The sequence below is a fragment of the Amphiprion ocellaris genome, chromosome 11 (assembly GCF_022539595.1).
Source record: "Amphiprion ocellaris isolate individual 3 ecotype Okinawa chromosome 11, ASM2253959v1, whole genome shotgun sequence".
Taxonomy (NCBI): domain Eukaryota; kingdom Metazoa; phylum Chordata; class Actinopteri; family Pomacentridae; genus Amphiprion; species Amphiprion ocellaris.
This window is the reverse complement of record NC_072776.1, coordinates 1,388,677-1,532,855: the sequence shown is the minus strand read 5'-3', so window position 1 is coordinate 1,532,855 and position 144,179 is coordinate 1,388,677. Positions and strand designations below refer to the sequence as shown.

Sequence of the window (144,179 nt, the reverse complement as noted above, 5' to 3'; positions counted from 1 at the left end):
CATTACTCATGTGACATAAGGATTTGGGCAAATTCCCATGTGCTATAGGTAATAACTACTTTATTTGCCAAAACCATTATCTCAGAAATTTAATTCCAGCACTAAGCTCTTCTCACTAGACAACAATAGCTAAACCAGACACTTTCATCTCAATAGTGAAATCGGTCATTACTCTCCAGACCAGATCCAACCTCTCAGTCTGCATTTTGTCCTTGGCTTTTCAGGGATAAGGGTCTTGGCATGAACTGGCCGAGTGTAATGTAATCGAAAAAAAAAGGCAAGACCGTGAATCTGGTAGTGTGATGTCATCACTATGAGACACTTGTGTGATATCATAATTATGAGGTAATGGCGGGAGGGGTGTGGAAGTTTATGACTTTGGCACATGCTCAGTTTACCGTCAGCCGACTGCAACAGGGTACTAATGAGAATAGATGGCCTGCCTCAAGCCATCCATGTGTGCCTGTGTGTATTAGGGAAAGAGAAAGCGAGTGTGTGTTCATGCTACGATAAATTGATGGTTGTTGGCTAAATAATAAAGTCAAGAAAGGGCTGAAGTAAATGACCTACAGGTACACAGCAGAGGAGGACACGTTAGGAAACCATGAGGAGTCAACAAGTTGTTCGTGAATCTGATTCATTTTCCATTGACACACTCAGTTTCAGACAATACAAAACCACTCACCAGATGAGTATCGCTGTGAACTCAGTCAGATAGAATGACCGGAGACTGAGTCTATTTCCAGATTTACCCTATGTGGTCTGAGCAATCACCACAACATCTTACACGTTGCCATAATGCAGCTGTAAACTTAATGCCTGAGTGTGAGTGTATGTGCTGTCTTTAATTCTGGTAGTTATTCTGGTAATAATAAAATCAAAGTGTCTTCTACTTCTGAGCTCTTTTGGACTCATTTGGAATTGAACAATCAGTCAACTAAATTAAATCTAAATGTAAATGACTTCATTATACACTGGAAAAAATGCCCCTCTCAAAACAAGAAAAAAAAACTTATTTCAAGGAACTTTTACCTTGAAATAAGTGAAAAAATCTGCCAATAGAACAAGTGAAAAATGGCTTGGTAAGATTTCTTGAAATAAGATATGGTATTTAGAATATTGAGATCTTAAAATTAGCTGGGAAAACTTATTTTAAGCTATATTTTACCAGGATTGTCAAGCTTAGGTGTCTTAAAATAAGCCAGATATGCTTAAAAAAAAAAAAAAAAAATAGTAGTAGTAGTTTTTTTTTTTTTTTGAGACATTTTGACTAAAAATAAGACAAATAGACTTGGTAAGATTTTGAGTTTTTGCAGTGTAAGCAGTTGCTTCCATTTACGTTCTGTTTCCCCATTCTGACAGTTGTTGTTTTTGTCTACTCTGTAAATTTAACATCTAATGCAGGTCTGTCCATCACTGAAAAAGATTCTTCCTTTGCTTCATCATATTTTTCCTCTGTTAAAGGATCTTTCAGTAGTTTTTCCTCATCTGAACCCAGGGTGTTAGGACAGGGGGGTGTTATATGGTATGCCAATAAGTTTGATTCGTTGGTTGATGGAGGATCATATGAGTTAAACTGACTTAAATCTCTGATTTCTTTGGAACAACTTTACCCTGTGAAAAAGCATTGTCAAGGCAGATGGCCACCCACCCTCAGTCTGGTTCTGTGGGATGTTCCTTCCTGTTAAAAGGGGAGTTTTTCCTTCCCACTGTCCTCAAGCGTTTGCTCAAGAGGGAAATGGCGGGTTTCTCCCCATGATACTGTAAGGTCTTGACCCTATTATGTAAAATGCCCCGAAGTCTTATGCTGTGATTATATACATATGTGTATAATTTTAAACTGAATTGAACTGAACTGTGTCAAGTAAGTTCTATCTCTAAAAAAAGATATATACACTACCGTTCAAAAGTTTAGGTCGCTCAGATAATTTCACGTTTTCCATGAAAACACACTTTTCTCCATGTGCTAACATAACTGCACAAGGGTTTTCTAATCATCAATTATCCTTTCAACAACATTAGCTAACACAATGTAGCATTAGAACACAGGAGTGATGGTTGCTGGAAATGTTCCTCTGTACCCCTATGGAGATATTCCATTAAAAATCAGCCGTTTCCAGCTACAATAGTCATTTACCACATTAACAATGTCTACTCTGGATTTATCATTCATTTAATGTTATCTTCATTGGGAAAAACTGCTTTTCTTTCAAAAACAAGGACATTTCTAAGTGACCCCAAACTTTTGAACGGTAGTGTATATATGTGTATATATATATATATATATATAAATATATGCGGTACATATGCAGTTACAGTTATAAACAACAGCTTACATACATTTGTAAAGACTGTGTATTTCATGCCAGTCTTGAGTTTCCAGTGACTCTAAAAACTATTATTTTTCAATGATGTAATCACAGGAGCACATGTGTCTTTGTCACAAAAACATTCGTGCATTTTTAAAATTTTTTATATATATTTGATGGTCTTCTGGAAAAATGACAAAATCTGCTGGGTCAAAACTATGCATATAGTAATGTCATGTCCCGTGGCCATTTTTACCTCAACTAGGTGCTTTTGGTACTACTCCACAAGCTTGTGGTTCTATTTTTGACCACTTGTCTTAAAAGAATTGATACAGTTCAGTTAAATTTGTTGTCTTTCTGACACAGACTTGTTTCTTCAGCACAAACCACAGCTGCTTGATGGTGTTTAAGTCAGGGCCCTCAGGATGGCCAGTCTAAAACCTTAATTCTAACCAGATTTAACCATTTCTTTACCACTTTTGATGTGTGTTTGGGGTCATTGCCTTGTTGGAACATCCACCTGCATCCAAAATCGAACCTTCTCACTGACTATTATAAGTTTTCCTGAAGAATGTGGAGGTAATCCCCACCACCTTGCCACCACCATGCAAAAACTGCTCAGGAACAGGTCGAGGAACACAACGTAGAGCACAAAGTGTTGTCTCAGCCTCCAAACTCTTTAGAACATAGTCTATTTGATCATTTGTGCCAGAACTATCCACAGGATACGCCCACACATCAACCCACAGCACCCAAAGGATCCACTGCCAACACCCTTTACCAAACACCACAGGACACGCCCACAGTTCCCGTGTCCATGGCCTGATGGTTCAGAACTCATGAGCGAGACCCACTCAGTGTTAGTCAGGTCATTTTAATGTGGTGCTTATCGGTATATACATATTTGTGGTGAAATTCATAGGTAGAAGAAAAGGAGTCAACCATTAAACTGTAAATGATTGCATGCTGAAGAAGGAATAGCCAAAACATCTGTACATTTTTCCCTGTGCTTAATTTTGATGCTGAAAAGTGAAATGTGTGGAATAACCATAAGTAGGTGAAAATATATTTTAATTCTCTGCCATTTGATGTGAAAATTATTGCTGTGCTAGAGACCTCTTTGAAAAAAGAGGCCAAATAGTGTGAGAACTGTCTTAAGTATTATTTAAGAAAACCTCACTTACAATAACCAGGCACAAGCAGTAGGCTGCTGGGAGCACGAAAGCACACACAGAGCACATCATAAATTCTCACATTAATACACCCTTTATGATGTAATCAATAAAGAGCAAAAATCAAATCCAAGCCTCAATCCAGAATTTGTCGAAGAATTTGCTGATTAAAGGAAATGAGTTTAGAAAATTAACCCCACTTCTTGTGACGGCAAATCAAATAAACAAATTGCTAACACATTTTCAAAGTGTTACTTCTGACTATCTAATTGGCTAATAAATTTGATGGGGCTCAATCTGCAGCAGTGACCCACTGTTTCATTGTCAATTACAGAGTTAGAAGTGAAAGTGTGACCTCACCCAAGCGATCACATGTGCCAAAGTCACCCTGCAGAAATGACATCATGGATAATGATGTCATCCCAGGATTCCAGACCCTCTCCCATTCCCGCTTAAATGCTTTTAGGCTTGGCTGCACACACACACAATGAAAGCGTGTGCGCGTTCACATGCTTGTGCTCACACACACACACTGGCATGTGGACACGTGCACACACATAAAAAACCCATTCGAAGAGCCTCACCCAAGACTGAGTCGTGATATAAACAAGACAAACACACAACAGATGCGATAAGGATGTCATTTGGCCTCAGAACAAATAAAACAAGTCTGCAGAACTAAAAATGCCTAATAATAAGCTTGTAAACCTTCAGGATTCTGACAGAAGCCAGGCCACAGATTCTCACATTCTGCTGTGTCAGGAAAAAAAAGCTACTTCTGCTTCTTAATGTAATCACATTGAGTCCACTTTAAAATGCCTCAAAATAGTATTGTAAGCCACTGTGTTAATTTTTGCCACCATATATATAGAGCTGCTCATTAAGTAAAAACAACTTCATTTGCCTCAAAGCAAGACCTTTCCTGTGAGTGTGAAAAGAGCCGTGTGTGTTTAGGAAGAAGCTTTCATTAGAACCCAGTGTGTGACTCTGCTATCTGAATATTGAAATGACTGTATTATCTGGATTCTTATTGAACTTCTACACTAAGCAGGCAACAATCTGTTGAAACAGTTATGCTTCTGTGCATTTGTTTGCAATGGGCTGAACTAAATAATTAAATAATAACGGTCGCAGCAGTGCACTGCAATTAAACTGACTTGCCTCGCTCTCACTCGCTCTCTCAAACCCCTGCACAGGCTCCCCCACGGGCTCCGTGCCCAGTGCCTGACCTTAGTAAATACGTGGCTAATTTGAAGCATGTGGCGGCAAATTGGAAACACTGTGCTTTTAAAACTGTGGACTTTTCTTTTGCACATGCTAATTCCTCCCAGGAGATCCCATCAGATGAAATGACCCAAAACATGTCAATGTTAGGGCGACATTTGGGCCCACAGGGTGAAGGGCGGCGGGCGGTGGGGGGAGAGCAGGGGGTTCGAAGGGTGGACAAAGAGCAGCTGAAGGGCGGAGGATTGAGTTAAAGAATGTGTTTTTAAAAGGGGACAATCAATTCAAGTCATCCACTGCTAGCATTCTCTTCCTTTTTTACTGTCTCCCTCTTTATCCGTCACCATACACACACACACACACACACACACACACACACACACACACACACACACACTCACCTCCCACGCACAGGTGGAAATTCTTAGTGCTCTACCTCCTGTTCGAGGGAGAGCTGCATGATCCATATAGGACAACAGGTGCATGCAAGGCAGGAGTGCACATGCGCTCGTGCACGTGCATTTGAACGGATGTGTGCATCCGTGCACGTGTTCACACTACAACTCTTTACTTTGAGAAGTGCAGGGGAGAGAGTGTGAGCTTTTGGCAGTGGTCCACATCTCACTCTGGGTGGACTTCTTGCCCAGCCCCCTCACCACTGCAAAAAATGTCCTCCCCACTTCCACTGAGGCTCGTAGTCCTGTTTTCTCGCCTTTCTTTTCACCATCTAAGCAACAAATTATTCCTTGATTTTTGCTTTATTAATGTGTTAAAGAGTTGCACTTCAGGATGCTGTAAATGTCAGTATTTACCATAACATAATGGAGATCCTACACTGTGCTGCATCAGTTTAATCATCAAACAATGCTTGTTCTGTACACTGCGTGTACATTGTGGGCTATCAGCACTTAAGCAGTCCATTGTTTCTGGCATGGCAGATGGTAGAACTGTAGAAAACACCACTAAGATGAGCTCAAGACTAATCACCACAGTCGCACAGACGATGTTATAGTGAGACTACAAGACTGCAGCCATGCTAGCATCTCTGTAAGACTGTAGAGGGTTAGGAGGTCACAAGATGATTTTTAGAAACCAAACAAAATTTAAGAACAGTTTAGCTGTACTTTCTAAGAAAAGTACTACTCATTTTGTTGTACTACTACAACAAAATGATAAAAATGGAAAATACTGTAGATTTTGTGTCTTCTTGTAACAGTTTTGTGTCTCCTACTGTAGACTTTGTGTATTTTTATGGTAGTTTTGTGTCTCATATTGGAGATTTTTTTGTTTGTTTTTTTTACAGTAATTTTTTGCCTCTGTGACAGTTTCATGTTTCATACTATATTGTTTTTTTTTATTTTTATGGTAATTTTATGTCTAATATTGAAGGTTTCTTATTTTTGTAATAATAGTTTTGTGTCTCATTGAAGATTTTTGGTCTTTTTATGTTGTTTTACGTCTCATATTGTAGTTTTCCTACAATTACTTTAGCCGTAATTGTTACAAAAGTTTTTTAACTTTGAGTAAGCTGCAACTACATACTGTATGTTTACCCAGTACTACAGTACATAGAGATTACTTTGAGTGATCTATGCTGCTGCTAGCCAGCATTCAATTACTGCAAATTAACTGTGATTGTGAGGCTTTTGTGTTGTCATTTGTGTTGTCATTTTGTCTGAGTGTGCATGGCTAAATTTGAGTGTTTAAACCATCATTGAGGACCGTTGAGATTAATATTTTGGGGGAGGATGGAAGCTGAAAAATTTAGGAACCTCTGTGTAAACATACTAACACAAGCTCTTTCTGGTATGACATAAAAAGACAGTTGTTGAGGCGTTTCATTAAAAAACATATACGACGGCACAGGAGGAAAAGTCAGGAGATCTCCAGCTATCAAGATGCACACTCTGGAAGGGGAAACTGCCTGTATATTACCATCCCTTGCAATCATTACAAAGTAAATGCATACTATTGCATAAATATTATTTTTAAAATGATAATGTTTTTTGCAGTAAATACCCTCCCTCTATGCTTGGCACAAAAATGAGGGCCCCAGTTTTCCAACAATCTGGAGGATCTCTATCCCACCTTGCGTCCACAAACGAGCTTCCTCGTTGGGCTAAATTTAGCCCCAGTCCCCTCTGGAGGCTGGAGCAGGTGGAGGTGACGGGGGCCTTGGCCTGTACTCGTGGGACAGACGGGTGAACGCCATGACCAAAGCCCTGAACCTCACCATCTAGTTATAGGACTAATAATGAAATCCCCCTGCCTCAACACATACACACATCCGCCTCTAGAAATCAGTCTGTTAATGCCTCAAACTGATGCTTGTAATCTGCGTCATGCTATGTTACATGTCCCCAGCTGAAAACAACTGATTTCACTGGCAGACTGTAAAACCACTTACCAAAACTCTTCAGCACCACCACAAGAAACCTCCAACCATGTCTCAATGTTTTGAGACTTGCAACGTGTAATTTGAGACCAGCTTTTGCAGTCACACATTCTAGAAAGCTCACTATTGTCCGGGACGAAACACAACCAAAAAATAAATTTAAAAAATGCTGCGACTTTGACCTCTCTAGCATAATGACTTCAGCATCTACTACTACACATGCTGTCTATCCCCACCGTTTCTCATTTCAGAAACTTGCTGATCCCCGTATTGCTGGCCCATTCACCAGGATGACATCATTGGTTCAGACGGTGCCAACTGTGCTCAATAAAGCCCAGGCGTGTTTCAGTGTGGGAGTGCCTCTGCTGCACTGAGACTCCTATGAAAGATGTGAGTGAGAAGATCTTTGTACCAAATTAGTCATGGCAAAAAATTTGAGAGCATTGCTTGTCAGCGGTACTCGCCGAGTAATTGTAAAGAAATTGAATCATTACAACAACATCCTTTCCTACCTCCAGCGGAGTGTGTAAAGCTGAGCTGAGTAAGGTGAAGGGCTGCATGGTGATGCCTTTTATTGTAACAGCTTTCAGCGGGCTGTTTTTATAGAAATATAAAGTGTTAATTTGTGAGTGTTAGAGATAAATGTAGGTAGCTCAAAGACCGTCTGACCAATAAATTCCCCGAAGCGACATATGTTTATATTTTGAACAAAATCCTCTAGCAGCCATTGGGTGTATAATGGGAGGAAAGAAGGTTGTGTGGAGGTTGGGGTGTATAGATGGGCCTACAGTATCAGGAAGTAATCCATGAAATATTCCCCTGTGAAAAAGGTTAGCATTATTTTCTTAATGTTTTCAGGATTTTTGCATGAATTAAACAAACAAGACATAATTTGCTACATTAGTATGATTAAAATGGGCTGTAGGTAGTTTGAGACTGTCTTTCCTCCCAAAAAAAGCACCAAAACAGCATATGTTTTCATTTTTGTGACAAAATCCTTTAGACTGGAGGACAGAAGTAAGGTGACATTTTTATTGAACTGCACAGTCTGCTTAGTGAGGAGGTTGAGGTGTATGGATGGGTCAACGGCACCAGAAAATAGTTGACATTGAGATATCATTATTTTGATTATTTTCTTCTTCTTTTCTTGCATAAATTAAACAAGATGCAATTTGTTACACTGGTGTGTTTAAAATCGGCTTGTGGTGGATTTTGTTACCTTTTGGCAAAGCTACGCTAGCTGTCTCCCTCTGTCCCTCTGTTTCCATTCATTACACAAAGCTAAACTAACAGCCTTAAATTCAATGTTCCAACAGTTACCAATGAACTCTTGGCAGGAAATAAATAAATCTATTTCCCAAAATGTTTGTATTATTCCTTTAGGCTCATTTGTTTACCCAAAATTTAGAAGCAGAATGTTAAGTCCTATATATAACCGTGTTAACAACAGACAATAGAGCCAAAAGGAATCCAGACAGTCTGTGGCACTCCTCCGTGCACTTCTTTTTTTTCCCTCTTAATGACAGTTTATGCTGGGCTTTGTGGTGTTATAGTTGCAGCAATGTTGTGTAATTAAACTAACCCCTCTGAGCCCTCTCCCCCCTCCCTGAGCCATTTCCCCACACCTCCACACTTCTTTCTCTGCCCTCGCATCACACCACTACCACTCTAAAGACCACCTCGCCTCCTTCTTTTGTGTGTGTGTTTGTGCCTTCCTGGCAGTCCGTGTCTGTCTCTGATTCTCTTTGCCCTGCTCTCTGCGAGCACTTGTGCTAGCGAGGCAGTTTGGCCGATGGTCTGAGTATAGCGGGAGTGTGTCAAACAGCACCTTCCCTCTGAGGAAAGAGGCAGGGGGAGGGCTGCAGGAGGAGGAGGAGGAGGATTGGGGGGGCACACACACTCATACACATAGCACAAACACACATACACTGCATGGTGATGTCATCTAAAATGACATCATCCCATGGAAGGGAGCCAAGGGACCTGATGGGTTAGCATCCTCCAGTGAGTTAAAGGGAGAGAGCAAGAAGCAGACAGAAAAAGAGGGAGAGAGAGAGAGAGAGAGAGAGACTTGTAAATAAAGAGAAAGGAAAAATATGCATGGAGACAATATGAGACACAATGACAGGGATGTGAATTTCCATGCTTTGTTTTCTACAAGGCGGCTTCTCACTCCCGTCAATCTTCCCACAGCCACGCGTGTCTCTTTCAGGAATACTGGCTTCATTTCCAGTTGCAGGTGTTGCCGTCCTGAGGGAAGTATGCATGAGTGCCGCTAAAGTGCAGCTAGAGTGCAAGTGAATCAATACCAGAGAGCTAATACAAACACACATAAATGCATAACACACACAAATGTACTGATGGCAGGCCTACGTCTGCGGTACGTGAACACCTGCTATGTGCATGACAGCATATTTACACGTATGCACATGGACCCGAGCTTCACGGATAAACACACTGTATCACATATTGGGTTCTTTGTAAGGACACCTGTGTCTCTGCGTGTTTCCATTGTTGTCCACTTGGCTGTGCTGTGCTCCACACTGTGCTCCCAGCATGCCTACCATCTGAAACCAGACACCTATATACCAGCATCCTGCTTGGAGTGTTACACCTCTCTTTCTCTGGAGCCACTGCCGATGCTGAGGACATTCCACCGGGCACCCGCTGATGTGTTCATTGTTTAAAGCCCACTTTAACCTATTTATTTGAGAGCAAGGTTATGATTGTGCCCGCTTTTCTTTGTAGCTGGCCGTATACTTTAATGAACTGCCGGTACCACTAAGTGTTTCCTTTTAAAAGAATATTGATAGATGAAAGCCGGTGTTTCTAATACGTGATGATTCAATCTTTCTTATCGCTCAGTTGCTGTCAGTGGCAAACTGACTCAACAGTATAAATAGAGAGGCATGTAGTGTGGGACAGAGAGAAGCAGGGATGAGAGATAGGAAGGGAATGAGGGAGGGCTCATCGTGATGTGAGGGTGTGAGTCCACACAATGGAGAAAAAATTTGGTCAGGGATAATCAAACAAAATAACCGGCAAAGATGAAGCTGTGAAATTCTCCTTTTGCCATGAAGAGCATCTATTCTTGGCAGGGTTATTACTCACAGCCATGTATCAATAAAGAATCCATCCATAAATGGGATACGAGGGCACGGACTACATGGATTGGGTGGCCTTGTACTTTTTTAGAACCTTCCCCATGTCACGACTTGTAAATTGAAAGGGAAGCCTTCATGGCGGCAACTTGTTCAGCTAACTTCACAAGCAGGATACGTGTGGAACAGAGAAGAGGAAGCAGACGAATTTAGTGATTACTTCCCCTTTAAGTCCCTTCACTTTGTGTTGTGTTCTGCTGGAGTGACTGTTTGCATGCTATCCTGTGCCTGAGTGTAAAAAAAAAAAGGCAGCACATGTCATGCAGACTGTCTGATGAGCACAATAAGTTAATAATTCACAACCACAGACATGCATTTACACACATTCTGTTCATAATTTATAAACAACACTCTAATCTCACACACAACATGCCTAAAATATAAGTCTTTTGGGGTCAACAAAATGTACATGTTTACTTAAATAGGGATGTGTTGCTGTGGCTTCCCACTCCACACACTCTTCCTATTTTTGGTCTTATTTGGTGTGTCCGTGCACGGTCCAATCACCATCCACTCTTTCCTACCTTCTTTCTTCTCTCTGCAGTATTGGTATGGCAACATTGGCACAGGCACACTCCTACTCTTTTCCGATGTTAGTCATAGGCCTCACTCATGAGGCACCAGCTGAAGCCCTCCAACAGTTGATATGTTTGGTCACTTCCGTGTGTTTTCTCTCCGCGCCTTTTATCACCCTCGCACACATACTGTACAAATGCAAATGGTGTCTGACTCCGGCTCTCGTGTGAGAATAAAGAGGAAACAGGATTCAGATGAAGGTGTATTCTGCTTGTCAGGTACGTTGGGTTGTTGCATGCATCGGGGCAATGGCGGGACCTTTGTAGGTCAATAGAAAAGAAGCACATACTGTTAGTGGTTGGCCATTGTGTTCACATTTTCTCTGGGAAATGCGTTTGGCTCAGGTCGCTAAGTTACCTGTTGCTTCACATTGTCTCGACAGACTAAGCAGAGTAGGACAGGGCACTTATCACAGGAACACTTGCTGTCCCTATGGACACCAGCCCAGCACTGTGAATATGGGACACCTTTTGTCAGTGCAGACATGATGCATGAGGGTCCAGGTGTATGTGACTTCCTGTCAGCTAGTGTCAGGTCATGCTATCTACATTACATAACCATAGACTGGATATAAGATTGGAAGCAAACGCTGACAGTTTTGCAGTGTTTCTAACCGATAGCTTAGAAGCACTTCATCTGTGGTTGCATTAAATCTTCTTTCCTCTTACAATTAGAATAAAATTGTTTATATTAGACACTTATCTAGGAATAATCTCGGCTATATTGCCTCTGTTTGGGGGCTCCATGCAAGTTTGCTGATAAGATTTTATGAATGGCTTTTAAAGGTGCTTCAGTAAACATGCAGAATACCTGTCTCAGTGTGCATATGTGGGTGTTGTTTAAAGTTACTGTAAGTTGTTACCAATTTCTGCAAAATCTTGATTTACCGTCCATGTCATTGTTTATTATGGTATATAGCACCTTTTATTTACTTCTGCATTTAAGTTCTGTTTGATTTTCTTTCTCCTTTTTGCATGTATTTGCTTCATATACTGTACTTTTTTGTTCTCCAGTAAAAAAGTATTAATTTAGTCCAGGTTTAAATTAACCCTGCTGCTTTATATGAAGGCAAAGACAGTAGCTGGCTGTTTCATGTACGCTGAACATCTTTCAGTGTAAGTTGTGATGGAGACAAAGGCGGGGAGAGAATGGGGAGACCTTTGAACTTACTCAGGCAATTTGCCATTAAAAAGCATAATTGGAGGGGTCCAGTGAAGGGCTCAACGTGCTCTCAACCCACTCCCTCAACTAAATGACCAACGGTTTATTTAAGGGGACAAATAGGTCAAACAGTCTCTAATTATCCCTCAATCGAAGGCAAAGATTTTCTTCTCCTGCCTTTTTTTTCTTTCTCTCCTCCTTTTCTTTCCTGTGTGTGTGAGAGAGCAGCATCGTTCCAACTCACCAACCAGCGGTCTCTGTTGACCTAGTTCTGCTCTGGACACAGGGTGCTTTAGAAGGGACAGGCCTCACCCACTGTCTCCTCTCCGGGCCTGCAGACACACAGTCCTGGACGTAAACATATTCACTCCGAGAGAAAAGCTATACGCTCTCCCATCCATAAACTCTCTGACATTTTATCCATCCGGTTAATTGAGTGAACATCATTGATCTTGGATGTGTCCCCAGCTGACAAGGATACCACTGACAGAGTGACGGTTGTGTTTGCATGCTGGCAATGCATTTTCAGTCTATATGACATGAGTGGAAAGCATGGGAGTCACGTGAAATGTGCTCTGCAGCTGTCAAGATCTTTGGTGTCTGAATGTAAGATTTAATTTCAAGAAAAAAAAGTCACCCTGGAGTGAAAAGATGTAGTACAGCATGTTTACTTTGACTTGGCTTAAGACTAAATTTGATCTGAGGCTAATGAATGAAGTTCTGCTATTAAAACTTGCTCATGTATGTAAACAGATCGTTCAGGAGAAACTTTTTTTCATTTCTGAAACATCTACTGGCTGTGTAACGGATAATCTAAAAGCGTCTTCACGGTCTGAAAAGCTGCTGAGAAGCTGAGCTGTGTCATGTGCGCGATTACACACACACACACACACACACACACACACACACACACACACACACACACACACACACACACACACACACAAACACACACACACACACACACAAACAAACACGCAAACAGACACAGGCTCATGGGTTTTTCGTTTTGAGTCATATAGATTCCACCCACACAATATGACCTTTCTGTTGCTCCTCATATTCTAAATATCTAAATTGAGTAAAACAAAAGGTGTGATGTGTTTTTTTAACTGTCCTATTCGTGCGCAATAACGCGCTCCTTTGGTGCGCTTGGATACATTTTCCTCACGCAAAGACTTCAAATAAATAATCGATTGGAAAGTTAAAACGGGAACACTTTGTAAAATAGTTATAAAGAGTGCAAGGAAGGGAAAATTTGGACCAAGCAGCTTTATATTTGGTTGCTTTTCCTCTTCTTTAACCACACTCCAGACTACACGTAGACGCACAGTACAAAACACGACGTTTAGATGCCCATCTTGTTTATCCAACTCACGAATTCCCATTTGAATGCATATATATTGCATTAAAGAACTGCTAATTGCTGATTTGACAGGCTTTGAGAAAGTAGAGATGCATTTTGATCAGCTTAGAGTCGATTAAAAAAGTTCCAAATGTTTTTTTTAATACGCATCTGTCTATTTTCCAATTCAATCAAGTGTTAAGACCGAAAAGAAGAAAGAAAAAACACACAAGCGTACACAAACTTCCTTGACATGTGAGTTTGCATGTATAAATGTAGAAATTATAAAGTCTCTCCACAACTATTTTGGCGCTCCCTTTGCAGTCTGGTTTCTTCATAGATGACCTTTAAGGGGAACCGCAGCCCGACAGATAATTGTGCCTGATTACTGTTTCTTCTTTGCATTCTGACTCTGCATCAGCCCACACATCGGGCAAATATTCAAATAGTGCTGCATAACTGAGCGTGATACTCCCAAACACACACACACACGCGCAGAGAGCGTCTTTACTTACTTTTCTTCAGCTCTGTCAGCTCGTCTCTTCATTTTACGCACAGAACGCTCGAACATGAAGTTGTAAACAATCATTGTGCGTAAAGTAAGGCAAATATAGGTGGCAAAAATATTATTACGGGTGTATTTAGGACTTGTCATTCTGTTTTTTTAAACTCCTGAGAGTTGAGGATTGAACTTAAAGTGGATTTCTGAAGCGCAAATGAGTTCTGTCAAGCTCAGTATTTTAAAAATCTGCTTACGACCATTAAATGTTCGCATTTTCCCATAGATTTGAAATGTAGATGGGTAATAAAATCCTATTTTTAATTTAAAATCTCCTGTTTCTTCCGCGCGTTTTCCTTTAATGAAGCTTCTCCAATTCGAAAACAAGTTGGACATTTTATCCAATCAAGTATTTAATATTTCAATACTCATGTAAGAGGAGAAAAGGCTGCACATACTGCGGCACATTATACTTTAAAAACTGTAAACGAGCTCTGTTAATGCTCATTAAGTCAGTAAGTTTGAAACAGCTAAAGTGAGCTTACCATGCACACTTCCCCCCCTGTTTGTTAGATGTTTTATTCTTTGCCTTTATTATCGCTTTGCAGCACCGCGTATCTGCAGCCCACTCTTTGGAACAGGTGACCTGTGGCGCATAGAAGCCCTACAGCTGCTGGTGCGCAACAGACAACGCAGGATCAACGTGCATTGCATCGCTTTAACATCAATTTAACCTCGATTTTCTCTTTAAGATGTGTGTTGTCTGAACAGTAAGAGCGTCGTTAGTGATGGGCTGCATGGTGAGCGAGTAACCTTTTGGATTTATGCTCCTGATAACAAGCAGCACCTTTAACTCTCTTGCAATTGAGGTTCAGGCAACGTGGGTGGCTGCTTCGCCTTCTTCCACTTGTACATTTTGAACAAAAAAGTGATGGCACGACTGGTGGACACTGCGCAAAAGTAACATATTACGTCAGAAGCAGGATTTTAATCAAAATTTCCATCAAAACTCATCAGACTTGTACACTTTCCCCGCTCGCACTGCGTCTTTTACGCATGCAGATTAGTGTTTCTGCTCCAAGCCAACTTAATCATACAATCTCCACAGCCGGCGAGGTGTATAGAAGGGGCTTATTGTGGAGTTGCTTTTGCAGATTGTCCTTCGCAGGCCTTAATTTTTATGTTACTGTTAGGAAAAAGCATTTTCTATAGCTTCAAGAGAGTTTTGTAATACATGCAGTAGGCCCGAAACTGCAGGCCTATTGTGCGCAAAAGGAATATCTCTCAGGCGTCATGGATGTTCTTGGTTTGTTGTGATAAAGGTGTCACTCTCATCAGATATGCATTTATTTCTCACTTTTCCCTCAAAAAATTCTCCCGCAACCTTTACAATTTCACTTCCTCCTCACTGTAATCTGCAACCTTTTTATTTATACGGTACCAGCCGCAGCCTCTCTCGCTGTGAGGTCAAAATATTTTCAAGGACATTTAGGAACTGAAGGCAGCTGCTGATTCTGATTTGATGTAGGAACGATCTGAACGGTCTCTCCCGTCAAACACACGCCTCCGTAGTCGTCAGGCTGGAGGGAGAGAGAAGGGCGTCTTGATGGTGACTTCACTGACACCAACAACTTCCTGACGCAACGCTACTGTAACAGCGGCGGAGAAACAGGGAGCTCACCTTTTTATCCGATGAACCAACATGATCCTATTTCTGCATAGTAAGCCGTCTCAGCTCTCTCCCTCCTCTGTTCCAAGAGCGGTGACGGACGCGTTGCATCAAAGAGGAGTCTGCTTTTGCTTCATATGTTTGGTTTTTTTGTTGTTCTGGTGGAAGTGTCATTTGTTGCACCATACTTGTTGCATTGCTTTAAGGTCCTCTTTGTGTGAGAAAACAAGAAATGAAATTTACCTGGCCTGTAAGAGGTGCCCAAATTGTCCTTCCATGCAGGGAAAAGTGAACTTTTTCTGCCTTCTGTTTATCATCAGTGGTAGAAAGTAACCTGTCAAGAGGAGAACTGGATGAATGAAGGGGAGAAAAGTCTGATTCAGTCCGACTGTTTATGCTGAAGGAACCGCGTTTAACGGCAACGACTTGTTTTTCTGTTTGAGTGGAAGGAAACTGTACGTCTCTCTACTCCTACTCGCTGCTGCTGGTAACGCGTTACTCTGCGTCTCGTTACCGCCCTGCACTGTCCGGGAACTAGCAGAGTTTGAAAAAAGGGCGTGTAGGCTGCGTGCGTTTTGAAGACTCTGGCTCGGTGAAGTAACAAAGAGGAAGCCTGTGAGTGTCACCGAGAGCGAAAAGAAGGACGCTTGTACGCGATTCTGACCCGGTAGGTGTCTGAAGAGATCCAAGTTACCGAGCAGGGCTATGCAAATGTCACCCCCCGTTCCTCTACGCGCGCACGGGCGCACCGACCTGTAGTAGCCTGATCTTGGAGAGCCTATCGGACCTGGGCACCGTGTGCTGAGCAGCCTGCCTTGTTTCACTTTGAGAGGGATGCTGGTCGTCCCGGACACGTGAGCTGAGCTGATGAGACGACTTTATCGCGGATTTGGATGAGGGGGTTTTCTGTGCGTTAACGGCCAGGCGTGCGAACCAGGGTATGGTGCGCTCAGATGTTTTTTTTCCCTTCTTTCCTTTCTCTCTCTCTCTCTCTCTCTCTCGGTCGCTCTCCGTATCCACCGCTCCGCCTCCCTCCCCCCTCTCTCTCTTTTCGCAACATTGACGCAACCAAAAATACTGGAACAAAAGAAAGAACTTCCTTGAAGCTTTGCTGAAACTGCACTTAGTCGGAGAATGGAAGCTTGTTGTCAACTTGCCGTGGATGGAAAGCGTCGAGGTGGAGGGTGTCACCAGTAGACCGGCTGGCAGCGACGGGAGATGCGGTCGATCACTCCGAAACGCACCCAGGGTGTCGAGTAAGTGCCATTAAACATTCAGTGGAGTAATTTCAACTTTTTGCCGTGCGACCTCTCGACTGAGTTGAGTGTCAGTCACCACAAAAATAAAGTCGTTTTGGTCGATTCCCCGCGACGCTGGGCACAAAGTAAAGTCAATTTACGGTAATGCTGTCGAATATAATATAACTTCCAGGCCTATTTATTCATTGTGGGAGATGTCAATGTGCGCGTCTGTTTGTAAATGACAAGTTTGGAGCGTTTTCTCCCGGAACAATTTGCCATTTAGGAGCCACTGGGGGGGTTTAACTACACTGCTGTCAAACCAAAAAACAACTATCTTGTGGGTGAATCAGTTTATATGAGGTGAATGTAGGAGTAAAAAAACACCATTTGACTTGTTATAAACGTGTTTTGCTGCGGAAAGTCTTCCACACAGGCTCCCAGTTTATTATTGTTATTCATGCAGCAGCCTTGAGCAGTCGCCGGTTGCAAGAAGATCCCGGTGATCAACACAAACAACCGAGCAGCAGCAACCGCGACCCGTTTTATTTGGCCGAACGGACGCGGTGTCATCATTTCGGGACGTTTGTGTGGAACTTTTTCCCGCGAGCTTCGGTCCGCAGTTTGGGCGGACGACCACTGGTGCTTTGTCGCGTCGGTGTGTTTTTTTTTTTTTTTTTGCTGCATGAACAAAGGACTGGATGGAGTAGTCGGCTCGGCACAGAGCGTCGGTGGAGAGCAGGCGGGCTGTTTACAATAATAACACGATCGCGGCGACGTCACCTGACCGACTGCGCCCTCGGCCAATCGAGGCGCCGCTCAGCCATCAGCAACACGCTATATTTGGAAAGTGGTTACATCATCGAGCTACAACAGCGGCCCGCGGAGGGCGGGACTTCCGCAGGAATTCTCAATTTGTAGTCCAGAAACAGGACAATGAATACAACAATTTTGCTTTTTTAGAAGCTGAAATCTTACTTTTTTTTAAGAACTTTTCTCCTTTTCAAGTGTCTGCTGCTTGCAAAGTGTGCCTTAAACACTCATTCTGACCGTGTCAGTACAATACCAGCAGGGTCAAGTAATTTAATATAACCTCTAGAGTGTCAATGGAAAATGTAAGTATCTGTCATCAGCATGCTTCTAGCTTCATTGCTAAATATATTTAGTTGTGGAGCAATTTACATTCGTGCAAAACATTTCTCTGAAACTGTTTACTCCCCCAGTGCAGTAATGGGTAGATCTGTACCAGAAGTGCTGCTACTGTGGCACCTGCATCTTTTTATCAGATGTCAACTTTTGTAGGAGAATTGGACGTAACTTTAAATCCATTTTGATCCATTTTTCCGCTTTCTATACCCACTTTGTCTGGTGTGTGAGTCGTAGGAAGGTGTATGTAAATACTGATGTAATGCTTAATGAATATTAGGCTTTATTTAGCTCATCACACTCACACAGTAATCTCACTGTAAAGGAATTTTTTCAGTATGAAATAATATTACACTACCTGAAAACTGCAGTGACTTCAAAACAAGATGATATTTTATGTAAAACTATGACCTGGTGTTTTTCATATCACCTTAAAGTCAGCAAAAAATACAGTCAACGGTAATCGGAGGAAAATCTAACAACACAATCTTGTTAGATTTTAGAAGGAACCGGTTTTCTCAGCTGTTAAAAAATAGAATATCTGTGACAGAGCCGATGTATGGCGAAAAGGCAGGTACACCGTGGACAGGTCACCAGTCCAAGTCACAGAGAGACAGCTGCAGAGGTGTGATTTAGAATCATCAATTAACTTATCATACATGTCTCTGGACTGCATAAGGACACCAGAGCACCTGCAGAACACTTGCTAAGGCACAGGAAGAACCTGCAAACGAAACACAAAAAGGGCCAAGCTGACCCACAGATTCACTGCACCACCGGGCCACTCAGATTTTATTCCATTTATTCCTCAATACAATCATACAATAGCAATGCAGTCACCAAATGTCAAAGAAGTGATTAGCCGTCACCTGTCCCCGAGCATCGTGCCGTCAGCCCCTGCAATCACTGAGAGAAAGAAGAAGAAAAAAACTTGCAAAATTGGTCATTATCTTGACTGTTTTTAGAAATGTTGTGAACTTTGAAAATTAGAGGAAGGCATTCTGCTTCAACGCTATGCATTTGTTTAACTAAATCACGAGAAAGAGCCTGAAGAGATGCAAAAAAAGAGAATGCATCCAAAATGAATTTCAGTTGATGTTCATAAAGTGTCTTCAGAAGGGCTGCATGTACAATCTTTGCCACCACAACAAACACACTGACTTGTGGTGAGCTGCATTACTTTCCACTTGTCATTCTTGTTATTATTAGAGGTGGTTATAATGTAAGACTGTAATGGCTTTGTTTTTTTACACTCCACTTTAGATCCAAACCTTCTCATAGAACTAAATTCACAGTTTTTATCTATCACTCAGTCAAATTGAATCCAAAAGTTAAGGTGTCTCTCCTCACTGCTGAACTATAAAAAGATGGAGTCACTTTCCACTCTGGACACAATTTTTCATGAGAGCACAAAATCATTAATTACAAGCAGCGTGTACTTAAGATAATCAGTCAGGAGCTGTGGTTGTTGTCTATTCCCTTAATGTAAATACTGACATAGTGCTTAATGAATATTGGGCTTTAATTAGCTCACTGCACTTGAGAAAAATACAGACAGTCATCTTGCTGGATAGGATTTTTTATTTATTTTTTTTTAGTTTTAGATCATTTTACAGTATGAAAACAGTGCAGAGGCTTGAAAACGGGATGATATTTTTCATCAAACTATGTACTTAAAGTCAGCTAATAATATTGATAATGGTAAAAATCTTGTTGCATTCTAATAGAAACTGTTTTTGAGCTATTAAAAAGAGAGTCATGAGAATATTGGTATGCTTTAGAAGGAAAAATGCACTATACATTAAACACTGGATAGTCCATGCATGTTTTTAACTTATTCTGGTCACACTCTTAGTATCCAATCTGACAACTTAAATTTTATCAGTCACACCATCTGTAGTAACTCATTAACCTCTTCACAGTTTCAAATGTGTGTTTGAGTGTATTAAGTGTTGCTTAAATTTGAATTGTGTGCACAGTATTATTTGAACTGAGTGCAGATTTTGAGCAAAATTGACACAATCTTAACCTAAACATTATCTAACCGCTGACATTTGTACAATATGACCATAGGAATGAGGTTAAATGCAATTCATGAAATCTGTTGGAGGCTTTAGTGGCTTTTAGATCCACTGTGAACTTGAAAATAACATCGCGTGCCATGACCTAAACGCAGCTTCAGGACAGTTAAATGTAGTAAATGGCAACTGCAAACACCATAGAACTTGCGTAGTGCTTCAAGGAGAAAAAAAGTCAATTAGAAGTGTCTTCTAGTGGGACGCTTTTGTTACATGAGGATGCGTTAGCCTTGAATGCCACTAGAGCTCATGACAAATCTTAGAATGATGCTGTACATTCATTCCCAAAGTCTATTTGGCCTTGTGGAGATTGAGCAACTGTCTCAGGCTTTTTGGTGAATTTCTTGTCGGAAAATAGATTGAGCCCCTTTGACTGCAACCTGATTTAAAAAATGTACTATTTTGATTAAACTGCACTCAAATATGAGTTTAAATATTGCTACTATCATTTATTAATCTTGTTTCTCTCTCAGGTCTCAGTGGAGAGCTACAGCATTTGTGTTGAAACTGCTGTTCATGTCATACTTTTTTGTCATCTTTTTTTGGCACAATTATCTTCAAATTTAATGATAAAGAATGTAGACACAAAATATCCTCACTCATCAGCTTCAGGAGAAAAAAATATAGCAGCGCTGCTAACATCGGCCTTCAAAAAACTCATTCTTCAAGGTAACTCCACTGGCCCAGGATTAGATCTTGTTTGTGTTTAGCCTTCTCTGTAATCCCTCTCAGCAGTCTGCCTGAATAAAGAGAAAAAAAATACTGAGGGGTGTGGACAATTCAGGCAAGATTAAAAAAAAAAATGCTACTAGACCAGGAAGCAACATGCATAATGTTTTGTTGGGGGATTTAAACCTATCCCAAAAATAACATTTCTTTTGAATGGAAAACTGCTCCCCACTGAGGTTATTAAGTCAATTTTTTTCAAGCATCGTGCATGGGAATCCTTTGGCTTTTTGGCACATGACTCAGTGTTTAGTCTGAAAAACACAGTATACTCATAGACAACTGGTGTTAGATGTATGACAGAGTTCAGCGACAGTTCTGTGTTTGCGGACCACACAGCTCGCGCAGTGAAGCTTTTACAGTCTCAAACTAAAGATTTTCTGAATGGAACGCCGTTTTTTTGTCACTGCTGGAGATAGTTTCTCCTTAATTGTCCCATGTTTGTAATGTAGTTTCAGCCTACTGTATGAATTACGCCCACTTAAATTGATTGCCGTGTGTGAGAATGTGCGTAAGATTACGGAGAGACTGGGTAAAAAGGAGCTTCTTGTGCTGTAACATCTGAACTTGCTGGCCAAGCATGTGATAGTGTTTAGCAGAACTCTGGCTATAAAAGTCTGTGTCTCTGCTTTAACTTTTAAGCTAAATGATTTATTTGTCATGGGATTGTGTTGAGGGGAAATTTTGTTTGAAAGCAAATAAGAATATTTTCACACGATTTCAAATGGAGATGCAGAGAAGTTGCATGTGCACGTGTGTGTGTGTGTGTGTGTGTGTGTGTGTGTGTGTGTGTGTGTGTGTGTGTGTGTGTGTGTGTGTGTGTGTGTGTGTGTGTGTGTGTGTACTTTTTATAGCGCCCGAGGGCTAATGTGACCACCTCGCAGCCTTTGTGCTAAAAAGAGGTCAGAGGTCTCTGTTGTGTTTTCAGGATGACCTGCTAGTGACTATTAGCCATTGATAAATGTGATGTCCCACAAGTGTGCGGGCTGGACACTTCCAAAGGGGGAGGTGTCACAACACGCCCCACGCTAACCTCTCCACCAACCCCACCTCAACCAGTGCATACACACATGCAAACACACACTCTGCCCTGCTGACAGGAGCACAAGGGGGCAGCTGCTACAGATGTCTGAGAGGGGGAGGGGAGCTAAGGAGACATCAATGGAGAGTCTCTCTCTAGTATGGAGTTCTCAGTGGGGCTCATTGTGTTCTCTAAAGACCAAGACGAGGGAATAGGCCATGTTAATATAGTAAGCCTATAGTCTCTGGCACTTTGTTTCGGGGTGCTGCTCCGTTTCACTGTCGGGCTCCGTCTTGCCAAACGTTCCTTAAATATCATATAGGTTGATATTTTATTAGAAGAAGAGAAAAGTGACTTGTTTTGTCCACTCATTCTGTTCTGTGGCGTTAAAGATAAAAAAATAAATCAAGTTGTAAGAGTTGCTGAACATTTTTGATTCAAAAAAGTGAATCAAACTAACTTAAAATGCTCATTTGTGATGCACAATTTAATTCAAAGGTGTGCATGCTCTCACATCAGCAAACACCCACGACAGGAAAAGTAAAATCCTCTAATTGACATGAAAGCTAAAAACTGTTTTTCTTCTCAGATGCAAGGGTGTTTACCCCCAGTTTAATTTCATCCTTGACCTTACTCAAACCCTTGTGGGTGCTTTCAGGGTGTCTTTTGTTGGTATGTTCTTCACTTCGGTAATAAAGGAGGATTTGTCTGTGCTGCTACTACTGCCTGTTTCCCCTAACGTTTGATGCCATGCCGTCCCGTGTCTGGCCAGTGGTGTGAAAGGCCATCTTTTGATTCGCATAATACAAGAAAGGACCAAAAAAAATTAGTGAAACTCCTCATGGAATGGGAAGCAGCTGAGTGTGACAGCCAACCATGCACACAAGTTGTCTAACATGAAATCAAATTACATCGAACTAAAACTACCCCAGCATGGCAACTTTGCAGCCGGGTTCGCCTGCTGTGGCCAAACACCGTGATACATGACACTGTGGCTCTTGTTCAGCTCGTCTACGAGAAGACAAGGGAGAGCCCACTCTGTCTCAACCCTCCTAATGAAGAGATGCATTATGATGTGATTTCATTTAGGCACTGCAAAAAAAAAAAAAAAAAGCTGCTGTGGATAACAGAGCAGTCTGAGTAGCATGGTTCATTTGTGTAGTGACATGTGACTTGTGTTTTCGTGAGTCATAAGGATCTCCTGCCTAATGGAAGGCAGTGTGTGCTCATGTGACGGTGACACAATGCAGGATGAACTGTATAGTATTCACAAGAGCTCAGCTTGGCTACTGTTTTGGCTTCTGCTAATAGAGACCCATGAGTGTCTTGTTAATTTTTGTCATAGAGAAACTAAACAAACCACAATTTCTGCTCGTGGCACTGAAGGGTTTTGGCTTCAGTGGTTGCTGTGTGTTGTTTTCTAAAAGTCAAAACCAGAGTTTTTTGTTAGTTTTCTAATCTGCAAAGCTGGAAGGACTGCAGAAGTGTGTTGCAGATATGAATGCACGTGTGTGTGTGTGTGTAATGTCTTTGAGTACCTCATCATAATCTTCCCATGGTCACGGTGGTGTTTTTGCTGGCTCATCCCTGCCTCTCCACATGCCTGTTTAACAACACAGAGCTCCTCCTTACTGGCTTCCTGTCCAAACCAGTTTATCTGTAAACAAGTGTGTTTTTTTCCTCTCCGCCCTATTGTCCACACTACAACCTGAATGCATAGACAATGGGCACCCTCTCTCTCCTGGTCTGCTTTTGTGCTCTAAAGTAGAAAGCATTATGTTTTTACTATACGGCACACAGCAATGCAAAGAAATGCTACGCCTCTTGCTCAGTTCCAAAGAAAGTTTCAAGATGTCGTTTGCATGATTGAAAAACATAAATTTTAATAAAAGCAGAAATATAAATTGAGTTGTGCTCAAAATATTGGGCTCTGATCACCTAAACGCACCCTAAAACTAATAGCAGGTTGCTGCTAGTTCTTCCTCCAGTGTACCCTGGAGAGCTAACTACTGACATAGCAGGTGAATGTTATGTATTGTTATTATGTGTGCATTGGGATGAAATGGCTGTCTCTGTTTGTCTTGCCCGAGGTACACTATGCTACAGGAGATATGATAACAGCAGGGTTATTGTAGCAGAGCCCAGTCCATCTGTGCTTTGGCCACTGCATGTATACTACGGTGGCGAGCGTACGTATATGGCGTTGCCAAGCTAGTCCTACATTAAGAGAAAGCGATTATACCATAATTTTCTTTCTTATAAGCTAGATTCACAAGTCCCTTTAAAAGGTACGGAAAGCAAATCAAAAAAAAGAAAAAAAATGGGGCAACTAAAAAGCTAACCAAAAAAACTTAATTAAAATTAGAGAGGGCAATGTGATGTCACAGCAATTTAAGATAAGAAAACAATGTCCTCATTTGAACTGTGGAAAATAAGATAAAACCAACTCCAGAATATGATTGAGAAGGAGAATATAACTGCTGCATGAGCCTGTTTACCTCACTGACTCAATACTTGCCCCCCTTTTTGCTCCCTAACATCATTTGATTTGCCTTAGGACTTTACTTGTTGACCTACACACACATACCAGATGTTATACTTCTGTCATGTGCAGCTGCAATAATGTGTTTTATTTGGCTATCCTTTGATTATCTTTGATAGGCCCTGTCACTCCAAAACAAGCACTATTGTGCTGACTGAAGACCAATAACCACCCATTCTATAAATAAGGAACACAGTTTGAGTAGACATTTACAGTGCTGGTATCAAACATTAGCAAAGATTTAGCATTCTAATGCATGCTACGTTCCTTTATATGTACTTTAACATGAAAACTATTGCTTTCATACACAATATTCTGCAAGAAATGGTCAGTTTGTGTGTGTCTGGCAGGCAAAAAGCACAAAAAAGGAGATAATCATTTGTGAGTGCAAAAACAGACATTTTAATCGGCGTCATCTCAGTGAAGAACAGTGAATGGCATCTCAGTGGTGTTCACAATCAGTCAGAATCAGAAATACTTTATTGATCCAAGAGAGGACATTGCTTACCTTACAGCTGCTGACAAGAAATATAAACAGTACAAAAGTATATAGACAAACATAAGTCCAGGGTGGGCCAGAAAGTTTCTATACATAGGAAAAATAAACATTTTATGTTGGACAACCGTTTTTATTTATATAATGTGCTCTATATGATTACCATTGTTTCCAAAACACATATTTATACATGTTTTCCACTGGTGATGAACTTGCATTAGCACAGTTGAAGTTCTGCTTGTAATGGCGTTGGTGATACGTTCCTGGAGATGATTTATGTCTCGTATCTTCACCTGATACACCATGGCCTTCAAGTGCCCCCAAAGATAGCATCAAACACATCTTCTAGGGTATCTGAAACATAAAAAATATACATTATACATTTTCCTATGTATGAAAACTTATGGCCCACCCTGCAGAAATAAGTGTATAACATAAGTGTTTTGTTGTGGGTCACTATGGAGCGAATGCACTCAGGTATAATGGCACAGACATCCTGTTTACTGTTTTGGGTGGTGAGAAACTTTAATATTCTTAAAAGTGTTGATTTTTGTCTTTTAGCACAGGCCTAATAATTAAAATTAGTGCCAAGTTTAACCCTCGTGTTGTCCTGCAGGTCAATATTGAAAAAAAAAATATTTTCATAGTGAACCTTCTGCTGTCCACATTTTCAACATTTTTGGGAAATCTTTGAACATTTTTTGGTGGAAAAAAAGAAATGTTAAAATGTTTCTTAAGAACATTTTGACTTGTGAGTGTTCTTAAAGAAAAAATTAGAAGTTTTACTGATATACATGGAATCACTTTAGATATTTTTAGGATTTTTTGAAAGAGTTTTACTCATTTATTGAAATTATTTGCAAGATTTTTCTTGCCAAATTTGGGGGGTTTTTAAAAATAAAACTTTTAAGGGAAACTTTTAAGGAATTATTGGAATTTCCTTCCTGAAGGTTTTGCAAATTTTCAGAAATTTGGGGAATGTTTTTGCTGAATTTTTGGATTTTTTTCAGACAAGGAAACAATATTTTTTTGGTGCCTATAAATGAGGACAACAGGAGGGTTAAGCACACTTTGGATTTCTCTCATTCTCCCATTGGATTGCATGGAGCTTTGTTGTTATTAGAATACAGGGACGTCATTTTTGTTTTTAAATTATTATTTTTTTTAAGTCCAAAGTTTGAACGGGGAGCTTTTCTCCTCGCTGTGGGAGGCTCGGTGGGAGCTAAAGGGTTAACTTGTCTCTCTCCGTCGATCGCTGCTGCGGTGGACTGCGAGATCATTCGAGAGTGCATTTTCAGCGGCCAATCAGCGGCGCCGACTCGACTCCGCGGCCAGCCAATGGGGAGGATGGGAGGCTCTATCGAATTTGAATGAGGAGTGTATCTTTCGGCGCCATTTTCGAGTGAGCAGCGATTGCCTCAACAGCTGCGGAGAGAGGATGCTGAGCTCGCGCTGAGGACGGGGGAGAATCCGAAGCGCTCAAAAAAAAAAAAAAACTAAAACTGCGCTCTCGGAGACGGGAATTCGCGCTAATTTCAACGGAAACACAGGTAAAGGAAGCCTCGAAATATTTTAACGGATTTTTTGAAGCGGGGAATGAGCGGGCTGGAAGAAAGGAATACGTGAAAAAGAGGAGAGAGAGAGAGACGTTAGCCATTTGGCCAGCTTTGCCAGCTTGTTCTACTCCTAGCTGTTAGCCTGTTAGCTTAGCGTGCTAGCTCACAGAGAGGGATTTCTGACTTTGCTGCGCTGTAACGGTAAGAAAAAAAATGTTATATCCAGGAGCCGAGGGAAATTTATTCGAGAAAAAAAGCCCCCGACTAGTTTTGAAAATTAGCTCACATTAACGAGACACTTTCCTTTAGGTATTATTAATCAAAGTTGAAGTAATAACGGATAATTTATTTCGCACCGGAGCCCTGTTTTTTTCCCTTCAGTTTTTTTCCTTTTTTTGAGCGGGAGGTGCAAAAGCAGCCAGGCTCCAGCAGAGGAGAATTACAGTCGGCAGTGTCAACAAATGCACACGGCACCTACACAGGGCTTGGGAGGGAAAAAATCAAACCGAGAAACCGGGACAGACACGGTGCCTTTTTCTGGTAACTTAATTTTTTTTTTTACCAAGCTTGTTAGCTCAGGCAGACATTTTGTCCGAGCTGGTAAATTGTATATGTGTTGATGCGAGCGTTTTTTTTTTTTTTTTTTAATTTTTAAAATATTTTTTTTTTGGATTGTTGGACAGAAAACACCTGGTAAATTTATCTTTAAATCGCTGTATGACCTCAAAATCAGGCAGTAATGACGGAGTTTGTTTTATTTTCCCCATCTGTGAGGTAAAGTGATTAAGGTTGTTAGTGACAGCTCGTGTATAAATGCAACCCTCATGGCCAGTGGCAAATATTTAACTTACCCGGCGTTAAGTTCCTGCTTTATATTTGTTAATAAGTTCATATACCTGAAATTAACGTTGGATGATCGATGTGGCTCCCAGCCAAGTGACAACAATCATAGGTCGCAACTTCTGATGGTTCAACTTTTAATAGCTGTGCTAAACGACTGGCAGTCATAACCGCTAACGATGCAATAACGCTGAATTAACTTGATAAAAGTAAGAATTGTATAGCTGCTTGTGGTGCTGTCCGTGGCACACAGTAATGTTGGAGGGATTTTTTGTTTTGGCTCATCGTAGTTCGCTGCAGAAGATTTTCTCTCATTGCTTTCTGTCTCCTTTTGCCTTTTTGTCTTTCTCTGACTAGCATCGCTGCACTTTTTTCTGTTTTCTGAACCCTGATTAGATTCAAGCACAGTGGAGGGAAAAAAAGACACACTGCGTGGTCTAATCGTTTTACTAAAGAGTGACAAAACAGACCTAATCATTTATTGCTTTAGAGGTTGCATGTGTGACATTTTATGCGACGTTATGTCATTTTATCATGAACATGACTATTAAAGCATATGAGAGGAAAAGAGAGGCTCTATATAATTGTGTCCAAACCCGCCCCTTCTACTTCCTTCTAAGCAGAGATCTGTTTAATGTGTTACATAATGCTAGGCCTTCCTATCTTTTAGTGTTGCATTTATTCTAAGAAATACGCGTCCACGTTGTTCAATACCTTGTTTAAGGTTTATTAAAAAATCGTTTACAGCTGAACATGAGACAGAGTGCAGGCACCTCTCTTCATTTCCCCAGCAATGCCATTTTTTTCCCCTTTGCCTGTCACATTTCATAGTGTGCTTACTAATAGCATTTTTCCAGGATTTTTATTTTGTTATACATATTCTGCAGCAGTGAGGAAAAGAGTTGTGCTTCCACTCCAATTAGATATGCATGACCTGAATGAAAATGTAACTAAATACCAAAGGTTTAGGCACTGTTGTGTCCACTGGAACTGCAGATTGTACCCTTGGTGTAGTAATTGTTGCAAAAGTGGGCCATCATTTTCATAGTGAAACTCCTGTGGTAATATTTTGTTTATTTTCATAGACTTTAGTTGGGGAGGAATTAGCTAATGTGGTATGAGGGAGTCTGAGACACAAGCAGAGCAAAGAGGTGCAGGATGAGGAAATTACTGTACAGTAACGTGGTGTGTCTGACTTACCAAAAAAAACTTTAATTTGTGGAATTATGAAACGCAGTGAATTGTATGATAACTTAAAATGTGATGGGCATGTGATCATCAGTTTCAGGAATTACACACACCACACGGTGCATTTAAAATGGATGGATAACTCATATTTAAAACAAGTTCCCATTTTACTGTATACATGAGGCGGTGTAAACTGACAAATACAATTGCTAACAATCTCCAACAGTTTATTGCTAATTATATAAGTATACTGTGTCATGTTAAATTGATATACACTACAGTTGTTGTCACTACACTTAAGCTGCACATTAGTAAAATGGGTGTAAAGTAACACATAGACAATGGGGTCATTCAAACTTCTAATTGTTTTCATGTTATGATTCTAAACATTTTTACTAGTACTGCTCTGATTTATGTGTGTATGTATTTAGCCAAAAATGATGACAAACTGAGTACACCTGCCTGCTTATTTTGTGGTTAGAGTTGAAACTGTCAGTCTGAAGGTTTGTCATCGTGTCAGTTTACCCAGATAGGTGTTAACAGTTTTGAAGATTGGAATTTAAATGACTCTAATGTTGTAGATAGATAAAAATGTTACAGAGTGCTGGGGTGTATAAATGTAGATATAAAAAAAAAAAATCACACACACACATCGATGGTCCGATTCTCAGTGTCAGTCTATTTGTTAAAATGGAAAAGGGATAAAATACACTGGTTATAAATAGTACTTTATATTTTCATTGAGGCACAATAAGTGATTATTAAAAATTTAATTTTTGTCAGTTTATAAAGGGATCTCTTATAATTAATTTTACTATACCAGCTGCAGTGTGTGTGCTTATTGCTGATATTTATGTTTGATAAAAACTACACATTTGAATGTGTACATCTAATGTCTAGAGAAGAGCGGGTAGCAGTTTGTCAAAATGAAATTTTATGATCAAGAGTCTTAGTAATACTTGCTCTCTTTCTCACTGGTTCCTTAGTTTTAGAATATGCCCATGCAGGTGAAGTTGGTGTAAATATTTTGCTCGCACATTTTCCATGAAGCAATACAACATCGTTGATTCTGTCCCTATATGCAGTTGTCAAATTACTGCTGGTACATTTTAAGTTTTTTGTTTTATTCTTGTAGTGCCTAAAGTTAATCTCCTTCAAATGCTACAGGTTTGTTTCCTCTCGGTTCTGTGGTATTTGCCTTTTCACTCTCTTTGTAGAGCACCGTTGTGCTGTTTCAGACTGTTAGCATGACATTCTGTGACTCATCATTCTGTCTTCTCAGACCCCTCTGGCAAAATGGGCTCCCACCCCCATTTCCTGGTGAAACTGCCTCTCTTCTTGTACTTGCTCACATGTGTTGTAGCCAGACTGCAGAGCACCCCCACCCTTCTCTTCCTTCTTTCTGCACCACTCAGCACAAACTTTATAGTATTCAAATTTGCTGTGATAGGAACAGGTTTTCACGAGTCTTGTTGGTTATTTTCCAGGAGTTGGCCTTGGTTTTAGTTCTGCATCTCAGCAGCATTAAATAGAAGTTGTCAAATGGTCAGTCAGTTTTCTTGCACACATAATTTAAGTTCTGGAATAATTTAAATAGTGGCCATTATAGGTGAGCCTCAAGTTTAGATGTATGTTTAGGGGAAAATGTTTGGTTATTTAACCATGGCGTCAGTTAAGGCTGATAACAGTAGTAGCAGCAGTGTAGAATATGATGGTGCCAGGTCCTTGCATGCTTCTTACAAAGCATATGTTTTGCATTGGCTTAGATTTTTTTGCATACAGTAGGTGCTGCATTGTCACAGTGCACACAGCTTTACACTTGTTTGACTAAAATGTTTAAAAGTTTAAAAAGAATTTACAGTGGTCAGAGTAATATTTTTAAAATTACTGTCTGTTATGTACTTAGCTAAAGTTACTGTTTATGTATACATCATCACATTCTTAGTAAATCTGTTAAGCTGGGAAAAAAATGTGCCATTTTGTGACCTACCTAAAGTAAAGATAATCTGTCATAAACACTGATGAATTTATGCTGGGCAGTGTGTTAAAAATGTTAATAAATTCTGAAAAGGTCAAATGCGCTTCTCTACAAATCAAAGCTTTGTGTGCCTCTGTTGCACTCAAAAAAAGTTGCAGTTTAAAAAAAATGCTACTATATTATTTTTGGGTGTAGTGATAGACATACTTCTAGACTTGGACAGCATGGTTAGTAAGATGTCAGCTGTTTCAGTGATAGTGAATTATCTGCTTGATAATTACATTTTAGGTAGTAATATGATAACCTGCAACTGCACTACCAGTAAGATCTGACATAGCAGCAGTATGCCTCCTGAATAGACACACATGGTGTTTTCATTTCTGCACCACCAACCTTTTTTTCACCTGAGGGAGCTAGATTAACCCACAGTATTAACTTGTATGCAATTAGATTGGAAAGATTTCAGATGATTCAGAATATTAAAGTCGGGTTTTATATTCCTGTTTTATTAGCCTTGAGTTTGTAAGCAGGGAGACATCAGTCACTGCCTCTCCTCATGCAGTGTGCTTGGGTGCACAGAGACTTAATCTTTTCACATAGTGTGACAAACAATATTTCATTTGGTCAGTATTAAAAGTTACACTAATTTGGTGAATTTCCAACAGTAATATCTGCCCTCGCAGTTTTGCATTTACTGCTGTATTTCATGTTGATCTGCTGATGTGTAATCGTCACCGCACGGTTATGTAGTTGTAAGTAGGTTGGTCCAGCTTAATAAGGGACATGGTTAAATCAAACGTTCTTCATGCCTGTAATTACTTGTAATTAATTTGTTAGACTTACCACACACAGGAGGCATAATACACTTTGATTAGTTCATTTATTTTTACTTTAGTTGTGTTGATGTCTGAACTAAGTCAGCAGTGTCAACTTCAAACTTTTAAGTTGAGGGAAAGCATCCTCATTTTTACTATTTTTTTTTTTTTTTTTTGTAAGAAAAGATTTTGGTTGTGATGTGTACATGCATTAAATTTCTTTTTTCTTAAAAGACCAAACCAGAATAATGTTGTACAACAAACCAAGTATAATCTCTTTGTTTGTGTAATTTCTGCATGAGTGTATGGGTGTGTGATTCAACTCTTACACTTTTGCTCTGCTTCCCCTTTTGCCTGGCTTGAATATGTGAGCATATGCACATATAACATGCATGCTTGGTTGGATCCTAATTTCAGCCTTACCTGTTTTGTAAGTACTGAGTCACTGAAATTTAAAAAAAAAAAAGTTGTGACAGTTAGATTGTTGTAGAGATTTGAAATGTTAAGGATGTTCTAACTGCCCTTTGAAAATAGTTTCATGCTATTGGTCAAGTGTGAATCAAGTCCCCAGGTCGTACTTTTGAAATTGCATCACAGTGTACTGCTTTGTCTGCATCCTGTTTATTGCTGTTCTGTCTTTTGTGACAGTAGGGGGAAGCTTGATATAGTTTAAATGAAGTAGTAAATAACTGGAGAGATCAGAAATTAATTTGTTGAGGACTTTGTTGTACTGAGTTGGACTGCACTGTTTATACTGTAGAGGCAGGTACAGCAGTTGTGTGTTTGGATTAAATATTTCACCAGACACATTGTGGACACACTGGTGTATTTAGATGACAGACACTGCTGTTAGTCATGGGGGAGTCTTATAATTTGGCCCATACTTTTGCTGGAACTAGTAAAAAAAAATTTAACTATTAATAAACCTTTAAAGACATGTTCTGTCCTGTTGTAAGACATGCTGTCATTACCGGATTTGACACAGCACAATGAATCAGATTAATCATTACTTGTTAGATGGTTATTGTGCTTGGACCAAATCAGTTTCAGGCCTTATTTATATCATACTTTATATTTATTATTTATTAAAACTTAATTTCTAATCCAGTGTTTTTATATCAATTAGTACAGATAGCATGTACCTTAACTGTGTGGGGTTGTTGTGTTACAGTCACCAGACAGTAAATAAAGGGAGTAGCGTATACAAGTAGAGTTAAAAAATGACTCAGAGGTCACCCACTTATCTGCTAGTGTTGTCCCTTGAAATAGGTTTATTCAGCTGTTGATCCAAGGTGTATATTTTCACGTTTCTATTATGCATTTGTCATGATATAGTTTTCGCTTCCAAGGAATCCCAGTCACTCTGCATGTGCCTGTGCTTTACATGTTTTGCTGGGTGTGCAAATGTAACAGGCTTTTCTTGGATTAACACATACCATCACAGCACTGGTGTTTTGTATGGAACAAAGCAGTTCTTCACTGGTAGCATCCTTGGTCTTCTATGAACAGTAAAACTATTCATCACCTCCTGGGCTGCTTTTAGACTTTGGATACCCTCCCCAGTTATTATTGTAAAAGGTGATGATTTTCTCCTGTTATCACAATTGATTGCTTTGTTGTTATGGGTGAATTGATTTTGCACAATGATGTTGAAAAGATCTCATGCTGTGTAAATATTGCCCCAATAGTAAATGAAGCATTTTACCCTAACTTCTAAAGTTGTGGCGGTATCCAAATAGTGTATTTGTACTATGTGTACTTGTCTTGCCAAACACAGGACAACAATAATTTGGCTAGCATAATACCTGGTGTTTGTCTGGCTTAAATTTTACAAGTGGTGGATTTGTAATTGTGTAGGGATGTATTTTGCTTGCATGCCAAAGTGAAAGTGAGGAAACAGGGCATCTGTTCTTGCAATCATTGTATTCTGGGTTGGCTAATTAGTATTTATCAGCAATGTTTTTTTTTTTTTTGCATGGATCTTTTCATGTGGATAGATGTGATTTCCATTCAATCTTTCCTTCTGCTTAGGATGTCATTGTGGAACTCCCTTTAGTTTGTGTTTATACAAGCAGAAGATTGTGTAAAACAGACCAGAAGAGGCCGTTCCAGACCAAATGATCTGGGGAGGTGATGGGTTGTCATGTCCATGTCTCTGTACCCGACAGGGTGTAGGAGGTTACTTGACCTTTCAACCTTGGGGTCAGGTGACTCTTTGAGGTCATTGTATGGGGAGCAAGTGTCGTAGGAATGGGTTAAAAAGGCTGAGTGGTGAAGGTGACATGTCCGGGCATGCTTCCTTAAAGGAGAGGGAGAAAAATAGGGAGAGGTTAGAGTCAATGATGCGAACTGTTCCACCTGGGCTTGCAGAGAAAGAGTCAACTTTAATGGCAATTACACAGCTTACCTGGTTTGTTGCTCAGTGTGTTTTTGTTGAGTATTTTATAAGGATAGACAAAGTAAAATGGTTGTTTTATTTCAGCTTCAGTTAAAATTCATGCAGTACTGTAAAAACAATTTTAAAAAAGGGCACTTACAAGCTACACATGAGATAAGGAAATGATGAGACAAATTTTCTGTAAGAGGCTGTTTACTACAAGAAAACAAATCGGCTACATCAGCAGTAGCTTCCAATGCAGCAAATCTTTTTTCTTTTTTTCTTTTTTATAAATTAAGTGACTGAACTTTTTCTCATTTAAATTAGCTTATTAATTCAAAACCATGTCAGGCACTACTTTCCACCTTGCAGCTTTCCAGAGCCCATTCACATTTATAAATTTCTATTTTGTCTGAATTGATTGAGCTTACAGTGATAAAAACTGCAAATCCTCATGATTATAAAGCAAATTATGCATTTTTTAATTTTTAGGGTTTTTTTTAAGATATACATTTCAATCTTAGTTGCTCCAGTGCTGCTTCCAGTAGTTGTTGTTGTGCTCCCTGACGGGGGAGGTGGACTTTATTAGCACAGGACTAATACGAGATTTGGTCATGCCCCACAGATCTAGCAGTTACACACCCTTGATGCGAAGTTGTAAATTAACCACAGTGGCCGAGGTATCAAATGTCTTAACTGTTTGGTGCCTTGTGTGTTTTAAACTCTGTGTTCTCAGTGAAAATATGTTTTCCAATTAAACATTAAAGCAGCATTTAGAATGTACAGCCAATTCTGCATCGTCTATGCAAAATATGTGCATTTGAAATATTATCTGTGAAGGTTTGCTCGAGGAATTGCTCTGTTTTCCTGCTAAATGAGCTTGTGATGTTTGTCCACACAGTCACTATAAATGGAATTTTTTTTTTATATATATATATATATATATATATATATATATATATATATGTATGTGTGTGTATGTGTGTGTGTGTATATATATATATATATATATATATATATATATATATATATATATATATATATATATATATATATATATATATATATATATATAGTGGCATGGATGTTTTGTAAATACATGGCTTGGCTTCTACTTGTCAATTGGGGAGGGAAAAAAAGTAGAGCGCCAGTCCTCGCTGTCTTGCCTCCCTCCTGCCACTGTCAGGTGTGTCTGACGGTGAACAGCACTGTTGCATCTCCACTCTCTACCTTTTGCTTATTTAACAGATTTCAGATGTGGTTATTAATGTCCGTCATAGAGAAAGGTAATTATTCATGCCTTAAGATAGAAAGATGACACGCATTCTGTATTGTTGCATATAAGTAATACCTAATATACATTGGAAAAGTTGTGCAAAAACATGCTTTTTTTTTAATCACTGTTTTCATGCTTCCTTTAGTGTTTATAGGCATTGGAAGCAAATTGATATACCGTAATGTGTGAGTGTGTGTGTGTGTGTGTGTGTGTGTTTGTGTGTGTGTGTGTGTGTGTGTGTACGTGTACTTGTGAAGGCACTGGAGGTTAAATTAATGAACATTCTAGACAACATATTAGAATATATGTTCTCTCTGCTATCACATAGTTGCTTTCTGTTTTCCTCAGCCATGCCACAGATTTTTAGATTGACTTCTGACCTGTCAGCTCACTGTTTCTTGAGACATACAGTTTTGGGTTTTTTTTTTTGTTTTGTTTTTTGTTTAATGCATGATAATGTGACACAGAGCTGTGACCATTTTAAAAAACTGTGTTTAGTCTTTTTGGGACACTGACATCCACAGTTTTAAAATCAGATTGCAATGAGGCTTTTTTTTAAATGTAAGAATACAAACAAATTAGTTAGTCCCTCACCCAGGGTTTACATTCTGAGGTTAATTCTCAGACAGTACTACTGAAAAAAAGCAGTGTCTTTATACAGCAGTTAATTTTTTCATTTATTATCCCTGATTAAGTCCTCATTATCACATGAAAAAACGCTACTTAGAAGAATTAAAGTTAAATGTTTCCTTTCTCAAACAAATGAATGAAATGGCTTTTTAAAAACATCTGTCATCTATGCAGCACTCTAGTTTGTGTGTGTGAGTAAGTAAGGAAAAGAAAGGGAAGAACTGCTTGACTTATTAGCATCTGTTTGGAATGGAATTATGTTGGAGATGTTATTAGCTATCGAGCTATCAGGTCTGTTTCATACTAAGGTCATAATTACAGGTCCATTGAGACCTCTAGTGGCAACACAATCGTTGGACCCAATCTTCCTCGGGATTATTGTCAGGACAAAGTTTCTTCTTTTAACACATTTGCATGCACACTAGTTTGCATTTAAAGAGCTGTCGACACATTGCGTTTTTTTATGGCAGTTTTTTGATCCCTTCAGTTGGGTAATTTCTTTTTCAGTTGCTTTCTTTTATATTCCAGGTCTTTCCATTTGTGGTCTGTCTAATAACTTGATACTCTGGCTTTATTAAAATGGGATTTTTTTTTAAAGAACAGATGCCTTTTTTCCTACTTTTCCTACTTTATTTTAAGATTTTTTTTCTTTTTCAGGGTTATGCACGGTAGTCTTTGCCGAGTACACCGTTAGCTGAGTACAGTGGAGTAGTAATTATCTCTGAACCTCAAACTGCTCCATCACTGACTGAGATACTGCACTCTTGCTCTGACGGACCATCAGCGAGGAATGCTCACTTTATATTTAAATGTCTGTGGATTACCTGTCAAAAGCACTAATGCATTTAGTGGGGATAAAAATGCTGCAGCATTTGTACATTCTCATTAAGAAAAAGTGAATGATGAATTCTGAGCAATACAAAGTATGCCACAGTTATTATTAACATATTGAATGGTTAAAATATTTATTCTTAAGTATAAACACTTCTTATATTGTACTCTTTATTAAAGATGCGAGTTCTGTTGAGTACGCTGTATGGTCAGTGGACGACCTTGTACACTAGACTGTAAGTTCCAATAAAGGGGAATCCTAATGCTGTTAGACAATAGTATGCTTCTAGTGTTGTGGCAACAGTTTGGGAAAGGCCCCACCATGTTTCAACATGAAAATCTAACTGCATTAAGCAATATCTATGAAGAAATGTTTTTTTTTCCTGAGTTTGGTGTAGAAGACCATTATAGACCTGCAGAAAGCCCTGAGCTCAGCCTCATCCAGCAGCTTTGGGATGAAGTGTGAGCAGACCGTCAGCTCAGTCGTATCTTTCAGCATCAGTCCCCAACCTCACATCGAGGCTGTAACTGCACATCTCTAACAGACAGGCTGTGGAAGTTTGTGAAAGGTTTTCCTGGAGGAGTTTAGCTATTAGAGCAGCATATAATCCCCATATTTCTGAAATTAGGTTTTCAACAGTTCTGATGTCCGCATACTTTTGACCATATAGAAGACAATAATGCTTAGCAGTGAGATTCTGACATCTGACTGACTTGAAACTCTGTTTTCTCTCTTTGTGTGTTTCAGGTGGAGAGCTTCCTCGCCTGATTTTGGAGTTGACAGTGCAGTTAAATCTGATCCTGGTGATCATCTGAACGTCTTTAGGTAGATAAACGATAGCTGATCTATAAACGTGGTAAGGATATGAAGCTGCGGCCTGTGACAGTGCAGAAGATGAGAAGATTGTGAAGTGGATGGACCAAGACCACGGCTCTGGTGATGCTGTAGCAGCACGGAATGGTTTGTGGGTTACACTGAGATGCAGGCCATACTGTGCTGCCGCAGGAAAGCCTGAATACACAACGTGGAGTCAACCTGTTGCACTGCCTTTCACTGAAGATTGACGAAGACAAACTACAACACACTACATACGATTAAAAGTCCTGATGGTTAAAACTAAAAGTTGGTTCACTCTTTTTCTGGTCGCCTTACTGTAGCAGCACGTAAATATTGGAGTTAAGACTAGCTGAAGCCTCCAGTATTGATCGTGCTGCTGAAGCAAAGCTGACCACTCACAATCAGCACAACTAACCCGCTCCCAGTGTACTCAGACCAAACAGATGTTTACAGGTACAATGTTTACGCACACATTTACCTCCTATTGACAGTAAAAATGTGTACACAGCTTCTGTTCACACTGTTCTGTTTGCACACTTGGAGAAATAAAAAAATTAATTGGCTTTTTTTTTTGTCTTCCTAATGTGTTTTGAACATCCTAAACTTGCTGTTGACCAGAAGGCTGTCCGTACATATTATATTATGCGACGCCTCAAGTGTTACGGACAGCGAAAATCCCGCATGTCTTTAAGAGGTAGCGCCATCCGCACAGAAGAAAAGCGCAGTCCGGCCTGCGTGGCCTCGCTGCTGCCCTGCTGGGGTGTCTGGGCCTGTTCAGGGGGACACAGATTCACTACGGATTTAAATCAACACCGTAACTGATTGTATACGCCAGAGTTATTCATTAAATATTAAATTGCTTTCAGTTTATATCGTGTGTCAGAATGCATTTTGAAAATATTTTATAAGACCATTTCTTCTGGGTTTTATCCAGACGGGTTTTGCGCACTTATCCTTGAAGTCGGTTTACACTAATGCGTATTCTCGCTGCTTTATACCTACGAATATTTCGCTATGTTCCGCAGTTATCTAAAAATAATCGTGCAGTTCTGTAGCGAATAATATGGCCTCCCAGCTAAAATCCTCCATTTTAAGTGGTGGTGGATAGGACCGCGTTGCTGCAGTCTCTGGTGCACCAGGACATCCGACGACGATAATCCCAAATCAGACTTCCGTATAAAAAAACGCCTCCATTCACTTTGAATTGCAGGCCTTTTGGGATAATATTGCGACTATTTTTAAATCTCTGACTTTCATTTAATTATAGATCCTTTATACAATAACGTGCACAATTAAATAAAAAGCTTTAAAAGCAGACTAATCAAGTGACTTTGGGTGGTTACGCACGTTTGGAATATTTTACGCATCAGATCTTGCTTTATTATATTAAATAAATGCATTTGTGCCACAATTTCTTACTTTAGTGATTATATTTTTAAAAGTGACCGCTGATCTTTCGTGATAGCACTTAAAGGCCTCGTGATATTTTGTCACGCGTGTTGAAACACGCACTTTTTCTCCATTTGGCCTTGTGGGCCTTTTTTTTTTTAAATGGTATTTCAGAATTCTATTTTTTGTGCAGTTCTAATTATAAAACGTGAAATTATGAAGATTTGCAAAGGGGATGTTTTTTGCAAAAATTGTTTTAGACAAATTAATGTACGGATTTCCGTATTCTTTATTTTCTATGGTAAAACGTCTGCATTTTGCAAAGGAAAACAAAAGGTTAACCTGCTTTTTAATATTCAGACGGATTCGCTGGATATAATGTTAAAATGTGTGTGTATTAACATGTTCAACTCAATTGATTATAATCAATTTTATAAATATAATACTTCTATTTTTTCGTAAATGCAGTGATTTAAATGTAAAGGGTGCTGCGTATTTTGAAAATCACTCGCCTCCGCACACCAAAATGTCGGAGTGTTTATATTGACATGTGGCCTGAAATTGCACATTTTGTCTTACAAATGGGCACATTTATTACTGCATTTTTATCTTTTAGAAAGAAAACACATTACCTGCTTTTACATCGTTCGTGCATATTTTAATATTCTGTATAATTGAAAAATAACTACACCCAATGGCACGGGCTTTTTACGCACGGATATTGGTTGCAACCAGATTTTCCACAAAACATTTAAAAAAAAAACTTATGTGGAAAATTCTTAAAATACCAAATAACAGGAGGAGAAATGATGGTTTAATAACAGGAATAATAAAACAGGTACTTTATTATATGACCACTATATTCTCGGAGCCACGGCTTATCAGAATATGAGTGCGCAATCTTATCCAGGGATGTGACTAATTGCGTCTTTTCATTTATTATTTTTGCTATTTTTTCACCACTGAATGGGTAGATGGTGATTTTTAAGTTTAATTTTATAAACTCACCATATTCTCACCTCTGATGTAAAGTGACTGGCCGGGCGCTCCAAGTATTCAGGACGAAAAAGCCTGAAATAAACGCTTACTCCACAGATTTTCTAAATTTTGATTGACTTTCTCTGGCTATATTTAAATTTGCGTGACATGACAATTAAAATATTAATGTGGACTAGTACCTTTTATTCCCATCCTATATTTGCCTGGCAACAGAAAGCTATATATATGTACCAGCGTGCCATGACGTACATCCTGACTTATGGTCAATGCTGACATCACTGATACACTTTGTGGTCTGATCTTGGAGTTTTATTTTTGTTTTCACATTTTTAACCCCTTTCCAAAAAGTGCATCTCTGCTTAGGAGGGAAAAAATTAATGGTTCTTACTCACAATTCATTTTTGCTCTGACCTATTTTAATGATAAAATCCCATTGAGCAAATTTTAGTTGCACGCCAAATTGCAATTTTGATTTTTATACACTTGTCAGTTTTATTTCTATCCAGATGCATAGCGAGATTAAAAAAAAAAAAAAAACAACACTGTGCACTATTAATTAAACAGCCTGCAGTTATGTTTTTTGGGGCTTTTTTTGGACTTAGCAACGCATGACCTGAAATCCATTCTGTGCAGAAAGAATACTTCATTTATCTGATTGTGCAAATGCATCTGTCAGCTGTATATCACGCAGCGAGTGCTCGTTATTTCTCCTCTTGCTGTGTCTGCAGCCTGCTGAATATTTCACACGGGGCCCTGTTATGCAACGTGTGTAACCTTGAAGAGGTTGCAGCATCACTGTGGTGCCGATGCGCTCTGTGGGGAAGAGGCCGTGGATCACACTGTTTTCCTTTCATTACTCACTCGCTCGTGTCCCTAAATAGCTGCCTGATTTGGCCTGATGTCGCACCAAATGGACAAAAACAAACATGGAAGTGACTTCAATTTCTTAGTTTTATTCGTCAAGATAATCTTGGACACGTATAAAAATTGTCATAGTGTTTAGAAAAAGAAGGAATGGATTTCACATTCGTGGCAGATAGTGTGATCGAGCGTCTAACTGCAACCTCCTGAGGATTAAAGGTTGATTCTGTTTGATTCTATGGCTCCACTTGAGGTTACAGCTTGTGCAGAAAAAGCGAGAGAGAGAAAAAATACTTGGTAAACAATGAGGTGTCTTCATGTATTCTCTAGTTGTGCGCATCTCACTTGGAGAATGATTGTGTAGGTGAGATGCCACAGACTGAGTGTTAAAATAACTCACAGCTGCCAATAAAGTGGACGGTGGAGTCAATTAACCTCCCGATGCCTTCCTGACCTGCAACCATCAAACTTGTGCACATGTCAGTCATTTCCCGCAGGTACACACCGGTGTGGCTGAGGAACGGTTCGATCTTGGAGGTCATGTTAGCTGGGAGGCTGTGCGGCAGCAGCAGGGGGAGGAACAGGAGCAGCGACAAACTGAAGAACACTTTCATCCATCTGGGCACCGTCATCCGCGAATCCCCGGTTCTGTAGGCGCCGCTCTCATGGGGGACTGAGATCTTGTCCACTTCTCTGAGCCTCAGTGAATCCCACTTCTTCACATCGAAATTACGCACGAGCGGACCCACGTCCATGTCTTTCCGGGAGGGCAGCGGAGTCTCCTTCAGGAAGCCCAACTTCTCTCGGAACTCCTGCATCTGCTGCAGAAAGCACAGGGGGTCGGAGACGCTCCTGAAGGACTCCGCGATGCTGAGCGCCCGTCTCTGGTCCTCCAGCGCTGCGCTAAGCTTGGCGATCTCCGGGTCGTACGCCTGCATCACCACCAGCTTTAGTGTTTCAAAATCGGACAGGATCTCGCTCTTTTTACATTCGAGGGAGCCGATGAGTTTGTCGAAATAGTCTGCCACCTTCTCTGCGTCTTTGCTCACCGACTGAAGCGCCTTTTTCTTACTGGCTTGCAGTGTCTCCAGGCGGGACAGGATGTCTGCGCTCTGCCAGCTCTCCGCTCCGCTCCGCAGCTCTTCAAACGCCGCCTTCTCCCGCTCATACGCGTCCTCCAGGGAGCTGAATTTGTGCCCTCGGTGGTCATCCGTCGTTGCGCAAAATCCACAAATGAGCTTCAAGTCGGTGGCGCAGAATATATTGAGCGGCTGTCCGCAGTGTTGTTTACAAACAGACATCTTGGGCAGAACCTTGATTCTGCTGAACTTCTCCACTATTCCGCGCAGGGAATAGTTGATCTGCAGGCTGTTTGCGCCGTTGTGAGGGGTCTCTTTGCGGCATGTGGGGCATTTGAAGGGTGTCCTGAAGGCTGGACTTCGGTAGCCCTCTAATAGTCCCTCCAAGCATTTCTTGCAAAAGCTGTGAGAGCACAACAAGACCCGCGGGTCCTCGAAGAGACCGCAGCAGATCGGGCATGTAAGCTCCTCTTCTAGCTGTTCCATTGAGCCCTGCAAACACATCACCCAGCCGTCAAATCGGTGCTTCACTTAAAACACAGCACAAGCAATAAATCAGCACTACATGACACTACGCACCCACACTCAGAGGCAGCAGGGGAAATAAATTATGCAAAAGGATACAGATTATTTTTTGCAGTCATGTTCCAGCTGTGTCTGGAGTATTCCCATCCTGAAAGTGAAACTGACTTGCATCGCTGTGCCCGCGTAAAATGTTGGCACGAGCCCTGCCAGAGGCTCCGGTTGCGCATTTCAGGTTTAAGTAACATCCTGGTTTTTCTCATGTCTTTCTGCTGCCAGTCGACGTTGTAAGAAACTTTAAAGAAGAAAACCCTGCGCCGCAGACTGGATATAAGTCAAATAACTTTACAGATGTCAGCTGTTAAAAAAGCAAACGATTCCCCTCCTTCAGCTTTGTACCGCGGAGCAGCAGACGGTGGGAAGCTGAGCCCTCAAATCAGCCGTCGCCAAAACCAATCCAATGCGACAAATTATCGACAAACAGGGCTTCGCGTTAAGCGTCGCTCCTGTTGGCAAGGTACCGAAGGAGAGCTGTGACAGATTTTTGCAAGCGCATAGTAACATGCAACTACTGGACCAAAAGAATCACTCACCAGCTGCTGAGACGCACAGTGCAACGCAATCATGGCGTTTGTTGCTGTGCAGACTTCGCCCTTTTCCGGGTATGGAGTTAACCGTTTCAGCGGCGCGCAACAAGCTTAAAATGCGCCAAATCTGTCTGTCATTGCGCATGAATATTTCAGAATGCAAAACGCAGTGCGGCGCTTGTGAAATGACTTGATGTTGCGTGCTTTTTGACAGGTTTTTGGAGAGCTTGGGCATGTTTACGCTTCTGTCCTCGCTGGGTAATTTGCGGAGGGTCCCTGGCTGTCGGATGGGGGAGGGGCTGTTGCTATGCAAAACATTACAGCGTGAAAAACTGTCAACTAGGTTTTAGTCCCAGTTTGGCATCGCACGTTTTTTCTTTTCTGTTTTTTTTTTTTTTTTATTACACTGGTGCCACTTCAGTCGCTCGTGTTGCTACTTGTGAATATTTACATCTGTGGTCGGTTTAATGCGTTAAAGGTGAGCCGCGTTTAGCTGGTGTGTATAAATAAAAAAGCTCTAGGCACTGTGTGTAAACAGAAACCGAGGGAAACTTAACTATCAGCAACATTGTGCAGCCCAAATCTCTGCGAGTGCTCTGCGATTATGAATGGGCATCACCGATTCAGGATGTATCCAAACAGTTGTTATCTGCCCCCAAATCCACTTCGCGCTCACTCGGGGTTATGTAACATCGATATCCAATAGTTACTTAGTCACGTGTAGAAATTTTGACCTTGATTTTCTTCCCTTGTTTCCATGCCATCAGGAGCAACTGCCTATCTTAGCCGCTGTGATTGGATACAGTGGGGGAGCAGGGGCTTATGCGGTTCCGACCTTCGCCGCGGGGGGCCGCTGTTGCGTGGGGCGGCGCTGTGACGCTTTGACGCCGGACGCTCTTTGGTGTTTGTTTCCGGATGTTTAGCTTTAGCAGTGCAGAATGGCTGCGATGTTTACGTGTTGTCTAGGCTGCTGCGGGGAGGGAGGAACGGGCCACATCCCCCTCAAAGAGATGCCCACGGTTCAGTTAGACACTCACCACATGGGTAACTGAGTTTAACTTTATTTTTGACCGCTGGTATTTTGACAGTTGATGTCGACTTGACGGTTCGCTACGCCGCTAGCTTTAGCCAGCTAGCCGATAGCTGCTAGTAGTTTGTAGTCACCCACGACGCGAGGTTAAATGTGTTTCTCGTGGCGTGAAGCGGTTGCAGCTGGCTATCCTAACACTTTTAGTTAATATAATTACTATAGAAATATCACTTTACTAAACGTAGTGTGAATTAACGTCAACAACAACCGGTTAAACGCCTTGCTATTGCAACCGTTAGCTTCCAGGATTCATTTGATCTTCAACTTCAGCTTTATTGTCATTCAGCAATGTACATAGTAAACAGTTAAACGAAATGAAGTTTCTCACATCCATTCGCAGTGCAGAAATGAGGGTAATACTATAAAAAGTTAAGAATAAATACAAGGTAAAAATAGATATAAGATAATTAAAAAAGACTAAACTAGATTTAAAAAGCAAAAAACAAAAGCACAAGCATACATCAGACACGATCATACTCGCTACTGGGGTGATAATGGGTGAGCTTAATGTGATGCAGGTTTGGGTATGGAGGTGATGGGTGCAGGTCTACATGTGTTGTAGCCGCAGGGTGTTCAACAGTCTGACTGCCTGTGGGAAGAAGCTACTAAAGAACCTTGATGTGTGGGTTCTGATGCTGCACAGTCTCTTTCCTGATGGAAGGGCAACAAACAGTCCATGTGAGGGTTGGGAGGGGTCCTTCATGATGGAGGTGGTCCTGCCTATACGGCGTTCTTGGTAGATGTCCTGGAGAGCCGGGAGGGAGGCACCGATGATCCTCTCCACCATCCTGACCACACATTGCAGAGATCTGTGATCCACTTCTGTGCAGTTTCCAAACCACGCGGTGAAACAGCCAGTCAGGACGCTTTCCACAGTGGCCCTGTAGAAGGTGGTCAGGTTGGGAGCTGGAAGGCTGGCTCGCTTCAGTCTCCTCAGGATGTGAAGGCGTTGTTGTGCTTTCTTCACTGTGGAGTTGTTGTGGAGAGACCAGCTGAGGTCATCGGTGATGTGCACCCCCAGGGATTTGGTGCTCTCATTCTAAACTTCTCCTCCTGCCACATCAGCAGCATCTAAACGCACTCTAAGTTAAATGAGAACTCGTGTCTAGTGTGTATTTTCCATACAGGTGCTGATAAATGTTTTGAATCTACTCCACGTACCTCACGGACAAGAACTCCCACTGTAAACACTGGGTACAATATGGCTGAAAAGTCTCAGCAGGTTTCCTTCTGCTGGAGGGTTCAAATGTCCGCTGATGTAATGACATGCCGGACTTTGGGTTCCAAGCTAACGATGATGTCAGAATTTATGACACAAGTATTAGAGCTGCATGATATTGGAATAAAACTGACAGTGTGATATTTTGTTTTTCTGCAATACTCAAAAAAATACAGTAATTTTCACCAGATGACTCGAATAACAAATTTTTTGTCAATCAAAGCCCAAAGGGCAACAAGAAAATAACTTAAAACGGGGCAAACACTCAGAAATTTAGAATAATCAATTAATCTCAGTATATTTTTGAACTGTGGGAGGAAACCCACGCATATACAAGGAGAACATAGAGACTCCACGCAGAAAGATCCCGGGAAGGCTGGGATGTGAACCAGGGATCTTCTAGCTGCAAAGCGACAGAGCTAACCACCAGGCCACTGTGCAGCCTGTAAAATATACAATAAAACAATAAAATAAACAGCAATATCTAACATCTAAAAGAAATAAAAGTAATAAAAGCTTCATTATATTCCCCTTGCGCCTTGCATATTACATACAGATCTGGGGTGCAACTTGAGAAAACTAGGGGTGTTATGTTACATAATGCTTGGCAAGTGACCGGATCATGTTTTAACCCTCGTGTTGTCCTGTGGATCAAAATTTACCTGTTTTAAAGTTTGAAAATGTGGGGGAAAAAAAGACTAATCAAATTTCGCTGGATTTTGGTTGATTTTTTTTTTTTTTTTTTTATTAAAGTTATTTTTTTGGCCTTTTTGTCGGCTTTATTAGATAGGCACAGTGAGAGAGACAGGAAACAAGGGAGAAGAGTCGGGGGAAGACATGCAGCAAAGGGCCGCGAGCGGGAATCGAACCCGGGCCACTGCGTTGGGGACCAGCCCTGTACATGGGTCACCCGCTCAACGCGTTGAGCTATACGGGCACCCGGATTTTGGTTGATTTTTATGTGAATGTTCTTAAAGCAAATATTAGAAGTTGTAGCACATTTCAACAACAAGGCGATTCAAAGTGCTTCACAAGGACATTAAAACAGCAGATGAAAACACTGTACTGATATATATGGAATCACTTTAGATATTTTTAAGATTTTTTGGAAGATTTTTACTCATTTTTTTTGAAAATATTTACAAGAATTTTCTTGCCAAATTTGGGGGATTTTTAAAAAAAAAAATCAAACTTTTAAGGGAAACTTTTAAGGAATTATTGGAATTTTCTTCCTAAAGGTTTTGCAAATTTTCAGAAATTTGGGGAATTTTTTTGCTGAATTTTTGGATTTTTATCAGCTAGGGAACAATATTTTTTGGTGCCCGTAAGTGAAGACAACAGGAGGGTTACAAACCGTCTTTGGTAACTGTGTTAATTGGTACAGTGTCTCTGAAGGTGTAAAGTTATTACATCAGTGAAGTTTTTGTGATGTAACTCTGACAAATGCATCCAAAACATTTTCTTCTTTGGATGCCTTTCAAATCTGGCTTTGCTCTGTGTAGGCAAAAGAATTATAGTTAGTGAAGTTTCCTATGTGTCCAGACTTTAGGGACACTGTGTACAGAGCTTTAAATTGGTTTAAATGGTTTGACAGATGAATTGTGTTGCCTCATGTAGTGTTAAAAATGGCATAGAGTATCTGGTTCTCATCACATCTGTTAAGCCTCCATGTAGCTGAAGAATTCCAATACAACTGATGCTGCATTTCGTTTTGCAACCAAACATTTCCTTAACAGTGTTTCTCTCCTGCTCCTTGCTCATTTAACTGTGTACATCTAGAGGCTGCATGTCAACAAACTGTCTCATGTAAATTTGAAAAATAATTTTGTGTATCCAAGAACCCTCAGGTAGACTCATGTACGTTACTCCTGTGAAGTGGAAGTTTAGTTTTTGTGTCAAACAGCACAGGAACAGGATGTGGCATGATGAAATAAAAGTCAATTGAAATAAACAAATGCAGCATGAAGAAATAATGCTCCCTGAAAATAAATATAAGTACAAATTAAAACCTATTTATTTAATTAATTATTAATATTTTAAGTGCCTCGGTCATTTTCTGAGGGTTTGTTTCATGGCTGTATTTATTTCATAGGAAGATTTGTTCACTTATTCATTTATTGAACATTGAAAAAAATACAAAGCAGCATTCCACAGCCCCTTTTCCACCCCTTCAGGAGATAAACTTGAAAACTGTTTTTCCTTGTTTGACTCTGCAGGAGCATCCTTTTGTACTGTGAAGTTTACAGTCCCTCTCTGTTCATTAATCAAACTCCAACAAAATGACATTAAGTTTCTTTCTGTTAAATTCTTTAAATTCTCTCCTTGTCTTAAAGTAGCTTACAAGTAACTACACAGTTGCTTTCTTTAAAATATGCAACCCTAGCCAACCATGTGCTCTAGAAACTGTGATAGGCATTTTATAGACTAAAGAACTCCTTGATTAAAAAAAAAATATATATATATATATGTGTGTGTGTGTGTGTGTGTGTGTGTGTGTGTGTGTACTGCAAAGTTAAACATGTTCTTTCTTGTGTCCTGCAGGCACAGATGTGGTCATTGTGAAGAGCGGACGGAGGATATGTGGAACCGGAGGCTGCCTGGCCAACGCTCCTTTGCACCAGAACAAAAGTTATTTTGAGTTTAAGATTCAGTCCACTGGTAAGCACATAGATTTTTTTAGCCTTCTGCCACCTTGTTTCTCCACCACTGCTGCCTTCTTTCGCTGCCAGATTGCAGTTTTCTGGTGCATTCTTAGTGGGAGTTTAGGACCAACACTGTCTTGTGACTGCGTGCTCATTGATTCAGTGATTAATTTACAAAGGCAGCATTTGAAAGCACAAACTATCTTTTTTTGTTTTTTTTACTTGTTTACAGTCTGCAGCTCCTCTCTAGTCTCAAAACAGGCTTTACAATGCAGCAATCAGTTGCAAATGTGAAAAGCAAATGTATCCCGCATGCAAAATTGTTAACGTTTTGCAAAAACATAAATGCAGTTTAGTCTTAGTGGTTAAAAAATGATTTAAAATATTAAATACTCGAGTGTTGTCCTTTGTGCCCTTTGTGTTTAGGTGTATGGGGAGTCGGTGTGGCCACGCAGAAAGTGAATCTTAACCAAGTGCCTTTGGGCAGAGACACAAACAGCCTAGTCCTGAGGCATGATGGCTCTGTGTACCACAATAACGAGGAGAAGAATCGTCTACCTGCTAACAGCCTTCCTCAGGAGGGTGACATTGTGGTAAGTGGTCAGATCATTTTGCTCTATTACGTATTTACATTTGATGCCCTGATCTGTGAAAGATTTGAGTTGCTTTAACCCTCGTGTCGTCCTGCGGGTCAGATTGACCCGTTTTAAAGTTTGAAAATGTGGAGAAAAAAATATATTTTCACAGTGAAACTCCTGATGTCCACATTTTCAACATTTTTGGGAAGTCTTTGAACATTTTTTGGTGGGAAATAAAGAAATGTTAAAAATGTTTCTTAACATTCAGAAAAAAATCAACCAAAATTCAGCAAATTTCGCTGAATTTTAGTTGATTTTTTTTGTGAATGTTCTTAAAGGGAATATTAGAAGCTTTACTGATATATATAGAATCATTTTAGATATTTTTAGGATTTTTTTTGAAGATTTTTACTTATTTTTTGAAAATATTTACAAGAATTTTCTTGCCAAATTTGGGGGATTTTTTAAAAATGAAACTTTCAGGGGAGATTTTTAAGGAGTTATTGGAATTTTCTTCCTGAAGGTTTTGCAAATTTTCAGAAATTTGGGGATTTTTTTAGCTGGATTTTTTTCAGGCAAGGAAGCAAAATTTTTTGGTGCCCATAAATGAGGACAACAGGAGGGTTAAAAGGCTGAAAACAAAGAACTTTTGCTGTGGTGAGCATAAACACAGGGATGGAAGTGTCTAACTAGACTCTCATAAGCAAATCAGTGTGTTTTTTGTTTGTCTTTTCTGTTTGTTTTCTGACATGGGAGCTGAAGTCAAGAGTTTCTTGCTAAGGAAAGATGCAGCATTTATCATTTCTGAGACCTAGAAATCTATTTTTTTTTACCCCAAATTTTGTATTTATTAAAAACATAACAACCCCTTAAGATGATTCCTGCAGAAACAGTTGGGTTTTTTTCCCCCCAGGCAACTTCCTCATAGCGACAGTTACATTGCAGTGCATGCTCCGATGAGGACTGGGTTGCCTTCTGTTTGTGCCAAAATTTGCGGCATGCACACCAACTTGCTCTTTAGCCTCAGATTGTAAATCAAAACCGACTTGTCATTACTCTGAAATAACATCGATTGAAATTGTTTACAAAGCTGTCTAAGCAGAAAGTCATTTTTAAAATCTGATTTTAATGAGCACAGACTTGGGGTTGGAACAGATGGATTGTTGGAGTGAGCTGATGCAGCGCGGGGCTATTTTAAAACAAATTCAGATCTCTGTCTGCCACTGTCATTATCTGCCAAAAATAGTGTTTGGCACCTGTGTCTGATATAACATGATGAATCTGTCTTTATTTTTTCTCAGACCTCACATACACACAGTCAAAAAAAATTTGTTCTTGCTTTATATCGACTGATGTTTGTTTTCTGACACTGTTTGGTCACGCTGATGAAGAAACTAACACTGCATGCAATTACCTTGATTACTTTGGGTACCCTTTGACTCTCCTGTTGTCCTCATTTACGGGCACCAAAAAATATTGTTTCCTTGACTGAAATAATCCAAAAATTCTACAAAAAAAATTCCCCAATTTCTGAAAATTTGCAAAACCTTCAGGAAGAAAATTCCATTAACTCCTTAAAAATTTCCCCTGAAAGTTTTATTTTTTAAAAAAATCCCCCAAATTTGGCAAGAAAATTCTTGTAAATATTGTCAAAAAATGAGTAAAAATCTTCCAAAAAAAATCCAAAAAATATCTAAAGTGATTCCATATATATCAGTAAAACTTTTAATATTTTCTTTAAGAACATTCACATTAAAATCAACCAAAATCCAGCAAATTTCACTCGATTTTGGTTGATTTTTTTTTTGTGAAAGTTCTTAAACATTTTTAACATTTCTTTTTTCCACCAAAAAATGTTGATAGGTTTCCCAAAAATGTTGAAAATGTGGACATCAGAAGTTTCACTGTGAAAATATTTTTTTCCCCCCACATTTTCAAACTTTACACCGAGTCAATTTTGACCCGCAGGACGACACGAGGCTTAAGTTCTTTAGTAGAATGACGGTATTAGGGTGAGCACTACTAGAGAGAAAAGACATTAATGCAGATGAACTTGTAGTTAATTTAATCACAACACAAGGTATTTTCATTAGGAAACAAATTTTGGTCAGTCACACCCTTGGTTAATAAAACAGTGTCCCAAATTAAAGGATACTTGCCCATTGGGGTGTATTTTTCCTTTGCTGGGTTCTTGTGGAGCTAATTTGTCACTACAAAACTGTTGTGAGTTCATTTTGTGATGTTGCATGATGATGATAAAATCTTAAAAAACAACACAAACAGCAAACTACACTCTCAACAAATACAGCTCTTTGAAGGTGATTTTTAAGATAAATAATATGAACGATGTGATTGGTTGGTAGCTTTTCACCTATTGTTTATTTTAGTCTAACTTTTTGGCCACTGCTATTTGTGTATTTGTCTGTTATTATCATTATTCAACCTATAAAGTACACAGAGTCTCCTTGGTTAATATTGCATTATAGTTAAATTGAAGTTGACCACAGCTGATGACTAATAGCCTGCAGGGTCATGAAGCAGTCTGCAAAAGCCACATGCCCTGTTTTCTGTTCATTTTCTCACTTCTTCCTAGAGCAGGGATCAGGAAAACAGACTCATATTTTCAGCAAACTGGTGTCTATTATACTTGATTTCTCCACTGATTCAGGCTAGTCGCCCACACTTTGAAACTCTTGAAGAAGACAGATTTCCTATTCAATACTACATACAGTCATGGAAAAAAAATATTAGACCACCCTTGTTTTCTTCTATTTCTTGTTCATTTTAATTTCTAGAGTAGCCCCAAACATGACCTGGTTCATTCATCCTGTTCCACCCAGACTGAAACTAACCCAGATGGTCACTGATCCACCCCCATGTTTTACTGTAGGGGCAGACAGTCTGGTTTGTAGCTTCTCCAGGCTTCCTCCTAACCAGTAAGTTGGCTGGAGTGGACATCAACTGAAAACTGGATTCATCCCTGAAGAGAACCTCAGTCCAATCATCAACAGTCCAATCCTTGTGATCCCAGCAAAGAGTAACCAGCTTTCCTCTGCCTTTCCTTGATGAAGGGCTTGTTCCTGCCCTGTGGGACTTCAGACCAGCTTCAAGAAGTCACTTTCCAACTGTCCTTGTCCAACAAGTCCCATTTCTCCACAGTATCCACTCATTTTTAAGGTCCCTGGAGTTCTGAGGACGATTCCTGACAGGAAGAGATGAATGACGGTCATCTGGTGGGTAGAAAGACGTTTCCTGACCAGCTAGCAGTTTGGTAGAACCATGTTGGGTTTGTTTTTTCTTGGTGGAATGAACGTCTGTCTTGGAGATCTTCAGTTTTTTGCTACCTGTCTCTCACTCATGATGGCTGCCTTTGTGGCTTCACATAATTCTTTAGTTTTAGGTGTTATGTGAGAGCTGACAACTTCTGAGTTGTGCTACGGCTTGAATGTCAGCAGGAAACCACTCTAGGCCTTTGGATGTGCTGCTGAAGACATGAAATGTCCTCTTATAGACCCTGGAATACAATGAAGCTGAAGCAGGTCAGATAGGACAGAAAGTATTATGGAATCAGCTGCATTTAAAGTCCTGTTCATTGTATTCTTCAGGTAATAGACCTTTAGTGGTACCAGGCATTAAAATGAACAGAAATGGAAGAAAACAAGGGCAGTCTGATCATTTGCTCCATGACTGTATATTTAATTTTGCCTTACTGAGCTCACTGATGTGTCCTTTACAAAATCCTTGATATGAAAATTGAAAAGTAACAACATTTGTGATCCACCAGAAAATGTTTTGTTGTGTTTTTATGTCCCATTTTGTGTCACGCTCATTTAAAGCTTAGGCAGAAGTGTCAAATAGTCCTAATTATGCCTTGATAATTAAAGTTCAAGCTATCACAGTCCAGTAAGCGAAGAAAAACAAAGGCTACTGTAGGATTCAAACTTGTTTTATGTTTCTGTGTAACTGGGATGAAACCTTGCCCAGACTTTATCTACTGTTCTTTTAAGATCACAAACTTTCTCAAAATGTTTGTTTTTGATAATTAAACATGTTCTTCATGTGTTCCTCAGTGTGTTTACGTGTGTGTTTTTGTTCCTCAGGGCATCACGTATGACCACGTGGAGCTGAATTTATATCTGAATGGAAAGAACATGCATTGTCCTGCCTCAGGAATCCGAGGCACTGTATACCCTGTTGTTTATGGTGAGTTTATTTGTCTTTTTCATGTGCTGACCACTTTACCAAGGTTTCTCAATCTAGGCTTTATTTTTGCCTAGTTTACTTATAAGGTGATTATGTACATATGCCATCATAATTTCATACCACTAGAGGGCTGTATTTGTACATTTTTACAAAAGATTGATCTTTCAGGCTGAGTTCTACTTAAAATTACTTTTCTTTGAATATTTTACCACTCCACACATACAAGAATCAAAGAATGATTGATGTGAGCTAATCAAAACACAACCTTGAGCATAAAAAGGGACAGTCTTGCCACAGAGAATCAACTCATGCAGGTTTTATTCTGGTGAGAAGCTACAGCAGATGATTTCAATAGCTGGCCTCTCGTCTCCATTTCAAGTCGAGCTAGTCAGTGAAATCAGCTGGTATTTTTATTCTGGAATAAAGTACATGCAGGGTGTTGGTTCTTAGTGGCAGCTTTGCCTCTTGGCCTTCTATAGTAGCACCAATAAAGAAAAACTGTGATTAGGTAATTCATTTCTCAGCCAACTAAATAGTTTGAAAGCACATGTGGTATTTCTGAGCGAGAAAATATTTCCGTGTGATCAAAGAATCACCATGGAAAGTGTCATAAATGTCATTGTCATTCAACATTTGGCCTTTTTACTATTTAAGAATTTACAGAAATTGCACTAATTTCTGTAAGAACCCCATTTTAACTAAATGTTGCTGTTTTAAACATGCATTATTCAATACCACTCATAGCATGGAGTGTAGATTCTTAACCCTACTGTTGTCTTCACTTATGGGCACCCTAAAAATATTGTTTCTTTGTCTGAAAAAAAATATGAAAATTCAGCCAAAAAATTCCCCAAATTTCTGAAAATTTGCAAAACCTTCAGGAAGAAAATTCAAGTAATTCCTTAAAAGTTTCCCTTAAAAGTTTGATTTTTAAAAAATCCCCCAAATTTGACAAGAAAATTCTTGTTAATTTTTTTTTTTTAAATGAGGAAAAATCTTTCAAAAAAAATCTTTAAAATATCTAAAGTGATTCCACATATATCAGTAAAACTTCTAATATTTTCTTTAAGAACATTCACATAAAAATCAACCAAAATCCAGCGAAATTTGCTGGATTTTGGTTGATTTTTTTTGTAAATGTTTTTAAACATTTTTAACATTTCTTTTTTCCACCAAAAAATGTTCAAAGATTTCCCCAAAATTTTGAAAATGTGGACATCAGAAGTTTCAGTGTGAAAATATTTTTTTTCCCCCCACATTTTCAAACTTTAAACCGGATCAATTTTGACCCACAGGACGACACAAGGGTTAACTTTCTTCGATCTCAATACTAATATACTCATATTAATCATCTACCCATTTCCAAATTCAGAAGTTTTCACCTAATACGTTGGTGTAAAGTGCCGCAGTAGCATTGCCATTCCTCTTTCGAAGTGTGGAACATACAGGGTTAGTAGCTAATGTATCACTCAATGACTTGTTCTTGAGACAATTGTGCAACTAAAATCCACAAACTTTACCTCTGCTGCCGCCACACCTTAGGCTGGTAACAGTGTCTTGAGTGTGTGCCGCTGGTTCTCCAGTTGAGCAGCAATTTGCATCATGAGTCAGTCTCTAAGCCGAGCAGGTATTCCAGGCCACAGCTGAGAAAAACGGGAGATATATTAGTGCTGAAACTACTGATCTGTTTAGCAATTTGTTGCTTGCTATGACATTTATCGCCACCTATTTCCATATTTGATTCATCGGTTTGAGGAACTTTTTAGAAAAATAAGTCAAAGTTATCTGATTCCAGCTTCTTAAATGTGAATATTTCTTGATTTCTTTCCTTCTCTGTGACAGTAAACTTGAATATTTTGGGGTTTTGGACCAAACTAATCAACTATTTTGATATTTGATCGTTATTTTTTTTAAGAAATAAGTCAACGCTGTCTGATTCCAGCTTCTTAAATACAAATATTTTCTGGTTTGTTTCCTCTTCTGATAGTAAACTGCATATTTCTTGACTATTCAAGAAAATATTGGCAATGAAAATTTTCTGTTGCAACCTTAATGACAATGCATTTACAGCTATTAAACATACAGGGGTTGTTTCCAAATTAAAGCTCCTGAAATGCAGTCGGTTTCTTCTGGCCGTGTTCCAGCAGTTTGAGTTATGTCGTGTGGGAGCGACACAGCAATATTTCAGTCCAATAACTGGTAGCAGTGGTTTGGTCATGTTGCCAAAAACCTAAGAATGTTTTCTCCTGAACAGTAATTTTTATTGCTGCCAATTCAGTATTCAGAGCATTTTAAGATACAGAAAAATTCTTGCAATTTTCGAAAAAACTATAACGTAAACAAAAGCCAGGTATTAAGAGGTTAACACATCTACTTGATTGTACCTTTTTGTCGTTCCAGTGGATGACAGTGCCATCTTAGACTGCCAGTTCAGTGACTTCTACCACACAGCTCCACAAGGGTTTGAGAAGATCCTCTTCGAACAGCAAATCTTCTAAAAGGAGCCTCTCTTCATGTTGTTGCCCTCCTCTATATCTCATAGCAAACCTCTGTGTCACTGCAGTTTGACCTTGATTTGATATTATCATTACGTGTTTCTGTAATGCATCTTGTTTCCTTTGTCCCGATCACTCTGTCTGTCTACTGCTGCTCTGGATCGACGTTGGAACACCCTTGGAGATAACTGGGGGTTTCCAGCGTTTGCTATGATGGGCTGTTACTGTGCGCTAGAGGAAACCTGTAGAATCATCACCTTGTGTCAGTGGTTATCAAACTGTACAAACTGAAACGCTTTCAGTTGCTGCTTACATTCACAATCTGTGTGTAGAAACCTCACTTGGGCATGTGGTGGTGAAATGTTCCCACTTTTCAGGATCAGAAGCCATGTTTTATTGACATTGCTTTATGTTTTTGAACCTCCTCCTTGCCGTACTGACGTCTCAGCTTACGCCCTATATTTATTTGTATTTATTTGAGTTCCAGATCAAAGTGACACGAATCTCTTTTCTTTGGGCCAGCAGTAGTTTGACTAAAGGGTTGGCTGTCAACACTAACACATCAGTCAACACTATCCCATTTACTCCTGCCTTGCCTTCTTCTATTACCATACAAATAACTGAAAAGGGGGGACATTGCCACAATTATTTTGACATTCATTATCAATTTGAGTTGATGCAGAGATGGATTAAAACACCGGTACACCTGTGCACATTCCAGGAGGACAGGCTGCTTTTTTACTGAGGTATGCTGAAGGTGATGGTGCTGGGAACCGTTTTACAAAGTGAAATGTCTCCTAAATATCCGACACTGTCTGTATATTTACAAAATCACTTCTCTGAACTCACCCACGTTTTTTTTTTTTTTGTCCTGAAATCTTGCAGTGTATTTATTCTAATATCAGAATATTACCAGAGCCGGTGCTGGTTGTCTCTGATTAGAGATATATATCTGAAAATGTCAATCTGTTGTGTTGTATTGGCATTGCATATCCGCTGCTGAAGTGTGACAGTTAAAATATTTCAAAAATGCTTGTCTTTGTTTGCACTAATGTTACTGTACAAATCCAAATATTGTTGATTGATTAAACTTTTTGTCTCTGGAGGCATCAAACATTGACTCTTATGTGTTTATTAGATTTTTTGATGATCATTATCTTCACTGTTATGCGCACAAATGAGAATTTCACAGTATCTGGATCAATATATAATTACAGGACTTTTTGTACCATAGTTGACATTTTTGCTGTTTTCAGGCCTAAAATCAACCTGACCGCCTATAACCAAACACCACATGGCATTTTAGAGAAAGATTCTTCTAAATATTAGATATACAACTGATTTCTACAGATATTGTAGTAAACCTGTTGACTACTTTATATTAAATAAGTCAGAAAGCCTTGGAGTCTGGCCAGTCTTTACTTCAGGAGGAAATGACATCATGTGGAGCAGGTCATGTGATCTGGAATTAACACACTTCCTGGAGAGGTGTTTTTGTAATGGGAAACTTAGTGGAAAGTGATTTCTCAGACACAGATACAATTTGTTATTTTCTATATAAAACTTGATATATTGCCAAAACAGAAATAACTGTCATGATTATGTCAACTTAATAAAAGAACACAATCCAAACTATTTCTGAATCAGCTCATTTTATTATTGTTTAGCTCATTAGAAGGTGGTTGGTATTAAATTCAGACAGTTATTTAGTTGACATTTTAGTGATATCCAGTCATTTTTTATTAATAAATGATTGTTTCCATAATAAATAATTATGGAATTTGTAAAGACATGATCATAATGAACATAAAAACATTAGTTTGTTTTACTTTTTAATCAAAATGTATGCAGATACATCCCATGGACTTCAAAAGTCCCTAGATTATATATCGACTGATAATTTTTGAGTCATTTTGGACAATTTTCTTGTCAATTTCAACAAATTCTATGTCAGCTTGGATCTTTTCTTGCCATTCTGGATCATTTTTGTGTCTTTGGGACAAATTTCATGTCATTCTGGACCAATTTTCTGCAATTATGGACATTTTTGAGTCCTTTTGGACAATTTTTGAGTTATTTTTGACAGGTTTTCAGTCATTTTCGATAATTTTCTTGTCAATTTCAACAGGTTTTATGTCATCTTGGATCGTTTCTCATCTTTTTGGAACATTTTTATGTCTTTGGGATAATCTTCGAGTCATTTAGGACAAGAATTTGTAACGACATGATCATAATGAACATAATAAACGTTAGGATTTTTTTTTTTTAACTTTTGATAAAATGTATGCATGATATATCCCATGGACTTCAAAAGTCCCTCAGTTATATATTGACCAGCACAATTTTTGAGTAATTTTGGACAATTTTATTGGCAGTTTCAACAAATTTTATGTCAGCTTGGATCTTTTGTTGTCATTTTTGATCATTTTTGTGTCTTTTGGATAATTTTCTAATAATTTCAGGCAAATTTCATGTCATTCTGGACAAATTTTCTGCAATTATGGACAATTTTCAAGTCATTTAGAACAATTTTTGAGTCATTTTTGACAAGTTTTGAGTCATTTTGGACAATTTTCTTGTCAATTTCAACGAGTTTTATGTCAGCTTGAATCGTTTCTCATCATTTTGGATCATTTTTGTGTCTTTGGGATAATTTTCAAGTCATTTTGGACAAATTTCATGTCATTCTGGACTATTTTTCCATAATTATTGATCATTTTGAAGTCATTCTGGACCCGTCACTATATAATTGCAGGACTTTTGTAACATAGTTGACATTTTAGTGAAATGCAGTCATTTTTTATTGATAAGTGATTGTTTCCATCATAAATAATTATGGAATTTGTAAATACATGTTCATAATGAACATAAAAAACAGATTTTTTTAATTTTAATTTTTTTACTTTTAATAAAAATATGTGCAAGATATATCCCATGGACTTGAAAAGTCCCTCAACTACATATTGACCCATCTGCGTCCAATAAATCGCAGGTGGATTTTCTTGTCGGTGCGTGGAGGCAGCCGTGGAAACCGGACAGCCCAGGCAGGAGGTGCTGACTCCTCCCCTCACTCTGCGATCTGTTCCGTCCTCCTCCTCCCCCTCTCCTCTCCGGAGCAGCCAGCAGCAGCGCAGGAGCTGCCGTGCCTCGTCTTTCACGGAGGAGATCCCGAAAGCCGGAGTCATAGCGAAACCCCCCGTACAGCCATGGCAGAAAACGCCGGCTTGGAAAACCACCGCATCAAGAGCTTTAAAAATAAAGGGCGTGATGTCGAGGTGAGCTGACATATAAACGCGAGTGTAGGTAGCGAGGATAGAATCAGTTTTTTGTTGGGGGGAGGAAAAAACAGTGTGAGGGCCTCGTTGGGGAGCCTGGCCCCGGCTGCAGCTGCCTGCCAGTCAGCCAGCTAGCTAGTTAGCTAGCCGCGCTAGCTGAAGAGTTCGCCATCAATGGTGCTACCTTGTTATCGGTATATCTCCCCTGTAATTAAACGAGAATAGCTGTCCAGTTAGCACCGGTTGTTTACCAATCTCCAGTAGCTGATGTTTGTTAACAGCCACTAACATCCCACTCGGTCTGCTGGAATAAGGAGAATTAAGTTAGCTGTCACTGGCAGCTAACTAGCTAGTTGGATGGACACCGGTCGCAGGCGAGGCTGGGCCCGACCGGCTCCATAATCTGCTCATTTAACATGTTTAACAGCCGAGCCGACTCTAAATGACACCGGTGCCAACTCGCGAACGTCACATCCAGTTGTCACCGTTAGGAAAACGCTGGTTTATGCTGAATTAAGCGTCTGGTCCACATCCACCCTAACCAAGTATTGCCCCTCCTTGCTAGCGTGCTAACGTCAAAGCAAAGCGGCTAGCAGCGATACCAGGTGAGGCGGCTAGCTGAGCCTCTGAACGGTTAGCTGGTCGGTAACGATGCGATGACCTGAGTTTTACGGGCTATTTCGATGTGGGATAACATTAGAAACTAAATAAGAGTCCATCCATCAGTGAGAGCAGAGACCTTAGACGTAGTTAACATTGTTTGAGTCTAGCTGTGAGTAATGCTGTAATATTATCTCACATTTATTAATGGTTACATGCACTGCTGTTAAGTGTGTGTCAGCTTCACTGCTAAGTCACATTCTAGAAAACACCATGGGTAGCTGTTTGCCCTCCATGGGGGCAGTTATTCTTATGTTTCTGTGTTATTTTGCCTCTTCTGTGCCCTACATTATAATCAATAGTTATTTTTACGAGCTGACTTTGCTTTAAAGGACTAAACCAGTTTCCTACCTGCCAAAAAGTGATTGCAGCCCCCACATTGTGACTGAAATGCTCTTAATGCATCAGAATGATTTGATTTCATTCATGAAGGACATAATTTTGTATTTTAAATCTGGTAGAATAATGGCAAAAGATGGTTTCTTTAGTTTACATATAAAACTCATCAGTAAATCTTGTTAATTGCAGTCTGGATATGAAACATACTCATACACCCAAAAAATAGAACACGGTATTACAGTAATGCATATTATCATCCTAAATATCATGTTTTGATTACACTTCTTACTTACTTGATTACTGTGAAAAGTTTCACAAAGGCACGCTTTTGATATTCCTACAGACGTAAAGTTATGTGTATTTGTATGACTCATCCATATAAAAGCAGCTGTAGACGTATATAAACTGGCCAGCACAGATTTATCATAAAGCAAGCAGTCTGTTTTTGGCACAACACCTGCAGATCTAGTCTAAACCGCTGGATATTGTAGCATCATTCAAGTGACAAGTCTAATTATAAATCTCTCTGACAGCATTTGTCTGCATTGCTCGTTGACATGATGACCAAAGCATTTGGTCGAGGCTGTGTTCACTCAGGCCAAGCTAAAGGAAGCTAGAGTTGTGAGATCTAAAGATGTCAAATGAAGTAACAGATATCTGGACTTGTTTTAATAATGTGTGGAATGTATGGAATTCATCAGAAAGCATCTCTCTTAGCCGTGGGGTTTACCAACAAAGACATACTTGTGCTGAGTTGTTCTGACCTCTGGGTAATCCTGAGATAATCCTAAAACAACGGTATGTCTGAGAAGGGCCCTATAAAATCCATCAGGGTGCATGATTGAAGTTTTTTTTTTTTTCTCAAAGCGCAGATTGGTGCCCAATAGGTGGTTGTTTTGAAACTTTGAGTCAGTCTGACAAGCACATGGCTACTATGACAGACAGACTTTGCCAAGTGCATTCCTGATGCTATTTCAGGCATCTCGGATGTCTGACCTGGGTCCTCTTAAGAGCCTCTGCATGAATTTGAGTTTTAGTAAATGGATGACTCAGACTACAGCAGAGAGGGGAAAAAAATGCCAGTTTGGGTTTTATTTATTTAGGTCAGGCGTAACAGATTGCTCTTCATTTCTGACACCATTAGGAGCCGCACTGAATTGCAAAGTAGGAACGTCTCCCAGGCTGTAGGACGTTTAGCTCCTCCTCATTTTCATTGATACCGTGTAAAATTTGGTTATGGTTTTGGATTGATTAAGTGTTTGTTACAAAGTTGACTCATCTTTGTTGCCTTATGAAGCTGCAAATATCATTCTGACTTTTAACCCTCCTGTTGTCTGCATTTATGGACACCCAAAATATTGTTTGCTTGTCTGAAAAAAAAAATTCAGCAAAAATTTGCTAAACCTTCAAGGAAGAAAATTCCAATAATTCCTTAAAAGTTTCCCTTAAACATTTTATTTAAAAAAATCCCCCAAATTTGGCAAGAAAATTCTTGTAAATATTTTCAAAAAATGAGTAAAAATCTTCCCAAAATCCTGAAAATATCTAAAGTGATTCCATATATATCAGTAAAACTTCTAATATTTTCTTTAAGAACAATTGCATGTTCTGTGAATGTTCTTAAAGAAACACTTGTAACATTTCTTTTTTTCCACCCAAAAATTTCACAAAAATGTTGAAAATGTGGACATCAGACGTTTCACTGTAAAAATAGATTTTTTTCCACATTTTCAAACTTTAAGACGGGTCAAATTTGGCCTGCAGGACGACACAAGTGTTAAGGACCTACTGTGGTACCTGTGTGGGCTCCAGCAGTTGTTTTTTTTTTTTTGGAAGGAAGTACCTTTTTCTATTTTACCAGCTCATATTTTGGCTACATCAACCACTTAAGCGTATTGAGCTGCTTAAATTTCTCTTGATTGCCAGATTGAACTCTTGTATTTTGGTGTTTGGTTCTCTGTAAAGGGTCATTTTCATCTGGGGCAGTGTAATGGCATTATTGTTGTTTTGCAGTGGTTGGGAGACACCTCTCTGCTCCGCAGCTTCCTGAGTTATGACTGTCCTAGATTACATAAGAGGCTATTTAGGAAGGCAACATGAACCTCTTCAAACAGTCACAAGATCTGAGACCATCTCAAACTGTTCTGGATGAACTGGAAACCCAACGGACACACAAATACACTTATTAGTTAAACTGTCTTTCCTTGCTCGGACTTTTTTTTTTAAGTTGTCTAACATTTAACTCTGTTGGTGGGGGTTGTTTCTATGGGATTCAGTCACAGATTTATGCCTAAATAATAATAATAAAAAAGAACCGTACTCTCCCTGTGTTGTTTAGGTTTTTATCATTTTAAATGGATGTGAATGATAAGGCATGCCGTTTAGTGCAAAATATACAACCTGATATCTTTTGCTCAGGTATTTTGTGGTATACCCATTATATTGCTTAGATATTCACATTTTCCCACCACAGTAAAACATGGTTGAAATTTTCAAAAATATGTGTATAAAAACATTTAATGTACAGCGTTTGTCTTTCTTTGTTACAGACTATGAGAAGACATCGAAATGAGGTGACAGTTGAACTGAGAAAGGTGAGAAATGATGCACCATCTGTACACACACACACATCCACACACACACACACACACACACACACACACACACACACACATCCACACACACACAGACACACATTAGGCCTCTGTCAAAGTATTATAAATCTGCCTCTGACTACAGACCAGTGGAATTGGATGCATTTTGGAAATTGAAAATTCTGACAGGAATTGTAAGTTGACAACGATTAGGTGCAGCAATGCAATCTGTATTCAGGATAGTCCGCTTAAAGCTGCAGAATTTAGCAAAATCTGTCACATCTTGGCTGAGTTACGAGCTCATTGTTTCTGTAGAAATTTGACAATGGAAAATATCATCTCAAACAGCACTTTATTTCTAAATGAGGAATTTTCATCGTAGGTTATACCCAATGACTTATCCTATAGGATTATTGTCCATCATAAAGTCAGAACTAGGAAGTTTTATTTCTCTTAACCCTCCTGTTGTCTTCATTTACGGGCACCAAAAAATATTGTTTTCTTGTCTGAAAAAAATCCAAAAATTCAGCAAAAAAAATCCCCACATTTCTGAAAATTTGCAAAAACCTTCAGGAAGAACATTCCAATAATTCCTTAAAAGTTTCCCTTAAAAGTTTTATTTAAAAAAATCCCCCAAATTTGGCAAGAAAATTCTTGTAAATATTTTCAAAAAAAGAGTAAAAATCTTCCAAAAAATACTAAAAATATCTAAAGTGATTCCATATATATCAGTAAAACTTCTAATATTTTCTTTAAGAACATTCACATAAAAATCAACCAAGATCCAGCGAAATTCGCAGAATTTTGGTTGATTGTTTTTTTTGTGAATGTTCTTAAGAAACATTTTTAACATTTCTTTTTTCCACCAAAAAATGTTCATAGATTTCCCAAAAATGTTTCAAACGTGGACATCAGAAGTTTCACTGTGAAAATATATTTTTTTCCACATTTTCAAACTTTAAAACGGGTCAATTTTGACCCACAGGACGACACGAGGGTTAAGAGATCAGTTATGAAGGTTCATCTTTAGTATTTTTTTCTTTATTTGCTTTTTGAGTCATTTGATGTCAGTGTTGTTCCTTTTTAGTCTCCTGGAATTGGAAACGTAGGGAGATAACAGAAGGAGAAGGAGGCCTCTGGTTTTCAGAAATTTCTGTCGGACAAAGTGAGAACTATTTAAATTCATCTTTTCCAAATGATGGACCTTATAAATGAGCTGTTTTTCCCAAAAAATGAGTATCTATATGAGATGGGCATGGCTTGGTCTAGGGCGTTCAAACTTGTGATTTTAATTGTCACAAGTAGTTTTGTCCTTTTTGGTGATAGTCTGAACACACTGGTAAACACACAGCCTTCAGCAGTTAACTGGAGAATAGCATTTGGGTTTGTTGCACCTGTTTGGTTGGTCTATCCCTGCAAACAGACAAGCTTTAAATTAACTGAGATTTATTGGGCATTTATGGGTTTCTGTTGTTAAGTTTTTGTTATTTTGTGATCGAAATGAAGGTTTTATTCAACTTGCCTTCTGGTAAGTGCTTTTTGTCTGTCAGTTGTTGGCCATGATATGTATACTGCATGTACATGTACGTATGCATGTATGTGCGATTTTTAATAACTGGCATTTTTTATTGCAAAGACTTTGGATCATCAGTTAGGCATGTTTTCATTTCCTAGGAAGCTAGTTTGGGTTTAGTATTATTGTCATCCAAACCAGCAGCACATTAATAGACAGCAGTTGTGTTTTGTTTGTCTTTTGACAAATGGAAGAGAAGGAAGATTCATTAGCTGCCACTGATTACATTTGTTATATTGTAGCCCAAATGGTATCACTGCTTATATACAGAAGGCATAGCGCGAGTAGCACGTTGACAGACCAGCAACAGCTTTGGTGCTCCTTCTGTCCACACAGAATACATTATGGTACCGTTTTTAACTAAAGGACGATTAACTAGAGGCCGTTTGACAGTCACTGTAGCTACATGTGTAAAATGCAGAAAGATGGACAAAAAGGGAAAAAATATGCTTCAACTTGTGCTTTCTGGTCACAGAGCGTAACTAAAGTACAAGTCAGCATGCCATCAGTGTAGACCAGGGGTGTCAAACATGTGGCCCGCAGGCCAAAACCAGCCCGACAGAGGGTCCAATTCGGCCCACAAGACGACTTTGTAAAGTGTAAAAATTATAGAGAACTGCAAATTGTCATTTGTAAAAACATAAATTTAAAATAATTTCTAGAACATGACAACTTGTTTTGATCATAAAGTAAAATACTGATTGTTCGTTGTTCTTTGGTCATTTTGTGTCTCGTTTTGTAATATTTTGTCTTGTTTTTGTCTGACTTTTGTCTCTTTTTGTCATTTAGTGTTTCCTTTTTGTCTCGCTTGTGTTTTTTGTCTATTTGTTTGTCGTTTTGTTCCTTTTTTTGTCATTTTTTGTCTCGTTTTTTGTCGCTTTGTGACTTTTTTGTCTAAATTTTGTCTGTTTTGTTTCGTGTCATTTGTCTAATTGTTGTCATTTTATGTCTCATTTTTGCAATACTTTATCTTGTTTTTTTGTCAGATTTTTGTCATTTTGATCATAAAGTAAAGTACTATATCGTTCACTTCCAGATACCTGTGACTAAATGTTTTGTTCCTTTGTAGACTCTTTGATCTGAAAGTTGTAATGTGGAAATGATAAACTGAGGCATAATACTATTGAAATTGAACTTATTTTTCTTTAAAAATTTCAGGTTGTTCATAATTTTTTGTATAAAGATAGTTAATTAAATGTGAACACTTTCAGAACATAGCTTTTTGCACGAAAACAAAGGGAAAAAAATTGGAGTTGTTGTTATGTATAGTTTATTTTGCTGTGATTTTACTAGTCCGGCCCACTTGGGATCAACTTGGGTTGAATGTGGAACCTGAACAAAGATGAGTTTGACACCCCTGGTGTAGACAGTAGGCTTGTGTTCCATCAGACACATGTGGGACAGGCAACTGAAAAATGCATCTGAACAAACTGTGTATTTGCTTTTGCTACTGATGATGTTCCTGCACTATGGTCTGTTCCAGGCAGTTCCACCAAGATGTCAGAGATTTGTAGACCCAAAAGACCATTTGAATTTGCTCTTCTGAAAATTGTGACGCCAGTCGGAAATCCTTTTGTGTATTTTGCAATACAATGGGATGTAGTTGTTAAAAAAACTTGCATGTGAAGAGCAGAATTACCGCAATACAACAGGCTCCGGGGTATTTTTCCCCAGCATGTCTGCTATTTCAGCATAGTGTGTTTTTAAATTATGTTGAACTGCAACAATGGTTGGGCAAGGGTCAAGTTTGGCTTCCAGACAAGTTCAGACAGTGAGCCTCAAATTTTTGATGTAATGCTATTATCTGTCTTGATTGATGTATCAGAACATGAACGGAGGTATATAGTTTGAATTGCACATTGTCATTTTTGTCCTCTGTTTTGCCCTGTGGACCAAAAAAAATGAGAGGATTGTTCTGATTATCGGTGTGTTAAATGACAATATGTTCAGTTATGAATACATCCTGATTGATTGGCTAAATTTATGACCTCTAGGCATCACACAGCACTGTTGTCATCGTTTCTCTGCCTTGTGCATTCATTCATAGCATTATTTCAACTGAACTGGCGTTGGTTTGGGAGTTTTGTTTGCATTTATCAAGTTATTGCACCGCTGCGTCTTCATTCAGAGGCATTGCTTAAAGAGATTTAGTCAGGTTGATTTGAACTTATTGCATTCAATCAGAAGATGTGATATATGTATAATGTTTAACTCTTTGTAATAGTGACCATCACTCTGGTTGACTTTAGTCATATGTTTTAATGTACAACAAACTGGGACTTGGCGTTTCTATACGTGAGGCCTAGATGGGGTTTAGCATATTGTGAGAAATCTTTTGTCTTCTTGTCAGTTTTTTTTAAGGGCATTCTAAAAGAGCCATGCCTAGAGAGGGCTTTTAATCTGTTGCAACTTGCTCTTTTAACCTTCCTCCGTTGGGTCATTTGCACTTGCTAAGCCCCAAAATGCTAACATTGGATGTGTAGCATGGGATAATTAATACTGATGTTTCTACAAGTGCATTTATCTTTAATGCAGATCCCCACTTTGCAAAGTCAGGTTTGATATTAGTAGAATTTTTGTGATCGCACGTCTCCAGAGTCAGAGGGAAGTAGACCTCGACTTCCACATGTGATGACACCTCGGAGCTTCTTCACCGACGCTCTTTGTGAACACTGACAGTGCCTGATGGGATATTTCTTGTCAATACTAACGCTTTTTTTTTGGTTGGAATTGTGAAGAAAAAAACTGTTGCTTAAAATAGCAGATACAGTAGAGGCAGATTTGCACGGACTAGAAGCAGCTCCCCAAGCAGCTGCTCAGCAAGGTGAGATTCACCATCCAAATTATAGCTGCGTGTTGTGTAGTTGTCAGTCATGTGTTGAGATCTTTGCAATAAGCAACATTTTAGTTTTAATTTGAAATTGGTGTCTGAAAGGTTTTAATGCAGTTGAACAGCAGCTGAGTTGTACGAGCTTTGAAGTGTTGCTTCGCCTTCGTGGGTTGACAAATCGGTTTTGTCATGCACCTTCTTAGTTTGCTGATTGTTATTGGGCTGTTTTCACTATTGTACAGTTTTTGGCGGATTTTGGTTTGTATCATGAGAAAATCTGTCACATCTTAGCTGAGTTAAAAGCTCATTGGTTCTGTAGAAATTTGACAATGGAAAATATCATCTCAAACAGCACTCTATTTCTAACTGAAGAATTTTTTTGTAGATTGTACCTAATGACTTATCCTGTAGGATTATATCCGTCACAAAGTCAAAACTAAGAAGTTGTATTTCTCTTAAAAGATCAGTTATTAGGGTTCATCTTGAGTATTTTTTCCCATGTAAACTTTATCTGCTTTTGAGTCATGTGGTGTCAGTGTTGCTCCTTTTTTAGTCTCCTGGGATTGGAAACATCGGTAGATAACAGAAGGTGAAGGTGGCCTCTGGTTTTCAGAAGTTTGTGCCAGACAAAGTGAGATCCGGATCCGGACGCAGACGGCGTCTTATATGGACCCACACCTGTAATCAGTAAATTGTAACGGGATTTTAAATTTGACAAGTCACTTCTATTTTATCGGCACAGCTTTTCCAGTGTTTATGGCATTGGTTTTCAGCTCAGGAAGCACACAGACCAATTAGGTACGAATTCAGACATCCCACGTGGCGCTAAACATCGCAGCTCTGCATACAGAAAACAGTTGAGAGGTGAGGGACAGACGAGAGGAGGACAGACCGTGGTCACGTACTGACCATGTTTGGCTCAGCATACAGCTGTGTGGCAGCTTCTCAACTATGAACATAATAGAAACTAAATATGGTTCCAGACTCACCAATGAGCTCCAGTTGTGTCTGAAAATGACCCTGACACCATTCAGACCACGATTCAGAATCCTGGCAGCTCAGTTCTCCCATTAAGCAGCAGGGCATGTAAGAGCAGTGATAGAAGACAGGGAAAAATGTAAAAGTGTTCAACTGCTTAAATTTTTTGAGATTCAGGTATAGTTAAAGATGTATATACGTTGTTTCAGGTTGTTCAGTCATTATTTTAAACTTTATTTTCAGATGTACAATTATATCAAAAGTCATTTATTAATAAATGTCAAAATGTTGTTGAACCGTACTGAATTTATTTGATTTAACGGTCAGGTATTGATTATATGCAGACACTAATAAAACTACTAGGTTACATCAGCATAAATCACACTAATTCAGTTAGACATTAAGATGTTCTGGACCTTTGCTTTAATACATTTTCTCTCACTGGACCTCTTTGAATTTTAATTGGATACCCCAGATTTAAGTGAATCTTTTCCAAGTGGTGGACCTGTTTTTTCCTTTAAAAAAAAAGGAATATCTATATGAGATACTGGTTCACAAGCAAAGGCATGGCTTGGTCTAGGGCATCTGAACTTGTGATTTTAATAACCACAAATAGTTTTGTCCTTTTTGGTGATAGTCTGAAAATACTGGTAAACAAACAGTAGATGACCGGAGAACAGTGGCACAGTCAGGAGTGTTAAAGCATAAAAACGTCAGAGCTGTGGGGAGCTGAGGTGGTCTCAAGTCTAGCACATTCCATTTAGCTGGATCAGAGCAGCAACAAGCACTGCACTAGCTGATTAGTCATCAGTGACGCACATCAGCATGATGCACAAGAATGTAGGGCAAGGGAATCTCCTCCTACCACTGACTCACATGCCCTGTGCATTGATACTGGATGAATATGGGCTTGATGGGATTGCAGTGTTTAAGGGTTACAGGGTTAAGGTTCAGCGTCCCATATGGAAGAGTGTATGTGTGTGTTTGCTTTGTGCTTTAGCCTGCAGGCACTTTTCTCTGGGTTAGAACCTGATTTTTGACATGAAGCTGTATTCCATGAAGTAAAAAGTTTGCAAAATAGTTTCTGAGGTAGGCCTAGCTTGGCTGTTACTTTAAGAATTCATGAATGCATTAATGAATACTTTCATCCCCACCCCTCATCCCTCTTCTGTCTTTTATCCTCTTGTCAGAACAAACGAGACGAACATTTACTGAAGAAGAGAAATGTCCCGCAGGAGGAGAGTTTGGAGGACTCTGACGTCGACTCAGACTTCAAAGGGGTAAGTGTGGGTGTGTGGTGGGTCTTTGCTTTAGTGGCAGAGATGCTGTGAGATGGGAAAGTCTGGGTAACGGGTCCAAAGAGTTAGAATCTGGAGGGCAGCGTATTTTATTTGCAGTGGATGGAAGATTTTCAGACCCTTTTTAAATGAATTCAGACACATCAGTGGGCTCTCAGTCAAATAAGCTTGTGATTTTTCAATTTTTGCTCATTTCATTCCTCGTATCTGTTCAGATAACTGGCATTGGTTTCAACCTAGTTTGTTAATTTAGTTTTCTAGCTGATCTTCATAAAAGGGTAACCCTCCTAAAAATAGGCGGTTTCACATTACTAGGTGAGTCACAGTTCTCATGCATTGCATCGAGGATGAAAGATCTTTCTGAAGATAAAAAGTCTGAAATAGTGCAATGTCTCGCAAGAGGCCAGAAAACCACTGATATTTTGTGAAACTGAAGAGACATCATCAATCTGTGAAAAGATTTGAGAATGATTCTGAACGTAGGCCAATTCTTTCAGTTAAAAACTTTCCCCAATAACCTTCTATCACACAAATTATTCATATTAAACGGGCAGCTGTAGAAAAAAAGACTGTTGTGCAGTAAATGGGATTTGAAACTGCTTCATCCTCTTGATGCAGGATCCTTCTGAGCCTGGAAATTTGTGCTTAAAGCTGCGTCTCAGCCACCCTTAAAACGTTCACAGTGGACCACAGTGGACTCAGAAATGCAAGAAATCTCATTAGAAAAAATATTTTCACAGTGAAACTTCTGATGTCCACATTTTCAACATTTTTGGGAAATCTTTGAACATTTTTTGGTGGAAAAAAGAAATGTTAAAAATGCTTCTAAAGAACATTCACAATTTTTTTGTGAATGTTCTTAAAGAAAATATTACAAGTTTTACTGATATATGGATTGACTTTAGATATTTTTAGGATGTTTTTGGAAGATTTTTACTTGTTTTTTGAAAATATTTACTAGAATTTTCTTGCCAAATTTGGGAGATTTTTTGTAAAATCAAACTTTCAAGGGAAACTTTTAAGGAATTTTCTTCCTGAAAGTGTTGCAAATTTTCAGAAATGTGGGGAATTTTTTTGGCAGAATTTTTGGATTTTTTTCAGACAAGGAAACAATATTTTTTGGTGTCTGTAAATGAAGACAACAGGAGGGTAAAGGAATATTTAATTGAAATAAAATGCATAGCTTACAGCATTCAGCATCTGGCTTTGTCCATTTCACATTGACGTCTGATCGCTGCGCATAGTGCTGCTCTGCAGTGTGTGGGGAGGGTTTATAAAGGCTTTTGAGTTGTAAATATAAATACATGTATCTGTACTGCAACTTTTAGTCACTTGAGACGTTTACATAATTACTCATCACGCAGCAGCACTCTGGCGGCATCTCACCAGTCCCTCATCCATCCTGCACCATAAGACCACGACACCAAACATACAGCCAGCCTTGTAAAGACTTGAAAGGATAACAAGAAACCTGATCTCAACATCAACAAGTCAGTCTGGGTTTACAGAAACAATGGAAATGGCCTAAATCCACTAAAAGGTGGCAAGTTGTCCAAGATACAGTTACAGTTAAAAGTTTAGCAGGAAACATCTTGGAAGACTATGACTCGACCTCATGACACCACAGATGCCGACACTTGCTGCGTGTTGTGTCTGCTGTGGATAAACTGATCAAATTATACTGCAACTGGATTTCACAATAAAGAAATGCTCGCGATTCTAGCCTATAATTGTCATAATTATGTGGACTTTGAAGAGGCGTTGCTTTAAATTGGTCCTATTGAGAGGAAAACAACATACTGATATGGATGAGGCGATTGTTTTGGTGCCATGTTTAATACTGCTGGAGACTCATAAACATGCATTAGAACATGAACAAAAATTTAACATATGCTGTAAAACAGGGTCAGTACAGTTCAGTATTGTCATAACCATACTTCAAAAGGAGCTACTTCCTGAAATTATATAAAATTTAACAATATAAAATACAATCTAACCTATATATACTAGAAATAAAATTACCATTTTGTACAAGTATGTAGTGTGTCTTCAGCTTGTTCACTATTTTGTGATTGTTGCTGATGAAGTATGCATAGCAAATTTTTGACAGTGCTAATATTCTTCCGCTTTTCTCTTTGTGCAGCAAAATGTCACGCTTGATGCCATCTTACAGGTAAGAGTTTATGTCATTCAAGTTTTCAGTTTTACACTAACTTTACCCATCTTACCTGCTGGCTAGTTATACTGTACTAATCTGCACTGTGGCTGCTTGTTCCTGCAGAATGCTACCAGTGATAATGCAGTTATACAGCTCAGTGCTGTACAGGCAGCCAGGTAAGTGGCTGAAAAAACACACACATATATACACACACTACTAGCTGTTTTTGAATAATGTGTTTTTGAGATTTTTTGTCTGCTTTTTATCAGAAAACTGCTCTCGAGTGACAGAAACCCTCCCATCGATGACTTGATAAAGTCTGGGATCCTGCCCATTTTAGTCAAATGCCTGGAAAGGGACGACAAGTAAGTCTGTCTGCAAAGGAGTTTGTGTTATTTTTCTTTTACTCGATGAACTGAGCGGTCAGTTAGATAGGAATGAAGACTCCTGTGTATTTTTTTTTTATAGATTGCTGATGCTGCTGTATCAGAGGCTTTGTATGCATGAGACTGTTTCCCACTGTGGCCACACGTGAGAGTGTGCGGAGGCATGCAGGGCAGCTGGCTGGTCCTCTCAGTGCAGGCCAAGCCAAATATATCAACATTCCTGTCTCTCCGAGTTCCCCAATTCCCAGGACCTTGTGTTCACTGAGGGGGCAGAATGAATAGTAGGGGTGGAAGAACATGTAAGGAAGAAATTGTAAGGGTTTTACCATGGCAACCCGCAGCAGCCAGCATCACGTTAACATGGAATCAAAGCTTGTGTTGGACTTTTGTTGTTTTGGTGTTCTTGCAGTTTAATGCAACGTGAATCCATTGAGAAAATAGTGGTCAGAAAGCCAAGTGGGCCTAGTTTGAACTACAGCTTTACCAGGGTTTCTGCAGGGCATTAAAAAGCATTAATAGTCATTAAACTGATTTTCTGAAAATTAAGGCCTTAAATGGCATTAAAAATCATTGCATTTGATTCTCAGTGGCATTAAAAATTCTTTCTGCAGTTTTCAAGAAAAATATTTGATAATAATGATACATTAATATATAATTCTAGACTGTGATTCGTCAGATATGTGCATCTGCGTAAACATGTTGAAGCATTGTGATAATTGTTCCAGCCGGTCGGGGCCAGTTGCCAAAAACTGCATGTTTTTAAAGTGGCCAGCAGGCTGGACCAGGTGGAGGAGAGCTGGGAAATGGGGAAATGCAAATTCCAGCAAAAATGGCTAGAAAACGTGGAATTCAGAGAATGACTGCAGCCCGTTGGTGGTCAGGAGTGGTTTCCAGATTCAGAAATAGTGAAATGTGGGGACAGTTTTCATATAAAAATCATCTTTTACAGAAAAACAAACCTGTGTAATTTGCTGAGTTCACGGTTGTGGCATTAAAATTTTACAGTATAGCATTAAAATGCCATTAAGAAGCATTGAATTTGACAGATTTCTGCAGAAACCCTGTTTACAAAGAAATGTACAGCATGAAAACCAGCACCACTTGAACAGAAGCAGACTAATGTGAAATCTATGAATACATGACAAGGCAGAAGTAAATCTGTCCACAGGTAACTACAGTTTCTGGTTACAGTGCAAAGAACACCGCTCCCTGTTAACTGTTTTACAGCGCAGCTAAAGAAGGTAAAGCTTCAGGAACCAGTAGGACCTCCACGTCGTGGTCGGTTGTCTGATGAAACGTTCAGTGGGGTAGACCATCCTTCGCCACAGTTTACTAGCATTTGGCTCGTGGGTGGTGTGAGGATCACTTGCAAGTGTGTGATTTCTAATATTTTGTGTTGCATCAATTTTTCGTAAAATCATTTCATTATGTTCCTCCATTTTGAATACAGCCTCAGTTTGCAAAACGGCATGATATCTGGAGTCAGATGTGTTGTCAACCACTCAGACTATGTGATAGTATGTAGTTATTATGAATCTGTAAAGACAGTAACGCTGTAAAACTGAATGCCCACATGAGCTGCACGTTTTCCTTGAAGTTGTTTAGTAAAGGAAGGCCAAAAACAGACAGGTGTATTGTCCTGGTGGCTGGTGCTTTGGGGGGGGGGGGGGGGGGGGGGGGGGGGAGGGGGAATACAAGAATCCGCCCTGGAAAAACATGGAATACAACTGGAAATGTACAAGCTATGCACATCTATATTTATCATTATTCATTTCCCCCTTTCTGTCCCACCTGGTGTGGAAATTAAATAAGTTTAATTTAGCTGGTTTTGTTTTCTTTCTGTCTTCCAGTCCCTCTCTTCAGTTTGAGGCAGCTTGGGCTCTGACCAACATTGCCTCTGGGACGTCAGCACAGACACAGGCTGTGGTTAAATCCAGTAAGTTGACCCCACATTCTGTCTTTCCCCAGTGTTACCCCTCCAGTCTGTGTTTATACACTGTCTGCAATCTGCCAAGCAAGCATATTTATTTGTTTCTTCACTCGGTGAGGCACAGTTATTCTCTGAATGTTGGCTTTCTTTTCAAAGTAAGAGCGCACTGTTATCTAATAAGAACAACATGACTGGATAGTGGAAAACATGATCGGTATTCATGAGATTAGCTGGCAGTTACAAACTTGTTGCAATTTAATTTCCAACTAACAAATGTCACATATCTTAAACGTACCGTAAATCACACATTGAGGTTAAAAGCCAAGCCTGTGACAGTGCCAATGAAGTTTTTCCAAACAAGATGACTGTGTCCTCTGTGAAAATTTTGCAGCTGAAATTGCAGTTAGCTTTAAGGGTTAATTTAAGCTAAATGTGAACATGTTTCACTTGTCCTAATGGGCATTTTTTCATTTTTTCCCCCATAACTGACAGTAAACCACTTTTCTTGTTATTGAAAATAAGAAATATGGCCAGTTAGAAAGGAGTGTTCTTTTTTTTTGTTGTCTTTGTTGTTGTTGTCTCTACTGTTAAATACCTGAAAGTCAGCAATTTAACACATTTAAATATTAAATATTTATTTGCATGTCTAATTAGTCTCATCTGTTGCATATGGTTACACCGTTTCCACACGAAAAGTGTAGCAGTAGCAGCACGTTTAACAGAGTAACGGAGGTCGATTCATCTGTGAGCTCACACAAAAGCATTCAGAATCTAAATACTGTCTGAATTTTAGATGTAGTGTTAAGCATTGGACAGAGCCCAAGACACAATGGTTGTAGTTATGTGCGTAAATTGAAGAAAAATAAGCTTGAGGCCTTCTGGCCACAGCTGTGTGCGTATACTGCATGTGACGCACAAGCTGTTAGATCGATGGCGTAGATAAATGCACTAATTAACACAAAGGCCTATTGTTCTGTCAGATACTCAAAAACGCAGCTGAAGCACTTTATTTGTAGATACACTGTTTGTTTTTAGCTTGTTTACAATCCACCCTAATTGGCAAAGGAAGCACCAAATGTCTGTGTAAAATTAGCTGCTTGTGTGGCGGTTATGTGGAAAATAACTCCCTACCGTCCCCCAATAATCATCATTTAGCGCCTGTCTAGCGGGCGTGTGCACATGTTGCAAGTTGCCAGTGTCACGATTTGTAAGCACCGTTCAGAAAACGAGTTCACAATGAGGTACAGGGTCACAAATTTCAATTCATCTCCATGGAAACACATGAGGTGGTATATTCATTTCATCCCCTTATAGTCCAGGGAAATGGTGGACAGAGTAGACAGAGATTTGCATCAGATGATATGTGGAGAAGTAGTGGCACAGCAATGGGTTTATGTTGAATGTAATTAGGAACCTGGTTGTTCTGCCACCTCGGGCGAGTTTCTGATATGTTAATGTTTGTGTGTCTAGATGCAGTGCCCTTGTTCCTGCGACTGCTACACTCTCCTCACCAGAACGTCTGTGAACAGGCTGTATGGGCTTTAGGAAACATTATAGGTAAGTGTCGCCCTCATTTAGAAGTGTGTGTACCGTTTGGAAGCAGCTATGCAGAGATGTGTTGACCTGCGTCCCCCCCTCGCTTGCCCAGGTGATGGTCCACAGTGCAGGGATTATGTCATCTCTCTGGGTGTAGTCAAGCCCCTGCTGTCTTTCATCAACCCGTCGATCCCCATCACCTTCCTCCGCAACGTCACCTGGGTCATCGTTAACCTCTGCCGCAACAAGGATCCACCGCCACCCATGGAGACTGTGCAAGAGGTGGGTGTGTCTGCGCGTTGCACCGGCTTTCATGTGCCAGACAGATGGATGTGTTTCTTTGCAGTTGACTGTGACACTGCAGGCTGAGTCACAAAGAAGCTTCCGCAGCGCCTTTTCGGTAGCCAAATCAGCCTCATCACCCAGGAGGATTTCTGACTTTAAAGCTCTTTTGGCATCAATTGATTTCTGGTTGACAGTTATGTCCCTGTGTGACACTCTTTGTCTCTTTGCACTGCCCTGTTTTTTTTCTTTTTTACCTTCATGTATCCATCTATTCCGCTGCCTACATCCAACCCACTCACAACCTACGTTTCTTTCCCTGCAGATTTTGCCAGCCCTCTGTGTGCTAATATATCACACTGATATAAATGTAAGTATCACACTGAAATGGGATTGTTTAAGTCATTTTGTGTTTACTGATTTGTGTAGACAGTGCTGCTATATCCCCACAGTTCTAGCGGCATAATTATTGTATGTGTTCTCATGAGTTTTGTGTACTTGTGTTTAGATCCTAGTAGACACGGTGTGGGCTCTGTCTTATCTGACGGATGGAGGTAATGAGCAGATCCAGATGGTCATTGATTCTGGAGTTGTTCCATTTCTTGTGCCTCTCCTCAGCCACCAGGAGGTGAAAGTTCAGGTGAGACGTTTGTTTTTATTGAGCTAATTTTGCCTTCTGTCCACAGTTAGAAGACCGTTGTTATTTTCGTCCTCCTTGAACTGATCAGCAAAGTAATTTCAAGCTATCGTTGCCTTCTCTTGTCCACAGACGGCAGCTCTGAGGGCAGTGGGAAACATTGTGACAGGGACGGACGAGCAGACACAGGTGGTTCTCAACTGCGATGTCCTCTCACACTTCCCCAACCTGCTCACACACCCTAAAGAGAAGATCAACAAGGTATTACACCACCGTCTGCATGTTGCTTTTATTGTGCAAGTCTGGTGGTATCTTATAGCTTTGCATGGAAGCAGGATGGAGGTATGTGCTCCTTAAGAACTGCAGTGAAGTTCAAAGCACTTATGAGGAAGTTCTGTTTCACTGTCAGGAAGTATAATATAACAGGAGCACGTTTGCTGTGCTCATTTACTTATTGAGTGGCACGGCAGTTGAGCTTACAGTAAAGTATCTGTTCTTTTTTTCATAAAAAATACAACCGTTACTAACTACACTCCAATCATTTTCCACGTTTTTTTTTTTGTATCTTGTCTTATTTTTACTCAGTGTGAGCAAATTTTTTACTGCAATATAAAGTCCTGCACCTCCATGAAAACAACAACTTGTTGCAGTATGACACAGTAGTAATACTCTAAATCATTTAAAAAATGGAAAAAAGCATACAGAAAGTGAATTTTTTTTGCAATCATTTATTTTACAAAAATGTGAAAAAACCCAGTATCAACATGTACAATTGTTTTCCAAGTGCCCACAGGTGTTGCCAAACTCTACATATTATAGATATTTGGCTACTTGCACCGAGGTGTGCATAAGTTTTTGTTGTTCTACTGCAATTTTCTTATTTTTCCAAAGTTTTTAAATAAGACATGTAGAATGAATTGATTTTGATTAAGTATCCTGCTTTTTAAGCTTAAAATTGGTTGTTTTTCCAGACAAAATTAAAAGCAGCACGATGAGTTGATGGGCAAGTTAAAAGTAAAAAATCCTATGATTGCTTCTATTTTTACAGGTACTTGCTATGATTGTTTTTAACTAGAATACCTTCCAAACTATCCAGAAGGTTTTGGGGTTTAGTGGGTTAGTAATGAATGAATATTATAGTGAATAGACATAATTTTTTAAAACAGTAACTCGAGATATCTGATAATATTGGCCCACTGATATTTGCATAAAAATGTAATATCAGTCAATATCGTTATCATTTTTTTTTTTTTTGCCTATCATGAAAACTGATAAAATAATGACTGGATTTTGCTGACAGTTTTCAAAATTGTACAATATAGTTGCCACATTGTATTAGACTCTCAGAGAGAGGGAGAGTGTGAACTGTTGTTTGAGACAATTTAAAAAAAAGAAAATGGCATTTTTTCCATAACTTAAGTTGAAGTAATTTTCTTATTTTGCTCAGACAGTGTTTCTATCTGAAAGCCTTGTTGCATCTGAGAATGCATCCAATGGAACATCACAATAAAATGAGGCATGATGTGTTAATTCCACCACAGGAGATATGTGATGTTACCTAAAATTAGATAAATAGCCCACACATACCGGTGTCGGTTGATATCAGAATCGGAAATTGAGAGTTGGACAATATCTGTTATCGGAAAAAAAGCCAATATCGGACATCCCTAGCAGTAACTTTCAAACATGTTCAAGAAATACCCACATAAAGGTGATTCATTTAGACTATATGAAGCTGGAGCACAAACAGTGCCAGAGTTTTGCGCTAAATCCAGAAATGATTCATGTTTGAAGGAATATTTCTGTGTGTTGAAGCTATAGTGCTGGTTGTGACCATTTGCGATTGGTCTGTTTTGCAGGAAGCAGTCTGGTTCCTGTCCAACATAACAGCTGGGAACCAACAGCAGGTCCAAGCTGTGATCGATGCTGGGTTGATTCCTATGATCATTCACCAACTGGCTAAGGTTTGTCCATGGTGGAAAAAAAGCTTTAGATTTTCTATTCTTTCTCCACGGATGGTACCAGACCCTAATTTTTTTAAAAGTTTAATGTTGGCGTTACTCGACACTTTCACTTTTCATGTTTTGTAGGCAGATAACCAAACTGCTCTGATAAATGAAATGGACACTGAATTGCAAAATGGCCTAGATTATTTTGTGCACCATGGCAATATGCTGTTGTAGTACATCTCAGTGACAGCCTGGCTCTCTACAGGGTGATTTTGGCACTCAGAAGGAGGCAGCATGGGCCATCAGCAACCTCACCATCAGTGGGAGGAAAGACCAGGTGAGCTGGGTTGTGGGACCAATAATGTAGAAATTTTACCATTGTGTTTAACCCTCCTCTTGTCCTCATTTACGGGCACCAAAAAATACTGATCCAAAAATTATAGTTCCAAAATCCAAAAATTCAGCAAAAAATCCTCCCCATAGTTATACAAATTTGCAAAATCTTCAGGAAGAAAATTCCAAAAATTCCTTAAAAGTTTCCCTTAAAAGTTTTAAAGTTAAAAAAAAAATAAAAAATCCCCAAATTTGGCAAGATATAATTTTTTTTTTTTTAAATACAAAATTGTAAATATTTTCAAAAAATGAATAAAAATTTTCCAAAAAAATCCTAAAAATATCTAAAGTGATTCCATATATATCTAATATTTTCTTTAAGAACATTCAGAAAAAATCAACCAAAATCCAGCAAATTTCACTGGATTTTGGTTGATTTTTTTTTTTCTGAATGTTCTTAAAGACACATTTTTTTTCACATTTCTTTTTTTCCGAAAATGGGGAGGTTTTCAGTGTGAAAATATATTTTCAAACATTTTCAAAGTTTAAAACGGGTCAATTTAACCCACAGGACGACAGGAGGGTTAAAATGTGTTTGCTACGATCAGGGATACGTATATTTAAAAATATTTTACGGTACTTAAACCTTAGAACCCTATTTAGCCTGCCAGACATATAAGATTTCATAATTTCATGCTATCATTGAAGGATGAAGCTAGGCAATGTTGACTTGTCCAGTTAAGAAGTCATTGTGAGTGAATTGCAGTAACACTTTCCACACTTGTAACCATGTGCCTGTGTTGTAATCAAGTATGGATGTGGTGTGTATGTGTGGGTTTGTGTAGGTGGAGTTCTTAGTGGAGCAGAACGTCATCCCTCCGTTCTGTAACCTGCTGTCGGTGAAGGACTCCCAGGTGGTGCAGGTTGTCCTGGACGGCCTCAAGAACATCCTCATCATGGCAGGAGATGAAGCCAGCACTATTGCCGAGATCATAGAGGAGTGTGGAGGTCTGTATTTAGCAGATGATTTCTGTACATTACGCTCCAGGTTTTTCTGTTTATTTTTTAATAATCTCCTTACTAATTTAAAGTTTTGTATGTTCAACTGAGAAAAAAATTATTCCCTACCCCAAAGACAGGAGTGACACAGTTGTTGTTTTCCATCCATCCATCCATCCATCATCTATACACTGCTTAATCCTCACTAGGGTCGCGGGGGGGCTGGAGTCTATCCCAGCTGACTCAGGCGAAGGCAGGGGACACCCTAGACAGGTCGCCAGTCTGTCGCAGGGCTACATACAGAGACAAACAATCACTCTCACATTCACACCTACGGGCAATTTAGAGTAATCAATTAACCTCAGCATATTTTTGGACTGTGGGAGGAAGCCGGAGTACCCGGAGAAAACCCACGCATGCACAGGGAGAACATGCAAACTCCATGCAGAAAGATCCCGGGAAAGCCGGGACGCGAACCAGGGACCTTCTTGCTGCAAGGCGAAAGTGCTAACCACTACTCCACTGTGCAGCCCCAGTTGTTGTTTTATAATTTTTAATTTCTTAACCCTCTGAACCCCCAAACGAAGCTGGGTTTGAATGGCATGTTACTTTTTAAGACATTTCCAGAACTGCATCAATTATCAGAGCAAGAAACTGTAAAAAAAAAAAAAAAAAAAAAAAAAAAAAGACATCAACAACCATCTTATTTTTAACTTTTCAACAACCTCAATTTTATTGTTCACCTTTCGGTTTCATCTGGAAAAACTAGCAAACCTGCCCAAAAGAAAACATTTTATTTTGCATATACAGGAAGTCCTCGGTTTACGACGTCCTCGACCTACGGCGTTTCATCGTTACATGGAACTAGTTGAGGAGCGGATGAATATGTCGTCATGGTGCTATCAGACGGCTTTGTTTCCATTCTCCGGTTGTACGCCACCTTGGATTGTGCTACATTCACTAACTTTTTATCCTTCATTATGACTCCCAGCGTAAGTCAGACTCTTCTGATGCTTGGAAGAAAAGGAAAGCCGTCTCCATGGAAGTGAAATTAGATAGAATAAAACGCTGGGAACAGGAAGAAACACCGACCAACATGGGTCCAGTTGTAAAAACTTATTGTAGCGACCATCTGTGATGAATGAGAGAGACTTTATCTGGTTCTCTGCTGGTTTATTGAACCTTCACACAGGCTACTGTGGACCGTAGCCAACGACAGAATAACTAGAAAAACCCCATAACTTAGCTCCAGAATTAGCCGCCGTTCCCAGCTCTCTCTACTGCTGACTCTCAGCCAATCAGAGATGAGCTAACTAAACATGGCACGTTCACTGACATTAGGGAAATCTGGAACTGAACAATAAACATTGAAACCTCAACATCAACAACAATATCAGGCCGTTAAAATATTCTGTTATGTTCTAGTAAAATGATTCATACATGCATGAAAGTCATTGGTATTCATGACTTTTATGAAGAACTGATCGACATCGTGATGCACGGAACGGCTTTGTTTACATTTTCACCGGAGTTCAGACTTACGGCGAAAATCAGCTTACGTAGATGAGTAGGAACGGGACTCTGATGTAAGCTGAGGACACCCTTGTACATATTTTAAATAGGGAAAAATAAACTGTACAGTAACCAGATTTTGTGAAACTCGAGTAAGAAAAAAACAGCAGGTTTTTATCCAGATTTTTGCGCTTAAATTTGGTTGTTTTCTCCAGACATTAACCCTCATGTCGTCCTGCGGGTCAAAATTGACCCGTTTGAAAATGTGGAAAAATATATATATTTTCACAGTGAAACTTCCGATGTCCACATTTTCATCATTTTTGGGAAATCTTTGAACATCTTTTGGTGGGAAAAAAAGAAATGTAAAAAATGTTTCTTAAGAACATTCACAAAAAAATCTACCAAAATCCAGTGAATTTCACTGAATTTTGGTTGATTTTTATGTGAATGTTCTGAAAGAAAATATTAGAAGTTTTGCTGATATATATGGAATCACTTTAGATAATTGTAGAATTTTTTTTGGAAGATTTTTGCTCATTTTTTGAAAATATTTACAAGAATTTTCTTGCCAAATTTGGGGGATTTTTTTAAAATCAAACTTTGAAGGGAAACTTTTAAGGAATTATTGGAATTTTCTTCCTGAAGGTTTTGCAAATTTTCCGAAATTTGGGGAAATATTTTGCTGAATTTTTGGATTTTTTTCAGACAAGGAAACAATATTTATTGGTGCCTGTAAATGAAGACAACAGGAAGGTTAAAAGCATTACGATGTGTTTATGGGCAAGTTAAAAATAAAAAATCCTATGATTGCTTGTATTTTTACAGGTACTTGCTGTGACTTTTTGAAAATATTTTTAAATTCATTTAGATTATATGAATGATTATATATGATTATATATAAACTTGGTCATACTACACTGTTTTTTCTGTAGAGTTGTGGTATCATGACTCTCAGAAACTGTTAGGGGTTCAGAGGGTTCACAGCTTTGTTTTCTTGTGTCTCATTCTGTACTTAAACGGTGTAAACTGTAGCAGCGAGTTCATGTTGTGTTTGTCCTTGTTTTGATGTCCTTCAGGTTTGGAGAAGATAGAAAATCTGCAGCAGCATGAGAATGAGGATATCTACAAACTAGCCTTTGAGATTATCGATCAGTACTTTTCAGGAGATGATGTAAGTTCACCGCCAGTAAATTTTACCTCACGGTTTTCTTTTATTTTTTCCTCCTCAGTCAACAACTTACTCCAATGCGCTCCTGCATGATTTCTTGTTTTCAGATCGATGAAGATCCCAGCTTGATCCCTGAAACCACTCAAGGAGGAACCTTCAACTTTGATCCATCTTCCAACATGCAAACGAAGGAGTTTAATTTCTAAAATCCAGGATGTTTGGTTCAACCGGTTGCACGGGTACTCTGTAATCACCCCAGACATTCATCCATCTTTCCTCCAATCTGGCAACCTGGTACCGAAGGATTTACTTAGCATCACTTCAAAATGGAAACTCACCACTGAAGAGTTTACCCACCCCCACCTCTGCACTGTGGGGTGTTTTTTTTTCTTCTCCTCTTCTTCTTTTTAAAACGGTCATCCTTCACCGAACACTGCAACCTTTCATAGGAGTCCTGGTTGTTCGACAGGCGCCGCCACCATCTGGCAACCCGCGTCAGGAGGATTGTCAGTCTTCTCTGCTGCCAGTGCTTCTGAAAATCACACAAAAATAGAAGGAAGAAAAAGCCTTCGTGGCAAGATTTAATTGCCAAATGTCAAATCTTCACAAAGACAAAAAGAAAAAAAACAAAAACACGCAAGCACATTTTCCGACACAAACACCCGAACATGCATATATACACACTTTTTGACACGTAGAATTTGTGTGCATACTTCTGTTAGGAGCCACATATCATTTACGGGGAAGAAATACTGCTGTTTGTTTGTGGTTTATTTTTGTGCCCCCCCCCTCCCGCAGATCGTCCTCTAGTGTTACTTCACCCACGCACACTGACGTACATCCACACACTTTAGTCACACCGATTTCCTGATGACCAGGCACACCGATACCCCCTCTCTCACCCAGTTTAAAGAGTTAATCCCAGAGCTAAGCCATGATTAACCACGGACCCCTGCTGCCCTCCCAGGAGACTCCTGGGGCAGGTGGAGGGGGTGAAAGGGCTCTAAGGCAAAAAGAGGACTCCGTGGCAAACTGACTGACGGGACTTCTGACTCGATGACGTCACTTTTTTAACGTGACCTCTGTTGAATTATCAAACTTAAATGTTTAATGAAAAAAATCAACAAAAATGTGAAGAAAATGCCATAATTCTGTCTTTTTTTTCAACACGTGCAACTGTAAGACCTGCTAACTGCCTGCTTCTGATTCAGCAGAGTGACAACATTCATTTTTTTCTTGTTTTAACGGATGTGAATACCTGCCACGGGAGGAAATGACCTTTTTGAGTGAAGACACAGAGACTCTAGAGAAGAGAAACACATCAGCTGTAGCGTTTATCTCCCCCCAACAGGAACATCCGTTTTCTGCAGCATGAGCTCGGGTCGTGATCCGGCGAACTGTTTGCTCCAGACTCCCCTGTAATGTGAAACTCAGAAAGGAGGGTGGGGGTTGGGGGTTTAACAAAAACAACTAAAATTGTTCTGAATTGCTTATCTGACCTTAAGATTATTTAAATTTTTTATTTTAAAGAAAAATTGTGTCTTCAAACAGAAATCTTACTTTCATGTTTCAGCTTCTTCTGGTTGAGTCTGTGGAGCTTCCTTATGTCTGTTTTTACTTTTTTCTTTCGTTTCTTCAGTCTTATGCACATGTCTGAGAGGCATAATGATGTCTGCCTGCAGAAAGGGACCTATACTCATTGAAGACTAGACTTATATGAGGAGTACAGGTCCTGATCTTTAACTACTTTCGATGAAGAGGTCACATGTCATCACTCAATTTGAATAATTGTACAAAAAAATCAAACATGATGTGTATCTCTCCTTGCCGTCTAATGAATATATGAATATATTTACATAAAGCCTGTACAAAGCTGCTGCAGCTGACAGTCATTGGATGGACGATAACTGTCAAAGATGGCTTGGGAGGGTTTTTTTTTTTTTTTTTTTTTTTTTGAAGCAATATTTTCTTTGTTTTCTTGTTTTTATTTTTGACTTGCATATGTATTGTGATGACATGCTGATGAATTGGAACAGGCTGTTTATTTGTTTTTTTTTCCTCTTCGTAGTGGTGACGGGGCTGTTTAAAATGTACCGTCCCGTGTCCCAGTCGGTGTGCGGGTTCGGGTTTAAGGTGTCGAACCTTAATCCCAACTCTAACCCTGGTCTCGAAGACTTTATGATCCCCCTGGTTGGCTGCTAACTACTTAGAAGGGGGTAAGAGTGGGGGCAGGGTCACACCGGGGTTTTAAATATTGGGTGGGGTTGTTACGAGCAGCCCAGGCTTGTTTTTGGGACTAGCTGTTTATTACTGAACAAAACTATAGAGAGGGTGTACAGTCATGAACTAGCAGACTAGACCGAGCCACTTTAAAGATTTACAATTTTGTTGCCTTGTATCCGAATTGGATACAAGCTTATGTTTGTTGCAAGATTTTTACTTGCTAATGAAAAGTTGTTTTAAATAAAATAATAGGAGAAAAGCAACAGACAGCGTTTTGGCCTCTGATTGTTTATATCTTTTTATAAATTTTAGATTGAATTCTTCTCTTTAAGGTGGCTCATTGATTCTTTCAACTCTTGTGCATATTAAAGACAAGAATGAGTTGAAAATCATTGTGCCTTTTGTTTTTCATTTCAACTAAAACTTTTAGGTTTTATTGAATAGAAAAGACTCAGAGCAACTGGAGAATCTTTAAAACAGGAGATGTGGCTGCAGTAAATGTGTAAGTCTCCTTGTTGTTGGAGTTTGCCATGGGAATGGTCAATGCTGCTCTCTGCTGTTGAGAGTAACTGCTCCCCTCCAATCTTATTCACTGAACATTGTAACACAGCATTTCTCCCACTCGTTACCTCCCTTCCTCCCCCTTTCCTCTCCCTGAACACAAACCATCATTGCCATATTTCAGTCGAGGGATTTTCACGTCTCCTCTCATCTCGCCCTCAGGACATGATCTGTGTTTCTGATCCTAACCAAAATAAACTTGCTGTTTAGCCGTTGGATCCTTCGTGCTTGCAAGTGTTGTGATTCACACATACTGTAGTGGTTTTAAGCTGTCAGAGTGTGCATGTGATTATCTTTTGCTGACGAGGGGAAAAAAGCGACCCATGTTTTTACCCCCTGAGCTGAGCTTTATAGTTTAACCTTCCTGTTGTCCTCATTTACAGGCACCAAAAATATAGTTTCCTTGTCTGAAAAAACATTTAAAAATTCAGCAAAAAAATTCCCCAAATTTCTGAAAGTTTGCAAAACCTTCAGGAAGAAAATTCCAATAATTCCTTAAAAGTTTAACTTTTTAATTAAATTTTTTTTTAAATCGCCCAAATTTGGCAAGAAAATTCTTGTAAATATTTTCAAAAAAAATGAATAAAAATCTTCCAAAAAAAATTCCAAAAAACATCCAAAGTGATTACATATATATCAGTAAAACTTCTAATATTTTCCAAAATCCAGTGAATTTCGCTGGATTTTGGTTGTTTTTTTTTTTGTGAATGTTCTTAAGAAACGTTTAATATTTCTTTTTTTTTTCACCAACAAAATGTTAAGAAATTTCCCAAAAATGTTGAAAATGTGGACATCAGAAGTTTCTCTGTGAAAATAGTTTTTTTTCCCCACATTTTCAAACTTTGAAATGGGTCAAATTTCACCCGCAGGACGACACAAGGGTTAAGATCCACATCACCCCCTCCTTTTAGGTTATCTTATCAGAAAAAAATGGAATGTGCTCTTCCTCCTGTCTCTGGATCGTCCTTTACAGGTCAGATCGATCGACAACGAACCACAGGACGAACCTCTTGATTCTGGATCTCAATTCTTCTCTTCCTTTCTGATGTCTGAATTTAACCCATAGCAGTTATTTCCTCCAGAGAGGCGACACTTTTTCACTGCCGAGGAGTGGATACTTGGAGTAGCTCGTGTTCTGTTTGTTTCAACTAGCCAGATCCACACGTGTGTGTTGGCTGGCAGGCAATGATTAACTTGGCCTGCAGATAGTGAATTTGGGTTTCCCGTGGGGTCTGTTTTAAAAAAAAACCCAAAAAAGTGCAAAAGACGATAACAGGCTTCCAAGTGGAACACTAATCCTGCTTGACCCAGATGGAGTTGCAGCAGGTTTACTGTGTAGCAGTTGTGTTACGGTTGTTTTACTGCAATTCTGAGGGGGTGCGCTAACAAAGCAAACTGTAAATTAAAATGGTAAAGTCCTCAAGGCAGCATTTTTAGGATCAATGTACAACTGAGGGACTTTTGAAGTCCATGGGATGTATCTTCCATACATTTTTTTTTTAAAGTCACGTTTTTTTATGATCATGTCTTTACAAATTCCATAATTAATTATTATGGAAACAATCACTTATTAATCAAAAATGACTGGATATCACTACAATGTCAACTAAATAACTGTCCCAATTTAATAACAACCACCTTCTAATGAGCTAAACTATAATAAAATGAGCTGATTCAGAAATAGTTTGTATTGTGTTCTTTTATTAAGTTGAGATAATCTTGACAGATATTTCTTTTTTGGCAGTATATCACATTTTACATGGAGAAGTGTGTTAATTCCAGATCACATGACCTGCTCCACATGATGTCATTTCCTCCTGAAGAAAAGACTGGCCAGACTCCAAGGCTTTCTGACTTATTTAACATAATTATTATTTTAATGACAGTGCTCTCCTCCCTGTATGCAAATGTTCCTCCAGTGAACACAGTTGCTTCATCCTGTTCTTAGCTCTGCCCAAAACGATTGTGATTAGTTTAACCCTCCTGTTGTCTTCATTTACGGGCACCAAGAAATATTGTTTCCTTGTCTGAAAAAAATCCAAAAATTCAGCAAAAAAATTCACCGTTTCTGAAAATTTGCAAAACCTTCAGGAAGAAAATTCCAATAATTCCTTAAAAATTTCCCTTAAAAGTTTTATTTTAAAAAAAATCCCCCAATTTTGGCAAGAAAATTCTTGAAAATATTTTCAAAAAATTGGTAAAAATCTTCCAAAAAATCCTAAAAATATCTAAAGTGATTCCATATATATCAGTAAGACTTCTGACATTTCCTTTAAGAACATTCACATAAAAATAAACCAAAATCCAATGAAATTCACTGGATTTTGGTTGAGTTTTATGTGAATATTCTTAAGAAACACTTTAAAAAAAAATTTTTTCCCACCAAAAATGTTCAAAGATTTCCCAAAAATGTTGAAAATGTGGACATCACAAGTTTCACTGTGAAAATATATATTTTTTCCCACATTTTCAAACTTTAAATCGGGTCAACTTTGACCCGCAGAACGAAACAAAGGTTAAAGAAATACAAACTGGCCTGTGGGATGCAGTCAGACGATTCTACACAGCGTTGCATCAGTGCTAAAGAATGGTCTGACCGTGCCAGAGATTATTTACATAGTTTTAAATCACAAAATGATATATTAAACCTGAGCACAAATGATACACCGGCCTTCTGGTGTCAAACTCTGCACAGTGACTTTCTATCTTATAATTATGACTTACTATCTCATAATTATATGATAGCTTGTGACTTTTATAGTTTTTTGTTAAGTGGTGGAAACGGGCTTCCGTACTAAGGTGACACCAACAGCCGAAACCAAACTCCTCGTATGTTGTGTTCGTTCCATTAAAGCAGGTTGTGATTCTGATCGTTCGAGCAGTGACGCCATCTGCGATCGATTATTGTGGCCATGCGATCACGTGATGCTATTTTCCCCCCTACTTCCGTAAATACCAGTAGTGGAGCTAGCAGCTTCAGCAGAAAGTGAAAACACACACGGACGGTGTACCACAGCTCTCTGCCATGGTCACACCGTTAACCGGGAGCCGTTAACGACTCCAGAACCTGACAGGTGAGTTTAACGGACGCGTTAGCAGCCTTCTTATGTAGCCGTTAAACTTTGTTTCCGGTTAAAATAAAGCAAGTTAGCGCGGATTAGAGCGACTTTTCCCAGAGGATCAGTCTAGCAGCAGCTCGGCTCGCCTCTCTGTGTTGTGTCAGCTGGACTGTTTGCTGAATAATGTCTTTGGGACAATAGCAAACGTTAAAAAGCGAGCTAACTGTGTCCGTTTAACGGTTTCTGTGGCTGTCCCGGGTCTGCTGGCTGTTTCACCTCACACAGTTGGACGGAGAATTAGCGTCGGTTTAACAGCGCTGTTACAAAACATTAAAACCTCAGTGACCTGGCTCTGGACACTTTCAACACCCAGTAAGTCTGTTTTCACAGAAACCCTTAAGTCCTCTGGATACAAAACTGTTTTCAGCAACAACAGGTTTAGTCAGATCAACACCTCTCACTGATTTGAAAAGTTTCGGTTTGACTTCCAAGTAAGTTTCATTTGAATTCTGAGGAGACCAGAATTTATCCTCCTGAGACCCGAGCCATTCATTTATGTCCTCTGTAGTGGATATCTATCTATCTATCTATCTATCTATCTATCTATCTATCTATCTATCTATCTATCTATCTATCTATCTATCTATCTATAGTCTATCTATCTGTTGTCTATCTATAGTCTATCTATCTGTAGTCTATCTATCTATTATCTATCTATCTATCTATCTAGCTAGCTAGCTATAGTCTATCTATCTATCTATCTGTCTATCTATCTATCTATCAATCAAGCTATAGTCTATCTATCTATCTATCTATCTATCTATCTATCTATCTATCTATCTATCTATTGTCTGTCTATCTATAGTCTATATCTATCTATCTATATCTATTGTCTGTCTATCTATCTATCTATCTATCTATCTATTGTCTGTCTATCTATAGTCTATCTGTCTGTAGTGTATCTATCTATCTATCTGTCTATCTATCTATCTATCGTCTGTCTATCTATCTATCTATCTATCTATCTATCTATCTATCTATCTATCTATCTATCTATCTGCTGTCTGTCTATCTATAGTCTATCTGTCTATAGTCTATCTATTGTCTATCTATCTATCTATAGTCTGTCTGTAGTCTATCTATCTATCTATCTATCTATCTATCTATCTATAGTCTGTCTGTAGTCTATCTATCTATCATCTATCTATCTATCTATAGTCTATCTGTCTGTAGTCTGTCTATCTATCTATCTATCTAGCTATCTATTGTCTGTCTATCTGTAGTCTATCTATCTGTCTATCTGAGCTACCCTATTAAATCCTGTAGTATCCCAAAGTGTCAGAAACCAAAGAAATCCCAATAAATACTGTTTATATTTTATTAACTCCGTAATGAACCATTTCTATCAATATTTAGTGCAGCAGTGTTCTTTACCTCTCACAGATCATGGTTCAGAGAGGATAATTTACTCGGTTTTCATTAAAAATGCACGTTGAAGCTTTTTTAATACACTGGAAAGACCTACATATAAAGTACTGTAGTTTTACATGACTTTGTTTTTTTGTAGATCTTATTTCACATTTTTGTTTTTATTTCTTTTCATGTAGTTGATAAATGAACACGAGACATCTCTTCTGTTCAAGATGTAAATATGTGACATGAACCATTTTTATTTTATATGTTGTTTACATTTATTAAGCCAAGCGGAAGAAATTTCATACTGAAGAATAATTTCAGCAATTTCTGATTGAGAAATTGATTTTTTTTAAACTTTAAAATCGGTCAATTTGATCTGCAGCACAACAGGAGGGTTAAAGTTTCATTAGAAAATGAATTGACATCGACATGTTTTCTAGTCAGCCTGTTTTGATTTTGAAGTGTTGCTGTTTTTTTCCCATTCTGTTGTCCGCTACAGTGGACATGCTGTAAAATCTAAAATAAAAACATTTTTATGTTGTGAGTTGTTTTAGCTCCAAAAAGGCAGGAAAAAAAACTTAAATTGAAAGATAATTTTTTTCTTCGGGGCTATATTTGATGTTTTAACCCTGTAAGACCCATATATATATATATATATATATATATATATATATATATATATATATATATATACATATATATATATATATATATATATATATATATATATATATATATATACATATATATATATATATATATATATATATATATATATATATATATATATATATATATATATATATATATATATATATATATATATATATATATGTATAAAATTGAAAATGATAAAAAAACAAAACTGATGATGTATTTTTGCAACAGTAGACTTTACAGGGCTAAAATACTGGCTGATACTGTGTATGTTGGTGGGAATTAATTTGTGTAAATGACTATTTATTAACAACATAGCCTGGAAGAATATTTAGTATTCTAGCAGCAATATTAGAATTTACTCTTAGGCAATACTAGGGCTGTATATGCCTAGTTTCTGTGCTTTTTTTCCCTTCTTACTGTAGGCCGGGGTTTGGCTATTGTGTGAAACATGATCAAACCCCTCTTTCCCGTCATTAGTGTCAACAGATGAAACATCTTTACATGCAGTGGTCAGCAGTATTTTCCTGCCTCACAATGAGCCTTTAGGGGGGAAGACTACAGGACATTATCGGTCCATGTAAACAGGAAAAGCAGTGAATCTGTGTTTCCTTATTTGACAGAAAGTTTTGCGTTTTTCTGCTATTTCTGATTATTTCACAACAAAAATGTCCGTTCTGTGTGAGTACATGAAAGCCAAATTAGCAAAACTGATTTTAAAAATGTTTGCTTGTCATATTCACGCTCGGGAGTTTTCTTTGGCTCTGCCTAAAACTTCTTTTGGGTGTGCCTAAAATTCCTCTATGCAGGAAAAAACTCTAATCAGTCATGGAAAGAATAGTTAGTTCTCTTCCATAAGGAAAATAACAATACCACAGTGTTAAAACGCGCAATCACATGTCCGTCATTCAGAATCTTTTCAAGGAAGTAACAAAAAAAATGTATTTTAATCCATCTTAATCCAGTAAAATGGACCCTGTCAGTGTTTATTATTATTCAACCCTTTTATTGCTTTATTATTTTGAATCATGGTCGGTTTAATGTAGAATTTTTGACAAGACTTTACAAAAAAAACTTGTTCATGTCAAAGTGAAAACAGATTTATTTATTCACCCCTTTTATAGTGACTCACCTGATCACTTACAGTGAAGACAGCGACTGTTTTACCGTATTTAACAGAAATCTGTCTTTATTTCTGACTATTTGATGAATAAAAATGCATATTCTGTAAAGTGTCTTGAGACAATTTGACCTGTAATTGGCACTATATAAATAAAATTGAATTGAATAGAATATCCCAGAGTAAATGAATCCCCAAATAATAAAATTAGCCTAAAAATCATTTTTTGTTCTCAATTCTTATCGTTTCGGTGTTGGGGATTTTCCTTTGGACTTGGCTAAAACGTCTTTGAGAAGTACTGAAATTTTCTCTAAGCAGAAAAATCCCTGATGGTTAAAATTTATATATTATTTTTCGAAATATGTTTTCTTCTTCTTGTGATTCCATCCATCTGTTGGTGCCTTCTAGCTGTTCTCCAGAAGTCTCCTAAATAATTTGGGAGCTAACACCAAGACGTAACTCTTAGCGATGTTCATGCATCTCACATGATGTTAATTCTAAGAATTTTCACTCGTTTCACTCGGTGTTATCTTTGACCAGGACACGTCCTTTAACTCGCACATAAAACAAATCTGTAGGACTTCCTTTTTCCACCTGAGAAATATTGTGAAAATCAGGAACATCCTGTCTCAGAGTGATGCAGAAAAACTAGTCCATGCATTTGTTACTTCTAGGCTTGACTACTGTAATTCCTTATTATCAGGTTGTCCCAATAGCTCTCTGAAACATCTACAGCTGATCCAAAACGCTGCAGCCAGAGTACTGACGGGAGTTAGCAAGAGAGATCATATTTCTCCTATATTGGTTTCTCTTCATTGGCTCCCTGTTAAATCTAGAATAGAATTCAAAATCCTTCTTCTGACATGTAAAGCTCTTAACAACCAATCTCCGTCATATCTTAAAGACCTGATAGTACCATATTATCCTAGCAGAACTCTTCGCTCTCAGACTGCAGGCTTACTTGTTGTTCCTAGAATCTCTAAAAGTAGAATGGGAGGCAGAGCCTTCAGTTATCAGGCGCCTCTCCTGTGGAACCAGCTCCCAGTTTGGGTTCTGGAGGCGGACACCCTCTCTATTTTTAAGACCAGGCTTAAAACCTTCCTTTTTGACAAAGCTTATAGTTAGGGCTGACTGGGAGACCCTGACGGGGTGAGCTGGTGTTTTCATTTGCAAAACTGACTTCCCCTCTTGACGTCCCTTTAGTTTGCCCCTAGTTATGCTGCTATAGGCCTAGGCTGCTGGGGAACCTCTCTGGATGCACTGAGCCCTTCTCTAACTACCTTTGTATTTACTATATATACCATTATTGCATTACACTCACTCTGTTTCTCCCTGTGTCCTTTCTCCGAGTGTCCCTGGTCCCAGAGCTGGATGCTGGATGCTTCAGATGTGTGGCTGTGTTTTATGGTCCTTGTGTCCCACCCCCCCACCTCTCTATCTCTACCCCTCTATCTGTATCCCTCTATCTCTACCTCTACCCCTCTATCTCTACCTCTCTACCTCTTCTGTCCCTCTCAACCCGCCCGGCCAGCAGGCAGATGGGTCCCCCCACATTAGAGCCGGGTTCTGCTCGAGGTTTTTTTCCCTGTTAAAAGGGTGTTTTCCTTGCCACTGTCGCCTTTTGGCTTGCTCTGGGGGTCAGGCATATGGGTTCTGTAAAGCGTCTCGAGACAATTTGACTTTAATTGGCGCTATATAAATAAAATTGAATTGAAATTGAATTAAAAGCGTTTCTCCAAGGAGCTTTTCACGTAGCACCCCTTATCTGTTTATGCTAATGTTGAACCTCATGATCTAGCTTCTAATCTCCTCTGAGATCATGTGTGGGTTTACCTTAGTTTCCTACTAATCTTTATATCACTAGGGTAGCTGTGGCTCAGTGGTTAAAGCTTTGGGCTGCTGATCAGAAGGTCGAAGGTTCAAGGTCTATTTATTTATTTATTCATCAAAGGAGGACATTTTATGTCCCATTTTGTGTCTTTTTTTGGTCATTTTATGTCTTTTTTTTTGTCATTTTATGTCTTGTTTTTGGCATTTTATGTCTTGTTTTTATCATTTTATATGTCTTGTTTTTGTAATTGTCATGGACATTTTACGTCCCAGCCATTAAATTTCAAATAATCCATGTGCAAAATATTAAAGCATGCAGTTGTTGTGTAAATTTACTTGTCCTGAGACCAAATCTAAAAAACTAGGAGAAAAGAATGTTTGAAAATATTTTTTAAAATACCAAATAAGTCTGGGGTTCCCCCTTTCAATGCCATTTTTCTCTGTCTCAGCCTGAAGATGACCAAATTTAATCTCAAGTAAAACAGTTAAAATGAAATTTAAATCTCCTTTTTTTCTTTTCATTGTCTCTTGCAATTATGCAAAAAAAATTTTAATCAACATAATATTTAAAGAATAATTATTATGCATGAAACCTGTGTCCCAAAACATGTTAACATAACCTGTTGATGATGTTTTAGTCATTTTGTGTCTTGTTTCTGTCATTTTGTGCCTACTTTTTGTCATTTTGTGTCTCGTTTTAGTCATTTTATGTCTTGTTTTAGTCATTTTGTGTCTTGTTTTAGTCATTTTTGTCTTTTTGTCATTTTATGTCTTGTTTTTGTCGTTTTGTGTCTTGTTTTGGTCATTTTGTGTCTCGTTTTTGTCATTTTGTGCCTACTTTTTGTCGTTTTGTGTCTCGTTTTTGTCATTTTATGTCTCATTTTAGTCATTTTATGTCTTGTTTTTATCATGTCTTATTTTTATCATTTATGTCTTGTCTTTATCATTTGTGTCTTGTTTTTGTCATTTTATGTCTTGTTTTTGTCATTTTATATCTTGTTTTAGTTATTTTGTGTCTTGTTTTTGTCATTTTATGTCTTGTTTTTGTAAGGTGTGTCTTGTTTTTGTAATTTTGTGTCTTAATTTTGTCATTTTATGTCTTGTTTTTGTCATTTTATGTCTCATTTTTGTCATTTTATGTCTCAATTTTGTCGTCAACATCATCAAACAGCTTTCCTAAAGAATGAGTAGAGCAAAGCTATGTCCTGTCTTCTATTTTTCATATTTTCATAACATTGCTAACCTCGATTGACTGTCTCACCCTACCTCATGCAACCCTGTTATGCATATTATCAGGATAAGACAAATTCTTTTTACTTTTTTCTTTACTTTTTTCCATCAGTAAGTTTGTCCGGCGGGCAAAAAAGCTAACATTAGTATGGATTTGCGACCCTGTTACTGTGATTAGAGTAGAGTAGAGTAAATGACACATAAAACATGGAATAAAAATGCTACCATTGATGTGGAAGCTGAGCCAATCAAGCCTTTGATAGTTTATTACCTATTATTGATAAATATGTAGCAGGAAATCGTAAAAGAAAAGGTTTGTTTTTCAAAAAATTTTGAAGCCCAAGTGTCCTCCAGTTCTGGAATGATCCTTATAATCTATTGATCCTTGGGGGATTGATAGCGTATATATGTTAGCTTTACTGTGAAATTTGTGACAGCACCGAATTATGTAGTTCTTCTTCTCCCAGCTGAGACTCTTGTATTAATAAGTGTCTGTTCTGTGTGTATTTTCACACCAGCTCACCGCAGTGACTGCAGCAGCTCTGGCAGCAGCTCTAGCAGCAGCTCTAGCAGCAGCTCTGGCAGCCTCGTCCATCCAGACCGTCCCCCTGCCCTCGTCCCCTGCCCTGCCGTCAGACTGAAGTTCATCCCTCCAACCTGCCGTCCCTGCTGCAGTATTACAGTGAGCACATCATGGTGGATGTAACCAAATGGCCCCTTTTCAGCCTGATGGGGCCTCAGGAGCTTTCAACCATACGGAAAGCGTGCGTGTTTGGAACGTCCGCCAATGAGGCCATCTACATCACCAACGATGACGAGGTGAGGGGTCCAAAGGAAAAGTCATGCCAGGAATGATGTAAAGGGTTTAGGTTGTTTGGAGAAGTTATGTGGTGCATAGCTATGAGGTAGAGGACATTTTTGGGTTGTTTTAGCTGTAATCACATTTAATTTAGAGCACTATAATTTTCTTAAGCACCCTCTGGAGCTTCCATAAAACCTGCTGTTAAATACTGTTCACACCACATTCACATTAAATTTTAAAAGAGGAAAAACACACGTATGTTAGGAAATCTACGACGGAGGATGCTTAGACTGCATTATATTTTTAAAAACAGTGTAGTAACGGTGAGATGAGACTCTTCACTGCTGGTCAGTAACGTATTATATGTTACTTTATAAAGAGGAAATGCAATATTTTACTTATTTGCTCCCTGTAGAAACTAATTTGTTACATCACTATCACTTAACCCTGGTGTCGTCCTGTGGGTCAAAATTGACCCCTTTTAAAGTTTGAAAATGTGGGGAAAAAAATATATTTTCACAGTGAAACTTCTGATGTCCACATTTTAAACATTTTTGGGAAATCTTTGAACATTTTTTTGTGGAAAAAAGAAATGTTAAAAAGGATTTTTTTTGAAGATTTTTGCTCATTTTTTTGAAAATATTTACAATAATTTTCCTGCCAAATTTGGGGGATTTTTTTAAAAATAAAACTTTTAAGGAATTATTGGAATTTTCTTCCTGAAGGTTTGCAAATTTTCAGAAATTTGGGGAATTTTTTGCTGTGTTTTTGGATTTTTTTCAGACAAGGAAACAATATTTTTTGGTGCCTATAAATGAAGGAGGGTTAAGATGCATTGTCACATAACTGCCAGGCAATAATATAACATTAAATCATGTCTTATGCCCCCATATCAACACATAAGCACAAGTCTGCTCTTTTATGATCTATAATGAAGTATTTAAACCCAGAGGAGCTCTTTGCACATCTATTTCATGAGGCAGTTAAGTCAATCAGACTCCAGCAAGCTGTCTAACTTGCAAAGATGCATTTATTGGTGCAATGTTCTGGTGCTAAGCCTTCATCAGGCTAACAGTCTATTACTATTACTGTTTGCCTGATGAAGGTGTGGCACCAAGTAGATACAACACTAGCAAGGTTTTAGTCAGGAGAAAACAACTAAATCTAACAGCATTTGGTAGCTCAGAGACGGGGAACATGTGATTTCGTAAAAGATGATGGGAACAGTGAACACCACTGTCATAAAAAATGACAATATTAAATTATTGTTTGTAAAAATAGAGATTTCAAAATAAAGCATTATATTATGACATGAAAATGACTCCTATTGTCAAGAAAATAGGAATGATGATGTAATATAGTAACCCAGTTATTTAGAAATCATCTTCATGTGATTATTTATTGCATAATTGTAGATTTAATACTGAACACATGCTGGAGTCAGATCAGAAATGCCCTCCAGGCTCATCCTGCTGTCACCTCTTTGTGTCAGTGCTGTTATTATATCTTGGCTTGGTGCTACCAGACCTCTACCTCCTGCTGCTGCTGCTGCTGTTTGTGTGTCTGAAAGGCGACCTGTTACCTACTCAGCTGACTGCTCTCTGTTTAGCTGTCCTTATCACTGATCCACATTACATATTTTCTCCCTCCACGCTCAGGTGTACGTGTTTGGGCTGAACTGCAGCAACTGCTTGGGAACAGGAGACAGCCAGAGCACAATAGTGCCCAAGAAGCTGGACTTCCTGAGTGGCAGGAAGGTGGTCAGCCTGAGCTATGGCAGCGGACCCCACATCCTGCTGGCCACAGAGGGTTAGCTTCAACAGAACATGTAATCCTCCTCTTCACATTTGGATTAGAAAGTGCAGCAGATTGACTAATCTGTGTGTGTTTCAGATGGAGAGCTGTTTGCCTGGGGCCATAATGGCTACAGCCAACTGGGAAACGGGACGACCAACCAAGGCGTCGCTCCAGTGCTGGTGTCTGCCAACCTGCTCAATAAGAAGATCACAGAGGTGGCCTGTGGCTCGCACCACTCCATGGCTCTGACCGACTCGGGGGAAGTGAGTGTCCAGGGCTAAAAAAAAAAAGATTACTTTTATCATGAAAATATTCTGCGTAGAGCGCTATTGAAGAAAATTTGAAACCTCTATAATGACACGGTCAGGTTAACCCTCCTGTTGTACCCCTGTTGTCATCCAATAATTCCTTTTCCGTAAAAGTTTTATTTTTTAAAAAAATCCCCCAAATTTGGCAAGAAAATTCTTGTAAATATTTTCAAAAAATGAGTAAAAATCTTCCAAAAAATATCTTAAAAATATCTAAAGTGATTCCATATATATCAGTAAAACTTCTAATATTTTCTTTAAGAACATTCACAAAAAAAATCAACCAAAATCCAGCGAAATTTGCTGGATTTTGGTTGATTTTTTTGTGAATGTTCTTAAGAAACATTTTTAACATTTCTTTTTTTCCACCAAAAAATGTTCAAAGATTTCCCAAAATGTAGAAAATGTGGACATCAGAAGTTTCACTGTGAAAATATGTATTTTTTCCCACATTTTTAAACTTTAACAAACAATAATAAAAATGATTTTTCTGAACCAAAATGGCATAATAACACAACTTATGGAAGAGTGTAGGGTCCAATCATTCCTGCATCTAAGGGTTAACAAAAGTAGTGTATAAAATATTTTTGACTGACTCGGGAGAAGTGAGCGTCTACATTTTTACAACAAAATTCTGCAGAGAGTTGTATAGAAGCATGTTTAAAACCTCTCTAAATACACAGGTGACTCAGCTTTAGGATCCTGATCACAGCTGGAGCTGATCCCTCTGAACTGAAAACCTGGAAAACTAAGCTCAGCCATAAGGAATCTATTGTACTTCAAACTGCTTCTCTCACAGTGAGCTTTAGTTTGGCTCAGCAAGCCTAGTTTTGCCCCCTTGTTTCCAGTTTTAATGCCTGTAAATAAGTCTACTTTTTATATTTTTGCACTTTTCCTTTAAGCTGCAGTGTATTAATGTGAGTTTCAATACAGCTGATACACAACAAAATCATCATCATTTATTGCATAAACACAGCAGCCAGTGGCTTATTTACTTCTTAGTATTAAGATACTCAGATGCTGAACACATAAAGGAAATATTTGCCACAATTTAACCTCCGCTAAAGGGCTGTAAAAGCTGGAGCAGCGAGTACAAGTGAGGATGAGTTATGTTCTCTGTGACGCCATGAGAACACACTGGAAAAAATGCCTCTCTCAAAACAAGAAAAAAAAGCTTATTTCAAGGAACTTTTACTTTGAAATAAGTGAAAAAACCTGCCAATAGAACAAGTGAAAAATGGCTTGGTAAGATTTCTTGAAATAAGATATGATATTTAGAATACTGAGATCTTAAAATTAGCTGGGAAAACTTATTTTAAGCTCTATTTTACCAGGATTGTCAAGCTTAGGTGTCTTAAAATAAGCCAGATATGCTAAAAAAAAAAAAAAAAAAAAAAAAAGCAGTTTTTCACTCAAAAATAGATTTTTGCTTTCATGTAACCTCCTAATTTGAGATGTATTAACCCTCCTGTTGTCTTCATTTACAGGCATCAAAAAATACAGTTTCCTTGTCTGAAAAAAATCCAAAAAATCCGCAAAAAAAATTCCCCAAATTTCTGAAAATTTGCAAAACCTTCAGGGAGAAAATTCCAATAATTCCTTAAAAGTTTCCCTTAAAAGTTTTATTTTTAAAAAAAAATCCCCCAAATTTGGGAAGAAAATTCTTGTAAATATTTTCAAAAAATGAGTAAAAATCTTCCAAAAAATCCTAAAAATATCTAATTTGATTACATATATATCAGTAAAACTTCTAATATTTTCTTTAAGAACATTCACAAAACTGTGAAAATATATTTTTTTCCACATTTTCAAACTTTAAAACTTTAAAACGACACCAGGGTTAAACTTATTTTGAACTTTCTTGTAAAATTCAACTCAAAACAAGATAATTTCAAGATTGCTTGACTTAACAAGATATTTAAGATGCATTGTCTTAAAACAAGTCCCTCCACCTGCTGAAATGTCACTTGTTAAGTGAATTTATCTCAAATCAAGTGGGATGAGACATTCTGACTAAAAATAAGGCAAATAGACTTGGTAAGATTTGGAGTTTTTGCAGTGCAGTCAGATTAATTGAGGAGATGAGTGATATTCAAGCCTGGTAACCATTTCAAAAAGTGTCCTGCTTTCACAGCTTTTCATAGAATCCCTCTCTATCATTTGGTGTCTCACTTTTTAACTTCTTTTCTGCAGGTGTATGCGTGGGGCTACAACAACTGTGGTCAGGTGGGTTCGGGCTCCACAGCGAACCAGCCGACGCCCCGCAGGGTGTCCAGCTGCCTGCAGAACAAGCTGGCCGTCAGCATCGTCTGCGGTCAGACCTCGTCGCTGGCAGTCGTGGATAATGGAGAGGTGAATGTTTCATTTGTACTCAGAGCTATAAATATATAAAATGATATCCTGCTCTGACTGCAACAACTCTCATGTGTCTGTTTGCGTCTGTGCAGGTGTACGGCTGGGGCTACAATGGCAATGGGCAGCTCGGACTTGGAAATAACGGGAACCAGCTCACTCCCTGTCGACTTGTAGGTCTGCAGGGTTTATGCGTGCAACAGGTGAATCTCAGTGCACATGCATGTATAAAACATACACAGAACTCCAATGAGAATCTGTCTGTTTTTAGGTTTCCTTCAGTATCAGTGTCGCTTTGCCGATGACTTCCTGCAGACAGCAGCTGCTCACTGATAGTTCTGCTGCTTTAATGTGACAGTTTGACTAAATGTGAACAAATCTTTAGGATAGAATTTAAGCTCAGAGATCAGCAGACCCATAACATACGACGAGCACGATGCTGCAGACGGGATTTAAACTGCAGGAGTAAAAACAGAGGCTCTAATTATTATTAGTATTAATATTAACCGAAAAGGTAACATCACAGTGAACTCACCTGTCCTGCAGACAGAAGTCCAGTCAAACTGAGTGGAACTTTACTCACTGAAACCATAAACATGAATCTAATGTGTGACATGTAATTTTTAAGATATACACCACTGTTCAAAAGATTTGGGGTCATCCAGGCAACTTCATGTGTTCCATGAAGACTCCCACTTTTATCCATATGCTAACATAACTGCACAAGGGTTTTCTAATCATCAGTGAGCCTTTCAACACCATTAGCTAACACAATGTAGCATTAGAACACAGGAGTGATGGTTGCTGGAAATGTTCCTCTGTACCCCTATGGAGATATTCCATTAAAAATCAGCTGTTTCCAGTTAGAATAGTCATTTACCACATTAACAATGTCTAGACTTCATTGTAAAAAAAACTGCTTTTCTTATAAAAAATAAGGACATTTCTAAGTGACCCGAACCTTTAAACAGTGGTGTGTGTAGTCCAAAATGTGAAAGGTTATAAAGAGAAAATCCAATATGTACACACCAAATCATTCTCTGTCAAATCAGCATTTTCCAGCATTAAAAATCTGCACTGAAGGATTTAAGATGTCATTTAAGTGTTGGGATAGCCGTTAAAATTCTTGCTGCAGCAAAATAACTTTCTCATTTGAGACATATGAATATTCCACACAGAAAATGTGAAAAAAAACTTTTATGGAAAGAGAGACTAATAGATTCACTGGGACAAAGAACAGATGGAAACAGTGGATACTAAAAAAGAATAGCAGATAATAGTGTCACTTTGAAGTTTAATTACACATCGAAGCTCCATTTCCTGCAAGTCATCCTTTGCTTCACAAAAATAGCTGAATTAACTTTTGGTTAAACATGAATGCTGAGGCAGAGTTTGCTCTTAGGTTTAATTATTCAAATTACCAACACAGACCCTTTTGAGTTGCAGGACCTCCGAGTGTGATCAGATCTTGCACTTTTTAGTTTACTTTTCAGTTTGCCAGAGCAATAGAAACCCAACTGAACCTAGTTGAGTTTTTGTTCACTTTATTCTTCTGCGTTTATCAAGACATCAGCAAAAGTGTGTTTTCAAATTTGGCATCCTTTATAGGATAAGTAACAGATACATTTAGTAAAGCACCCAAAGCTGAATGTGATACTGTGTGTTGTCTCACAAAGCATCAAAAATCATAAAGTTTACAGTTTAAAAAACAGCAAATTTGCTTGACAACAGGAGGGTTAAGCGTCTGAGTGTTGAAAATTTTGTCACCAGTACCAGTCCATGCTCCGTCCCAAATTAGTTTCTTCAAGGACACTAGAGCAGTATCGCACATATTTGACAAGTGACTCGAGTGCATAGATGTCAGTCTGAATCTCTATGGAATGGAAATTTGGGCAATTTTTTTTGCTGATTTTTTGGGATTTTTTCCAGACAAGGAAACAATATTTTTTGGTGCCCATAAATGAAGACAACATGAGGGTTAATACATCTCAGATTAGGAGGTTACATGAAAGTGAAAATCTATTTTTGAGTGAAAAACTGCTAATTCTTTCAGCATATCTGGCTTATTTTAAGACACCTAAGCTTGACAGTCCTGGTAAAATATAGATTAAAATAAGTTTTCCCAGTTAATTCTGAGATCTCAATATTCTAAATATCACATCTTATTTATAGTAATCTTATCAAGCCATTTTTCACTAGTTCTATTGGCAGATTTTTTCACTTATTTCAAGGTAAAAGTTCCTGGAAATAAGTTTTCTTTTCTTGTTTTGAGAGGGGCATTTTTCCAGTGTAGTCAGACTAATCCATTTCCATTTTAATTGGTTGGCATGTTAAAATGGTGGGTTTGACATCTGAAGGTTATTTTTTTCTCCTCTCTAGATCGTCTCAGGCTATGCCCACTCCTTGGCACTGACTGACGAGGGGCTGCTTTACGCTTGGGGTGCCAACACATATGGACAACTGGGCACCGGGAACAAGAGCAACCAGCTGAGCCCAGTTCAGATCATGACTGAGAAAGAGAGGTGAGAAAAACTAGCGACACACACCACAAACAGAATAAATCCGCCTGTCACTGCACCACCGCTGACTGTCTTCTCTTCTGTGGGTTCTTGAACAGGATTGTAGAAATCGCTGCCTGCCACTCCACGCACACATCAGCTGCTAAGACCCAGAGTGGTCAGGTGTACATGTGGGGGCAGTGCAGAGGTCAGTCCATAGTGCTGCCTCACCTCACGCACTTCACCTGCACCGACGATGCCTTTGCATGCTTCGCCACCCCCTCGGTGATGTGGAGGCTCCTTTCCATGGGTAAGAATGGGGCTCTTATGCCCAAAAGTGGTAGTAATTATTCAGTAGGGATGAACGATATTCACAGTTCTTGAGGATATTTTTCAATCCATTGTTCTGATACAATTATGTGCACATATGTCTTTCCTGCAGTGGTGTTTGCATATTATTACTCCGCCAAGGAACAGCAGAGTTATGTCACGACCGGTGTACGTTCATCTGTCTGTCTGTCTGTCTGTCTGTCTGTCTGTCTGTCTGTCTGTCTGTCTGTCAGCAACATTACTCAAAAACAGACCGACGGATTTGGATGAAATTTTCAGGGAAGGTCAGAAATGACACAAGGACCAAGTGATTAGATTCTGGCAGTGATGCAGCTTATAGTCTGGATGCACGGATTTGTTAAAGATTTCTGCATCATTGCGAGATAGCGTCACTGTAACCTTGACAACAAGTGAACACTCCATCAGCTGCCTGCTGACGATCACGATTGTGATTCTACTAGAAATCCACTGCTGAGGACCACGAATGTTTCTGAAACTGTAGCTGTGAATAATTCCTACTTTTTAAAGAAAATTTTTACAGTTTGAAGACATTTTAAAGTATTTTTGGACCCATTTTTAGCAATTTTTTCAACCCTTCTCAGCCATCTTAGACCATTAACTCATTTGGGACAGGTTTTGAAGAGTTAAGGAGGATTTTTTGAGCAAGTTCTGGACAAATTTGAATAATTTCTAGTCATTTTGCACATATTTCAGGTCACTTGTGACAAATTTTGACAACATTTAGAGAACACACTTATTTTATGAGGTCAAACTGGAGTCATTTTGGACCCTTTTAAAATAATTTTTGATTAAACTATCCTAGATGTTTAACTCACTTTGGACAGATTGTGAACAGTCGAAGAGGATTTTTTTGAGCAAGTTCTGGACAAATTTGTAATAATTTTGGACAAATGTGGAGATTTGTTAAAGATTTCTGTATCATTGTGAGATAGCGGCACGGCGTCACTGTAACCATGACAACAAGTGAACACACGTCAGCTACCTGCTGATGATCACATGATTGTGATTCTACTACAAAGTCCCACTTTTTGGGACTTTGTAGTAGAATCTGTTGGAAATGATCCAAGGAACAACTGATTAAGTTATGGGGGTGTTTCTGAATCCCATCAATTCCCACCGCCTGCTACATATTTAGGTCATGTGATTTGGTATCCGTACATAACATACACATGCAGAACACACACCTGTACTCAGTGCAAGGTCATTTTGTTTGTGGGTACATCTATATTAAATGGAAACATTCTATGTTGCTGTGATTTCTGCCACAAACGTTTTCAAGATTTCAGCCGTCGGAAATGATCCAACGACTAAGCAGCCTTGGAGGAGGACTGAGCTCTCTGAGTGCTTTTCTTGTTTTAGTTGCTCTTATCATGATGGTCCACTGGCAGGTGCAGACATAAGATACAGTGCTTCCTAAATGTTCACACAACCAGGCAAATTAAATCTACTTGCATGTACTCACATGCCGTATTTCTTGTTATGTAATAGCGTAAACTCTTATTCAGGAAGATATTATCTGCCATGTGGATATCACCATCACAAAACAATTACAACAAAAAGACAATAAGAAACACTGGAATAAAAATTTACATTGAAATAAAACGATGATTGTTGAGAGATAAATGTCAGCTGTGATGGCTAGCCTGATTTAGTAAGTCTCTGCCACTTCAGGTCTATAAGTTAAATAGAAAAAACTTTGGTGCCACAGAGGTGTGAAATCAGTCTAAAAATATATGGTAGGGTTAGTAATTTATAGTATAGTTGTATAAAACACAAAACATAAGCTTTTAGGTAGTTTTGTTAATTGAAAGACATTTGTTGTTCCTTTCTAGAGGAATTTTCATGAATCCAACTCTTCATTAACCCCAGCTTGCATTCCTTTTTTTACAGTAGATCTTTTGAGTGCTGCTAAATCACAATAACAACGGTTCTGCTCTGTTCATGTGACTGTAAGCCAGCGTACATAAAAGGAGCTGAAATGATTCATTAAACCTCTGATTCTCCTGTTGTGACATATGAAAATGTCTGGTGCAGAAAAAGCTCCTGGAACTGTGTTGAACTGCTTACCAGGAGACAAACTGCTGACCCAATGTGCACTTTAGGTCACACTAGATTACCATTTAGTTGTTATAAATGTGATCCATATTACAGGGTTAGTTGCCAGAAACAGGAGATCAGGAGATTATTACTTCTAAAATAAAGCACGTAGGAAACCGGTGATGCTTCCTGTCTGAGTTGCAGAAAGACGAGTGGTTAAAGCCACTGCTGCAGTTTTCTTTCCTTTAGCTTGATGTTTATCTGCCGGTTTCCTCCCTCCAGAGCACGACGACTTCTTGACCGTGGCTCAGTCTCTGAAGAAGGAGTTTGACAACCCAGAGACAGCTGACCTCAAGTTCTGCGTTGATGGCAAATATATCTATGTCCACAAAGCGGTTCTCAAAATCAGGTCAGGATTCAATACTACAAAGCAGAAAACTGTCACAAGAACTTATATGATCAGTATTCGCAAAAGCTGCATCTGTTCTACATCTGGTGCTGTGCAGGTGTGAACACTTCAGATCAATGTTCCAGTCCCACTGGAATGAAGACCTGAAGGAGGTGATTGAAATAGACCAGTTCTCCTACCCCGTCTACCGCTCCTTCCTGGAGTTCCTCTACACTGACAACGTGGAGCTGCCTCCTGAAGACGCCATCGGTGAGACTCACACACACTTAGCAGGATGATCTCTGCTGCCACATCAGTGTCATTATTAAACGTTCATTCTGACACTGTTTTCAGGGCTGCTGGATCTGGCAACGTCATACTGTGAGAACCGCCTGAAACGTCTATGTCAGCACATCATCAAGAGGGGAATCACGGTGGAAAACGCCTTCTCTCTGCTGTCTGCTGCTGTGCGTTACGATGCAGAGGTCAGTCGTCACCGACAGTCTACAAACTATCATCTGCTTCCATGGACACAATAGATAAAGGTCTATTTATCTTGAAATTTGCATCTAAAACAGCTTTTCCAGAGTAAAGTTAGGACAAAATCTGCACTTCTTTAGTCCAGTAAGGAAGAAAAAAATACTTAAAAAACAGTATATCAAAAAAAACCAAGCTTATTTATTCTCTTACTGAGAATTTGATAAGATTGGTTCCACTGAAGTTTGTTTGGAAGGAAAAACCCAAATAAATTCCAAGTACATAAGATGTGCTTAGCTTCTTTCCACAGCTCAAAACCGATCTACTAGTACCATAAACGCTGGATACTTAAAGTGTTTTCTCTTGTTTGTTCCATCTGTACAAAACTAAAACATAAATAGTGGTTTTAAGGAGATTATTTCTTGACTGGTTGCTCCAGACTTCCTGGAGCCTCTGGATAGCTAGTCCAGGTACCAGTGAGTTCCTGCACCTTCCTGTCTTTATGTTAACCCTCGTGTTGTCCTGCGGGTCAAAACTGACCAATGTGGAAAAAATATATATTTTCACAGTGAAACTTTTGATGTCCACATTTTCAACATTTTTGGGAAATCTTTGAACATTTTTTGGTGGAAAAAAGAAATGTTAAAAATGTTTCTTCAGAACATTCACAAAAAAATATCTAAAGTGATTCCATATATATCAGTAAAAAGAACGTTCACATAAAAATCAACCAAAAATCCAGTGAAATTCACTGGATTTTTGGTTGATTTTTATGTGAATGTTCTTAAAGAAAATATCAGAAGTTTTACTGATATATATAGAATCACCATAGATATTTTTAGGATTTTTTTGGAAGATTTTTACAAATTTTTTGAAAATATTTACAAGAATTTTCTTGCCAAATTTGGGGGATGTTTTTAAAAATAAAACTTTTAAGGAATTATTGGAATTTTCTTCCTGAAGGTTTTGCAAATTTTCAGAAATTTTTTTGCTGAATTTTTGGATTTTTTTCAGACAAGAAAACAATATTTTTTGTTGCCCATAAATGAGGACAACAGGAGGGTTAAGTTAAACTGACCAGCTGCTACCTTCCGAAGTCGCTGTCTGGATGTATTTGAAGGTATATTTGTTCCATTGTGTTGGACGTGTGAGAACATCACCTTGCAGACAACCAAAACATTTCTGAGTTATTGAAAATGCCTCTGAATGAATGTCTTTTTATTTGTCATTCAGGACCTGGAAGAATTCTGTTTCAAGTTCTGCGTAAATCACCTGACCGAGGTGACCCAGACCACCGCTTTCTGGCAGATCGACGGCAATCTGCTCAAAGACTTCATCTGTCGAGCCAGTCGCTGTGGAGCCTTTAAAAACTGACCTCAAGCCGAGGTGATGATCGGAGCAGAGGATGCTGCAGGACTCCAGGAGTGATTTCTCCAAGTACGTCATCACCTCTCAATGACAGAAGTTTTTAGATCGTCACTGTTGAATCTGTTACTCGTCTCATTCCAGATGAGAAGCTGTACATACTGAAACGATGAGCTGACAGGTAGCAGCATCGTTACATACAGTGGCTGTTTCCCACAGTGCCTGGCCTGCTCATTTACACACATTGTGTAAAGTGGGAGCTTAAATGCGTCACGGAGCATGCTGTTGCTTGATCGAGTTATTTCTTTTTAACTTGAAAGGTTCTGGCCAGTCGCCTGATATCATTTTGTGTTTTCTATTTTTCTGTTGAGTTGACCAAGTTACGGTACTTCCAGGGTTTGCACTTGTGTTTTGAATATCCTAGTTTGGATGTGCCATCTGGATTCACGGTATTTAGGCTGAGATATGAGACTCTTTGCACTTGTAGATGTGAGGATAGAAAACCATTTGGAGTGTGAACACTGATGTTAATACTCCAGCATTCAAGGCTGGATTGAATCTGTTTAGGTCAAATTGAACTCAGTGAATGTTAGTCCTATTGGCCTCCACAGCTGCAGTGCTGAGGCCTGATATTCTGTCCAAGGATGCAAGTTACACAGTTAGGTTCAGTCTTAGTTTGTGGATGCTACAGGCTGGATTGTGTTATTGTGGATAGCGACTGCTCCACAACATTAAAAGCTTTTTTTTAAAGTCTGTTTTTACCCCACAAAACAATTCAGTTAAATTTACCCGGTTGTCAGTGGATACAAATGTATAGAACCATTAAAACGAAGGAGAATTATGGTCAATAGCTCCTATTCATGTGGCTGTTGTGGCTTTAAGTGTTTGCATTCACCTCCATTGTAGAGGTTCAGGGTAATGATGAGTCGCACAAAACTATTTAAGAACGACATTTAGCCTGAGCTCCCTGCAGCTTTCCAAAGAAAGACGACTTTTACATTAATCATCTTAAACATTTGCACTTAATTGTGACTAAAAGTAAACACAGAAAAGACTCAAACAGCCTTTTTGAGAACTTCATTGAGGCGTTTCTTACAGTATAGAGAGCTTAGTGTTCAGTCAGCCTGCTCTTGGTCTTTTCTTCTAGCTGTTTTTAGGGAGGTGAAACTAAACACCAGCTCCTTGATGGCAATGTTTATCAAAGATTCATTAGTCGTAGTTCCACAGTTAGGATTACTTTCATCCATGAATTCATGGAAATTTTCTGACTCTTTGCAGTCAAAGTTCAGCAGCAGAGCAGTGAGTGCAGGAACACCTTATTCTCTTTTTGCCTCCATCTTTTGTGACCTGTCTTCCAATTGATTTAGCTCCTCAACAGTGTACACCGGATCATGTAATACAGCCAACCTTCAAAATGTAATTACTTTAACCCTCCACTACTGGATTTAGTTGCAGTTTTCTCAGAAGACTAGTGTGACCACAGTGAAAGTCGTCATGATTATGTCTGGCAGCAAGTATCCCCTGGTGACAGACTTTAGGCTGCTAAAGTCTGTTTCCCTTCAATCAGACACAAAAACAAACATTTAAAATGCTTCATATAGAAACTAGCTTTCTTTGGAAGGCTACAGGAAGCTCCTGCTAATTGCTTTCAAAGTCTGTACCATTCCCTGTGTGAGGATGCAGAAACCACTAATTAATCTTTATATGCTTTGTGTCCACAAGTACGCAGGGGATGTGAATAAGAGAGGGTCTGCAGAAGTCTACTTGCAGCCCAGTTTTTGTGTCCAGACACTGCAGCATTAGCTTGGCAGTAGTGTGCATGTGTGGAATATGTAGACATTGTTATCCAAGCAGGACTAGAAAGTAGCAACAAGGGAGTATTACACTGCTTTGTTGACACTGCAGATGTATAGCGGTTGTGACAGAACTTCCTTGTCTGCTTGGCGGACTCTGTTCCATACAGATTCAGACTGACATCTATGTACTCAAGTCACTGTCAAATATTCGCGATACTGCTCTAGTGTCCTTGAAGAAACTAATTTGGGACGGAGCATGGACATTCACATGAACATGAGGTCTGCATTAACTTGGGCTGGTGACAAAATTTCCAACACTCAGACACTAAAGTATAACACCGGCCTGAAGACGAGTAACGGTTTTTGTCCTGTGCAGACTTTGAAAGCAGACCGTAGATGCACATGTGCTTCTATGCATACGACAACAGGTCTGTCTGCTACATAAATGTGTTGCGTTGCCGGTCAGTTTGAAAACCCACCGGGCTCCAGATGTGTCTGGAAGGCTGGCTGTGATAGAGGAGATAGAGTCAGAGCAGCTGGTTACAGGTTGGACTGTTGGGCTTTCAGTGTGAGGTCTGCAGAGCACAGTGTTCGGACACTTTAGGGAGTTCAGAAGTCTCCACTGTGTTTGGGCACCATCGTGGACAGAATGTACAAATCAAAGACTCCCAAGCACAACTCCTAGAGTGATGAATTTAAAAGGTGTGGATGACAGAAAATGCCCTCGCACAGGTTCTGCAGCATTTGTTTTGCTGATCTATGTGCAGTCTCTGCTTGCAGATGCTCATTTTGTGACTTCTCAGAGGAGTCTATAGGGACAGATGATGAATTTTACGCCACGTAGTCCCTTGGAGAGATACGGAAAGCAGAAATCAGCCTGATTCAAGGCCTTAAAGCCACAGTAGCCACAGATAAAGGGTGGAAAATGCCAAGTTGAACTAAACAGAAACTTTCCTTTGAGATATGCGGCCTTGCAGAAGAAGCTTAGGTTGTGTGGTCTTGGGTTTTTTTTCCCCATCTGCACGATTTATCTACTGTATGTTGAAAATGTCATTTTACATTGTTAGCATTTATTATGTTTATTTTAGAGACTTCTGCACTACTGCTGTGTGTATTTTGAAGAGCATATTTAGTCATATCTATGCAGGACATTCAAAATGAATAATTGTGTCTATTGATACTGAGTATTATGAAGTGCCAGTTAAATTTTGTGACCTCCACAAGCAAATAAAATGACTGATCTGCTTGTTTTAAGTTAAAAAAAATACGTTTTGAGTTGTCAAACTTACTACATTTAACCCAAAATGGAAAAGAAGGGAGTTTTCATGTGTTGGTAAACATCAGAGAAGGTATAATTGGGTTTTACAGGTCAGTAACACAACAGAGGTTTGTTTTTGCATGAGGTGACCAGAAAGTAAAAATGAATCTTTACCAAAAATACGGACCATAGCGTATAAAATATAGAATGTGATTGCAACATGACAAAAGAGTTTTCCTTTATTATACATCAAACAGGATATGCAACTCCAACTGTTTGGCAATGACATCTTTAACCACACCTTGCTCAGTTTTTCAAATTCTTCTCATTATTTCAACTTACTCTTTATTTCAAACTTATTATTTCAACAACACAAAAATTCTTCACATTTTAGGTTTTTAAAAATTAAATCTGTTTTCCTCAAGGCTTGCTAGATATCGGTACAGTTTTGTCCATCCGTCACTGTCACGACTCTTACATTATCAATAAAAATATAAATATACCGTTTTCATAAAACATTCAAAAATTAAAAATATGACAAAGTTTAAGTACAAAACAATACCGGGACTTCCAGAGTAAAAAAACAAGAATAAGTAAAGTGTAGCAGATGTCCACATTCTTGCAGTAGCTGCTCGTAGACTCATTTCCTCAGCGCTGAGACAGCATCTTTCATAGCTGCCGCTGCCTTTTGCAGTTCAATCTGTTTCTTTTGTAACTCTGTAACCACAGTGAGGTGACATTTAGAAAGGATAATTAAAACAAACATTAGTGTTGAATGTTGTGCTCGTAGACCTACTATCATTTAAAAAGTTCAATGTCATAAAAATGAAAACTCCACTTGCTCTTCTATTACAATTATGGAGCAATAATTTCTACATTAAAACACATTTTTGTTTACTCTTGAAATGTTTTTTCTTTTGCTGCATGATTTCACACAAAAGCAGAGCACTCAAATTGTTACTGATGGCAGAGAAAGGCACTTTGCCAGAGCTGTATTTATATTTAGCCAGATTATGGGGGGGACACCAACTAAGCCCAGAACAAATTAACCTTCATGACCACAAAAGCATTTGTCACTGCAGTTTTTCAATTAAATGAGGTATTTAGACAATAGATTAAAATGAGTCCCAGCTGCAGCTCATCTAATTTCCATGAAGTCTCGCAAAATAAGAGTCGATGCAGGACTGTAGAAACAAAGTGTTCTCTGCTGTTGCTTAGGAGAAAACATTCAAACTAGACTCTTGCACAACGTGAAGGTTACATATGGAAATGGTAGACAAATGGGTTAATTCTGTCAGTGACTTTCATCTTCATACCTAGCTGTCACTTAACATATTATATATGAACTTCCTTTGATCAGCAACAGCACTAATGTCAGTAACTGTCTGACTGCATCCTACTGTTCTTGTAGTGGCTCATGCTAATGTTAAGGATCATGCTGCTGCTGTTCTACTGGTTTAAGTCGACGGTATGTTTCCTGTATCTCACTGTAGTTTAATGCCACCCCTTCTCGTCAGCTTTTATCAATTCATTTGGACACCTGTCACTGTAAATATGAAATGCCGAGGTGGTGTACAACGTCTAAGTGGTTAATTATTCCAATTCACTGACAGATACCGGTGTCCTTAGCATAATGTTTTACTGTTTGTCATTGCTAAAAAGTTAGTATGTTGTCAAAAATGTGACAAAAACGTTATAGAAACCTCCTCAGTAAGTTAGAGAAAACTCAGTTTGAGGTTCTAAAGCAGAGCCACGTCCCTTGTTGGGCTCAGCTCTTCATTTTAGATAGAGTAACAATCGGCTATCCAGTAATGGTTGTCTGTGCATCTCAGCTAAACTGCAGTGTCCAATGTCAGACTTGGGAAAGTCCTGGTGTAAATGTCTATCATTTTATCTGAATGCTAAAATTACCACTATACCTTAAAGCCAAAGTGGCATTGTAAAATTACTCTAAAGTGTGTGACACATGCCATTCTTACAGCGACACTGTTTACTTTACCTTCCTGCTGCTTGTCCACCAGCTCTGCCAGTTTCCCAGAAACAGCCATCACTGATAGTGCAAGATCATAATCTGTGGAAATCAGAGACACAGTTTAGAACATAAATAAGGTGAGTCTGACATGTAACTTAGGATTATGTTTCATCTCTTACCTTCCTGGCTGGCCTTGTCTGACAAGATTCTGTTGTAGATTTCATTCATACCATTAATGAAATCAGCAAAGATGGCCTGAGTGCACCCAGCTGCATTGCAGCTTTTCCAGAAGTTGGTGGCGTTGATGCCGGACTCTGAGTCTGAGGGACGTGCTGTGGGAGAGCGAGCGGAGGAGAGAATGGGCACAGAGGCAGTTTCCGGTGGAGCTGGGGCAATGGACGAGCTGGGGCAGGGAGGCGACCCAGGAGACAGCAAAGGTAATGGAGGGGGGGCTGGGGAGCTCTGCTGTGGGACGGAGGGTCCACTGGTGTGTTGGACGGTACTGGGGACAGGACTCTGCACAGAAGAGCACTCTAAGAATAGAGACGGTTCCATGTGTTATCACAGCGCATTACATCTCAGTAACTCAATTCCTCTTATTTTTGGAGTAATTTGCAAATTTAACGTAACTGCACCTTTCTCACATTAATGAATAAGTGTTTAATACAATTTATCTACTTCAGAGGCCCAACCATGTGGATTTGTCTTCAGTCATCCATCACTTTATATATATTACAGCACTAACCCTTCTCACTGCACTGTCTTGATCAGTTTCAGCACATTTCTTACACATATTTAAGTTAATATATCCAATAATGTGGAAAGTTAAAAGTGAGCACAGTTTTACAGAAGATTTTTCCCATTAGCTGCAAAAATATCTGTCTGCTACAGGGGTTGTATTTCAGGGATGCAAACAGGTAAAAACTCAACATGTAAAGAGAAAACTTCCCACAGCTCAGTGGAGTTCAGGGGCATGTTCATTTCCAGTCACTACACTGGTGTTTGCAACTGCCTGAAAACTAATTCTAACAGCTGTTTTGCCATGAAACAACATTACATAAAACATATAAAAGGAGCAAATGCATTAACTGATGATATTAACAAGACAAAAACAAGAAGAGAACCAAAAAAACATGCTGCTTTGTCATATTAACACCAGAGAACCTTTGTCCTTCCTGCTTTCAGGCTTTTAAATGCTGTTTTGCGGTCAAGTCACGACTGAAACGCCTAGAAATCACTCTGTTTCAGCTCAGCATCACACAAAACATCCAGCTGGCATGATACAGAGGAACATGTCTGTATTGTCTGTCACAAAATAAGACTGCAAGCTCAAGATTTCTTTCTTGCTTACACTTTTATCTTCTTTTATAGCCAAGTCAAAACTCACAGTAAGAGCCACTTAGTGGCATACACCGTCTTGGCCTCATCTATATCTGCCAAAATACCTTTGGGTTGTGATGGTGATACAGGTGGACAAGAAAGCCCTGAAAATGGCAAAGACTCAAAGCAGATGTGCACAGGAAGCAGCAGACTCTCTGACTCACCATCCTGAGAGGAAGCAAACACATTTCATATCACAACACTGCTCTACTGGTGATGATTAAGATACACTAATATGAACTGTACCTATCAGACAGAGACTAGCTAGAGATAAGATGAAATGCTCAGTTGATTACTAGAGTATAACATTTTGAAGGGAGGACATGTCTCACAATACGTACTGGGGCAATATTTAAGAACTCACTGAATCTATGATCGTTTCATCATCATCTTTATTTTCTTCTCTGCTCTCTTTCTCTTGTTGATTTCCTGAAAAAAGACCAGATGTATTTACAAAAACAACTGTGCCTCACATTTTAGCTGTAAAAACAATGAATCTGCAGCAGATATTTACCTGCAGTGGATCCAGTGGCACTCTCAGTGTCTGCTCTGTGAAGAGAGAACACCATCAAAATAATTAGTAACCAGATAAAAGCAATACATCATCATGCAATCCAAAACAAAAGTCCTGCAAAAAAAGAACATTTTCATTGTCAATGGTGTGTCGGAGATGAAACAATTAAATTCTGCGGTCTAGTTTTAATTTGTGTTGAACTGAATATTATGTAACTTACAACCTTGACTCAAGTGCTGTGGCTTTTCTACCTCTTTTTTACCGTTTATTTAGCCGGCACTGGCCTGTTTTTAATGGTTTGTATGGTCAATATATGAACAGTCTGCTCCCAGACACAGAAAATGTTGTCTGACACACTTCACATCCTCCTTGCTGTGTATCAGCTCTTACCCTCTAGCAGAGGAGCCAGATGTTAACAAAATTATTTTAAAAACACAATACAGACTGATTGTGGCTGCCTGGGTTCTGCAATGGATTCTATTGGTTGTAGAACATAACATATATTAGTGAAAGTTGCTCTACATTAGTTAAAGTTGCTCTAAATGAGTTAAAGTTGCTCTACATTAGTTAAAGTTGCTCTAAATGAGTTAAAGTTGCTCTACATTAGTTAAAGTTGACCTACACCACTGTTCAAAAGTTTGGGGTCACCCAGATAATTCCATGTTTTCTATGTAAACTCCCACTTTTATCCATGTGCTAACATAACTGCACAAGGGTTTTCTAATCATCAGTGAGCCTTTCAACACCATTAGCTAACACAATGTAGCATTAGAACACAGGAGTGATGGTTGCTGGAAATGTTCCTCTGTACCCCTATGGAGATATTCCATTAAAAATCAGCTGTTTCCAGCTACAATAGTCATTTACCACATTAACAATGTCTAGACTGGGTTTATCATTCATTTAATGTTATCTTCATTGAAAAAAAAAAGATTTTCTTTCAAAAATAAGGACATTTCTAAGTGACCCCAAACTTTTGAATGGTAGTGTACATAAATTAAAGTTGCTCTAAATGGGTTAAAGTTGCCCTATATTAGCTAAAGTTGATATCGTTAGTTAAAGTTGCTCTACATTAGTCAAAGTTGCTCTATAATAGTTAAAGTTGCTCTATAATAGTTAAAGTTGCTCTATAATAGTTAAAGTTGCTCAAAAATGAGTTAAAGTTGCTCTACATTATTGAAAGTTGCTCTAAATGAATTAAAGTTGCCCTATATTAGCTAAAGTTGATTAGTTGATTAAAGTTGCTCTATAATAGTTGCTCAAAAATGAGTTAAAGTTGCTCTACATTAGTTAAAGTTGCTCTATATTAGTTAAAGTAGACCTACATTATTGTTCAAAAGTTTGGGGTCATCCAGACAATTTCACGTTTTCCATGAAAACTCAGACTTTTATTCATGTGTCATAGTCATTTACCACATTAACAATGTCTAGACTATAATTCTGATTCATTTAATGTTATCTTCATTGAAAAAAAAATGATTTTCTTTCAAAAATAAGGACATTTCTAAGTGACCCCAAACTTCTGAATGGTGATGTAATATGCTATATGAGCAATATATACAGTACATGTGATTTGGGGTTGTGATTTATGACAGAGTTATATATGAGCATCACTTGAATCTGAGACAAATTTCCCACTGGGGGCAACAAATTATATCATGAATTAGTTTATTCAGTAAGTGTAATGTCAATAAAATGCCAAGGAAAATGAAAATACCCATCAGAAGCTATAAAAGCCAAAGATGACGATACGGATTTCAAACTTTAGAGTTAAAAAACAGCAAGTCGTACCTGATGAGCTGAGTCACAGTTGACAAACGCAGAAACGAAAGCCAGGGAGGAAAAAAGGACATTAACTTATTAAACATCTTCTAATGATGACGATACTGTGGAATAATCAAAGATTGGACTTACCTGGTCCTCTGGAACACTGTTCGCACTTTCATCTAAATCAAACTCTAAAGGGGGGATCGTTACAGTTTCAGGGACAGTTTCATTCTCATCTGTAGGGGAAAAAAGGGAATCATGTGAATCAGTATGTTACCAAAACAATGCATAACTCACATAGGTTACATTTTCTATTTTTACAAGAGGATCAACCTGAATCTGAAGTATCATCTGATACTATCCCATTCCTGGCTTCAGTTCTACGTTTGGAGGGGCTCTCCTCCTGCCTGAGACAAAAAGATCAGGCATCATAACAAGTGGAACTGTTATGCTTTATATACATGGACAGCAAAAAAAAGAGATTCTGCAAAAGAAAAGACCAGTAAGACCCTCCTGTGTCATTACAGTCCCACATTTCTGATTGTAACAATTTAGAAGGAATCAGCAGAGCAGCTTGTGTTGAAAAAGCCAGACAGAAGTGGTTCATGCATGTCTATGTGGCTGAGATAATGCAAAGAGAGGAACGCCACATATACTGTATGTATTATTTGCAGTGTCGCCCAACATTTGCAGGAAAAAATAAGTTTGATGACATCACTGAACTTTGCAAGGACATGTGCTCTCAACCCTCGTGTCGTCCTGCAGGTCACAATGGACCTGTTTTAAAGTTTGATAATGTGGAGAAAAATATATATTTTCACAGTAAAACTTCTGATGTCCACATTTTCAACATTTTGGGGAAATCTTTGAACATTTTTTGGTGGAAAAAAATTAATGTTAAAAATCTTTCTTAAGAACATTCACAAAAAAATCAACCAAAATCCAGTGAAATTTGCTGGATTTTGATTGATTTTTTTTTTAATGTTCTTAAAGAAAATATTAGAAGTTTTACTGATATATATGTAATCACTTTAGATATTATTAGGATTTTTTAGAAGATTTTTACTCATTTTTTGAAAATATTTACAAAAATTTTCTTGCCAAATTGGGGGATTTTTTATAAAATCAAACTTTTAAGGGAAACTTTTAAGGAATTATTGGAATTTTCTTCCTGAAGGTTTTGCAAATTTTCAGAAATTTGGGGAATTTTTTTAGCTGATTTTTTTGAATTTTTTTCAGACAAGGAAACAATATTTTTTGGTGCCTGTAAATGAGGACAACAGGAGGGTTAAGGTTGTGTAAACTACAGCATGGTCGCTTTCTTCATTTTATTGTTGTACACAACATTTCATTTGTCATTATTCCTGTTAGTAAGAATAGAAATAATGAGAAAACAGATAAAAAGTATCTGCTGCTGCTGGACTGTTTGGTTTGTCTTCCTGTTAGTTTTACAGCAGGTCATAAAGCTTGTTTTTTCTAACCTCGGATTAAAAGTGAGCAAAGTTTAAGAAATGTGTTGCAGCGATCTGCCTGAAGGTGGCGCTACACCTGATGGCAGCCGACTGCAGAGCAGACGTGTCGGTGGGCCGTGCTGTGTTTGCCGCTTCATGCCGCCTCAGCAGGTGAGCTCAATTACGACAATCAGCAGTACATGCCAGGAACTCAAGCAGTATCAACGGCAAACCAGTCATTCTGGCTGCTGAACGGAGCAACAGCAGCAGGAAGCAGGGACTAAAAACGCCTGGGAAAAGGACTGAAACCAGCAGAGGCTGCCGGTAAGCTCATGTGTCTCACTGGACTCTGTTTAAGTGCTTTCTGGCTGTGTTGTTGAGGACACGTTTGAATTGTACTGCCTGGTTTGTTAGTTAATATTGTTATTTGTGTGGGTAAAAATTCTGCTAAGGTGCAATCTGTGTTATTTTAGATACTGATAGTATGTGTTTTTCTGGGATACGTGCTTTCTACATATTTTCTTTAGCTCAAGAATGCTAAACAGAATGAAACCATATGTTGAAACGTTTACTTTAGCCATCATTCATCACAGGTTGACCTGTGGGTTAACCTAAAGGGACTAGGGACCTCCTGGCTCCCTCTTTCTCTCTTTCTTCTTCTCACGCAATGTATTCTAATCTATGCCAGATGTTGAAACCTATAAAGATCTAGTCATTGTAACTCTCTTCATTCATCCACCGCATGATGCTTGAATCACGAGCTCGTCCGTATTAAATGTACTCTTAATTTGATCTACCTGTGTCATCTCTTCATTGATGAACATCCACCTTCAGATCAACATCATTTCAATTGGCGTCACGAACCGACAGTGCACACGTCTCAAAAAGGGGTAAGTAGTATGACTTTTTAATAAATCATCTGCTTCCCTTTTTTCTGATGCATTGCAAAGTACCTTTCTGATTTTGATCTGTTGTGGGATGCCCATAATATATGTGTAATGATAATTAATTTTAAATTTGGCTGATTTGATCATTCTATATTATAACAAATTGATTTAAATTGGAGTTTGATATGCGTTGCTTCGTTTCAACACCGCATAACACTAATTAGTGGGCCCACTTTGTTGATATTTGTGTGTTGTTACTTTGGTATTTCGCGTATGCGCTGTCATGATTGTGGATTTCTGTTGGAGTGTGCTGTTTGAAAATGGTCGATGTTGAGTACAGAAAAATAAAAAAAAAACCCAAAAAGAGATAGAATAGTTAGTCAGTGCGCTCTGGAAGCGTAGCTGGACATAAGTCACCTCGCTTTGAGAAGCGGAGGGGGACATGAGATAAATGCCACTTCACGGACGCGTGAAGTGAGGCAGAAGAAATAAAGTCAGTTCACCAAGAGAGTGAAGCTGGACAGAGAATAAAGAATAAAGAAGAAGAAATAAAGTCAGTTCACAAAGAGAGTGAAGCTGGACAATGAATAGAGAAGAAGACGTCTTGATGGGACAGGCTTTCCATTGAAATGGACCTGGTCTCAGATTATTTATAGCATTTTTTCGTTGTTATTGTGGATGTGTGGACGCTATTTTCTCGATCGGACTGACCGCTTGACGGCCCCGTTTCGAGATTATTAGATGTCTTGTCTGAAGTTATCTTTATGTCATTCTTCTCTTGTGCGTTTGTCCTATTTGCATATGTCATAAGCATTGATTATATACTGGTTGAGCGGTGTTGAAGCGGCGTAACTCTCCAGACTCGAATTGTAAATTGATATACTGTGATTTGTACTGTATTTAGAAGTGACACACGGGATAGCGTTGTTCAGTGTACATTAATACATTATATATTCTTTATATTCTAACTGCATGCTTTATTAATCATGGGGTCACAAGCCAGTAAATTGTCAAAAAATACAAATGTAAATATTAAGGATAAATCTGAACATGATTTGCCGAAAAAGAGAGGAAAGCCATGAAAAAATTATTGAAAACGAATCCTCATCTAAAAGAAATACCTATTAAAGCGACGTCTAAAATGACACCGAGGCAATGGATGTTGACCAAGCTTGGGTTCTATTATATTGAACCTTTTTTAACTGATATCTCTGAGTGGACAGACAATCGTTTCCCGCAAGAGGGAAGTTTTGATAAAAGTAAACTAAATCTCATTCGTGAATACTTGATTGATAACACCTCAGTTCCCGATCCAAAATGGGATAAAGATTATATGCTTGAAGTTTTCACAGCATGGGAGCTTATGTCGAGACAGTGGCCGGGCAATATTGATAAAACAGAGAAAAAGAAACATAAAAAATTGAACATAGCGATGTCTCAGGATACAGTTACAAAAGTTCCTCAAACAAGTGATAATAAATCACCACAGAGTACCAAACCTCTAACTTCAATATACCCGTCTCTTGACGCTTGTCAGTCACCTCCTGATTATGAATCAGATGAAGATGTAATTGATTGGATGTTCTTATGTTCAAAAGAAAAACAAAAGCCTTATATGTCTAGTAGGATAATTCCCACTATCATCTTTCCAGAAAGTAATGAAAGGGACCCTCGTATACAGGCATGGAAAAGGCAATGTGCCTCTTCATGGATAGAAAATTGCAAAAAAGCTTTTAATACCATTGATAGAAAACACGGAGGCGATAGGATTAGAAATATAGATGAAAAAATTAGATATATTAAAGAATGCATGGCATGTGAATTCAAAAGAATTTTTGCATTAACACGTAAAGGACAAGAGGTAGATTTAGATGACATGTCAAAGGTTTTAATTAATAATTTTAGATCAGCGTTGGATCGTTATGAAAAAATTTCAAACGTAAAATTAGACTTCAACACACAGATTGATACTAAACATATTAAGGCTATTGTTGCCAGTATAACTGACCATGAGGCTGAAAATGTATTGAAGATCGTAGAATCCGTTTTGGAAATGATAGAAGAGCCACCTTTAAGCAGTGGAAAAGAAGTTATTGAGGCGCCATTAATTTTGATGGAGGACAGAATATTAGATAAGTCACTGACTCTGACGGATATATCACGCATCGTACAAGATGCGCCTCCGCCATTAGAAAATCCAAAATCATTTTTAAACTGGTATAAGATTGCATTATTACATAGCTCCATGTCTGGAAAAGATGTTCGTTACATTTTAACCACGCTAATGCCTCACGTTAAAATGGATAAATTGATTGAGGAATGTGACACTCTGAAATATGACAATGATGGTCCTGTTGATGGAGAAGTTACTATTACTAAGAAATACCCATGGTTGGACAGACTGTTTAAGGAGAAACACATTCAGCAGCTTGATGAATATTTGAAGAAATATGCAAAACAAGAAAGAGATGTCACCCAAATTTTGAATTGTAGACGTAAAGCAAGTGAATCTATATCTGAATATGCTAATAGATTTCAAAAATGTTGGATCAAAATGGCGAAGTTAGAAATTAAAGATTCTGAAGATCCATTTTTTATATCAATGTTTCTCAACGGTTTGGATCAAAATGCAGTTTACACCTTAAAAGTATCCGCTCCAGATATTTACTCGTTCAGTCCCAGTGATTTACTTAAAAAGATAAGAGAATTGGATGCAATTGGATTATTTGCAACACCCAAAAATAAAATACAGGCAGTACAATTTGCCTCAGAGGATGATGAATGCTTTGTAGCTGTACAGAATCAGGTGCTGCGAGGCAGGGGCGTAGCAAGAGGCTATGGGTCACTGGGTTGGAATGGGCCCCCTCCATACAGATCTGGTTTCAATCAATTTTCCCAAAGGGGACGAGGTTTCAGTCGAGCTAGAAGACCACGTAGGTGGTCAGGATCAAATGATGTATGTCATTACTGTTTAAAACCAGGACATTGGATCAGAGATTGTTTTCTAAGACAACAGGATGAATCTCAGAACATCGGTGAATTTCCAAGGTCAGGTTACAACCAACCTCGAATGACTAATACCTTCCCCACTAATGCCTACCCCCCGCAGTCTGACACCTCGTACACACAGCAGCCAACATCTGGACCAAGTCAGCAATCGGAGCAAAGCAGAAACAACTCTGCTATTCAAACTATGTGGAACTAGGAGAGCCGATGGAGGGACACTGACGGTGAAAGATATTTTAAAATAATAACAAGCGTTCCACAATTTCACATTTCTGATAAACCATTTGAGATTCCTCAATTAAGTTTATCTGTTTCAGGAAAAAGGATCCCATTTTTGGTGGATACAGGAGCAACCATAACATGCTTGAAGAAAAATGATCTAAATTGTGCTATTAGCAAAAACTCCGTCGTGTCCATCGGCATCTCAGGTGTCCCACAGAAAGAACCATTATCTATACCACTACAAGTTGATCTAGATAATATAACATTACAGCATTCGTTTGTAGTGAGTAATAAAACACCTATATCTTTATTAGGTAGAGATCTGTTAAGCAAAATGAACGCAACTATTTCCTGTTCACCTGATGGTATTGAGGTTTACATTCCTGCAAATAAAATATATCAATTATTTTCTCATAGTCAAAAATCCTTTTATACAGCCACATCTATTTTGATAAATTTTGATTTTATTTCTGAATTATTTACTGTAAAAGAAGTTAAGGAAATGGCATCATGTCAAGCCGGTATAGCAGCTCAAATTTTGAAATTGAAACCAGTTGATCCACCATTCTCAGATAAACGAATTAATCAGAGTAACCTGGAAGAAATTCCACAATGTTTTTTCATGTCTCCACAGGGAATGTTGCTGCTGTGGAAGGATGCATTTGATGAAGTTCAATTATTTGTCTGTGCTGTTTGTAAAGATTTTAGTGATGTTGATTCCTTATTGAAATCATGTCATGACTATCTTGACAAAATACCTGATAATAAGGATCAAAACAAGGATTATATCATTTGGTCTTATGGATCTGAACCAACACACTTTTTCTTTAAAGTTTTGTCGAATACGACTAAACCACAAATTTTGGAAGGAGAAGCAAGAAACATTTTATTAAAACCTCCTTCAATACTAGCCTCAGTTCCGGTTGATTTATGGGCATTGCATGCTAATCATGTGGGGTTGTTGAAAGTTCCTCCCTATCAGGCCAAGATTAATTTTAATAAATATCCAGTTTATGTTAAGCAGTATCCACTTTCAAAGGAAAAAGAGGAAGGAATTCGACCTGTCATTGAAAGTCTATTGAAACAAGGAGTGATTATTAAACGACAATCACAAAATAACACACCTATAAATCCAATTTTGAAAACAGGAACAAACAAATACAGATTTACACAAGATTTAAGAAAGGTTAATGAAGCTGTTTATCCTATTGCTCCAATTGTACCAGACACGAATTCCATTTTAGCAGCGCTGCCATCAGACTCAAAATACTATACTGTAGTTGATCTATGCTCAGCGTATTTTTCAATTCCAGTACATGAAAACACCCAAAGTCTTTTCGCGTTCACTTTTGACCGCGAACAATATCTCTGGACTCGGTTACCTCAGGGATATGTTGATTCGGCTGCTGTTTATTCTGCTGCCGTTAATATGCATCTGTCTCAATTAGCTTTACCTGGTCCGTCGACGCTATTACAGTATGTAGACGACATCTTGGTTGCCTCTCCAACTGAGTCTGACTGCATTAAAGACTCCCTCGCTCTTTTGACTCATCTGGCTGAAGGAGGACACAGAGCTTCTCTAGCTAAGCTACAATTTTGTCAGCCAGCTGTCAATTATTTGGGATATGTTCTGAGAGACGGATGTCGATTTTTATCCCCTGATCGAGTGAAGGCAATCAAGGATATTGAGAGACCAAGAACAAAGACTGAACTTTTATCTTTCTTGGGTCTTGTGAACTATTGCAGAGCATGGCTCGCTGACTACGCCACCTATGACTCAGTCCTGCGCAAAGCAACACTCAAAAATACGCCTGACATTGTACAATGGACTGAGGAGATGAAACAAGCCTTTCGACATATCAAATATCTTCTCTGTACTGCTCCAGCACTGGGACTGCCAGACTACAAGCTGCCGTTTCACCTCTATGTCGCGGAAAGCGGACTAGTCGCTTCTGCTGTTTTGGCACAGACGCATGGTGACAAGTTGAGACCAGTTGCATATTATTCTAAAACTTTGCCATCGATTGTTCAAGGAATGGTTTCATGTTTACGGGCTGTTGCTGCTGCTGCTATAATGGTTCAAAAGGCACAAACCATAGTTTTAGGACATCCACTCACATTACATACTACACATTCAGTTAACATTATTCTTCTTAACATTACTACACAACACATGACGAGTCAGAGAAGAAGCAATTATGAACATATTTTGACAGGAACTCAAAACCTTACAATTTCCACGACAGCTCACACTAATCCGGCTTTACATTTGAAAGCTTTATTACATGGCACTGATACAGAGGAGAATGACATCCCACATGATTGCTTGGACTTTATTAATTCTACAACGAGTGTAAGGACAGACTTACAACAAACGCCATTAGAAAAGAATGATCTTATTCTATATTGTGATGGATCAGCCACGAGACCTGATGACAAGACCACGTTAGCAGGATATGCAATTGTAGATGACCAAGGTCATTGTATAGAGGCTTATAAGATACCTGTAACTTCTGCTCAAGCTGCAGAATTGATAGCATTAACAAGAGCATGTAAACTTGCAGAAGACAAGTCAGTAACAATATATTCTGACTCCAAATATGCGTTTTCGGTTGCACATGACTTTAGTAAAATATGGGAAAATAGAGGTTTCATAACAACTGCTGGTAAACCGATACAACATTCTGAATTAGTGAAAGATTTACTAACTGCTATGATGTTACCCGCCCAAATTGCTATTGTAAAATGTGCTGGACACTCAAAAATAGATTCTAACATGGCAAAAGGAAATAATTTAGCAGATAAATATGCTAGAGAAGCAGCAATGAATGCCTCATTTCCACCATGGTTGAATACTACACTAGCTGCTATACAACTTTCTGATCCACCTTATACAATTGATGACTTGATTGCTTTTCAGAACCAAGCAACTGAATCTGAAATCAAATTGTGGCAAAAGAAGAAGTGCTATAAAGATGTAGATAACTTATGGAAATACACTGATGAACGTGTAGCATTACCTAGATTAGCTTATGATTCTCTTATTACTTATGTGCATGGAGTGACACATGTGAATTATAAAGCTGTGACTGACTATATCTCCAAATTGTTTTTCACTATAGGGTTGGAGAAACAAGTGAGAAAATTCATCCAGAGATGTCTGATCTGTGCCAGATGTAATCCACATGTGAACCCATCAAAACATGACCACTTGCCAAGACCAGAAGGTCCATTCCAGTCACTACAGATTGATTTTACACATATGCCAAAGTGCAGAGGCTATGCATATCTCTTAGTGATTGTAGATAGATTTTCAAAATGGCCTGAAGCTTTTCCTACTAGGAAAGAAAATGCTCAAACGGTGGTTAAATGTTTAATGGAACACATAATACCGAGATACGGAATTCCTTTTGGTATAGATTCAGATAATGGAACACCATTTACCTCTAGAGTAACTAAGTTGTTAGCTCTTGCGTTAGGTATTAAGTGGACTTTTCATATCCCATATCACCCACAAAGTTCAGGGCAGGTTGAACGTCTAAATAGGACAATAAAGGAACGGTTAATGAAGGTTCATCAATCAAGACAAATGAATTGGGTTGAAGCATTACCTTTAACTCTTTTATCTATAAGAGCGATGCCGAATAAGACGACTGGCTTGTCACCACATGAGGTTTTGATGGCTAGACCTTTTCCTTTAGGTGTTCGGATGAATGAAGCACCAATCATGGATCTGACTCAATTGCAGGAATTGCAACAAAATTATGTTAAATTGTTATTTTCTTTTGTCTCTAAGTATTCTCAGCAGGTGATTAATTCTCTCCCTCTACCAACTGAGAAATCAATGCACAACTTTATGCCTGGTGATTACGTCCTGATACGCAGCCTAAAGCCGATTGCTGGGGAACCACGTTACGGTCCGCCGACTCAAGTGCTTCTGGTGACACGCACAGCGGTCAAGGTCCAAGGTCAACCTCAATGGATACACGCGAGCAGGATCAAGGCCGCACCACCATTACCAGCATTGATGACTCCACAAACTGCAGTGACGACTTGAACCTTGAACACGTGAATGTTCAAGGGAAACGTAAACTTAGAAGAAAGCATGAGAGGGATGCAAAATATAACCCTTCACAAATGCATCTCTCTATTAACCTTATGACTACATTTAGCATCTTTGCATGTTTCATGATAATCCCTTACGCATTTTCTTCTTATGTTGTTAACCACGACTCACACCCAGCAAGAAACATAATATGTGATTTACTCTAACATTTCCATTGGACAGGAGAATGGAGAGGACGCCACTTCCACCTCATCTAATTCTTCAATGAGATCCATTGATAATGTGGACTGAGGATTGTGGGCAGTGTTGACCGCCATTACCTTCGTCTCCTTTCATCTATGCTATGGGGCAGACTGGGTGAAGACGGATTCTGTGTACGAATGGAGCCGGCCATCGACTGATCTTAAGGGAAATTTGGGACTCTGTTATATGTAAAAGAAGGGATGAGGAAGACGTATAATAGACGAGCTCTGAATCAATGTTATTACTTTGAAAGTTATGTTATTCATGATATTAATCTTTTTATTCATTTTATATTCATTTTATAGTGTTTAGGATTCATTTATTTGCTTGTTATCATATAACTGTGTATTCATGTTTTCTTTGTTGTATGTTATTTAGTATCATTGTATTTAGTGAATGGACTGCGCTTAATTTGAAAAAAAAAAAAAAAAAAAAGGAGAAGAAAAAAAAGGGAGTATTGATAGTATGTGTTTTTCTGGGATACGTGCTTTCTACATATTTTCTTTAGCTCAAGAATGCTAAACAGAATGAAACCATATGTTGAAACGTTTACTTTAGCCATCATTCATCACAGGTTGACCTGTGGGTTAACCTAAAGGGACTAGGGACCTCCTGGCTCCCTCTTTCTCTCTTTCTTCTTCTCACGCAATGTATTCTAATCTATGCCAGATGTTGAAACCTATAAAGATCTAGTCATTGTAACTCTCTTCATTCATCCACCGCATGATGCTTGAATCACGAGCTCGTCCGTATTAAATGTACTCTTAATTTGATCTACCTGTGTCATCTCTTCATTGATGAACATCCACCTTCAGATCAACATCATTTCAGATACCTACTGTTTATTTGGCTTAAAATATTTATTTACATAATTAGATAAAAAGTAGTCCATTGTTTGCTAAAACCTTTATTTAGAAAATAGTTTATGAATGGCATTAGTTTAATGAGTTTTGCTTTATTTTTAATTCATGGGTAAAAGCAAAGAGCTAAAAAACTGTTAAAACTGTTAAAAATACCAATGTAGAATCTGTTTAATGCTTGTAAAATCCATATAAAATAATTCGGGTAAAAATTAATTAATTTAAAACAATGTTCTAAGATGTTGGACTAAATTTATGTTTATTTAAAACCTAATTGAGTATTATGGTTTTAATTAATGATTATGTTTATGCAAAATATACTTACTTTACTAAGTTGGGGAAAGCATATGTATTTATATTTGTTTTATTTTTGTGTTTTATTTTTGTGTTTTAAAGGTTTTTCACCTTCCTCCTTCTTCACTGCTTAAATTAAAATAAAGAAGAGATACGAGTGAAATCCTGTCACAAGTCCAGTCCTTCCTTTTCAAGTGTGGGAAGCCATAGCGTTGAAAAGACACTTGACAATATGCTTTGCTTCAGTGAAGATGGCAAAAACAGCATGCATGCCGTTTGTTAATTAAAATGAATTGGTGATGAATCTCCCTCATGCATGAATCATAAATCAATAACAGTCCAGTTTTATACATGAAAAATGGAAATGTATTGCATGCTGTCAATATTGCAGAGAGCCCTCCTCCCAGATGATTTGCAAACTTGTCTCCTATCTGCAGTTGTAAACACAGTCTGCAGTTCAGCCATAAAGTCCCAGATTTTTTGTCATATAACTCTTGTGCTCAGGTGAATCACCACTGGCTTCACTCTTGCACTGGGAGGCAACAGGATTTTTCGGTTTTTGCAGAACCTGACTAAAGCAAATCATTTATTTTTGGTTATTTTTTTAAATGAAACATGTAGAAAAAAAAGACATTTTTGGTGAAAAGTCACGATTTTAAGCTTAGATTTGGTGACATTTCACAACGAAGTGCAAGTCAGACATGATTATTACGAGGACTATCAAAAAGTTGAAAATCTAACGATTCATTCTGTGTTTCGAGTTCCTGGCCCTGATAAATGGTCTATTTTTTGGTGCTTTACTGAAAGAAAATGTGCTGTTTAAACCCCCTGGAGTTCAGTTTGGAGCTCAGAGGATTAGAAAGGAAAAAAGAATGAGTTGGGTTGCATGTTGGTTGAAGACAAATAATCATTTAAACTGTAATGATGCCATGAGACTCGGCACTCATGTCTAAAAATACAGAATTAAACCTCCTGTTGTCTTCATTTATGGGCACCAAAAAACATTGTTTCCTTGTCTGAAAAAATCCCAAAAATCTGCAAAAAAATTCTCCAAATTTGGCAAGAAAATTCTTGTAAATATTTTCAAAAAATGAGTGAAAATCTTCCAAAAAATCCTAAAAATATCTAAAGTGACTACATATATATCAGTAAAACTTCTAATATTTTCTTTAAGAACATTCACATAAAAATCAACCAAAATCCAGCGAAATTCACTGGATTTTGGTTGATATTTTTTTGTGAGTGTTCTTAAGAAACATTTTTAACATTTCTTTTTTCCACCAAAAATGTTCAAAGATTTCCCAAAAATGTTCAGTGATATCATCAAACTTATTTTTTCCTGCAAATGTTGGGCGACACTGCAAATAATACATACAGTATATGTGGCGTTCCTTTCTTGGCATTATCTCAGCCACATAGATATGCATGAACCACTTCTGTCTGGCTTTTTCAACACAATTTTGACCCACAGGACGACACAAGGGTTAAAAGAAGTTAGTTCAAATAAAAAGCCAATTCTAGCATGCAAAATAATAAAATAACCCCATACTTACTTCTCACTCTCATTCAATGGTCTCTGAAAGGCAAAAAAAAAGATTAAAATCCCAAAAGACATTTAAAATCTTTATTTAAGCCACTATTAATAATTTGTGTACCTTGAAAGTGGTGCGTCTCGTACTGTTGGATGAGCTGCTGTCATTGCTGTGCACAGATGGACTGCCTGCTGTAGAATTACCTGCCAATAAGAAAAGCATTCTTTAACACTAAAAAACAAAAAATAATATTAACTACCTAAAGCTGAACATGAGACTCTCTGAGCAAGACTTACCATTTGTTTTCTTATGTGATGGAGGAGCATGTTTGTCACAATATGCCCTTCAAAACACACATCTGGTTGTTAGAACGTGACCAGATATCGATGAGTAGGGCAATTAGAAAAAGAAAAATGAGATTCTTAAATACTCACATAGTAATGCTATGGGACAAACTGTCCAAGTGGATGTTTCCTTCTACCTGCTCACAAGCCAGGCAATATACCTGAGGAAAAGAAAACACTGTCATGATGGTGGTGCTTCTTAAATTATATGAAATCTACTTCTAGAAATAAATACAGACTTTGCTGAATATTACAACATCCACATCAATGAGGAAATTACAGGCTTTAAAAAAATGCAGTTTTATAAGATGTGTCTGAGGTCAGTGTGGTAAATAGTTTTATCAATCAAACCTTAGATGGTCCAGCTTCGGTAGGACTTTTGGAGGGTCCAGGCTTTGTGAGTCCATTGACATGATCGTTGTTACCTGGTCATGAAAAAGAAAAAAATTAACACATAACATCTCACTGAAATAACCACTGAACAGGAAGAAGTACTTACTTGTTTGCTGGCTGTAGTGTTTGAGGCAGTACAGCCTGTTACATAAAAACACATAAAAATACAGTGTCACAAAAATGAGTAACTTATTCAGCATTTTTTTGAAACATGCAGACGCTGAACTGACCCATAACAGCCATTCTGTTCATCCTCAATAGTCTTGGCTCCATCTTTAACAGCACAGGGGTAATGGTAGGACTTCTTGCAGCGTTTCACTTCACACCCAGCAGTGGCGCCCTTTTTCTTACAATAGTGGCACAGCTGAAGCAAACAAATAAACACAGCACAAGTGATGACTGTTTCCAGCACGCCGTTGGTGGAATAGGTCAATTAAGATCTGGTAACTTTAACAATCTTTACCAGTTTGTTCCCTCGTTTCACTTCTTTTAACACATCCTCTACGGAGAAACCAAACAGGTCGTCAAACTCCGGTGAATTCTCGCAACAAATACCAGAAGAAAAGAACTGAAAAACAAAAACGGCACAAGTTTAGAGAAAGCAAACGCAATTTTTCTGATGCTTTCTTGCCTAAAGATCACAAATTCTTATCAAACTGGCAACTGATTAACTGGTTAGTCCAACGACGGAAAATTTATCAACTATTTGTTTCAGCTTTGGTCTCCATTAAAGCTGCAACTAACCATTTTAATAATCAACTATCTATTGATTATTCTGCCATTTAATTGAGTAATCAGATTCCGTGCTTGGCATGCATGTTAGAGTATTGAAAGTGGAAGTGAGTGCGCTGTGCAACAGAAATAACCACCCATATGTAGCATAGTGAGGGGTAATCAAATAAAATTTAGAGGTCATGTTAGTTGCCAAAGGAAAGTGGAGGATGGGGTCTACCATTCCTAAAAAATTACTACGTCTCAGCACAGGTTAGAGCACTATTGTGTTGGTGTAATCCATCCTATGAAACACAATGGAAAGACACTGAATGTAAAATATTATCTGACATCCCCACTCTGGCATTACTACCAGATAAAAACCTGCAGGACTATATTTACAAAATAGAAAATTCATGGATAGAATCTGTTTTGAAGGTGTGGAAAGGGGTAGTAAAAGAATACAAATTAGAAAAAGATACTAAAATTCTGAGTTGGTGTGCATACGACTCCGACTTCCCACCAAATAAATTAGATCCCAGATTTAAATTGTGGATTAAAAAAGGTATAACATCATTGAGTGGCATCATACAGGAAAGTGAAATTCTGAATTTTCAATCACTAAAAGAAAAGTTCTCTTTGGAAAAGGAAGATTTCTATAGGTATCTTCAGTATATGAAGATATATCAATATACATAAATTAGCAAAAAAGCAAAATTTATATATATAAATTTTGCTTTTTTGCTAATTTATATATATTATTATAAAGTTCTTGTGTGTGTATATATATATATATATACATATATACACACACACATTATATATGTGTGTGTGTCTATATATATGTATATATATACACACACACATATATATATACATATATATGTGTGTGTGTGTGTGTGTATATATACATATACACACACACACACACACACACACACACACACACACACACACATATATATGCTTTTTTTTCTATATTTGGGCCTTGCAGGGTTAAAGTCATTTAAACCGATAAAAAACAGTTGGCTTGGTTGCCTCTTGATCAGGTCGTTATTGTAAATGAGAACCAGTTCTCAGTTAACTTACCCGTTAAAATAAAGGCTACACAAAATCTAATAAATGATCATTTATGGCACTGAGCACGTAAATCACCTTTGGGCTCAACACCTCTTCTCCTTTCAGCTGAAACTCAGCGCCTTTAAGCTGCTGCTAACTTTAGCGTTAGCTCATTAGCTTCCGGTTGGAAGCTAACATTAAAACATGCTAATATTTACCAAACAGTTCTCATGAGCGGTGACTTCGGCTTTAGTCGACAAGGCTCCGGTTATCTTCGTCTCATTGGACCGTTGGCACAGTGCGCAGGACACATTGTTACTACGAGCCATTTCTACCTCCCGTTGTCCTAAAATCAACAGTTTCTCTTAAGTTAGAACGGCGGTGTTCACTTTCTATTTCTACGTTACATCAAAGCTGCATCAGCTGTTTCAGTGTCCCCGCCCATCCCCGGAGTCGCTGGTTGCCATGCTCTGTGAGAAATATCCCCCTCATCGAGCTCAAAAAAAGAAAATTCAGGTGATTTTCCCTTACCTCGTAGTATTTTTCCTGCAACTTTTTTCAGGGATCTTCAGGCAGCTGGGTGTAGTTTGTCAGACATCGAGGATGTGCAGATGTTGACGAAAACGTCCGTTGACGCTGACTTGTTTGCATAAAAATAAAGTTTATTACAAAGAAGACCAGGGTTGAAACCCGGGAGCATTCTCAGCCGATATGAACAACTCAACTGGAATCACAGTAATAACTCACTTATACACAGGGGTGAAAGTAGATTTTTTTTTTTGCTGGTACTATAGATAAATTGAAAAATCATGATATATATATATATATATATATATATATATATATATATATATATATATATATATATATATATATATATATATATATATATATATATGTGTATGTATATATATATATATATATATGTGTATGTATATATATATATATATATATATATTATAATTTTAATTCATCAAATACATTTATTGATTTAGAAAGTCTAGTCAGTTATGTAAACAGGCTTTTATTTGTAGTGCAACACTGCAACAATGTAAACGTGTGTGAGCGAGACAGACGCTCACGGAGAATGAACGCTTTGTCATGGCTTATTATCCTATGGTTGCAAGCAAAAATAATCTCGTGTTTGAAATTTACATAGGAAATAAAGTGCTTAATGTTTTAGGCTTCATGCTTTAGCATCACTTTTTTGTGTTCACGAGTACGATTCGGGGGCTGCACAGTGGCGTAGTGGTTAGCACTTTCGCCTTGCAGCAAGAAGGTCCCTGGTTCGCGTCCCGGCTTTCCCGGGATCTTTCTGCATGGAGTTTGCATGTTCTCCCTGTGCATGCGTGGGTTTTCTCCGGGTACTCCGGCTTCCTCCCACAGTCCAAAAATATGCTGAGGTTAATTGATTACTCTAAATTGCCCGTAGGTGTGAATGTGAGAGTGCTTGTTTGTCTTTGTATGTGGCCCTGCGACAGACTGGTGACCTGTCTAGGGTGTCCCCTGCCTTCACCTGAGTCAGCTGGGATAGGCTCCAGCCCCCCCCCGCGACCCTAGTGAGGATTAAGCGGTGTATAGATAATGGATGGATGGAGTACGATTCGCACGGGTCGCGGGATCCGCGGCCGGTTCACTGTTTGAGCTGGCAGCTCATCTCCCGTGATCTCCGTACCACGCCGTTCCGGGACCTAAACTCTTACCGGAACGCCGTTCCGGACCGTACCGGCTTACTTTCACCCCTGCTTATACAGATTTGTCTGTGGGAACAAAGCATAACATAAGGTATCCATCAATGACAGGCCCTGCTTCACTTCACTAATTCCCCAGACGCAGGAGCCTCTTCAACATCAACATTCTCAGAACTAAAACAGAAAAACATCCATCTCATGCCAGACACTACATATTATCCTAGCAGAACTCTTCGCTCTCAGACTGCAGGCTTACTTGTTGTTCCTAGAATCTCTAAAAGTAGAATGTGAGGCAGAGCCTTCAGTTATCAGGCGCCTCTCCTGTGGAACCAGCTCCCAATTTGGGTTCTGGAGGTGGACACCCTCTCTATTTTTAAGACCAGGCTTAAAACCTTCCTTTTTGACAAAGCTTATAGTTAGGACTGACTGGGGGACCCTGAGGGGGTCAGCTGGAGTCTTCATCTTGGACGTCCCTTAGTTCTGCCCCTAGTTCTGCTGCTACAGGCCTAGGCTGCTGGAGGACCTCTCTGGATGCACTGAGCCCTTCTCTATCTACCATTATATTTAATATATATATACCATTATTGCATTACACTCACTCTGTTTCTCCCTGTGTCCTTTCTCCGAGTGTCCCTGGTCCCAGAGCTGGATGCTTTAGATCTGTGGTGGTTCTCCCACCAGCTGGCCTAATCTCCATCTGTGGGATGCTGCTGCTGACCTTCCTCCAGCCCACTGCTTCCAGCTGCTCATTTCCATGCTGCACGTGACATTATTATTATTATTTTTAGAAAAATATCACAAACATGTACTTTCATTTTTGACCATTTTCTTTCACATGACACTTTATATGTAGACTTCTCAGCTGCTTTATTTTGCCTTTTGGAAAGATTTTCTACTCGTACTTTTCTGACATTTGACCACTGGGTAATCCGTGTATGGTTCGCTCATTCGTTTTTCCGTTTCAAAATAAAATCTAAAAAAAAACAATAAACCACGATTTTTTTTTTGTTTTTTCGTTTTTAAAAGCTAAATATAGAAATGTATTATTTAACTAATGAAAAAAACACAATGTTTTTTGTTTTTTTTTTGCTCTGGCTTTTTAAAACTGAAATACAAAATACTGCCGTTTTATTTTGTAGCAACACCGGAAGTCGCCGAGGAAGAACAGTTTAGAACTGGTCTGGACCGTGAACACATCTAGAATGGCTGTCCTCGAGCCCTTTTCCTATTTCATTCTCTTTAAGAGTGGAAAACCCACGCAGAAATCATGGAGCTCCACATTGTTCTATATCATAGAGTTTTTAAATATATTATATTATATTGTATTATAGAGTCTATAATGAGAGTCAAGAAGTTCTGCTGGAGAGGAGTTTAAGAAGATCAATCATGTGTCGATGCTGATTTGGAGAGAGCTGGAATTTGTTCTGTTAACCAAAGATGTTACTTTCAGTGCCATACTTTATTAACTGTAGAATGTTGCGTTTCTACCACAGTATAATGGAATGTCAGAATAAATCAACACTACATAAAACATAAGTGAGAAAAAGAGTTGAATGTCATAATCTCTGAAGAAGAATGGTACCACGTGTGAAACTCAACAGACGTCCACAAATTCACTTACATGGAGAGAATTTAATTGGAAGAATTTAACACGTTTTTTTATTACGCCAAATTTAAAAAGCAAACAATTACTAAAACAGCAAACATGCTGGAGACAATGTGGTGAAATAAATGCTAACCATACACATATCTTCTGGTGTTGCCCCAAAATAGAGACATTTTGGGATGAAGTCAACTCTCTGATGAACAAGGTACTTGGATATACGATTATTAAGAAGTGCTCCACTCTATACCTGGGAAATATAGGTAAAGTTATACTGAAGGAAGATAACTATCTGGTTAAAATTCTTCTCACGGCTGGCAGGAAGGCCATAACAAGAAAGTGGCTTGCGTCAGACCCACCTAGACATCAACAATGGTTAGATATAGTACAGGAAATATATGTGATGGAAAAAAATGACATATTGTTTAAGAATTAAAAAAGATGATTTTGATCGAAAATGGAGTAAATGGAATAGGTTTACAGGCAAGGACACCAGCATTTGAATGACATTTTTGTTTTATAATGGAATACTGTAAAGTCGACTGTAACTGCCCCCCATTGGTGATGAGCTGATCCCATACTTGTTTATTGTTTTGTTCATGTATATGTGTGAAAAGGAAATAAAAACTAAAGTGAAAAAAAACGAATGTTGCGTTTCACTTCTGTGTGTTTTATAGTCAGATCCGACATGTGGACGACAGTTTATGACGGGATACTGGTCATCTACTGGTGCTGATGTTCCAGGTTAACTGGTGATCAGGTTCACTGGTGATAGTTTCCGTCTCCAGGTGTTTCGTCCTCAGATTCATCCAGACCAGACCTGGCTGTGTGTGAAATAAAGATACTAGATAAAGAAGACCTGCTGAAAAACGTCGGCATCACTTCTTAATAAAATCTATATCCATGTAAATATCATCTGCAGACAATAAAAAGAAATGTGCTGGAGAAATAAAAAACACGTATTTTTATGAAGGGTGAGAGGAAACTATGTAATCCAGAGATAAAATTAGAGACCACAGTCTGACTCATCATGCCACCGATCAGTCCGATAAACATCTCCACAAGGATGTAAAACGGATTACAAAAATATCACACAAACTACCTGCGTAGTTTAATCACTCAGATTGTACAGTACTGGAAGTATTCTAGTCTTCCTCTGCCACATCTCTAAAAGTATCTTTTTGCCATTTCGAAACCAGCCAGAGTTTTTGGAAAGACACAACTCACACGTATATTGTTTGTTTTGACCAGATCGGATACTTTTACTTCCATTTTTATTTAATGTCAGCGGTTAACGTGCTCTGAAATGACGGTTGGGAAGGAGGACTGAACGTGTTTTATTGTTTTCTGAGTGACTACTTTTAACAACAGTTTGTTCTGGTGTATTTTATCAGATCCAGCTGATGTTCTGCTGCGTGTTCTGATGTATTTTATCAGATCCAGCTGATGTTCTGCTGCGTGTTCGGATGTATTTTATCAGATCCAGCTAATGTTCTGCTGCATGTTCTGATGTATTTTATCAGATCCAGCTGATGTTCTGCTGCGTGTTCGGATGTATTTTAGCAAATCAAGCTAATGTGCTGCGTGTTGTTCTGATGGGAGGCTGCTAAGGGTCTGAGTGTTTCTGAGAACAAACCCGAGTTAAACCTGAAGTTCTGCTCTGGATCTGTTCCACTGAACTCAGACTAACACACAGCAGGACGAGCTTCTATGTTGTGGGATTTTTTGGTGAGACATTAATTAATTTTGTGTCTCGTTATTAACCAGGCAGCCTGTGTTAAGTTGTGATTATCCCCAGTTAACCTGGGCGTGTTTCCTGAACAATCACCAGGTGTTAAACACCTGACAGGATGACAAAGATCGATGTGGATGAAGCAGGATGTTTATCGGACTGATCGGTGGCATGATGAGTCAGACTGTGGTCTCTGATTTTATTTCTGGATTCCATCGTTTCCTCTCAGTGTTCATAAAAATATGTGTTTTTTATTTATTTCACCAGCAAATTTCTTTTTACTGTCTGCAGATGTTATTTACATGGATACAGACTTTATGAAGTAGTGATGCCGACGTTTTTCTGCAGGTTTTCTTTATCTAGTATCTTTATCTTCACACACAGTCAGGTGTGGTCAGGATGAATCTATGAGGAAACATCTGGAGACGGAAGCTATCACCAGTTAACCTGATTAAACTGGAACAGGTCGGAATCCACTGTTCCCTCTAAGCTGCGCGCGTACGCAATTGCGCACTGCTGACACGGTCTCCGCGCACAGAAAATCTGCGCACAAAAAAAAAATCCAACCTAAATTATAAATAAAATAAACACGTAACAATTCATTCTGTGCTATTTTTCAATGTGAGTCAGTGAGTGACCGGTGACTGGCTGCTGCAGCCAATGATGCGATTCACATACGTATTTACCATAGACTGTATATAATGGTATTTACGCAGCTAATCTACGTCAGGCGTCCTTATGTGCAGCCATCGTTGTTCTCATAGATATGAATGAGTAGATAGGACACGCCCCTTTGAGCTGCGTGCTAAAGCGAGGCTAAGCTAGTGGGGGAAAAGTTTCAGTGCATTCCGTTGATTTAGACGGCGTGAAAACGGAAACAAGAAGTATGCCGGCTCACTGTGCTGCATACAGTTACACACTACGTCGTACGATTGAGACAAGGAAACTTGGAATGACTTTTCATAGGTGATGATTGGTATTACAGGTAGTTCTTTAGGACTGCTCTCAAATAATTGAAATGTTACTAAACAAGCTCTGGTCTCCAGTATATTGGCGAATTCGGTTCTTTGTACTTAATTTATTAGCATGATTTCTTTTTAATATGTTGTGTACAGACTTAATTACTTCTCTGTCTACTTTTCTTACTCCATGTAGGTTTCCCAGAGACTATGGGTTGAGGAGGAATTGGAAGTTTGTCGGCTTAGACCTGGTGTCATTCCATCAGTGTTAAACTTCCCGGCTCATCTTGGAAGAGTACGTGCCAGAAAGACCACGACCAAGCAGCCTTGAGATCTTAGGCAGCGTCTCCCTGAGGTGGGTGTCAACGGTGTTCACAGTCAGGTCTGTGGTAATCCTGTCAAAAAACAAAACAGAAAAAAATCTAGATTATAAATCAACATGTAACCAAAGCACTCTGTGTATAAAGCCATAGTATAGGATGTAGTTCAGAAAATGTCAAAGTATAGTATACTTTACTCAAGAATAACATAGTATGGCCTGTAGTTCATAGTACAGCATGTTGGCAAGAAAAAAAAACAAAACATAGATTATTATGTGGTTCAAAAAGCGCAAAATGATAGGATGTTGCCTAAAATTGTCATGTATGATATGTGGTTCAAAAAATGTCATAGTGCAGTATATTGTCAAAATAGTATGTAATTCAAGAAAACATCAGACTATAATGTCATCTAAAAAATGCCATAGAATAATAATGTCATTGCACCAGTAAAAGTATATTAACTTTTAAAACTGTTCGAATTCTTATATGTTGCTAAAAAAAACAACAAAAAAAACTAAAACAAAAAAAGTCACAGTAATATGTCAATTAAAAAAGCCTATAGTATAGCGTGTTGCCCAACAAACATCATAGTTTAGCATGTGGCTCTAAAAACGTCACAGTATAGCCTTTAGTCCACAGCTGTCAGTAGGTGAGGAGCAACACAAAAACAGTCCAAACGCTGGTTTCCAGAGAGACGAGTATTTATTTGAAAGAGTAAGTTTACAACAACACAACATGTGAGGGGGTTAAAAACAAATGGGTGTTAGTAAAATAAAAATAAATCAACAGAACTAAAAGTGAACTTCACGTTGACATTGATGGGCATTCCAACCAGGAACAAAGTAAAAGATAATCAATACGAAAAAAAACTTCCTGTTCACCTCTTAAAACCCAAAAACACACCCTAAACTAAAACTACCAATGGGTTCCCTGTTTTCCTTTGTGAACAATTCAAAGGTCCCTCTCTATCTCCCCACACATCCACCAACCACTAGAACACATCTCCAAAGTTCTGCTGGACCAGCTCAGCTTCCCCTCAGAAGAAGTGCTGCCACCTGCCAGATGAAGGAGCCTTTTGAGAGGCAGCTGGCAATTAATGTCTTTAATTAGACATTGTCATGCAAAAGTTGGATTTCCCTTCAATGATGTTCAAATCTTTGTAGAGTGTTTTGTTGATGTTGGTTTCTAAATGTTTTTTGACGCTCGGCCCCAAAGATTAAAACCTTTTACGGCTCACAAGCTGCAACAATTCACACATTATCAACTTTCTGACTAAACTAAGATAAAAAGTGAAAAACTGCCTGATTCCTGCATCATGAATGTAAATCTTTTTGGTTTTTATGACAGTAACTGAATATATTTGGGTTTGACATTTTATAAACCAAAACAAGAAATGAATTACTGGATAAAACAATCAACAGATTAATGGTCAAAGAAAATGTGTTTTCCAACATATCTGGCTGAATTACTCCAACATTACAAGATACATACAATTTTAATTCAATTTTATTTATATAATGCCAATTGCAGGTCAAATTGTCTCAAGATGCTTTATTTTGATATTTTTTTGTCATATTTAAAATATGACAAAGTAAGAAATTTAAACCTCTTGACTAATCCAGTTTATTATTTGGTTTTTAAGAGACTAATCGACAATTAAAATAACTTTCTCCACTAAAACTAATAAACATGAGGTCAAATAGAAGGAAGAGTTTTAAATACTGCAGTCCCACGATGACAAGAATAAAGTTGTCAACAAAAACTAAATCTGCAGGTGGATTCCATTAAAGTCCTAATAAAGGATAATAAAGTGTGATACTAAAGGTTTGTGGTGCTAAAAATCTCCAAGTAAAGATATCAAGTTGAACATCTGGATGGAGGTTGATAAAAGTTGACCTTCTTTCATTTCTCTGGAGCGACTCCATAGATTTTATGCATGGTGGTTAAAGACCTGCTCTTCTAGTGGTCTTCCTTCTAGTCGCTGTAAAAAGTCAGTCCATCCTGGCAGACTTCATCACCTCTTCATGACAACTTGTTCTGCCTCCGACCTCGTGGAAACTCCAGAAACTCGGGAAAACCTGTGGAGACTCGAGGAACTCTTGGAGACTCGAAGAACTCGTGGGGCGGGGGAAGGTGTGGTGGGTGGTGGGGGGAGGTGGGGGAGTAGAGGGGGGAGGCCGCCACCCACCTCCCCGCCTACTCTCCGCCCTGACTCCACTCAGACTCCGCCTCAGCTCCACCCATGTGGTCACTTCAGGAACTACGATGTCAAAGGGACGATGAAATTATTTCTTTTCATCTGATCTGTAGCTCAGTGAGTTAAGGATTTGCCTATGGAGCTGCAGGTCGCTGGTTCAAGACCAGACCCTTCTTAAATTTTTTGAAAATCCTGACAAAGACAAAGAAATAAAAAGGCCAGTGGTGGGTCTTGAACCTGTGACCTTCTCCTTGGTAGTCTCTCTTCTTATCCCCTGAGCTATTTGCTCAGATGCTAATTTTTCTTTTTCTTTGCGCATTTATCATCTATTTTTTGTCTTTTTTTTTTTAACTCGAGTCTCGAGTCGACCGTTTTTCTCAGGAGGCTGGACTTCAGCCTTTGTGCTGGAGGGTGGAACCCTCAGTTCCAAGACTTTCCAAAGCCTCCACACCTCCCGAGTCCTCAGGACCTGAGCTTTCACACAGTCTGAGGGCTGAAATTTTCTAAGTCCCACAGTAGATCTCTGTTAGATTGAACTTTCAGACAGTCCAAGGACTGATATCTTCTAAGTTCCTGAGTAGTTCTCTGTTAGTTTTAACCTTCAGACAGTCTGAGGACTGAAATCTTAAAAGTTTCTCAGTACTTCTCTGTTAGTTTGAACCTTTAGACAGTCTGAGGACTGAAATCCTAAAAGTTTCTCAGTACTTCTCTGTTAGTTTGAACCTTTAGACAGTCTGGGGGCTGAAGTTTTAAAAGTTTCTCAGTACTTCTCTGTTAGTTTGAACTTTATGGTTAACAGAAGCCTTAAAACTTGTGACCATGAGTCTTGATTTCACATTTAGACCATCCATCTGAGTTCTTCTCAGACCTTCACCTGTGTTGTTTAGAAATCCTCAACAAACTTTGATTCTCTTCACTGAACAGTAAAGTTTGTGGAGATCAGAAGGTAACATTAGTTTGATCGATGCCTTCAACTACTAGTAGACTTTATCTGGAAAGCAGTTTTCTGAAATGAGTTCTTAGTAAATCTGTCCACAATCAAACCAAGAACATAGAAAGAGGAAATGTTTGAAGAAACAACTTGATGTTTTCATTTCAGACTAGAAAACGCTTTAAAACCTTTATCTGTTTTTGCTCTTTTTGATCGTTTTATTGTCTCTTCTGTTTAATTTGATCTTCTAAAGTCTAACTGGTGTCTTTTAAAATGTTTTGTCTTTAGTTTGATTCTTCTTAAATGTTTAGTTTTGCTCTTTTCTCACCTTTCATTCTTTTCTAATATCTGATTTGATTTCCAAATGTTTTGTCTTTTTAATGTTTTTTTTTCACATGTTTTATTGGCTTGTTTAAATATTTTCCTTTTCTTTCCCAGTGTTTAATTTTTCGATTAAATCTTTAAGGTTTTTCTTTTTAAATGTTTTACCACCTTTTAATGTTTAATTTTCTTTTTAAATTCTTCATTGTATTTTCTGTTTAATTCCTATTTAAAGTTTTATTGTCTTTAAGATTTAATTTTCTAATTAAACATTTAATTTTTTAAATTAAATGTTTTGTCTTTTTAAAGGTTTAATAATCTAATTAAATGATTCGTATTTTTTTAAATGTTTAATATTCGTGCTTAATTGTATTTTTTAAATATTTCATCTTTAATGTTTAATATTCTTGTTTTAAAAAAAATTTGTTTCATTTCATAATTACATGTTTTGTATCTTCTGTTTAATTATCTAATTAAATATTTTGTCCATTTAATGTAATTTAATTGTATTTAATGTTTAATTTTTTAAAAAAAGTTTTATTGCATTAAATGTTTTTCTCCTTTGATTTAATTGCTTTTTTTAACGTAGTTTATTTCTTTAATCTTTTTTTCTGTCAAGATTTTAACCCCAACTTTAAAAATGAAATAAACCCTTAAATCACAATGAAAATACTTTTGTTGTCACAATCATGAGTTAGTCAATTATTCAGTTTATCAATTCAACTTTATTTGTTTAGCACCTTTTACACAGATGACAAAACTAAACAAGCAAAGAGAAAAAAACTATGCTAAAACTATGATTAAACCTCAAAAACACATTAAAAAAAAAAAACAAAAAACATTTAACATGGTAATAAAATATGTTGTGTCCAGGGGATGGAGGGAGTTTATTGAAGTCTTCTTGGGCTCACATGGGAAATCATTTAAAATATAACCTTGATATTCAGTCTAAGGAAACTGGAAACTGCAGAGCGACAGAAGAACCAACAATATCTCCTGTTTTCTCCTTTAATGAGTCGACTCTTCTTGTGCTTTCAGACCAAAGAACTACAGACTCTTCACAACCTGCTCAAACTCTTGGTATAGGACCTCACCACACGGGTCAAGAAGTTTTCCGTCTCATTTCTACTCTGAAGCTCACCTTCTCCTGCTCAAACTGCTGACAAATGTTTCTGCTGCTCTAAAGTCTGGTCTCCAGAACTTCCTAAAAACTCTCAAAGTCTCTTCTGCTGCAGGTTGCTTTGTAGAACTGTTCCAGAAAACCTCACTAAACCACATGGAGGGGCCTCAATATAGTCGTCCAAATGAAACCATACAAAAACTAAACAAGCACAACCCAAACGCTAAAGTCTCCTGCAGCCTACCAGAGAAGCTCTGAGAACAGAGAATCAGGACAGGAACTCTTACCTTCTGGACAACCAACGTTGGTTCTCAAACAAGTCTCTGAGTTTTCACACAAAGAACACCTGAACATGTCAAACTGGTTCCATAGTAGAACCCTCATTGTAAAAACGTCATAGTATGGTGTGTTGCTCAAAAAACATGAGGACCCGGCTGTCAGGGGACAAACATGTAAGAAACATGAGAACAGAGAGAACCCAACCAGTAGGTCACAGTTTATCATCATCTCATCATCTCCTGAAGTCCATATGGTGAGAGACATCAGTATCTGGTTGTTAATTTACCAGAGGATGCTTATAATCATGCTGATGTGGTCTGTACTCTACAGTATTTTAGTGACTCAATAAATGCCTAAGTTGTTTTTTTTTTTAAACTGCTTTTTAGTTTTTAATAAACATTTAACAGCCTATATGTAATCAATAAATGGCCTTTGCCTATCTTAAGAAAAATTCACTCAGAACTCTGATATGTTAGCAGTACTAAATAAATCAATAAATACATGCATACACACAAAAATAAGTTAATACATTAACTGTGTTAAGATAAGATTTAGATTTTTTTTAAAAAAAGTTGTTTGTGTTTTTGCAGAATCCAGTATTGCTCACTGGTTGGTCATTACATTTTGTTAGTTTGATTTCACTGTTTAAAATGATTCCACCTCTTTTCAGACAGAACCTGTGATCATAAAACAATACAAAATTTTTAGTTCCGTGTTAATAAAGCACTTAAAGCTTTAAGTATGGCTAAATGCTTTTTTCAAAATTAAATATATCACTCCTTAGGTGGTAGTGGCCCCAAGTTCAGTAAAGTTGGAAAGATATTCACAGATTCGGACTTCCAGCATCAATAACTCATTAGATATAGGTTGTCAAAACATAAACGGTGCCTCTTTCCCATTGTTGCAAGGCAGACAATGTGCTACAAGCCCAGTTTTATCAAAAGTAGCTGTCTTTCAAGCTACAGAATAACATTGGTGTCTATGGAGTGAACAGGGTCCGTCTGCAATTTGCAAAACCGCTGCAACAGTAAAGAGAGACAAATATTCAATAACTTCACTCTTATACATTGTAGTGTCACTAAAATCACTGCAGCCTTCAACTGGCTCCTGTTGACAAAGTGTTTTAACAGAAATGTAAATGCTGTAATTTGATTCTTTTAATGAACCATGTAACTTGAATGGATGTGATGCTGGTGTGACCACAGTGCACACGTCTGATGTTGCTCACAGTGGTCCAAGGGACGCTCAGGGAGTTTGTGTGTTTGCTCACACTCATGAAAAATTCGAGGGAACCTTGTCGGAATCGCCAGAGTTCTTCACATTTTAAAACTTAAAAATACTTACTTGGAATATTAAAGCAAATTTATTCACACTGAGATCATGAGCTTTCAGTGTGATGCGTCTACTCCCCCTAAATAAGACAAACATGTTTTAATTGTTTTCACAGTACGTGGTGCGGAGTTTGGGACAGAGAAGTGAAGTCAAGTCGCCACAAGTTATGACTTTGATTTCCAGTTCTGTCGGCAGCTTCCAAATGTGAAAAGGCTTTTTATTTTGTTTAAACCTTAAAATTTGTAAAAACGCAGCGTTTTTTTCCTTCTCTACTTTTTTTTCGAATTTAATTTTTAAACGAACAACAAAATTCTGGAATTCCTGGATTCTGGAATCCGTGTATGGTTCGCTCATTCGTTTTTCCGTTTCAAAATAAAATGAGAAAAAAAAAACAAATAATCGCTTTGTTTTTTGTTTGTTTTGTTTGTTTGCTTTTCTCTTTATATACAGTCAATGGAGCCAAACGACAACAAGATTCTCAGAGGGCGGAGCCAGAGAGCAGTGATTGGTCAGACTGACTGAGAGCCAGAGAACAGCGATTGGTCAGACCATAGATAATATAGAAGACAGCGCGCTAGCGGATCTAGTCTATATATATCTATGATCAGCTCGTCTGGTAGCATCTCTGGCTGCTGTTGACCTTGTTTTTGGAGTAAAGCACGGTAAGAAGATAAATACTTCTAACCTGTAGCGTTGTTTTGTTGTACGTTAAGTCAGCGACTTGTGAAGAGTTGTGTTTTGTCGTGTTTGAGCAGTTGGTCCGGACGCGTTAGCTAGCTAAGCGGCTAAGTTAGCTAGCTAAGCGGCTAAGTTAGCTAGCGGGCTAATAAACACAGGTGGCTAACTTACCGCTGAACACCTGTGTTAGTTGCTGCAGTAGCTGTCCTCATTATTAGAAGGAACTTCTCAGCCTGTATTTCTCTGCTGTGTATTTTAGCTTTTAAAAAAGTTATTTTACTTTAAGGTTAACTGAAACCCGTTCAGCTGCACTGAAGTTTAACATTCAGCTGCTTTGAATTAAACCAAGCTTAACTTAACATTGCACATTACCTCTGAATCTCCATAATTTCATTAAATTCCTTCTCTCTTCCACTGCTCAAGTTCAGTCCAGTATATAAAGTGACATCAATAGTGAATAAACTAACAACCAGACATTGTATTTATTTATTATTGCATGTATTTGTAGTAAAACACGAGTTGAAACGTCCTACTTTTGGATCTAGAACTGCACAAGAAGTTCATTTTCAGTCACCTGACGAGTTAAACTCCCCTTTTTATGTGAGGTTGAAGCAGAAAGTCTGAGTTAACAAAGAAAGTTGTTTATAATTTGTGATACCTGTTATCTCTGACTGAGGCTTTAGTTTTTGTTGAGCTGATTTACATGTAGAAACTTTGTTCAGGAAGATTTCTCAGTAGTTCAGAGGACTGGCTGCTTTTTACACAACCTTGTAAGAGAATGTCTGTCAATGCTTTCAGCAGAATTTAGAAACACAACACTTCCTAAACAGATATTTTGAGGCTGTGAGGTTGAACGTTTGAGAGTATATCAGTGTGTTTGTTTGTGGTCTTTCTGTTTCTAGGTGGAAGCTGAATTAGTGAGGATGACTCCTGCTCCTGTCATCTCTAAGCTCCTCACACATCTTTACCTGCACATGAGGAAAATCACTCCTGTAGAATGCAGGTATGTTTGTCATTATTATAAAAAGATGTTGCCTGGTGACCTGTCAGAAAACCATCATACAGAGTCAGCCAGAATAATGTTTACACACATCAGGAAAAGAAAAACTTCCATCAATATTTCAATACCAAATTTATTCAGACATCACCAGATTAATAAAAGTTATCTTTGGCCTCTACAATTACAAGAGGTGCTCAAAGTGGTGGCCACTGGCTTCCAGACATTTCTGTTGTGTTGTAGACGTCACTTGTTGATGCTCCATTCATGAGGGTAGCGCCATCTGTTGGGAAAACATCGTACAACAGGACACACAGTTATCGTGATTTGATCAAACTTAGAAAGAGGAATCTATATGTATAGAAGTACTTATACAAATGAAATATCTATAAAAGTTTTACTTTTCCTGATGTGTGTCTACATTATTTTGGCTGACTCTGACTCTGAACTTAATGAGAACAAAACTGTCATTTAATTGTTGCTCTGAAAGCTTCTTTAGTGAAAACCGGCAGGTGGTGTGCTTTGAAACAAACTGCTGTTGAGGTCTGTGTTTTTAGGTTTAACCCCACAGTTTCTGAATGAACAGTTGTAGTTTGTCCTGC

At 38.5% G+C, this 144,179-nt stretch overlaps 6 protein-coding genes across 9 annotated transcripts; 3 read left to right on the top strand and 3 right to left on the bottom strand.

Annotated features, from left to right (window-relative positions):
- Positions 1-40,408: 40,408 nt before the first annotated feature.
- trim13 (tripartite motif containing 13) lies at positions 40,409-42,776 on the bottom strand. Of its 2 annotated transcripts, none has more exons than XM_023274929.3 (2): positions 42,531-42,776; positions 40,409-41,907 (listed from the first exon to the last, which is right to left on the bottom strand). In XM_023274929.3, exons 1-2 carry the CDS (start codon positions 42,561-42,563, stop codon positions 40,723-40,725), a joined length of 1,218 nt encoding a protein of 405 aa, XP_023130697.2. In that variant the 5' UTR covers positions 42,564-42,776; the 3' UTR covers positions 40,409-40,722. The 2 variants fall into 2 exon arrangements, with proteins under 2 accessions (XP_023130697.2, XP_023130705.2); XM_023274937.3 differs by lacking the exon at positions 42,531-42,776 and adding an exon at positions 41,995-42,520.
- A 633-nt stretch (positions 42,777-43,409) lies between these two features.
- On the top strand, positions 43,410-55,871 carry spryd7b (SPRY domain containing 7b). The gene is made up of 5 exons (XM_023274951.3): positions 43,410-43,568; positions 47,375-47,491; positions 47,902-48,068; positions 52,154-52,256; positions 54,657-55,871. The coding sequence occupies exons 1-5, from the start codon at positions 43,463-43,465 to the stop codon at positions 54,752-54,754; spliced, it is 591 nt and encodes a 196-aa protein (XP_023130719.1). The 5' UTR covers positions 43,410-43,462; the 3' UTR covers positions 54,755-55,871.
- A 1,986-nt stretch (positions 55,872-57,857) lies between these two features.
- On the top strand, positions 57,858-84,193 carry kpna3 (karyopherin alpha 3 (importin alpha 4)). The gene is made up of 17 exons (XM_023274864.3): positions 57,858-58,026; positions 61,575-61,619; positions 68,191-68,280; positions 70,442-70,471; positions 70,580-70,632; positions 70,726-70,821; positions 72,693-72,778; positions 74,243-74,329; positions 74,421-74,590; positions 74,916-74,960; positions 75,099-75,230; positions 75,360-75,488; positions 77,087-77,191; positions 77,442-77,513; positions 78,355-78,517; positions 81,100-81,194; positions 81,299-84,193. Exons 1-17 carry the CDS (start codon positions 57,958-57,960, stop codon positions 81,395-81,397), a joined length of 1,566 nt encoding a protein of 521 aa, XP_023130632.1. The 5' UTR covers positions 57,858-57,957; the 3' UTR covers positions 81,398-84,193.
- A 2,716-nt stretch (positions 84,194-86,909) lies between these two features.
- Positions 86,910-109,615, top strand: LOC111571617 (RCC1 and BTB domain-containing protein 1-like). 2 transcript variants are annotated; one of them, XM_023274875.3, is made up of 12 exons: positions 86,910-87,049; positions 93,806-94,106; positions 95,748-95,898; positions 95,983-96,149; positions 98,388-98,546; positions 98,642-98,749; positions 100,926-101,068; positions 101,164-101,354; positions 103,715-103,841; positions 103,939-104,090; positions 104,175-104,305; positions 105,531-109,615. In XM_023274875.3, exons 2-12 carry the CDS (start codon positions 93,981-93,983, stop codon positions 105,669-105,671), a joined length of 1,596 nt encoding a protein of 531 aa, XP_023130643.1. In that variant the 5' UTR covers positions 86,910-87,049; positions 93,806-93,980; the 3' UTR covers positions 105,672-109,615. The 2 variants fall into 2 exon arrangements, with proteins under 2 accessions (XP_023130643.1, XP_054870958.1); XM_055014983.1 differs by lacking the exon at positions 86,910-87,049 and adding an exon at positions 87,275-87,406.
- Positions 108,938-114,343, bottom strand: LOC129349981 (uncharacterized). Of its 2 annotated transcripts, XM_055014985.1 has the most exons (6): positions 112,583-114,343; positions 112,433-112,497; positions 112,134-112,236; positions 110,868-111,221; positions 110,716-110,787; positions 108,938-109,433 (listed from the first exon to the last, which is right to left on the bottom strand). In XM_055014985.1, exons 1-6 carry the CDS (start codon positions 112,635-112,637, stop codon positions 109,357-109,359), a joined length of 726 nt encoding a protein of 241 aa, XP_054870960.1. In that variant the 5' UTR covers positions 112,638-114,343; the 3' UTR covers positions 108,938-109,356. The 2 variants fall into 2 exon arrangements, with proteins under 2 accessions (XP_054870960.1, XP_054870961.1); XM_055014986.1 differs by lacking the exon at positions 112,583-114,343 and having other exon boundaries at positions 110,868-111,204; positions 112,433-112,449.
- On the bottom strand, positions 112,583-129,851 carry LOC111571633 (PHD finger protein 11). Its single transcript, XM_055014984.1, has 12 exons — positions 129,636-129,851; positions 128,111-128,215; positions 127,878-128,011; positions 127,754-127,788; positions 127,606-127,679; positions 127,345-127,415; positions 127,207-127,253; positions 127,034-127,113; positions 126,932-126,954; positions 114,683-114,756; positions 114,374-114,585; positions 112,583-112,617 (listed from the first exon to the last, which is right to left on the bottom strand). The coding sequence occupies exons 1-11, from the start codon at positions 129,744-129,746 to the stop codon at positions 114,443-114,445; spliced, it is 897 nt and encodes a 298-aa protein (XP_054870959.1). The 5' UTR covers positions 129,747-129,851; the 3' UTR covers positions 112,583-112,617; positions 114,374-114,442.
- Positions 129,852-144,179: the final 14,328 nt, after the last annotated feature.

Coding starts and splice junctions, on each gene's coding strand:
- trim13 (XM_023274929.3), bottom strand. CDS start 42,563: ATGATTGCGTTGCACTGTGCGTCTCAGCAGCTG. Junction 41,908..42,530: donor ACTGTGCGTCTCAGCAGCTG/GTGAGTGATTCT, acceptor ATGTGTTTGCAG/GGCTCAATGGAACAGCTAGA.
- spryd7b (XM_023274951.3), top strand. CDS start 43,463: ATGGCTGCGATGTTTACGTGTTGTCTAGGCTGCTGCGGGGAGGGAGGA. Junction 43,569..47,374: donor GTTAGACACTCACCACATGG/GTAACTGAGTTT, acceptor TGTGTCCTGCAG/GCACAGATGTGGTCATTGTG. Junction 47,492..47,901: donor GTTTAAGATTCAGTCCACTG/GTAAGCACATAG, acceptor CTTTGTGTTTAG/GTGTATGGGGAGTCGGTGTG.
- kpna3 (XM_023274864.3), top strand. CDS start 57,958: ATGGCAGAAAACGCCGGCTTGGAAAACCACCGCATCAAGAGCTTTAAA. Junction 74,961..75,098: donor TATATCACACTGATATAAAT/GTAAGTATCACA, acceptor ACTTGTGTTTAG/ATCCTAGTAGACACGGTGTG. Junction 75,489..77,086: donor CTAAAGAGAAGATCAACAAG/GTATTACACCAC, acceptor TCTGTTTTGCAG/GAAGCAGTCTGGTTCCTGTC.
- LOC111571617 (XM_023274875.3), top strand. CDS start 93,981: ATGGTGGATGTAACCAAATGGCCCCTTTTCAGCCTGATGGGGCCTCAG. Junction 94,107..95,747: donor ACATCACCAACGATGACGAG/GTGAGGGGTCCA, acceptor CTCCACGCTCAG/GTGTACGTGTTTGGGCTGAA. Junction 103,842..103,938: donor AAAGCGGTTCTCAAAATCAG/GTCAGGATTCAA, acceptor GGTGCTGTGCAG/GTGTGAACACTTCAGATCAA.
- LOC129349981 (XM_055014985.1), bottom strand. CDS start 112,637: ATGGTGTTCTCTCTTCACAGAGCAGACACTGAGAGTGCCACTGGATCC. Junction 112,498..112,582: donor TGCCACTGGATCCACTGCAG/GTAAATATCTGC, acceptor GTCTTTTTTCAG/GAAATCAACAAGAGAAAGAG. Junction 111,222..112,133: donor ATCACCATCACAACCCAAAG/GTATTTTGGCAG, acceptor CTCTATTCTTAG/AGTGCTCTTCTGTGCAGAGT.
- LOC111571633 (XM_055014984.1), bottom strand. CDS start 129,746: ATGGCTCGTAGTAACAATGTGTCCTGCGCACTGTGCCAACGGTCCAAT. Junction 127,680..127,753: donor ACACTACAGCCAGCAAACAA/GTAAGTACTTCT, acceptor TTTCATGACCAG/GTAACAACGATCATGTCAAT. Junction 114,757..126,931: donor CCATTGAATGAGAGTGAGAA/GTAAGTATGGGG, acceptor TTTTTGTCTCAG/GCAGGAGGAGAGCCCCTCCA.